This window comes from Asterias rubens, chromosome 1 (genome assembly GCF_902459465.1).
Source record: "Asterias rubens chromosome 1, eAstRub1.3, whole genome shotgun sequence".
NCBI classification, from domain to species: domain Eukaryota; kingdom Metazoa; phylum Echinodermata; class Asteroidea; order Forcipulatida; family Asteriidae; genus Asterias; species Asterias rubens.
Window position 1 is genome coordinate 9,341,716 of NC_047062.1, and position 129,010 is coordinate 9,470,725.

The 129,010-nt window shown below is 39.6% G+C and overlaps 5 protein-coding genes across 6 annotated transcripts; 3 read left to right on the plus strand and 2 right to left on the minus strand.

The window, feature by feature from the left end:
• The first annotated feature begins 1,612 nt into the window (after positions 1 to 1,612).
• Positions 1,613 to 6,521, plus strand: LOC117291440 (dual specificity protein phosphatase 10-like). Its single transcript, XM_033773128.1, has 3 exons — positions 1,613 to 2,553; positions 3,520 to 3,894; positions 4,277 to 6,521. The coding sequence occupies exons 1-3, from the start codon at positions 1,944 to 1,946 to the stop codon at positions 4,573 to 4,575; spliced, it is 1,284 nt and encodes a 427-aa protein (XP_033629019.1). The 5' UTR covers positions 1,613 to 1,943; the 3' UTR covers positions 4,576 to 6,521.
• A 13,054-nt stretch (positions 6,522 to 19,575) lies between these two features.
• On the plus strand, positions 19,576 to 25,328 carry LOC117295840 (NADP-dependent oxidoreductase domain-containing protein 1-like). Its single transcript, XM_033778617.1, has 6 exons — positions 19,576 to 19,769; positions 20,870 to 21,069; positions 21,594 to 21,784; positions 22,355 to 22,505; positions 23,159 to 23,345; positions 24,985 to 25,328. The coding sequence occupies exons 1-6, from the start codon at positions 19,576 to 19,578 to the stop codon at positions 25,160 to 25,162; spliced, it is 1,101 nt and encodes a 366-aa protein (XP_033634508.1). The 3' UTR covers positions 25,163 to 25,328.
• Positions 25,329 to 26,353: 1,025 nt separating this feature from the next.
• Positions 26,354 to 36,464, minus strand: LOC117293697 (neuronal acetylcholine receptor subunit alpha-6-like). 2 transcript variants are annotated; one of them, XM_033776119.1, is made up of 6 exons: positions 35,962 to 36,464; positions 33,616 to 33,746; positions 32,384 to 32,428; positions 29,133 to 29,242; positions 28,063 to 28,726; positions 26,354 to 27,801 (listed from the first exon to the last, which is right to left on the minus strand). In XM_033776119.1, the coding sequence occupies exons 1-6, from the start codon at positions 36,044 to 36,046 to the stop codon at positions 27,691 to 27,693; spliced, it is 1,146 nt and encodes a 381-aa protein (XP_033632010.1). In that variant the 5' UTR covers positions 36,047 to 36,464; the 3' UTR covers positions 26,354 to 27,690. The 2 variants fall into 2 exon arrangements, with proteins under 2 accessions (XP_033632010.1, XP_033632002.1); XM_033776111.1 differs by having other exon boundaries at positions 33,616 to 33,752.
• Positions 36,465 to 38,378: 1,914 nt separating this feature from the next.
• LOC117301452 lies at positions 38,379 to 44,261 on the minus strand. The gene is made up of 5 exons (XM_033785447.1): positions 43,869 to 44,261; positions 43,030 to 43,096; positions 42,357 to 42,422; positions 40,693 to 40,826; positions 38,379 to 39,883 (listed from the first exon to the last, which is right to left on the minus strand). Exons 1-5 carry the CDS (start codon positions 43,978 to 43,980, stop codon positions 39,750 to 39,752), a joined length of 513 nt encoding a protein of 170 aa, XP_033641338.1. The 5' UTR covers positions 43,981 to 44,261; the 3' UTR covers positions 38,379 to 39,749.
• Positions 44,262 to 59,494: 15,233 nt separating this feature from the next.
• Positions 59,495 to 112,216, plus strand: LOC117287687 (sushi, von Willebrand factor type A, EGF and pentraxin domain-containing protein 1-like). Its single transcript, XM_033768217.1, has 49 exons — positions 59,495 to 59,604; positions 61,028 to 61,193; positions 63,787 to 63,926; positions 64,981 to 65,160; positions 68,257 to 68,445; positions 69,734 to 69,988; positions 71,514 to 71,705; positions 72,773 to 72,973; positions 73,596 to 73,790; positions 75,547 to 75,747; positions 76,113 to 76,331; positions 76,747 to 76,847; positions 77,443 to 77,611; positions 78,297 to 78,527; positions 79,541 to 79,732; positions 80,426 to 80,620; positions 80,738 to 80,873; positions 81,903 to 82,021; positions 84,493 to 84,684; positions 84,877 to 85,071; positions 85,660 to 85,860; positions 86,300 to 86,542; positions 86,974 to 87,171; positions 87,952 to 88,167; positions 88,282 to 88,533; positions 89,010 to 89,095; positions 91,027 to 91,183; positions 91,777 to 91,965; positions 92,286 to 93,032; positions 93,296 to 93,457; positions 94,138 to 94,299; positions 94,856 to 95,017; positions 95,454 to 95,663; positions 96,497 to 97,189; positions 97,702 to 97,932; positions 98,626 to 99,494; positions 99,873 to 100,020; positions 100,257 to 100,377; positions 100,908 to 101,041; positions 102,443 to 102,683; positions 103,414 to 103,604; positions 104,720 to 104,911; positions 105,673 to 105,909; positions 106,553 to 106,723; positions 107,431 to 107,634; positions 109,086 to 109,267; positions 110,081 to 110,222; positions 111,019 to 111,222; positions 112,052 to 112,216. Exons 1-49 carry the CDS (start codon positions 59,550 to 59,552, stop codon positions 112,213 to 112,215), a joined length of 10,632 nt encoding a protein of 3,543 aa, XP_033624108.1. The 5' UTR covers positions 59,495 to 59,549; the 3' UTR covers position 112,216.
• Positions 112,217 to 129,010: the final 16,794 nt, after the last annotated feature.

A 129,010-nucleotide genomic window follows, 5' to 3' on the forward strand; every position in this document is an offset into this window, starting at 1 on the left:
AAAAGCAAATTAATACAAATAACAATAAAGATCAAATAAATACAAAATATAATTATAATAATAAGACTTAAAATATATAAATAGCACTAATAAGGCATCTAAACGAAGAAGGGCAAATTCCATGGTTTTGTTGTTTTTGTTCAACCTTTGTACAAGTTTTTGAATATCAAAATTTTCCCCGTTCTGGTCGATCCCTGCTGCAGCACCAAAGTACTAAATTAATAATTTTAGATACGAAACAAAATTGATCTAATACATATTATACTGATCGTATAAAATAGTGCGGGGCTGTTTATTCATTTAAACAGTGTTTGTTTATCCAAGAATATTGCTCCCTTTTTTGGTTATCTTTATGAACAAGGAAGCAAAGTATACGAAACTATTAATCCGAACTTTAAAAAAAATTGTATGCATATCGAATAAAAATTTTTTTATGACTGTATTGCAAAGCGCCGAATCTTTAAAAATACTCTCGGGTTATTTTATTTTATTTTATGGACTTTAAGCTATATCAGTCTTATCCTATGGCTATTTTTTTTTTTTTTTCTTTAGTTGTGGTACCGTTAAAAAAAGGTCGCATGATGGATCAATTTTTGTAAAAGCTGTTTGGTTTTGTTTTCGAATTACGGAAGAAAATTACATCGTGATGTTTTTGCAGATTTTTTTCCCCGTTTGCGCCCGTCGACTGCGTGTTGTGTTTTTCCATCTCAGATATTAAACAGTTCTTGTTGACTCCTCATCTGTAGTCTCCAAAATGACCTTTCATGGGAGAGTCAAGAGGACGATTTCATGAAAAGTAATCTTTCCCACAAAAAGTGCTCTCTGGCAAGTTATGACTTTCAATTGATGTTTATCTGCACACTCTTGTACACAGCGAATGTGTCAAACTTTTGAGTCACTATATCAGGATAAACGTTGAAATACAACGACAAATCTTCTTGTATCTTTTTTTTTCACAGTGCTGCAAAGCAACGATGGGGTTACCATGGGGAAATCGGAAAGTTATAAAGCCTTATTAATTCAGTCACTCACTCAAAACGCCATTTTATTTTTTCCAGTTTTACGTATAGTTACATATCAGTAAACGATGATTTCAATGCTAGAGAACATATATTTCACTACAACCTGTGTAGTATGGCATCATCTTTTCAATCAAGATTATGTAAACGTCTTTAAAAGAAATTTGTTGTGCAATTAGTAGTGATTAACGCCCACTACTTCTTACGAAGAATTCGCACAATAAACGCAATATGACTGTCTATACGAAGCTTTGAATCACTAAACATATACACAAAATATACCAAAAGGTAGACTGTGAATGGCTGAGTAAAGTCACATGACAGGTGATATGTAGGTTGTATAACGATAACATGACACAATCCAGATGGGTTACTTATAATAAAGACCTAGTTGGTACCCTGCTTTTAACCCATGACGGTATACATGTGCACAGCTTTGGACGCAAAGGCAACCATGCAATTAACATAATTTGCACACTCATGCGCATTACGAAAAAAACCTTCGCGTACTAGGCCAAAAATAGCCTCAACAATGATGTCATTTCCTTGGATAGCCAATGATACGCTGCCGCTTATTATAACAATGTTTGTCCCGACCAACGCAGAGTTATTGTCCGTATTGCATTCACAGTGTGCCTTTCTGCTTAGACCGTTCCCAGTGCAGTTTTTCTAGGGTACTGGACTAACATTGTGTAAGCCAGCAGAACAGCAGATCCAATTCAAAGCATCCTTTTTCCAATTTATACGACTAAAAAATTGGTTCTCTACAGTCTCACAGCAATCGGTATTGATATTTTTGTACGGTGATATCTACAAAGAAACGCAGGAACCGCCTTACGTGCCCGAAACAAATCTGCTACAACGATCCACTAATTTTTTGAGCGGGTTCGCTACAGTCAACCTGCAAAAGAATAACAAGTATCCATGCCTCCAGAGGTTACCCACGGTTTTAATACCACATCAGCAGGTGTAGTAGTTGTTCCCGTTCAACCCAGCCAAGATGGCCCAGCACATCAACTAGAACCCACGGCCGCATTGCGGCAAGAGGAGTCTACCATGGCAATGTTTACGCTAAGCCTGCCGCCATGTCGAGGAAAAACAAGTAAGTGCACCTTATCTGCAACAACACGGCATAATATTATCGCCGGCAAAGACTCATGCAAGGAGCAGAATGCAAGCATCGGGAGCATCAACGCCCGAGAGTTGTTCCAGCGGCTCGACAACGATTGCCCTGCCGTAATTCTCATCGATTGCCGGTCGTTCCTGGCATTCAACAAGAGACATATCAGTGGGGCCGTGAACGTGAGTTGTACGAACAGCATGACGAGGAGACGATTACAGCAGGGTAAATTGACTTTGGCCGACCTCGCTTCTTGTGACGCGGATAGGGACGTTTTGTGTTCCCGGTGCGACAAGGACGTGGTTGTTTACGACGAGGATACTCTTACTTCCGAATGTCTCACGGCTAACCACCCCACTCGAGTGGTTCTCAACTCCCTCAAGAACGAAGGCACGAGAGTCAGCCTCCTCAAAGGTCAGTTAGTATAATAATGTATTTGAGTTTTGACTACGTTCTACCTTTTAACACTGAGTGGCCCGCTGGCAGCTTTAAAAGCACCATTCACATTCCCTTGTGGTTCGGCTGGCTGGTTCAGTCACAGTGTCATGTAGAAAAACATCTCTGAAAGTCGAGTTAAATAATTATATAAGAACCATGGACCAGAAAGAAACCTGGTTGGCCCGCCGGCAAGTGAAATGAAGACTCTGATTAGCATGATTGAATAGTAAAACGAGGTAAAAATGTAATGAGAAACTTTCTGTGACTGTACTGTCATGATGATGCCAAGTTTTTATGAAGTTATGATATAAAAAAAAATTGTATTTGTTTATCACTCCATAGACCCAGTTTGATAAAAATATAAAGCTTTTTCTTATCAAATAATCTTATTTGAGTAGCTGATATACTACAGTTATCAGGCTACCTAGCTTGGTTCTTCTATTGACAAACAAACCAAGTTGTGTTTGGATGGATCCGTAAATTCAACCAGGCTACACTTTTCATGCAGCGCGCAAACAACATTGTTATTCTTGCTTTGTCCTCATCACAAAGGTCCATTCAATGTTTACAAGGCCGCAGTTCACTGGGACCTAGCTGTGAAGGCTGTTGTGAATTGTATTTATTTTTAAAGTTGAGTTGTGGTAATTGAAAATAGGCAATTCGCCTTTAGAATGTTGAAAATTGCAGTATAAAAAAAAGTGTTGTTGTTGTACATCGTCATGACATATCTGGTGTGATGCTGAAACATGGATTAATGTTAACATTACACTCATCATAGTCAAATGATTAATAGCTCAAATAGTTGTTTGAAACCAGCCTCATGTGTGAAAAAAGTGGCGGTCGCTTGGGCATTTTTTGCTTCTTCATTATTGATACATGGCAAAATAGAGATGTAAGCAATTAGCAAATGATTTAATTAATGTTAATTTTACAACATTTTAGGTGGTCTGAAAGATTTCGAGAACCAATACGAGCGCATGTGTCGAAGCGACATCGAGAATATCCACAACATCTCAGCTGAACCAGCGTTATGTTCATCACCAGGTACCATCTCCGAGGCTGAATACACCACCGCCAAACAGAAAGAAATTGACATTCCCGCCACCCAACTCTTAACGTTTCTCTACGTCGGCAACGAGAGAGATGCAGCTGACATGGAGTTTCTCCAACAGGAGAGAATCTGTAATGTCCTGAACGTGACCCAGTCTGTCCCATGTTTCCACGACAACAAACTCGTAAATTACAAGAGGATAAGTGTCCGTGATAACTCCTTAGCCAACTTGAAGAAGCACTTTGATGATGCGTTCCAATTTATCGGTAGGTAAAAACAACTAAAGAAAGTTATTTATAAATAACAAAACCCAGTGACATAATCGGCTTGTGACTGCTAAATGCCTTAATCTGTATACAGCAGGCGGCCAGGATTACATCATTGGAAAGCAAAACTTCCTAAATGATTCAGTTTCAATTTGAGCCAAGTACTCAGGGCCAAGTTTGGCGTTGAATCTAGAAAGTACCATGTGTTATTTTTAGACGAGACACAAACGGAAACTCCCCAGTGATCTGTCTATACAAGATTGCTGTAGACAGGGTGTTCTCAAATATGGACTTGTACTAATGATGTTTCTTGTTGTAGACGAGGTGTTCTCAAGTAAGGACTTAAACTTATTATGTTTCTTGTCTTGCTTTGTTTCTATAGAGGCCGCCCGTAAACGTCATGAGAAGGTTCTTCTTCATTGTAGTGCAGGTATCTCTAGGTCTTCAACCATCGCTATTGCTTACATCATGAGGTACAGAGGAATGTCAATGTCAAAGGCATACAATCTCGTCAAGTCTCGCCGATCCATCATCGCTCCCAACCTGAACTTCGTCGGTCAGCTCGCATCCTACGAAAAAATAATCATTCAGTCGTTACCGTCATGCGCCCATCAGATCAAGAGGCGAACCGCTTCTCCCCACCCTCCAAGGCCCTCTTCACTCGCCGAGACAGCCCTGTGAAGGGCTGTACGGCCAAGAACATTGATAAAACCAACTCGCCAGCTTGCCAGAAAACAGACAATTAAGTTGAATTGACAATATTAAACTGATGACGCGATCGCCTCTATATAACAGACTCAATGAAGAATTTCATGTTTGTGTTGTTGCCAAGTTTTACAGAGCCAACTCGATTAAATGGGGGACACTATACATCATAATACGAGAGCAGACCTGACTGAGTAGAACATTATTGGCATTGAACTCAATGGGCTGGGCCCAGGCTAAAGGGAAACGTCAACACTCTACGAGGAAGCTATCAATTAAAAACCAACTCTCGAAGCTTACCAACCCACCGAGGTTTTATAACTGGAATGACGACCCCGCATTATTTTTTATAACAACTTGGAAAAGAGAAAGGTCAGCGACTGTCTCAATTGATTTAAGACAGAGACTTTCATAAAGAGCTTAAAGCTTTTTTTTTTTTAAAACCCGGTGTACCGGTTTTTCGGAGTTGTTGGTTGCTTTGAGGAAGTGCAATAAACTTTTGTCATTCCAGCTTTGCTATTAAACTCTTTGCACTTGATTGTTAATGTTATACTTTTTATGTCAACATTAAGACAGCATTAAGCTTTAGACATCAGGTCTATGTTATAATATCATTCATGCAATGTCATCAATATATTCATTTGCATCGACATCATTCAGCTAAAAAAGAATGCACATTTGGAAGGTGTGCATGTCGAACAAAATAATGCAGAAAATAAGGTTTTGCCGTTATTTAATTAAATATACAGATACACAATCATGCGTTTAAAACCGGACAACAATAGAACCGATAATCGAGTTATTCCACTAATAATTAACTGATATTGATACTGAGTATACTGTTTACAACATTAAACAAGAAGTTGGATGAAACATAATCACAAATACTGGGTCCAGTTTCGTAAAGCTGTTGAAAAGGCAGCGTAATAATAAGATTTTTTGACAATATTTGTTAAAGACAAAACTGGGCACTTTTTGGTATGGGCTAGTATAGTTGCCAGCTTTTGCTATTTATGGGATATTGTTATCAATTTACGTGATCACAAGGTCTGCGAAGCTAAAACAAGACAAACAACCCTATTAAAAGATCACCAGACCATGGAGCAAGGACATTGTCTTAAACAACACCAAAAAACAATGTAAACAACAAACCTCAGTCTCTGATGTTTCAAACAATATAGTCGGAAACATTTTTTACAGGTTGATTGAAGAAAAACAGTTTTTTTAAAGTAAGTTGTCACACTGTACAATTCTTGACATGTAGATCTTTAAAATCACTCACATTCTGTTTACATTTGAAATATTATATCTGACGAACCCAACAAAGTTATGACTCAAATTCAATGTAATACTGGCGACGTGGTTGGGTAACAGGACTTTCGAAATAATATATTGGTACCCGCATTGTGCTCACCGCAACCATCAAGTTTCCCTGGTTTGGTCTGGTGCATGTTTGCCTCTGAGGTATTAAACATAATACCTGCATGTGTAGGCGATTTGACGTAGAGGCGGTCCCCAGACGATGTGACACAACGGATGTTTTGTGACTGTTTTTAACGGATATCGCAGGAAGCCATGTTTGCCGGTAGAATAACCTCTGGATAAACAGTTTCCATTGTGTGGCTGTCAAATCTTTAAAATCTCAATCAGATTATGGTGCACGTGAAAACAATGCAAATCTCTATAATGGCGCATTCAAATAGAGTTTCCCTGGTTGTTTGCCAGAATATCTACATGTATTCCGTTTGACGGAAACACATGTCTTTGCTCATCTATTTGAAAGACACGTGTGTGTTCCAAACAAAACGAAGACGAGAGAGCTATTGCCTTAACAGTAACAAGTATTTTAAACGTGATATTGGAATTGTAAATATTTTTTTCAGGATACGATAATAAAATAGCACTGCGTACAGCTGAAATTACATCTGTTTACATGTATACGTTTATACTTGTCCAGTAATGGCTAGCAATCTCGACTCTCTTTTTGTATACTGTAGCTTCAATTTTTGACCTGTAAAGGTGACCAAATTTACAAATTTGGTTCTTCCAGCTTCTATGATTGGCAAAGGTTATTTTTATTTTATTTTTATTTGTTTTTATTTTATTTTTTTTTATTTTATTTTTTTTTTTTTTTTTTTTTTGGGGGGGGTACTTTTAGGGGGTAACTGTTGTATTAAAGAAACGCCCATACCCGGTCCATTCTCGTTTACGAAGCCCTATGTCTGTCTGTGGAACTACAAAAGAACCAACTAAAAATCGCCTGTCAATCACAAAATGGGATGTTTTGCCATGATCATTAATGTACGCACCATTGACAAAGCCGATTCTGGTTTTGGTCTAGAAATAACACAAGGACACAGTATGATGCAAAACTGGTACGATTGGAAACGAATTTCTATTGTACAGATTTTCACATGACTTTCTTGTAAAGATAATCCTTGTCTCGTATAGCAAACTTTATGTGATTGATAATTAGGTCAAAACTCAAAGTTGTATACATGTGGAAATATAATAAGGGGTTATCCACTGTTTTCTTCTTGACTCCATCGACAGATTGAGCATAAATATTTACAGTTTATGTGGTACATCAATCATGGAGGTAGAATTAGATGTACTGCATTCCGAACATAAAGCACAGTTTTTATAGGCAGTTTTCTGTAAGCTGTGATTCCACCCCAAACTCTACCTAACCAGTTTTCCTTCCTCTCTGACCTAACTAAGATCACTACTTTTCATTCATATTGAAAGGCATTTAGTATAAACTATGAATAAACGGAGAAGGTGCATCAAAAACGCTTAGGAATTGTTATTATTTTGAGAATATTTTCGGCTTCGGAAGACACCACGTGCGTGGCTGTTATGGGATGGAACAAGAAAAGTAATGGTACCTGCCTAAAAAGTAAAACTAATGAGGACGTCCATCCTACCCACTGCTTTTCAGAACCAAATTTATTCAAGGAATCATTTCCCTATGCATGACGCTGTTATGCTAATATATAGCCAGGTATCCCAACACAAAACACCCCCATATTATTATTGCTGTATATTGCGCTCATTAAAGGAACACGTTGCCTTGGATCGTTCGAGTTGGTCTTTGAAAAGCGTTCTGTAACCGTTTGTTATCAAATCGATAAGGTTAGAAAGATGTAAAAGCAGAATACAATGATCTACAAAAATATGCCTCGAAATTGCGTGGTTTTTCTTTTTACCTCGTCGACTAACGCGGTCGGCCATTTATGGGAGTCAAATTTTTGACTCCCATAAATGCCCGACCGTGTTTAGTTTGCCACGTAAAATGAAAGCCGTGCAATTTTGAGTGATACTTGTGTGGATCATTATATTCTACTTTTAAAACTTCTTTCTAACCATATGCGTTTCATAACAAACGGCTTTAAATGCTTTTAATAGATCAACTTGTCCGGTCCAAGGCAACGTGTTCCTTTAAATTAATAGGTTCGCTAAATATGCCAATCATAAAATACGAGGCCGTCACGCTGTGAATTCGAAAATATGAGTAGGCCTATATTTGTCTGGAACTATAACGCCATAGGTCCTTTATAGCTATCGTATTCAAGTGTACACGCATAATTATTGGTTTTTGGATGAGTGGGCAACTCGCTCACACATATTCACAGTGCGATAACATCGGGCCGGCTGCATATAAAAAAATAAATGATGATGTCATAGTGTCATCATTCCTTTTTTTGTATAAAAAAAACCCAAACTACGGATTTATACTGAACTACACGCTCCATACTAATATACCGCTCTGTAATATTATGCCCTTTTTGTGCTATAATGCAATGAATTACTGAAACATGATATCAATGACCATGACAATTACTACAGCTGTTGGTATATATGTACATCATTTTGAGAACCAGTTCTCTTCTAAGGGATGTGGTTTTAGAGAGAGAGAGAGAGAGAGAGAGAGAAAGAGCAATTCAACAACATTTCAATCTGATAATCGTTTCTGCATGAAACGTTTATTAGATTGTGTAATTTAACAAACCAATGTATACTTTCGGTACAGAACAAAAAATAAAAGTTCACAGATTTACAAACAATTTAACAGGGCTTACAGAAGGTAATGGTGAAAGACTTCTCTTGAAATATTGTTCCATGAAATGCTTTACTTTTTGAGAAAACAGTAAAACAATATTATATCAATTCTCGATAGCGAGAATTACAGATTTATTTTAAACACATGTCATGACACGGCGAAACGTGCGGAAACAAGAGTGGGTTTTCCCGTTACTTTCTCCCGTCTTCGATGACCGATTGAGCCTAAATTTTCACAGGTTTGTTATTTTATATAGGAGTTGTGATACACGAAGTGTGGGACTTGGACAATGCTGTTAGCCGAAAGTGTCCAATGGCTTTAATAACTGATGCATTGTCAACTGACTGATCGACCAATAATTGCAATGTCCATCCTGTTTATTATACAAGTACGTGTAAATGTTGTTTTTGCTAAAGATGAATTCATGAACAGTGACATCAACAACAGTCTAAACCACAGTTGATTTACGTTATTGTGGTCATAGACCACACAAAGGGACTCCTCAATATGTCACGTAGGCCTACTATGACCATAGAAGACTGTCCTTACTCTATGCTATCACCTACCTAGCCCTGGTCCAGCGCTCTTTACGCATGCATCCCGCTTTGGATTCACTGGACTGGCACACTGTAATGCAGCACCTGACCGTGGGGTCGAACAATGGTTTTTCAACCTCGTACAACGAAGCAGAAAACAACTTAGCTCGTGTTTTACCTAGTTGTATCATGATTCGACCCCACGGTATTAAATCAACTGCATGCATTACTGTGGAGTTCGTCATCCAACATGTGATTCATGTTACCTGGTAAATTCAACAATGGTTTTTTAGTTGAGTTTCAGCCATATATGACTACAACATGTTCGCCGGAGAGAGAAGATTGGAATAAAGCATGACCAGATGGGTAGGGGGGGGGGCAGGGAAGGGTCCATCCATGGTATGGTCCATCGAATCGTATTAAGCCCGGTTCATACTTCCTGCGAATGCGAATGCAGTAAAAAGAAGAGCCGAAATTGGTTTTGCACGTACAACATCAAGTAAAGGCTTTGGATTCATGCTCACTTGTAAAACAGGTGAATCTGCATCTCATTATTTTGCTACACATAAATAAAACGATGCTATGATTCGCTCACTTATTGTTCAAGTTGAGAAAAGAAGAATATACCAACGTTTTCTAAAAAATATCTTGGACAGCGTAATTTAAGTGCGCTTATCAAAGTCTCGAATGCTAAAAATTTATATGTTTTTAAATCGCATATAATATATAGCTACAGGCCTACTTTTAGCTTGAATGTTGTTGCGTTTATTCATACGCGCATGATTCGAGAATCAACGACAGAGGGCTAAATTTTAGTAATTTTGAATTATAATGGGCCTCGAGTGTTCTTTTCTATGCTCGGTGTCCAAAACGTATCCCATGAGCCTGCTTCTACTTACAATTAGACAGGAGATAAAGTTAGTCATTGTCATACGAGGGATGCAGATGGGGAACTGGACATGGGGGGATGTATAATAACTCCGGATTCTGGTAAACGGTTAATGCACCTCGAGGCAGACTGTGGTACTGGTTCAATCTAATAAAGGACTGCACAAATCGGGATATGTGTACATGCAGATCACTGGAGTTATAGCAGAATGAATTACACCTCTCTATGGTTACACAAAGTGCTCCCTCCCCCTCCTCTCCAATAAGTGTCACATGACCATGCCTTGAAGTTTTTACTTTTATTGTTGATGCTGGAGAATATCTAGCTTGTTCCAGCAAATTAATTATCATGGAAAGAAGGAGAATTTGTAACAGTCTCGGTTTGGGGCTTTTAAAAAGGCACTTGACACTGTAATTACTCAAAAAAATATTTTTTAGGATAAAAACTTACTTTGTATAAATAACGAGCATGGGAGAGCTTCGTATAGTATTAAACATTGTAAGTGAAGTAACGTTGAGAAAGAGGTCATTTCTCACTAAAATAATAAAATACTTCAGAAGATGCAATAAGGTTAATGAAGGCATTTGCCGACTGTTTTGTTCCATGGAGGAAAACATTTCCTCCATGCTTGTTCCAATCCTGTCCCCGTATATCTTTGACCTGGTAAACGAATCGGTTTCAATGGGAACGAGCTTGTAGTCATTAATCATCACTGTTTGCATTTAAAATACGTTGCCAAGACTCCGTGTTATACACGCCAAGTTAATGTTTCCCCATCTCAACTGGCAGACACGCCGACAAATCAATCGCTTCAGGTTATTTCAAGTTCAAGATCTATTTTGACGTCAGAGGTGGAAGAGATATTATAACAAGTCACTAAGCATGTCAATAAACATGAACTCCACATGTTCCGGTTACGAGTTGAACACTGAACTACCGCGTTTGATGATCGGAATTTGATATTTATTTCAATTGGTTGAAAATGCTTGATTGCCCAAACTAAAACAAAAACAACATGTGACAAACATTTTTTAAAGCATTAAAATTGCCTTAGTTACAGGTTTGATCAACACGAAACAAAAAATCTGGTAAAAAAATGGGGGGTAAACGCAGGTACTTCTAATCATAATATTAGTCACCTGTACACAAGATACACGAAATCCTTACCAATCAAGAACACAGACCCTAAATTCTCCACAGGCCTCGAACAGGAAAATGTTCCGCTTGACCGTCAGACAGGAAATTCGATTTTTGTCTTAGCCAGCCCAGAAGGACCAGTTAGCTCAGTGTGGATGGCAAAGATAAGGGGTTTTAACTGAGATCTCGGGGGTTAAAAACCCTCCTCCCTTTAAGCCTGGGATCTATGGTGGCTTTGCTTTGGTTTATAATATTCAGCGATTTCTTTTAGGGCCTAGGCTGGATTTTACCAGGAGATAATACTACTCTTATCTCGAGTTAGGACGTGTTACTTCTCCGAACTCAGCCTTAAGTTTTTAATACTTCCTATTATAACATATAGGACTAGAGTCCTAACTGTTTGTGAAATCGACCCATGAGCGTCTCTGTCCATGCCCTTTAATACTTTTCAAGAGTTACGGACATGGTAATATTTATAAAGCAGGGATTTACTGCACACTCAACACAGACTTTGGCAGAGTGCATGAGGAAATTGAATAACGTAGCCTACATTTGGCACGTATTATGGACACCGGGTGGTTGCAAAGGTGAAAGATTTCGGGCAGATAAACGAGTGAACAGATTTCCGACGTTGACTGGAAGCAGAAGGCGTGCAGTTGTGCCTTGAGGCTAGAGACCTGAGCCCAAAATTTCATATAGCTGCTAAGCAGAAAATACTGCTTAGCAAATTGCTAAGCAAAAGTGAGTGGGGCACCAGTTGCAACAATGAAAACTTCATATAAGTGTGGCTGGTATATGGTATAACCAGTTTTGTCAAGCAATATTTGTCTGTGCTTAGCAAGTTTTTATGCTCATAGGCTTTATGAATTTTGACTCGGGCGTCTCAACATAATGTCCTTTTGCACTGTTTTAAAGAATTTGATTTGACTGATTGGGTTTTATACCGTACCCCCGTCAAGCAAAATATAGTGACACCACAGAGAAACGCAAACTTTGTTTATTTTGACACTATGTTTTAGTTCACAATAACGTATTAATAAGCACTATTTTGAAGAACAAAACTCTAGCTCGTTTGCACTTTTTAATGATTTTATTTTTAAACATAAGCATGGTAGAACAGTCTTACTTAATTTCTCGGTTACATGTTTCACTTGGTTTTTAATCACTATAATCAAATTGCAGATCCAAGTTGCGGGGTCAGCTTCGGAAATAGTCATTGTAAACATAATGCATACGAGTCGATGGTGGCGTCCTGTCCCCCATCTAACCTTTAACCCAGATTCATGACCAAGTCAAACCACATGCATATTAAGGCCATACCTGCAAAGAGTTATATAATTAATCAGGCCTTCACTTAGATCGGTTCAAAGTTGGTAAAACACTTTTAATGCTTTAATGTGTCCAACCCAAGAGTTTTAGACGGACCAGATGACCCTATTAAAGGTCCGAATAATTCAGTAACACGTAGGCCTACATTTCTGGACCAGTGCGTCACACTGGACAAATTACCGGCTAAAGCCTTAACGAACTCTGCCCCAGAGTTCGCTGAGGCTTTGACAAGTTCATGTCATTATAGAACTTTTGCTCTGATAGTCATTTCCGTCCGAAATATACAATATTCAAATTAAAAAAAACTCTCTTCAGGGGATAGGGAAGTTGGACATTTTGGTGGTTGTTTTTTTATAGCTTTGTTGACTCCTGGAAAGTCCCTGACAATGGTGACATATTTATGCCTGACAGCCTCTCATTACTCTGTTGAATGGCTCTGAAGAATGGAAAGAAATTTGGTAAATATTTGGTGTAATAAATTGGTACACTATTCACCGATCGTGGTGCCAGTTCCAGGGTTTGCTTCGTTCGGTGCACTTTCCACACTGCTAAATCTTTTCATTACAGCCACAGAGAGGTTGATCGTTTCATGGCCACATATTATTATCGGCTGTGTTCATCCAGTGTATTAAAAGAGGTAGCTCTATTCTTGTTCATGCCATTCATTTCTATGCATTTCTGATCGATGTTGTTAAATGCATTACCCTGATGTCATCTCTCCATCTTCTTCTTTCCCTGTCCTTGGTTGCCATGATCCAGTATTCTTGTTGTCCATAATGTTGTCATTTCTTCGGGCAGTACGTCCAGGCCATCTCGATTTAGCTTTGTCGTTGAGTACTGTATTCCACATTAATTTATACGTGACAATGCACCATCGGTTAGCCTCATTTTTCAAACCACGGGGAATACGGATCAAGTTTTACGCATTATCCGGATGTCATTTCCAGTTTTTTTGATTGACTGTCGACTTGTGAGGAAATCATAAAATGGTAGACGCCAAAAACTTGCAGAACATCGTGACTTTTAATGTAAAGAGTTACTCGATCGAAACAAAGTTTTTTTTTAATTGACGATTGTTTTAACCCTATTATAAATGTAGATGCCGTACAATAAAATTATAAACCTGTGAAAACTTAATTTCTTTTGGTGTATTTTTTAGACTAAATGCTGAGAATCCGGAGAGAACATGTCCGCGCAGGAAGACTCAATCCCTAATACAAATACATATAAAAAACATCTGATAAGATCAGTTACTGCAGTAACGCTTCTCAGGTTCAAATTTGAGGGGAATACAAACTGCTAGTCATCTTAAATACATAACCACAATACTTCAAAAAGTGTTTCACAGAATGTTGTATACTATCAAAGACTAGGCTTTCTAACCAAAATTATTGTTGCCATTAAGTTTATAGAGAGAGTACCAAACGTCCCCTTAAAACTTTGATTTCCCCCCCCCCCCATTTTGAACCAATACGTGCTTTCAGCAGACGAACATGCGTGATCCATGACGTATGGAGTTACCGTGGGTATAAATGGTGTAGCATTGAATTGATATTTCCCGATGTCTGCACAGTTGACGCTGACGAAACCCATCACGTGATACTTTAAGACTACAGTCAAGGGTCACGCACGTATCATTAATGTAACATCGTGTTCCTGGACGTCACTCAGTGTCATTCCCACTGGACGGAACTGTCACCGGACTGATGAAGGTCATAATTACGTCAGCACTCCTATTACAAGGAGTTATATGTTACCTGAAATTTCCCTTACCGATATGATTGGCACGACATACACGACATGTATAAAAATGAATGTGAAATGTGAAAAAAATGCTTGCACATGGCATGGTTTCATCTGAAGAGAGGGGATGGTAGAATCAACAAAGGGAAATAAACCAGGCGTCCTCACATTCCTTTGTATTTTTGGGTCCTCTCAGTGCACCAAGTGTTCCCAAAGAAGAAAAAATGTGAACATTAAAAGTCACATTTTGTTTTCCATAAGCAAGAAAAAAACATACAAATACAATAGTTATTTTGCCCTGTGTGTGGTGACACGGCTCACCTGAGGCTACTTGCCGGTGTCAGATGCAATTGTGTCCGCCATGCAATACTGTCCGCTCCGGACACTTTTGCATATGCAATCGTGTCCGGGGCTATGCAAAAACCGTCCGGTGGACATGTACATGACTGTACGTATGGCGCGCGTAAGCGAGCATGCATGCGCTGAACCTATGTATATATGCAGCATACAAATGTTTATGATTGCAGCGAATACCCAACGGCTGAACATTTCTAATGTCATTCATGACATGCACTTAGATAGTAAAACAATGGCAAACAGGCATATGCACGTGTGAGCAAGAACACGTGAGCCTCTCCTATGCCTTTCTGCACAACTCTACCGCGCGCGCTATGCATACGCGCACGCATGTCGGACCTTAGTGTCGGACCTTCGTTGCGTTGTGATTGGTCAATACGCAATGGGGCGGAGCTTAATGGATCGGTCTGCGGACACGATTGCAAATGCACAACCGTCCGGCGGACATTATTGCATATACAATAATGTCCTCCGGGTAGTATTGCATAGAGGACATAATTGCATGCGACACCGGTCTAGCCCTGGCCATATATAGCCTGAGCCATAAGGTATTCACTGCCTATCTTAAAGAAATATATACAGTTAATAAAATATTTGGCATAGTCTGTGAGATAGTCAGTCACTGGAGATAGTAATACGTGTAGCCCCATATTGCGAAATATATGTACATGTCTTTAGTTGTATGTTAGTGAGTTTTTTCCTGAACCTCAATCAAGTAGGCTATAGTCCACACGATATTATTTACATAACGACGATAAATTAAGACACATCATAACGAGTTGAATGACATGGTGTGTACACCCTCGCGTTTTTGCGTTCTTAATTTATCGTCGTGAAGAACGAATCATTTTACATGTGAAGGCCGGTTACGAGTCGGTCGCGCGATTGTCGCGCGATGGAAATATTGACGCGCAATCATAAAAAGACACGGTTTTAAGGCCCCAGTCTTACGCAAGATTTCCATCGCACGACCATCGCGCAACCGACTATAAACCGGCCTTGACCATGTTACACATATTGGATACCCGGGGACCGCCTCAGGCGCGGTAGCCTGTCAACACGTTATTCATCTTGTCAGAATGGTGCCTCTCCCCTGGACTCCAGGCTATCCATCAACACAAACTAATATCACAGAATGACAAACATTTGTTGCCGTTATTCCAAGGAATTAGACGACCCGATCTGATGTGCCATGTTGCATGTTCTTTGTCATAAGTGAAATTATACATGTTGGCTTACCCGTCAGGGTTTGGGTACTTGAACGGTGTCGCATGCAATTATGTCCTCTATGCAATACTATCCGGAGAACATTATTGCATACGCATTAATGTCCGACGGACGGTTTTGCATATGCAATCATGTCCGCCCGGACGCTGCAGCATAATGCATTTGTGTCCGCCCGGACACATTTGCATATGCAGTTGTGTCCACCCCCGTGCAAAACCGTCCTTGCAGTAAATTAATCGCCCTTGGTCGACGGAACACGTTCACCATTTTTTTTACAAGCTAAGTGCTAATAATGGGAAATTTTCGGCCGTTGGGTATTCGCTGCAATCATGAAATACGTGAATATTCATGACGCATATGTTGAAATTGTGTTGAAATTGTGTGTGATGGAGATCGCTCCCTATCTGACAAAGTTTTTTAATTTTTCTCTTGATCAGGGTATTGTGACAAGTGCTTGGAAAGTTACGAATGTTGTCCGTATTCACAAACAGGCTGACAGGAGCGACATTGGCAACTATCGTCCCATTGCCCTCACCTCTGTTTTTTCTAAGCTACTTGAGAGTATTGTTTCTGATAATCTCCGTTCCCATCTGGAATTGAATGGTCTGATGTATGATTTTCAGCATGGTTTCAGGCCAGGCCGTTCTTGTGCAACACTCCTTGCTGACACAATAACGGAGTGGTCTGAAACACTGGATCAAGTCAAGTCATGTGTGCATGTTATATCTCTTGATTATAGTAAAGCGTTTGATTGTATTTCTCATAATATTCTTGTAAACAAACTCAGATATTCCTATGGGATCCATGATTCCTTACTTTGCTGGATTAATTCATTCCTCACAGGGAGAAAACAAAGGGTAGTTTTTTACGGATCTGAATCAGGCTGGTCTAATGTCACATCTCGAGTACCACAGGGGTCTGTCTTGGGGCCTTTGCTTTTTAACATTTATATTAATGACTTACATATGCAGCTGTCTAACTCCCCTCGCCACTATGCTGATGACACTTTTTTGTATAGACAAATTCAGGGAGAAAATGATACTTTGTCCCTCCGGAGAGATCTTGACAAGATAAGTGCCTGGTCCAATAGAAATTTACTCCTTTTGAATCCAGGTAAATGCAAGTTTCTTTCCATCTCTAGAATGCGTCGCTGGTCATACCAGGTTTCATATTCCATAAATAATATGCTTATTCAAGAGGTCACTGAGCTTAAACTACTAGGTGTACTTGTTCAAAACAATCTCTCCTGGGATGCGCATGTTAATTTTGTCACAGGTAGATCCTATAGAACTTTGGGTTTTATTCGTCATGTTGTGGGAGACTGCAACTCTAAAACACTGCTCACTTTGTACGAGTAGACTGCAACTCTAAAACACTGCTCACTTTGTACAAGTCTATTGTTTTACCTCTTTTAGATTATTGTTCTCCTGTTTGGCATAATATGTATCGTGTTAAACACGAGACTCAACTAAAAAAGGTTCAGAGGTATGCCACAAGGTTAATGCTTCATCAAAGGAGACAGGAACAACCCTACAATTATAGAAACAGGGCTTTCTACCCTAAGTAATAGAAGAGAATATCTGTTCTTTGCTTTTGTATGTAAACAATAGTTGCTCACAATCATATAGGTGCCTTGTCATCCTTTTTATGCAAAATCTTGGTTAATGCTAGACACAAAGATAAACTTGTTTTTCATCATTTATCAGCCCGTACCGATTTGTTTAAATTTTCCATCCCCTGCCGTTTTGCTCGTGGCTGGAGCAACTTGCCAACTGACCTTGTTAACGATTTCATATGTGCCCCCTTACAGGAATTTTTTATCTAAGCTCAAAAACCATTTTGATGTATAGACTGGCTTTTTAAAGTTCTTGTTTTGCTCGTTTGCCTTTTTGTCCCTTGATTTGTATCATGTTATATGCTTTTTAATTATTTTTATTATTGTTCAAATTTTTCCACCCCCTACTGTTTTGCTCTTAGATTGAGTTACTTGCCTGCTTACAATGTCATTTCATATGTGTCCCCTTATCGGAATTTTGTTGTATTGCTCTTTAACCATTTTGATGTTTAGACTTTTTTTTTTTTACGTATATCATTTTATGTGTGTTTATCTGTGTATGTCTATGCTTGTTTGCCTTTTTAAATTGTTTAGTGATTTGTATTATCTTCTGTGCTTTTTTATATGCCCCCTCTTGCCTTAATGTATTTTTTAGGGTTTTAGGAGACATACGCCTTTTGGCGAGTTATTTTTTTAACTTTTATGCTCTCCTGGGCACCCCACTGTTGTTTTACTTTGTTTTCTTAGATATTTTTAATGTATGTACATGTGCTTGTAAGTGTTATTGCCCGAATAAATAGTATTATTATTATTATTATTATTATCATATACGTAGGTTCAGTGCATGCACGCTCGCTTACGCTGTACGGTTTTTGCATAGCCCCGGACACGATTGCATATGCAAAAGTGTCCGGATCGGACAGTATTGCATGGCGGACACAATTGCATCTGACAACGTCACAAAACGGCGTTTTTGAGAAATAATTGGTAAAACAATTTTACGAATTACTTATCGTCAGTCAGTGAGAAGAAAATTACTTTTAGCATGTAGGCCTATACAGTACACGCGACTCTCCTGAAAACACTGATCTGTGAATTTCACCTTTATTGTTTCCCTCAAAAAGTTGACGACTGAGAAGCTGATCTTCTGCACAGGTAAATTATATTACGTATATTATTATCTTGATTCACAGTGAGTTTTGTTTCATGTCATCGCCAAAAATCTTCACAAAATCGGGTACCATCAAAACCCTTTCAAGAGGCGGGAACCGTCATTTCACCTCGGGCTCATTTTGAGTGTACAGACATGGCTTGACTAAATGGAAGTGCTCACACGGGCTAAGATTTTGTCGTTCACAAAGTCGTATCTTTAATAGTTTGTTGCCGGTATTGCCTCATACAACATTGATCAAATATCCATACTGATGGATTGGCATCGAAACGATGAGTTATCATCAATGTTTCCGGGTGGATCGATCGCAACTATCGTTCTGAGTCATATTTGTAGTTCATTCACTGTGGAAGTAAACAAGGTATGTTCTATACACATCATAAATAGCTACAGTTGTTGGAAATTCCCGGATTACCAGATTCAGTGCCGCCCGTCCCCCAGCGTTTAGTGCTGCCTCAAGGCTTACCTCTTCATGTATGCATGGAGGATTTAAGCTGTTTTAACATATTATGAGTGAAATCACCATCTGCCATACCATAGCCCTGTAAAATCAAGGCCCAATATTGCAGAAAATGATGCTTAGCCTCTTTTTTTTGCTGCGCCATCATGAATTGAGAACCACTACGCAGCAATGTAAACTTAATCATTTTTGCTGATTAACTGTTTTAGCTGAGAGCACTAATTGGCTGTATATGTATATTATTAGCAAGTGTTTGCGCTTACAGGCTTAGAAAGTGGGTCCTGAAACAATTAAATGTCCCCGCATAATAAAAAATAAATAAACAAGTATAAGTCACTCGATGTACACGATGTAGGCCCATAGAGTAGAGGCGTCCAGATGCGCTGGCCGTGTGTCATTCATAATATACATGGTGTGTCATGTACGTGTTCTGTGTGTGGCGCGCTCAGACAGCTAAGCACGGTTGACTTAAACAAGTCTACCCTTTTCATTATCATCATAGAAACAACATGGCGTCCTTGGATATCGGTGGCCAGGGGAATGTAGTTGGTGATATCACAAGAGATTTACCCTCTTTGAAATTTGAGAACGCCATTTCTGAAGAAGAATCTTCGTATCTTATTCTTAGAGCTAGGTCTCACGCAATCACCGTGTCTGCTTGTGCACAGGCAACGTACTTTGCAGCCATTCTAAACGCGGCAAGGTAGGATTGATGTTGATGTTGTTGGCAGTTCGTGTAGTGCATCCTTTTCGTGATAAACTTTTGTATTTAAAAAAACCAAAACAAAAACAGCTGTGAAGGAAATAGGTTAGGGAAGTATGTCTGGCGGATTTTGACAATTCACATACCATGCATTGATTGAGTGATTGATGTGCTGGGCTAGCATGAGCTAGGAAATACCATCATCCATGAGCAATAGTTTATTGCTCATTGAATTGAAATACTAGTGACCCCATTTTTTATTAGTTGGGTCAATCCACTGGACTTCCTCGATCAGTGGATACAGCAGAAGTCCAGATAAAGTTAACTTGCCCAAAGTTGGGGCTATGACATTCATAACAAGTATGTAAGTAAGTGGCATTCAGCTCACACTAGTTAATAAATCCAAACTATACTGGGAATTGATATTACTAAATTAGTAAGTGACACTACTTAACTTTAAAAAGAAAACTTTTGTTTTAATTAAAGTTCCAGTCACTGAGCAAGAAAGAAACATAATGGGGAGAGGTTGTTAGTATAAAACATTGTGAGAAACTGCTCCCTCCGAAGTGTTTTCGAGAAAGAAGTAGTTTTCCACAAATTTGCTTTCAATACCTCAGAATTAGATTTTGAGGTCTCAAAATCAAGCATCTAATTCTGAAAGCACACAACTTCAGGTGTCAAGGGTGTTTTTTCTTTCATTATTATCTCCCAACTTCGACGACCAATTGGGCTCAAATTTTCACAGGTTTGTTATTATAATGTATGCATATGTTGAGATACACCAAGTGAGAAGACTGGTCTTTGATAATTACCAAGCAGGTCCAGTGCCTTTAACGCTTGGCAGTTCATGCGAATGCGAGGTGAATTTTGCTGGTGCTTTATTCAGTACGTACAATTTTCCACATGACAAAACAAGTTTGTATCACTTTCGCGTGAAGTATGAACCGGGCTTTACTTTACCCTGTTTACGTAAGTGCTGTGTATTTACCTAGGTCCAAGCACAATACCTGACCAACCAGAGTAGCAACTGATGGGGCTAGCAAGAGCTAAACAAAATATTTTTAGAGTAACAATGTTTTTTTTTCTATATTTTTTTTCAGACAGCATATTCTGGAGCTGAGGAGTCCTAAGAAGTCCAAGACCTCAAAGTTCCTGCAGGATGCCCCACCAAGGGACCCTCTCCTGGTTGGAATTATTGGGTGTGGTCGGATGGGACTGCATCTTGCCAACGCTTTGTTGACATATGCCGATGTGCAACCCAAGGAGTTAGTAGTGTCAACACGACGGCCAGAAACACTTAGTAAGAAATCGTTGAAAGTATGCTCTTTGTCATATATATTTCTGGTTTAAAGGGTTTGTATACCTTTTTCAGATCAAACCTTTGGCCATGACATGAATCCTTACTCAACCATGATTGAAGATGTATGTAATATGATTTTTCTGTATAAGCTTCAGCTTCATTATTCAGCAAGTGTTTGAGGAAACAAAATGAAAATCACAAGCAATTCTTTTCAGGAGAGTCGTGACTCAAGTTCAAATTTTTGTGCATACAACTTTGTTTAGCCAGGGTTGATAAGTTTACGCCTTTTTTGATGTCAAATTAGTGTCAGCAAATTTAATTGTAAGGCGAAGCGGTATCAAAACTATTGCGTTTTGGTTTTCTTAAAACATGTTTTCATAATTTTTCATGTATCAATTTGTTAGCTTTTGTAATTTATTGTATTGTATTATTGTAGGCGCCCTGGGCACTCTATCGATGGATGTGTGCACGCTTTTAAGTTTTGCTACTATTATATTATTATTTACTCATTTTATACTTTCAAGGTAAGCTTAAAGAGAAAGGGGTCACCTGTATCTACAACAATGCTGAAGTGGCTACATCAGTCCATCTCCTCTTCCTGTGTGTGCTGCCCTCACAGCTCCCTGGTGTCACAGAAGACATCAAGGGCATTATTCCATCCAGTTGCACAGTTTACACATTCCTCGGTTCAGTTCTAATCCCAAGATTAAGACAGGTACAAACCTAGCTAGGGGTCACCAGGGTGCAAAATTGAGTGGGGGATCCACCAGGGGTGGATTCCACAAAGAGTTAAAGGCAGTGGACACCATTGGTAATTGTCAAAGACTAGCCTTCACAGTTGGTGTATCTCAACATATGCATAAAATTACAAACCTGTGAAAATTTTACCTCAATCGGTCATCGAAGTTGCGAGATAATAATGAAAGAAAAATAACCCTTGTCACACGAAGTTGTGTGCGTTTAGATGGTTGATTTCGAGACCTTATCGGCTCAAGTTCTAAATCTGAGGTCTCAAAATCAAATTCGTGGAAAATTACTTCTTTCGCGAAAACTATGGCACTTCAGAGGGAGCCATTTCTCACAATGTTTTATACCATCAACATCTCTCCATTACTCGTCACCAAGAAAGGTTTTGTGCTAATAATGATTTTGAGTAATCACCAATAGTGTCCACTGCCTTTTAACAGAATCCAACTATGTTCAAATGTTGACTCTGAAAAATACATTTGAATTGTACATTGAATCGCTTTTGACGTTTGAAATTAAATTTCTTGACTATGCGCAGGTGATCCAATGTAGCAGCATCATAAAGGCAGTGTACTCATGGAAGCTTGAGAACGCTGATGCAGAATGGAACTACAGCATGGAAGTCTGTACCACCCTAGAGAACCCACAACAGGTGCAAGTCACGTGTCCGCTAAACCCCAACAAAGAAGGTATTTTTTTTATGCCAGTTCGCCCCAATTAAGGCTAAAAAGCCACTCTAGGTAAAGGGGCTACAAGAATGATTTAACATGAAAATAACTCCGGAGAGCTGGAGGCAGGAATTGATATTCCTCTTAAAACAGTCCAGATTGTATGGGGGGACATCCACCAGGCAAGGAGTTCCAAAGAGATGCAGTACGTGGAATAAAGCTGTTGTACTGACTTTTTGTTCTACATCTCAACAAATCAAGAGTGTATGGCTGAGAAGAAGCAGAAAGTCTGGTTTCACGAAACTTCAATATTCAGCATAAGGAGATTCTGCCAGCCACTTATCTTGATTATTGTCATTGTTAAGTGTTCTTTTTCAGTATCTGCCCTTTTATCTGTTTACGGTTCACTTTTTTAACTTTGTATTTAGGTCTTCTCTTTCTGTATGTAGTATGGTAAGGTTTAACCCTATTTAACATTGACAGGAAAATATTCTGAGTTTTTATCTTGAAACCCTCTTAGGCCTAGCTATGGTATTCCTTAAGAGGCCTAGACTAAATAATTACTAGAATTGGGCCATCATTATTTAGCAAATCATTCCACCCGATCCACAGGATTGCATCACAACAAGTTGGTTGATTGAACCTTTCAATCATCTTTCCCTCTATATTAATAGATGCAATTCTAAGCACGGATGACAAGTGGTGTGAGATGATCCTGTATTCCTTCGTAAACCTCTGCATTCGTATGGGTCTGAGCAAGGAGGAGACCATTGAAACATTGAACTTCATCGTCCTCGGACAGGGTGTGTCCAGGGAGTACACCAGTAAATTTGTACCGGAGGATTTCACAAAGAGAAAAGAGTAAGTACAAAGTTACCTGGCTTTTATACTCATGTAAGGAGCCAAAGTGGCGCCCTCAGTGTTCAAATGAGTACTCCCAACTTTCGTAATTAACGTATTTACAATAACAAGTTCACTTTGGGGTCATGACCTTTTAGCTCACTCCGTTTCCCATTTCAAGCTTTATCAGTATTTCTCTCCATTTTAAACAGAGCACTGTCCTCCTTCCCTTGTGTCTTAACACTAAAATTAGGCAAAAGTCAATTAAGAGGTTCTTGATCACCAATTCATAAAAGTTACACAAATTGAAATGTTAATATTGTTTTTTACAAACCATTTGTATGTCGTTGGTGCAAGATGTAGTAACTTAATTGTTGATTTTGGTCATTATTGGTCAATATCCTTGGTCAAGGTATTACATGTTTTGTTACACCACAGTAATAGATTTTGAATTTTATTGGCCCATAGCCAATCATCGGATGTGCTACAAAGAAGCAACTTGGCTCAGGGAAACATGAGTGGTATACCCTATAGGGTTCTTTGATGTGCCCACTGTTGGTTGTTTCCACTGCCTCGTGCAATATTATAAATTTTCCTTTGATATTTCGATAATACTCAAAAACACAAAATCTTTTGAACATCGCAATCGTCGATGTCACTGGTTTCAATCATATCAAAATATTGAAAATTTTGATATATCAATTTTTTTTTATATTATAGAAAACCTTGGCTGTTTTTTTACTTTTCCAATTTCATCGTAACAATGTTGGAAGATGAGAACAGATCGCCTTTAATCTATTACCATGGTATAACAAAACAATTAATGAATGCTATGATTAGTATCCAGGGGTTTGTTCATGCTCAGGCCAATTGTCACCTTCAGGTTCTTCACCTTGGAGGTCATTTGCCTTGGGCCAGGACCCCACCCCCCTCAGTTTAAGAAAACACTATAGACCCAATCACTACTTGCAATAATTGTGTCTTTGGACTCAATCACTTAATGTACAAAAAACTACCTGATTGTAGTCACATTGATTTTTTTAGGGGGAGAAGTAGGTTGCCAGGGAAATTTTAGAGTCATGAAATTTGCTTCTTTAAGCTGTCCTGTTCTTTAATCTTTTCATTGAGTCATTTCATCTTCACTTTTTGGTATTTTGTATAGTGTATTTAATTGTTTATGTTTCAGCACATAGAAACCCTGTATTAAAGACCTGGACACTATTGGTAATTGTCAAAGACCAGTCTTCTCACTTGGTGTATCTCAACATATGCATAAAATAACAAATCTGTGAAAATTTGAGCTCAATTGGTCGTCGAAGTTGCGAGATATTAATGAAAGAAAAAACACCCTTGTCACACGAAGTAGTGCGCTTTCAGATGCTTGATTTCGAGACCTCAAAATCTAAATCCGAGGTCTCAAAATCAAAGTCATGGAAAACTACTTCTTTCACGAAAACTACTCCACTTCAGAGGGAGCCGTTTCTCACAATGTTTTATACTATCAACAGCTCCCTATTACTTGTTACCAAGTAAGGTTTATGCTAAAAAATATTTTGAGTAATCACCAATAGTGTCCACTGCCTTAAAGCGCTATATATATGCATATTGTTATGGCCGAGTACCTTCACCTAACTGTTATTATTGTGGTATTCTCTTACAGTATCTTCCCGATTTTCGACATGGCAGCAGTGGCCAGCAACCCCACACCACTCACCCAGACCATCATGGAGGACTCAGAGATTCGCAAGCAATTTGTCAAGAAGTACATGAGCATCTTTGACAAATTCTACTACTGGAAAGGCATCAAACAAGTTAAGAAGAAACCAGATAAGGAATGAACAATCAGAATTGATTTTCTTTCTTCAATGTCTTCTGTTTAAAACTGTGTATAAAGTTGTACATAGTTTGGACTCTTAAAAAGACACTGGAGACACTATTGGTAATTGTCAAAGACCAGTCTTCTCACTTGGTGTATCTCAACATATATGCATAAAATAACAAACCTGTGAAATTTGAGCTCAATCGTTCGTCGAAATTGCAAGATTATTATGAAGGAAAATACACCCCTGTCACACGAAGTTGTGTGCTTTCAAATGCTTGATTTCAAGACCTCAAATTCTAAATCTAAGGTCTCGAAATCAAATTTGTTGAAAATTACTTCTTTCTCGAAAATTACGTTACTTCAGAGGAAGCCGTCTCTCACAATGTTTTATACTATCAACCTCTTCCCATTACTCGTCACCAAGTAAGTTTTTATGCTAACAATTATTTTGAGTATCTACCAATAGTGTCCACTGCCTTTAACAAACTACATTTTTAATTTTGAAAAGCATTTTGAGCTGTTCAATTCTAAAGTTGATGAAGCTCCATGTGAACCAAGACTATTGTGCCAGGATGAGAAACTTCAGACTCTTTCAAGTCTTCCTCATAAACAAAAAATGATGTATTTTCCCCCAGATTGAATAATGTATGCTGTTTGAGCTACCTTTTTAGCACCTGGGATACTGTTTCGAAAAGCTCATTGGAAGCTATAACCAAACGCTGGAAATCGCTTCTTTTGTTTTTGCAGCAGTGACCCAACCCCTTATTTTAGATTATGCAAATAACTGGTCATTATATCGAAATTTTGCTCGTTAAAAGTTGCAGGGAGCAATACAAAACAAAAGGGGTTTCTGTGCTTTGTTGGCCTGTTAAATTGCCGCTTTTTAAAACGTTTTCTAAAACCTTTAATTCACAAACACGTTGGGGAGTTATGTATTGAGATGCAAGAATACCAAACACAACATCCAAGTACACAGGAATTTTGAAAATTACTATGGTAAAAATACAAATCAAATTGGCAGAGATGTTTTCAATAATCAAAGTATAAGGCTCATCTTCAAGTAAGATTTGGAGGAGACACTGTGTAATAATCTCTTTATGAACTTTGACGCTTCAAAGGTAAACTACATATATAATGTAAACAAAAATGTACAAAATACAATTTATTTATTTTATATCAGCGAGTGGTTATATTGTTTTTATTTTACAAAGCCTTCTTGGTGTTTTGACAAACCATAGAGCAAGGGTCAGTAAAACTGCAATAATGTTGTTATTTTGTAAAAAGCGGGATTATTGTTTTTGCGAAATTTTAACATTAGACAACTATTTCCTATTACTTTATTCGCCGCCTGGTGAGGGTGTAGTTTCAAGCAAGTGTTATTCAGTTTACAAAAACCCAAAGGCAAAGTCCAATTGTGGACACTGGTTTTCTTAAAGAAACTTAAAACAGTTGCAGGTTTACCGTTTCCAAAACGAAACGGCTACACTGTTTTAAGGGCAAATCAGCAAGTACAAATTCGAACGCGCGACTTAAAATTCTACCTCTACCTGAACTGACCATGGAGCTATCTGACCTACTCTGACCGGGACGATTTTAATTTGGAGCGAGAGAGGGGGGCACTTCCAGTTCCACGACATGTCTACATTATATAATGACTGGACATCGAATTGAAGGGAGCCAGTTTACGTCGTAGAGGTTGGACAACTAAATAAACAACACATACATTGAGGTGCAAACGAACTTTTAGAGACCATCCCTGAACGAGCCCGAATAATGTAAGAAGTAACTATAAATACTTATAGTAAACTTGCGGGTACAACCATTTGTAAAATCTCTTTTGAGGGAGTGTTGGCTCTGAAAAGAGACGATGTGGTTTCGAACATGATACTCTGCTCGTCTTCAGGAGAGAATAATGTAGTTGGGAACGTGATTGATCTCACGTAATACAATAGGGTAAGCATCAGTAATTGTGGCAAAGTAAATTTCGTTCAAACAAATTTAATTGTGCAGTTTACAATCAACCTGCTTCACGCGATTTGAAGAAGAAGAGGGAATGGTAGCTTCAGAACTGTTCTTCAGAAATAATCCTTGAGAATGCTGCCTCTAAAATGTATTGTCTGATGTGATGTGGTCCCTTAAGCTCATGCTGCGTGGTCCTCTCTCTTTTTGTTTCGTGGTGTCGACTGTCTTCACTCTAAAAACTAAAGAGTTGCATCCAACACTAGCATGAGTTCGGTAAGTGACTACACTTTTGAATGTGTTGAATCCAGCGTTTTGTTCGTTAAATCTAGCATTTTAAGTTTGTGATCCAACGTAAAAAGGGTTAATTCAACAGTTAAAGTGTTATTTCAACATTTCTCAAAAATATTCCTTGGGATTGTTGGATCAGCTTTTTAAACGTAGAAACTGTAACTTAAATTGTTGACTGAATACTTTCAAATGCTGGATTTAACGTATACAATGCTGGTTTCAACACATTCAAAGTGTAGTCGCTCACCGAACTCGTGCAAGTGTTGGATTCAACTCTTTAGAGTGTTGTGTTGTCTACTTGGGGGTTGGGTGGTTATTAAGAATGGTGCCTCCTGCGATGGCAAATACCAAGATGAAGACAACGAAACACATCACGTCGATAAACCTTGCGATTTTCAGCATGGTCTGTAATATACGAAATATAAAAAAGGTCGAGTTGTTAAGACACTTTTATTACAAAAACACAAGAAGCAAAATCGAGAAGGTAAAAATGGTACCCGGTTACTCCTTTAAATATGAGGTTTGTTCCGTTATCGTCTCCAGCAGACGATAGCGGAAGGAGAAGAAAGCGGAACGAACCTCATTGGTCTATGCAGTTTTCAGAAGTATAAAAGGTTTTGAGAAAATATTGTAAAAAACCAAAGAGCAAGGGATAAAATCACATACCGTCTTCGATGAGTCGACAGTCCGCACCCCGCCGTCTTTAGCGTCGACACCAAACCCACGGGCTAGATTAAGAGAAGCCACACTCACGACAGTTGCAAAGAATGCCATGAAGACGCTGAAGCAGAAGAACACACCCAAGAAAGGGGTGCCTCCGCCCACCATGGGCACAGATAGGTTGAAAGAAACCATCTGAATAATGGTAGCGACGAGCAGTACTGAGCAGACTACCGATCTCTCTCCACAAGAGGGCGGTATCAGAAAACAGAACAAGACCAATAGTGACGTCAGGACTGCTGGTGCCAGCACTCGCACAGCAAACCCATTTGGTTTGCGCGAGAGGTTGATGCTGTAGTTGATAGTCTCGTACACCTCTTCACAGCAAGCATATTTAATCTCTTTCCTAACGGCATTGAACGAATTTGTCCGCCAGAGCGCGTTCATCTCATAGGCGTTCAAATCGGCACCCGATCTGATTTCCGAAATGTACAAGTTGATATCCTCCGTACTGTAGCCTAAGTCTTCAACTTTGAACTTACACGACGGTGAATCGTAGGGATAATTGGCCAAATCGGGTGTACACGACAGTGCCAGGCGTAGCAGCTTGGTTTGGTGAACTTTGCCATCGCTCATTGTGCCAATCTGGACGGTTTCATCATCCAATATTCTGAAAAATGAATGGTAAAACCAAAGAGTTAGCATGAAAGGGTGCTTTGGAAACAAGTCGTCGTGTCTTTGTCCTTTTAATCAAAGCGGTTCAAAGCGATTAATCCTATCTCGAGTTAGGGCGAGTAATTCGTCTCGACTTAAGAAGGATTCAATACTTCCTAACGTCTATGGTTACGAAACTTAACTCGCTCGTCCATAAGTCCTAAGATTAATCCTAAGCCATGTCCGACTAAAACGGCAACTTCGGCTACTGCTAATAATCAGCGCGTTTGTCAGTGTGCGATCCTGGCCATAGCTGTTAGCCGATTTCGCCGTTTCGGACACGGCCTAATGTAGGAAGAGTTTTGTGAAATCGACGGCTGGTCAAGATCGTGTAAACAATACTATGTCATATAATGTCTTACTTTAAATCGGGCTTGACGTTGGGCGTCCATACATGGTCAGGGCTCAGTGGGATATGTGGAACTCCGTTGAAGGAGGCGGGGTCCCAGACTAGACGGCTATCAGACCACTCCTGCAAAAACGATACCAAAACCCGATTCCAAGTTTTTTTAACAAACGTGAACTGGATGCACGAAACACGGCGTGCGTTATTAAAGGCGACAATGTTAGTAATGTGCGATAATGTGTACAGGCTTACGAAATGTTTCTTTTTCCTGTTGTTGCAATAAATTAACTGCGAAACGTTGTGAAACAGCTACTTGAGCGGAATGTTTTTTAACGGAAATGCTATTTTAACTTGTTTACTATACGTTTGTTCACTATTTAAATTTAATTTGATATTTGTACACTTCTGATTTGTTCGTAATTCTCGATTAAAAAATCAGGCTCCAACCTCAAGGTTTTGAAAAACTAAAAACACTTTTGCCGTTGACGGCGCGCGTCAAAATGATAATGCTTTGACGTCATGCTTGGGAGTTTGTTTTGTTATACCTCCACGCTGCAATAAAGCGGCTATACAAATTGGAGCTCCCAACTATGACGTGCCATTAGTGATTACGTAACAGAGCTTTTTGCGAATCTTTCAGAAAATCGCTGGATAAGGGTAGTCGAAATGATCAGGTATTTTTTAAACACAATTCCAGTTATGGGTCATTCCATGTCGGACCAACACACCTTTTAACCTCATGTCTTCCGATTTTGATAAAAATTGCTGTGCTTGTAGGTCCTAATGAGCAATGAATGCACACCAATTTTTAGCCCGATCCGACTTACCATGTGGTCAGGGCAGAAACCACTAAAATCTGACATTGTTAGGGTAAAATACCACCTTTTTGGTAAAAATATGTCATAACCATGTCAATTTTTATCACATTATATGCAAATTTGGTATCAAAATGATGAAAATTGCATACTTAAATCAATTCTTTTGTTGAAAATAAATTTTCAGAAATGTAGGTTACTGTAATCTTTAATATGTTATCGTGACCTTTGACCCAGTTTTTGAAATAATGTATCATTCCAAAAATCAACGAAATAAAAATCACTTGATAGAGCATGTCTTCTTCTATCAGAATCCACTAAGAAACAGTTGGGCTCTTCAAAATTTACAACTTTATGACTATTTTTGTACAAGTCACTGTGATCTTTAATATGTTATCGTGACCTTTGACCCAATTTGTGAAATAACGCATCATTCTAAAAATCAACGAAATGAAAATCACTTGATATAGCATGTCGTCCTCCATCAGAATCCACTAAGAAACAGTTGGGCTCTTCAAAATTTACAACTTTATGACTATTTTTGTACAAGTCACTGTGATCTTTAATATGTTATCGTGACCTTTGACCCAATTTTTGAAATAACGCATCATTCCAAAAATCAACGAAATGAAAATCACTTGATATAGCATGTCGTCCTCTATCAGAATCCACTAAGAAACAACTGGGCTCTTCAAATTTTACAACTTTAAGACTATTTTTGTATAGTTGTTAGGTTACAAATTAGTCAATTTATAAACTTTACTTTATAAATAAAAAATACTAAAAAAACTTACCCAAAATTACTAAAACTGTCAATGTTTGGGATTTTCTTTTTTTGAGGGCTGATGTGGTAAATCATACTTTAAGATACCAGCAGTGACGCACCAAGGATCTAGTTTGGGTTGTGGGTTGAGGGGGGGGGGGCATATTTCCCAAACAAAATTCTTTCCAAGATGGTAAAAAAAATGTCACCATGCTGCAACTTTGACTTCATCAGAAGGTTAGCATGCCTTTTCGTGTGCTATACGATTAGCGGCGCTATGAAATGGAAATCGCACAACTAGCACAAAATCTGCTGCTGAACAGCTCTACCAAAATGGGTCCTGAAGTCAGAGTTGCAGCATGGTAAACAAATTGTTCTTGAGGATTTCTCAGATATTTATTATGCATTAATTTGTTTTTCAAGATTCAACACAGGGGGTTAAAGCAAGACTGCATACGTTTGTGATCTACTGAAGAAAGGCAGACAGCTTCTCCGTCTCAATTTCGATGTAATCTCTACACTGAGATCACTAATAATCACAGTGGTGCACTTGAAGGGGGGCGGGGCGATGAGTCTAGGGGTGATCCCAGCCCTCCAAGGTATTCAATTTGTTTGTTTGATTTGTTTTGATTTTTTGTTTTACAATCTTCGAAAGAAATATTTGGGGTAAATATGGCCCACCCCCAAAAATAATAAATCCTGGGTGCGTCACTGCTGATAATTTAAATTCTGATTCTGGTTAAACCACATCCGCCATCAACAAGACAAAAATCGCAAACCATGATGACTTTAAGTAACTTTGAGTGAGTTTTGTTGGTGGATTTATTATGTAAGTATATAAATTGACTAATTTGTAACCTAACAACTGTACAATACTAGTCATAAAATTGTAAATTTTGAAGAGCCCAGTTGTTTCTTGGTTGATTGTGATAGAGGAAGACATGCTCTATCAAGTGATTTTTATTTTGTTGAATTTTGGAATGGTGCATTGTTTCAAAAATTGGGTCAAAGGTCACGACAACATATTAAAGATCATGGTGACTTGTACAAAAATAGTCATAAAGTTGTAAATTTTGAAGAGCCTAACTGTTTCTTAGTGGATTCTGATAGAGGAAGACATGCTCTACTAAGTGATTTTTATTTCGTTGATTTTTGGAATGATACATTATTTTAAAAACTGGGTCAAAGGTCACGATAACATATTAAAGATTACAGTGACTTACATTTCAGAAAATTTATTTTTGACAAAAGAATTGATTTCAGCATGCAATTCTCATCATTTTGATACCAAATGAGAATGAGAATTGACATAGTTATGACTTATTTTTACCAAAAAGGTGGTATTTTACCCTAAAAACGTCAAATTTTAGTGGTTTCTGCCCTGACCACACGGTAAGTCCGATCGGGCTAAACATTGGTGTGCATTCATTGCTCATTAGGACCTACAAGCACAGCAATTTTTATCAAAATCGGAAGACATGATTTAAAAAAGTGCGTTGGTCTGACATGGAATGACCCTTATATGACTCGATTTCCTTATTGATTGACAAAAATTGTAAATGAAGTTCAGCAAAGTTCACGTCTTGGCATTTTCGTTCAAACATGTCTTTTTAAAGAAAGAACAATCCGTAGGTAAAACAGCAATTCAATAAAAACAAAAGAAATGGGGGGGGGGATTCCAATACTTACAGTCACCTCTAGTGCACTTATGTAAAGAAGGTTTGTCGTCTCGTCCTAAAATTCAAATAAAATGAAAAAATTATTGTCATAATTTGTAATTTCATCTGCGAAAGACGCTTGCGTGAACAAGAAAGTCTATCTATGCCAACTGCCGAATGTTTGATGTGTACAATAATCGGTAATCATGCAGAGCCAAGATTGTGAGCCTCTGGAACGCTAGGTGGCCTTTTGCTAAGGGCACTTCCATTGGAAATCTTAAAGTCAATGGACAACATTTAATGGGCACCAAGGCCGAGACGGTGCAATTAAGGCTACGGCCTCCGTCCTTGCGCCTGCGTGTAATTCCAGGCCTGAGCTTCACTCTCTTTGGATGATGTAAACAAATCAAGAAGTTTGTGCAATGCTTTATTTTCAACTCTGAAAAGCTTGCGTGAACAAGAAAGTCTACCAAGCCTCTGCTCTGTACAGCAACCGGTAAGCTTCGCTCGGCCCCAGTGGCCAGTCTATCCAGGACCGCTGGGATGGGCTAATCGCTTGCACAGATTCTTGTTCAGGAAGTACATCATGTATGCAGTGCATACAAGGTGCAGTGTGAGTGTGGTGCATGATGGGACTGCACATTATTAAACCAATGTGCGTGAATGATACGTTTGCCCATCCCAGCGCCTTTGGTTAAAGCAAGGTGCTGGGGACGAGTGAACCGGTAAGCAGAGCCAAGAATGGGAGACTTTTGAAAGCTAGGTGGCAGCAGATATCATAGCTCTGCTTACTGTAAGCAAAGAATCGGCGCTTACGGAAGCAGGGAATTCCTTGCTTATGTCAAGCGTATTTCACACAGGTGAGCGGGGATTTTTGGCTTATGTGCTTGCGTACTTCACTTACAAGGCATTCCACGCGTACACAGCTGGCGATGCGTAGGTGCAGAATTCGGCGGTTAGCAGAGCCATGAGTCGCTAACTAGACACGCACCTCATTCAACAGTTAGCGCTTGCGCAATGGACATTTACGAAAAGGTCTATGCTCGCATTTCAATTGTAAAGTCTACTGCTAGTCTCCCAGTGGGTCGAGATCTCACAATATCTCAAGAAGGGGGCGGTCGACAACGAATAAAAGAATGCTGGTCAGGGGAAGACTTTGTAACAACTTTGCAGAGAGCGAGCTTGCTAGGGGGCAACTTTGCATAGGGCGAGCTTGCTATATGAGGGGGCGAGCCTGACCAGCCCCCCGAATTGAGCACTTACCAGTCTCTCTAGTCGCTGGAGGGACATGCTGTATGTTACGTTAACGGGTGATTCTGGATACATCCGCTTGTCGTAGCTTCTTAACAATTCCACCAAAAGACGTGATTTGTCTGAGTGCGACGGTGCTCCACCTGAAACTTGTTGGGGACAAACGAATGGTAATATATCAATAAAAGTTTCACTGTCAGTGAGGTTTACTGTCACCAATTTCGGTGACATTGGTCATAAGCAAGTTTTGAACGTCCTTATTTCGCTGTTTATATTACATTTGAATAGGCAGCTCTAAAACAGCAACCCGTTGATTTAGTTCAGGTTTGAACTCAATCCTTTTCTTATCTCCATTTGGGTTGTTTGCTAGTAAAGTAAGTTCCATTTTCTGAGGGTCCCTTGCTTCACAACGCAGAATAAACGAAATGAAAAATGGCAAATCGAAGCAAACTATTGCAAGCTTGCCTATCCTGCAAAACTCCACGTGAACACAGCACGACTACGAGCGAATGAATATCACACCACCTTTATAAGCCCTTGTAGCAACGGGGTATACCAGGGTCACGACCCAATCCAATTGTAAGAATACGACGAGTTATTTCAGTTCCGTTTCCGATGACAGAATGTACCCGTAGTAAAAAAAAAAGTTACCGCGCGCCCCCAACAAGGCGAACCAATTTTCGGCTTACCCTTGCTCATAGAGTGCAAGGACTGAAGGCTTTCTCACAGAGACTGCTGTAAAAAAAAACATTCAGGGCCCCAGTGAATGAATCGAGCTTATCCTCCAGGTGGGGGACCGTATCCAGTCGAGTGATTTTATTGTTAAAACACGAGACGAGAATACATAATAAACACACACACGCACATTTTCTAGCTCCTGTATGATGAATATTAAAGGTTTAGAATAATGGTGTTTTTATGGCGGGTGTCGTCTAGCCATCCTGTTATTGCGGACAACGTCTCACAGGGTCAACGATACCAATCCCAACCAGCAGTTATTTTGAGACCCTTGATCCTGAGACCTTAGGCCTACTTCCGAATATTGTTGCCATTTGATTCCATCTAATACTAATAGCCAATCAAGATTTGGTAAAAGATAAAATAACCCCATGGGGTTTCCTTTCGACTGAATAGCTCATCCCACTGCAGCCTATGGCATAAACAACCTATAATATGTCGCACAAGAAGAAAACTGTTGTGTTTGGCGACTTTAGTCAGAATTTTGAAATCGATTTTGAACCCTACGTATGGTTTGATGATGTGTATGATAAAAAAAGGTTAAAATCTACCTAAAATTATGTAACCTGTTATCTTCATATTAACTTACTATGGAGCGGAATACTGCCCCTCCCATCTGTTGGTACAAGAAGGTACAATACCTTTACCAATAGGTAACTTTCTCCCTGTGCCAGATGAAGGGTCAGCCTGCCTCTATATTCTGAGACCCCTATACATACGTTGAGATTCAGATTATGGTTAGGGTAAAAAACATAGGGTGGTGTTTGGAACGTGTCGGAACAATGGGGTCTTGTAACATGGGGGTGTTAGAACATGAGGGTGTCAGAACATTTGGATGTTGGAACATGGGGGTGTCAGAACATTGGGATGTTGGAACATGGGGGTGTCAGAACATTGGGATGTTGGAAGGGGGTGTCAGAACATTGGGATGTTGGAACATGGGGGTGTCAGAACATTGGGATGTTGGAAGGGGGTGTCAGAACATTGGGATGTTGGAACATGGGGGTGTCAGAACATTGGGATGTTGGAACATGGGGGTGTCAGAACATTGGGATGTTGGAACATGGGGTGTCAGAACATTGGGATGTTGGAACATGGGGGTGTCAGAACATTGGGATGTTGGAACATGGGGGTGTCAGAACATTGGGATGTTGGAACATGGGGGTGTCAGAACATTGGGATGTTGGAACATGGGGGTGTCAGAACTTTGGGATGTTGGAACATGGGGATGTCAGAACATTTGGGATGTTGGAACATGGGGGCGTCAGAACATTGGGATGTTGGAAATGGGTGTTAGAACATTGGGATGTTAGAACAAGGGGGTGTCGGTATGGGGTGTTGGAACATGGGGGTGTTGGAACATGGGGGTGTCAGAACATTGGGGTGTCAGAACATTGGGGTGTCAGAACATTGGGATGTTGGAACGGGTGTCAGAAACATAGGTGTGTCGGAATTCGTGTAACCCAAGACATGACTGATATAGCTAGCTACTAGGCAAAATGGTCAGGTACGGATCTTCCTTCCTCTATGGATTGACTGACAAGACCATCTATACACTTAAAAAATAATGATCACACCCCTTTCTGTCTTTATAGATTCTTAATCAAGCTTTTTACTTACCCACCACTCTTCCATGGAAACTCAGGCACATCATCAACACCAACAACACTTTGGCAACGAAGATATCTTGCAACTGCGGTGCCATTTTTAATCTCTTGACAAAAAATCCAGTTTGCAATAGGTCATAGCATAGAGCAACTTGCTGTATGGTTATAGTGTGCTTTCGCTATACAACGTCCACACAGCAGAGAAAGGTGTATTAATTCTGCATGCAAGGACGACCAACACAAGAATTCCAAGGTCTCGCTGTGTGATACCAAGTTGAATCGATCGTCCGCATGGCTGAAAATCTCGTATTCCAGTCCGCTACCCTTTTCGATCAGAGCAAAACTGCACGCTCAAGCGGCATCATGGTTCAATGGGCGGTCTGTGTCTCGTCCACTTCCTTGGGGAGAATATTATTCCGCGCACTTAAGGATAAAACCATGTTTGCGTTAAAGACATGGCCACCTTTGGTAATTGTCATAGAACAATCTACTCACTTGGTGTATCTCAACACTGCACAAAATAACATACCTGTGTAAATTTGAACTCATTGGTCATCGACGTTGCGAGATAAAATGGAAGAAAAACGTGTCCTTTTATACAGTGAGGAAAGTGTAAAAGGTGACACGAGATTAATTCCCGTTATTGTGACTGATGCAAATCGGTTTTGCAAACCTTGTTTTCCGGATTAAATTATTTGTTGTCAAACCGTGTTTTTCGAAATGTTTTCAAGTACTTTGTGTATTTTTGCCAAACCAAAATTGTTTATATTATTAGTTTTAAACCTTGTCTTTTTACTCGAAAGTATGTTAAGCAAACCATTTTTTCCCGCGCTCTTGACGTGTCGAATCGAATTCTCAGTCGGTCGATAATCTTTGGGAGTACACACGAAAAGCTTGTGAGAACTCAGCTTCAAACAATGAACTTACAAACCTTACAGAAATGTTGTAATAAAGAAATGTTTTAAAACAAATTGAGATAATTTGAGCAATGAACTTGCTTGTTTTAACCTGTTGTGCAATATAATAGTTAGCATGTTCTGAAAACGCTTAATAAATTGCACTTTTAGTAACTAGATAACCGTTTCGCCGTTCACCTTAAAGGGTTATCATTTTCTAAGATTTCTACAATGTATCTCAGAAAAAAAAGTTAACCCACTCAGAAATTGGTCAGTACCTCTTCGGACCTAGACTTGACTCAAGTCCCAATACCTTGTGAGTCCTTTTATTTTCAGTCCCATCCCCCAACTGTGGCCACACCAGCTATACATTTGGACGCCTGATAGCTTATAGGGACGTCTCGTACGAGCACAGGGCTTGAATCAAGTCTATACTTCGGGAGGACCCGGAATACGAGTCAATACACCCGGATTGGTCCAACCGGTACACACAGGATCTGCAGGCTTGAGTTCAACCTTGGATCTCAGCTTGTTTTGAACTTCAATTTAGTTTCTTAAAGGTACTTGACACTAATTGACAGTCACTGGAAATATTTGTTAGCGAAAAAACTCACTTGGTAAAGAGCAATCAGCCTTTTCGAGATGGTGGGCACTGCTTGCATGGTTTGGGAATAATACAGACTCACCAAACCCCAGCCAGTGTCATATTGTGTCCAACATTAACTCAAGATGCCTTATGAGAGCTGTCGATATTATAACCGAAGATTATAGAGCGCTCTATAATCTTTGATTATAGCACATTGTGAGAAACGGCTCCTTCTGAAGTAACGTATAGTTTTTGAGAAAGAGGGTTGTCACTCATATTAAAAGACTTCAGGCTTGAAGACTTTTTTAGGCATCTGAAAGCACACACACAAACAATTTGCAACAAGGGTGTTTTTCCTTTCATTATTATCTTGCAACATCGATGACCAATTAAGCCGAAATGTGCACAGATTTGTTATTTTATGTGAATACACCAAAGTGAGAATACTGCATGGTCTCTGATAATTACCAAACGTGTTCATTGCCTTTAACTGACGAAACATACCTTTACAAAATGACCTTTATTATGATTATTAGATCATAATGGTGTAGGCTTATGGGTAAAACCAAATGATACTATTTATTCCCGATGTTAATTTAAACATTTTAGATATGATTATTCCAAAGTCAATGTTTACATTTAATAAAGCCATCGGACACTTTCGGTAAACAGTATTGTCCAAAGGCCCACACTTCGTGTATAACAACTAACATATAAAATAACAAACCTGTGAAAATTTAGGCTCAATTGGTCATCAGAGTCGGGAGAAAATAACGGGAAAACCCACCCTTGTTTCCGCACGTTTCGCCGTGTCATGACATGTGTTTACTATATCCGTAATTCTCGATGTCGAGAATTGATAATTGTTTTAATGTTTTCTAAAAAAAGTAAAGCATTTGATGGAATAATATTTCAAGAGAAGTCTTTTACCATTACCTTCTGTACACCCAGTAAGTTATTTATAAATCTGTGAACTTTTATTTGTTTTTCTGTTCCGAAAGTGTATATTAATGGCTTTAAGACAAACTATGATGGAACTCCGCGATATCAAATTGAAAATACACAACATACAGGCCTACTTTCATTTAAAAAAAAAAAGAAAAAAAAAAAGCACCATGACAGACCATGGAGAAATAAATTATTCCTCCATGGACAGGCATATAGGTTTGATATTTTTATCCAGTCCTTGAACTTGAGCCGTTCGATCACTATAATAACCAATGAAGGATGTGCCCCCGCCTTTTGCAACATTGTGTAAAACGTCAACCGGATTTCAGCCCGTTGTTTCTTTCAAAGGTGTTTTTCTGCTTGTTGGCTAATATAGCAGGTCATTGCTTCAGAAAAGCCATACGTTTAAACATAGAGCAAGGGCCAGAACTAGTACTTGTAAACACGTTAATTACTCACTTGGATTTAATTTCATGTGAACGTTAAAATAAATTATACATACAGCCGGCGGAGTTTAAATACAGGGCCTGCTATCCTCACAAGGAATATTTTCATGTTTGTACAAAAAAAAAGTACCTCGAGAACTGCTCTGTGTAACTGTAAAATCATAGTTCGTGATGTTGTACTTTTGGTAACATACGTCCAGTGCTCAGCAATATCTCGACAACATTTAACACAAATATGGGTGTGGGGATTTAAAGGCAGTGGACACTATTGGTAATTGTCAAAGACTAACCTTCACAGTTGGTGTATCTCAACATATGCATAAAACAACAAACCTGTGAACATTTGAGCTCAATCGGTCAAGCGGACAATAATACATTGTTAAATAAAGTATCTTTTTTTTTTTACACTGCAAACTTGTAAATTGTACTATTGTGCAGACATTTTTTTTCCACATGACCATACAAAGCATAGACAAGAACCACAGTATTTTGACACCCAACATTAATACAAGACAAAATTGATGTGAGTGAATATCATGATTTGAATTCGCGCGCATAAGTTTCAATACAAGATGTACATTCAATATCATTGGTGTGGTATCACTCCAATAAACACAACATACAATTTGTTTGACGAAATACAATGGTAGTGCTATTGGCCGAGTAACTTTAGCCATGTATTTCACTTGTTCCGAATCAGAAAGAGCGATATGTTTGTTCATCCGTCAGAATAGGCTGGTCCCTGTTATGTTTTCCACGCTGTAACTGTATAGAGACACACAGGCAACCCGAAAGAAGACTAGATATTTGACATCTCGTGCAGTGCAGGTTGACACGGTCAAGGCTAAATACTAATTTCTTGATGATCGATCAGTGCGATAAGTCTCCCGTGCGCATGCTTGCACTCGTAAATTGATGTCAGAGATCACGCCCTCTGTTCCCCAATGAACTCCTCTGCCAGCTGTTTCCGATCAACATCGCTTCGCCTCGTCTTTGACAGAGGGCGGTCTTTGCAAGTCTTCATGGTGTAGATGATCCCAGCTATGATCAGTGCAACACCTGGACACGGACAAATCAACATTGAAGGAAACTTTACTATTTCGCAGTTCTGGTATTTATATTTTGCTCTATGTTAGGATAACTTATAACTTGATCCTTACTGTCACCATTATTTGGTCATATGTAGCTCTGCGTGTAAAGTTATTAAAAAGAATAATATTACATTTAATACACATCTTTTTGCTTTAAGATCGCTTCACGCTATAGATAAGTTATTTTGAAATTGGGCGGTTACTTCCCCACTTGTAAAACATTATAATGTCTGTCTTTCATTAACGCACTGTCGACGAACTGGTGATAAATTTATACAATGACCACGCGATAACAAAGTCGTGGTTGATATGTCGAGGAAAAGTGCGTATTACCATTGCCGTTGAAAATTAAACATCACAGGTTCTCACTCAATAAACGGAAATCGATACACTATGTCCATCTCTTATTTTTTATAAAGCACTTTTCCGTTCTCAGTGGGGTATTCTGACCGTACAATTGACACAACACTGTCCTGATCCCCAATATACCATTAGTGGATTGTTCGTTCAATACAATGAATTCATAGAGGTTTCACTAATACAAAAAGTGGCTATTTCAAACCTGCAGTGAGCTATAGGGAGTGTCTGGCTCATGTTTACATTTGAATATGTATTGTTGAGTCACACAACTGGACTACAGGTAATAACTCATCAGCACAAATACTACGAGCAACGGAGAACTGTCGAACAAATAAATTGTGAAAAACGACTCCCTCTGGAGTAACATTAGACAAACTATCGGAGCCAATTGACAACAATTTTCATAGATTTTCTTACCGCAAAGAATACCAGGTGTGTTCCGAAACACACCCACCAAGCACACTATGCCGAAGAGCACATAGATGAAACCACGTTTCCAATTGTCAAACCAACGGACGGGCCGGCCAACCTTCTGGCAACACCCATTCTCCCTTTGAGGGGCAGAAAGTAAAAGGGCTTGAAGTTAGGATGTAAGACATGAATCATCAAAAATACTAAGCAACACTCAAAATAAAGGCATACTTCACACTATTATGTTCTTTAATCTATTTTTCGTGATGTAAAAAATAGATCAGGTTTAACAGTTGAAACTGATTATTAAAAACTGTATGAAGTAAAAAGTAAAAATCAAAACCAAAAAATATCAAGGTGCTCACAATACAGGAACGCATTCTACAATAAAAACAAAAACCTAACTTGCAGTAGAGGAGAGGGAAGAGCCAATAAAACTACATAATATAGTTAACATGAACGATGAAATACACAACAAACCACAAGGGACCACAAGGGACCACAAGCACTGTTGAATGGATTTTTTTTTTTTTTTTTTTTTTCCACGGAGGAAATCATTTATTCACATTTAAGACCACTCCTCATTATTATTACAAACACGCTGAAAGAAAAACATAAACAGCAAGAAAAATAAACAAAATACAAAATACGATTTTAACCTTGAACCAATAGTTTGAAGGAGTCCCACTTTTTGTGAAAGTTAACAGTTGAATTATTGGTGATGGAGATGTATTTATCCAAAGTATATAATAAAGCTTTAAATCCAGTTTTAATAATGCAAGGGAGGGTCTATTCTCACTCATTTTCATTTTATAGATATGGAAGCGACACAAAAGAAGGATCAGATTCAGAGCACTCCAAGATTTGTTTGTAATACCAAAAAGGATAGCCTCATTGTCTAAGCGAATGTCAATATTAAGAGTACTCCTTAATCAATCACCAAATTGGGTCCAAAACATAGTTAAAAACTTGCATCTACAAAATAAATGGACCAGCGTCTCACTCTCCAATTGACAGAATATACAAAGACCATTATCCCTTTTACCGATTTTGGCTAAGAATGAGTTGACTCCAAGTATTCTGTGGACTAATCTGTATCTGAATTTTTTTTTTATCTCATGAAAAAAAGTTCTCATGACTCACTCAACGGATGAGGCCAAATTGTCACATCCCATTCGGCTTGATCACATAAAAACATAAACATTCTCTGCGACTTTATTGTCAGCTCCCGACCAGTCCTGTATAATATCTTAAATGTGAATCTGTGGACATTGTGTTACAAAAACCACCCAGACCCTGAAAGGAACACGTTGCATTGGATCGGACGAGTTGGTCTATAACAAGCGTTTGTAACCGTTTGGTATAAATGCATATGGTAAGAAAGATGTTTTAGAAGTAGAATACAATGACCCACACACATTTGCATCGAAATTGCGAGGTTTTCCTTTTACTGTGCGAACTAAACACGGCCATTTATGGGAGTCAAACATTTTACTCCCATAAATGGCCGACCGTGCTAGTCGAAAATGTAAAAGGAAAACCACTCAAGTTCGAGTGATACTTGTGTGGATCATTATATTTTAACTTTTAAAATATCTTTCTAATCATATGCATTTTAAGACCAACTCGACCGATCCTTTAAACAGCTCAAACCTAATATTTTGACATACCTGCAGCATCCGCAATTAGCAAAGATCAACCCAACCTCAAGTACAGTCACGATACCTCCTACCACGCTGTCATTGAAAATAACATACATGATTAATAATACATAACAAGGCACTGAACACCATTTGGTGATGGTCAAAGACCAATACTTTCTCACACGGTGTGACACATTTTGTATGCACAAAATGCACAAATCGGTCAAAGTGTATGCCCATTTTAGGCAGAGAATATAACAACTATACAAGTATATGATGAAACCCTTTATACTTTTTGCTATAACAAACTGTGTCATGAATGTGCTTTAAATTTGCCCAAAACTGCGTTTCGCTTAATCGTTTCAGTAATTGGTTCAAATTAACCCCACAGTGCCACATACAGTTCCCACTGAAACTATCAATTTCATGAACCGAATTCCAAAAAAATTCGATACAGCAAAAAATGATATCCCCTGCCTCACTCGCATTTTAAATAGAACCTTACTTTTTTTGTTTTCATCGTTTTCACATTAACTCGCTTAGTTGAATTCCTGTGAGCTTTTTATGCCCCCCCCCCCCTTTTTTATGCCAAAACTGATAAATTGATAATGACTGAAACGCACAAACGCAAAATATTATAAGCACATTTTTTGAAAGATCACAGTGAACGGGCACCCATGTTCCTATATATTTAGCTTACATTTGGTATACAGCAATCCAGAACAGTAAAGTCGTGATCAGAGTGTGGATCCCAACCGCTAGCAGACCTAAATTTAATCATGGAATAATTACATTAATAAACATGAATATTAGCGTCTTTATAGGATGTCGACATCTCTAAAATAAATAGCAAGACGACCGTTCTACTTATAAGATTTCGACCCTACGTGATAACTTATCACATCAAGACAACATGATACAAAAACCCGACATTATCTCGGTTTGTCGGCATTTTCTTGTGCGTTTAGGATGTCGTCATCTGGATATAATTTAATGTTAGAATCTCAACATGTCGGATGGCACTTCCAGACCTCCGTATAACAACAATTTAGCAATGAATGATTTTCTTCTTTCTTTTTGGAATGTGTGGTAAATAACGGGGAAGAATTAGAATGTTTTTTGAAGTAATTATGCTGTTTGACAGTGCTTAACATTTTGTTACATTATAATGTGTAGTCTTGAGTTGGTCCCATAAACTGAAAAGCATCGTTTTGTCGATGCCGTGATAATGTCTCAACAAAAACAATCACCGCGTGCCTAACCATGGACGTAATTAGCGAACTGCGATTTCCTTCCTCCACGATGTGAGGCAGAGGCAAAAAAATAAAAATCCTCCGAAATCCATTTGTAATATAAATCAGCATTTTTCTGCCCTCATTAAAATGAGCATGTCGCCGAGTTTTATTCTTCATTTACGCAGCTAAAGATCAACAACATCTGAACAACAAAGAACGTCAGGCAATCTCCCTGCCAGCCCTGCCACACATCCAATGAATAAAGAAATCAAATTGTGAAGTGCACAATCGGATCATGTCTTACCCACAGCTGTCAGTAATCCCCATATAAGGCCAACAATGAACATCGGACGATGACAGCACGTTGCTCTGACGGTCGAACGTGAGTATTTCACCTCCTCCTGCTCGGTCGCCATTTTGTTTGGTCAGCTGGAGACTGAGATGGGGGGAGACACCGAGAGGACGAAGATGGCTGCAACACAGCCCTCAAAATGGCGATGATGTCGATGCGTTCGGTAGTTGATGCCGCTGTGACATTTGAACCCAGTCACAAGAGCTATTTTCAGATGTGATTTACGTCCATTATAGATGATGTTTAATTGGGTTTGTGCAATGAAACAAGCGGTCGTTTAGCACAGTGCGATTCACCACACGTTCATATCCAGGTTATTTTGCATTTTGTTATAACCTGGGGCACACGCACTGCACGCATAGCCTATTGGGGTATGGCCTACTGTATAATTACGTGCATTGTGATATCAAATCGCGTCTGGCACGAGTCATCCTTAACTTTCACCTCTTGATTATCATCTAGGCTAGATACATTAATACGGTTATAATTCAGAATTACCCACTCATGCCCAGTGGAAATATCGCAGTTTATGTCCATAGGATTATGCTCATCCACAGTAGCGATAAGTTCCCGCCAACTGAGTAAATCTTCAATTTAAAATGTATACTTTCAAACTAAATTTATGATATTTCTATATACAGAGAAAACATTTACAATGATCACACGAGTTTTTGTTTGATTTAGTATACTTTCAAACTAAATTTATGATATTTCTATATACAGAGAAAACATTTACAATGATCACACGAGTTTTTGTTTGATTTAGTGACAATGTAAAGGCCCTGTCACATCATGGCGTATCGCCTGAACATATGCCAATGTATGCACAAAATAGTTCGAAAATTGTCTAAGTCCAAGAACGTCCAACTTCCCAACGAATTGCATCGAAAAAGTCGACATCGGTTTTGGAATTGACGTATCCATAGCGTATCCATAGCGTGCTCTTAACGTAAACGACGTATTCCCAACTTACCCATAAACTTATATCGGCGTACACCAACGTATTTACGATAGTTTGCATACTCAGAGGCGATTCGCCATGGTATGACAGGGCCTTGAGACGTGTTGTCTGAGCCCAAGTTACCACAGTAATTTAGTTTCACTTGCCATGTAGGCCGTTATAACTATGTTTTTTTGTTAATATTGATTTACATGACGTTAAAAAAAAAACAATTCTCCCGATTTCATGTTAGTCCATTATAATCAAGACAAATACAATTGTTTCGTGAGAATAACTGTGCTGTTATTACCCCCCCCCCCCGGCCCGTAAACCATTCCTCCATTTTGATAATATGTTGCGTGATGGTACACATCACTCTAGGTGCAGCCCAATTAATAAACTCTCATAGCATACATGTACAGTGCAAGTGTTCTAAATATTCAAATTAAAATAATTATCAGTCTCCATAGCTTTTTACAGTAAAGAGAAAAATCATTCATTGACCCCTTACCTCCCTTTTCTTTTTTCAATTTGACATGGGTTGACCGAAAGGCCCGGTGAATTATTCTCCCTCAAAAACAAAATAACATCCTTTGTTAAACATCCGAGCATCAATCTTGCCACACAAAAAAATAGCCCCAAGCATCTCAGAAAAATTGTCAGGACCTATGCCATCCAAAGTACTTCAAGTTGGAAATCAACAAACCAGGACACACTGTTCCGAAAATGTACAGACTACCCATTTTATTAATGACTCTCAAATCTGTCTAGCTAGTATACATGGAATCGGGCCCTGCTGTAAAGATTACTTTGGCCGACGCTCTGCTTTCTCCCCATTAGGATATACGTCACAGCGCCACCATCTTACATAGGGAGGTTTAGCTGCACGTTAGGCGAGCGCAAAAAACGTGAACGTGAATGTCAGAAAATGTGTCGTTTCTAAGTGACGTGACCACTTTGGGCTTATTTCATGCTCACGTATGACGTCTGCACGTTCGTGACGTAAGAAATGGTAACCTACGTTCACGTTTTTGCTTGCGCAATTACCTGCAGCTAAACCTCCCTGATGAAACAATGAAACGCATTCAACGCGCAGCTCACGTGATTGGCCATGATTAGCTTTACGTCACACTTCGAGGCTCGTGAATCCCATATCATGTCAACCTCCGTCCAAAAGCACATTCGACCTCGCATTTTCACATGGAGATTCGCAGTCTGAGATTCGCAGTCAAGTCTTACGTACATGTGTATTATACAAGCCATACGACATTCAACATACACATTGTGCACCCTGCTGCAAGCAGACAATCGACCGAAAGTGCAGCTGACAAACATCACATTTGACCAATCAAAACACAGAGATGGAAAACTTACGCCCGTGTATCCAATGAAATCATTGGATCCAATTAAATCACTTGTTCTGTAAAACTGGGCAATGATAAGCTACCTTCTTTTGACCTCTATGGCCGAGGGCGCCCTATCAAACCACGTAATGAGCATAAAGGTACAGGCCTACATCATAATTCTAGTGTTCATACTCAGTGGACAGGGAGCAAAAGGAAATATTTGAGTGTTGCTAACTTTATTCATAGTACAGTTAATAAAAATGCTGTATGACATGCAGCACGAGTCTCTCGCTTCGTTGACATTATATACGATACCACGTTGATCACACTTACGTTTACGATTTGTATCCATCTATGAAAATGTCATTTAAGTTGTCCGTCAGAGGATCTGGCTCATATTTCAATAAGAAGATGTTACTCCAACGTACAATAGGACAAACTCTTCGCATGCAGTTTCACCTAAAGCAATTAAAGATATATACAGTCTACACTGAAGTCGAACGAAACTTCCAAATGAGCCTATACAGTGTACACTGAAATCGAACGAAACTTCCCATTGAGCCGGTTATTGGTTTGGAATTAAACAAAGACATCCTCAAGTCGGTTTGACGAAAGACCCTTTCCTCCGAAGAAAGTGGTGACACTTCAAGACAAAGCAAAAACCTTTACGTGTTTATATCTTGGGCAAATGCACGGCTTGATCCTCGTCTATGCTCGTGACGCTTTGGGAGTTTCCCATGGGGTTGGAATCTTGGCAGGAGACTGTGGACAAAGTTCTGTGGAGAGTTTTCTGGTTTGTTTTCAATCCAAGAGGAGGGCACCCATTCTCCATGATTGGGTCCAAACCGGTCGGAGTTTGCCTTACTGACGCAGACGGTGTTGAGCAGGTCTTATTTCCGGCATCATACGACTTCTTGCGTTGTTTGATGGACACTGCGGAGCCCTTCCGTGGAGACCTTTTACTTATGTCGGGTAGAATTGAGTCCGCATTGTATTCGTGGTCATCGACAGTAACCGATGATTTGGTTCGTGTGTGAGAAGAGGCGGTCAGACTAGAGCGGTCCATCGTATCAGTTAGCCGGGTATAAGTCATCTCATCTTCGGTGTCGTAAGTGTACGGTGGCGACTCATCGGCTTGCTGTTCTTGTCGCTTCTTCTTTCTTAGATTATGGGCTCTCAGCTTGGCGTTGAATATTTCCTCCTCGTACTTTTCGGTTGGGAGGAGGCCGAGACGATTCTGCGGTGTTTCGATTCGCCCTATGTTCCGGAGGAAGTGCCGTACCTCCCACACCTCGTGTCGGTACTTGCGCAGGAAATCTTGCAGGGCAACGTCAAGGCGCTTGTATCGCCGTTCTAGTTCAGCCTCCTGCGAGCGGTGGTTGCACATCATGAGCATCTCTGCTTCCTTGGTGCCGAACTTACGCTGCTTGTAGCGCAGCTTCGGAGGCAACATCCAACTGTTATCAGCCATTGTTTGTTTTCATACTCAAGTATTACTCAAAATGTTTCGTCCCCAGCCTTACAATTTCCAGACTATTTCAAACTATAATCTGAGACTGTTAGGAATTGTCCGTCAGAACCTTCCGAAAAGCTAAAGAACCCGTTACTGTTTGTGCGTTTAGTTTTCAACAGTTAATAAATGCTGGGCCTAGATTGTGCGAATCTATTCAGCATTCAACCCTACTTATTTTAGACTTCCTTTATCAAGAAAACATGTTAGCTCCCACGCTTGCAAGTTCTGTATTAATTGATTGCTTTTTACACAGTTACACAAATATTTGTAGCTAATACAGCTACACAAAAAGAAATAGTTGTATACAAGCTCTGCTTGCATATCACTTATATGGAGTTCCCGCCACACTCATCTTTCTATTGCATACTATTTTCAGAGCGTTTTTTTAATCGCCAATGAGTTGATCAAGTGACACGAACAGCCACTCCAAAAGAAGACCAGCCGCTTGAGTCGTCGACGCTTTGACACGACATACGTAAATCGAGACACATTGAAGGTTTATGCGTGCAGGATATCAGCAGGCGCGAGAGAGAGGACGAAAAGGGAGATAGCCCTCATGCATCAAATACGAATATTGTGTGTCCCCCCCCCAAAAAAAAAAAAAAAAAAAATAGCGCCCCCTCTTGATTCAACCTCCTTCAGCCCGCGATGTTTTTTTTTTATTACTACAGCACGCTATCTAATTGGGCCACAAGACGCGTCAGATTGGTTTCGATATAAGGTCACATTCAATAGGTTTTCTCTCTCTTGATTTCTTTGCTCATGGCTCTTATGAGGCAGTTATGATGATTATATGAGCGTTTAGAAACTAGACAGCCGAATATAAAGAAAATAACTGGTATGGCATTGGGGAGGTTTGAGCTGCACGTTGTGCGAGCAAAAACGTGAACGTGAACGTGAACGTCAGAAATTTGTGTCGTTTCTAGGTGACATCACCACCTTGACTTTATTTTATGCTCACGTATGACGTCTGCATGTACGTACCTGACGTGAGAAATGGTAACTTCAAGTGTGACTTTTTACAGCAATTTGTCTGACGTTCACGCTCACTTTTTTGCTCGCGTAACGTGCAGCCAAACCTCCCAAATAGTGTGCTAAACCTAGGTGAAGTATCCTGGAAGAAAGATGTGGTCCACATAGCTCCCGTCAGTAGCTCTACTTGTCTTGTTAAACACGTTCTCGTTGTTTTTGGAGTGTGTTGTGTGGGTGACTCAGATTTTGGGTGATCAGGAAGTTTTCAACAGCGCCCGCTAACGTACGATAGTAATATGCACTCAGTGATAGTGAATAACAACGTCTTGCACCAAGACTAGCCGCAAACACGCACATCTTGCACTTTTAAGTCGTGTACAGCCGTTTTATAAACACACTTCATCAAAACAGGTCGCCAAGTTTTCGAGGAATTGGTGACAAAGGAATATATCCATTCAATCAATTCCTTGGAAGCATTTTGTAATTGTATCGGATGTAGAGAAAAAAGTGGCTCTTTGATAAACAAAATTATTCATTCATTAAGTGGACTGATGGTTTTCTCATACGCGAGCAGACTGTTCGCAACGTCGAGACCAAACCGGTTCTTTTCAGAGCCAATTCACTCCCTGAAAAGAGAATGATTACATGGTTGGCACGCAAGTTTACTATTATTTAGAGTTTATTCTTTTCTGAAGTTTTGTTTAACAAGAAGATTGTCACCACCGCGACGTTTCGAACCAGTATCTAGATCCTGATGGCAAAGTTTAGACTAAAACGTTCTTTTGCCGTAGCTGGCTAGCTGCGGGGTTGTGAACAACAAAATCCGTGGGGGAAAATCCCATCTATCCTATTGTGGTATATAAAGTTGAAGATTAAAATTAATGTATATGGCATACTCAATGTATTTCCATCTATGTAGAGGATTAGGCCATTGTGCTCCATAGCAAAATCTCATTATTTTTTTTATATTGTGCAGCATCACTTTAATAAAAGTTTCAAGGGAATTTTCGGGGGATTTTCTCAAACCCCCAGGTGCTCCCTCCATCTGGATTGACCATCTTCTATACACTAATGTAAGCAACATGTCTGTTTGTGTAAGAACAACTCCCATGTGCCGGCTGTTTTAGGTCGCGCTGCAAATTTTCTTACGGCACTTTAATAGGTCCAGTGATCATACTATGGAGGTTAAAAAAAATTCTTCGTATTTTAATCTTCCTCACCGCCCCGATCATCCAAGAACCTTTGGGGTTATATACGCCTCTCTTAATATTTATGCATGAGGTAAAACGAGGCGATGGGCGCAGCAACCGCAAGCGGTGGCGGACATGTGCCCAAAGCCTCATTTTGGGTAAGAATGATGACGTCATGCATTTTTAATACTACTAATAATAATTATAATAATCATAATAATAATAATAATAATAATAATAATATATAATAATAATAAGACTTATAATGCGCACATATCCACCCTGCTGGGTGCTCAAGGCGCAGTAAAAACCAACAACAAATAAAACAAAGTAAAACAAAGAAAAAAACAGACACAACAAAATTAGTCCTTGAAAACCTGTGACATAAGATAAGTTTTGAGAAGAGATTTGAATTTTGTGGTGCAAAGATAAGATCTAAGATAAAGTGGTAGAGAGTTCCAGATGCGTGGTGCAGCTGAAGAAAAAGACCTGTCTCCCCATGAGTGTCGGGACTTGGGTTCACTGAGAAGAAGCATAACACTTGATCGAAGATTTCTTGATGGAGTGTAAACTTGAAGAAGTTAAAAATATAGTGGGGAGCCTTGCCATTAAGTGCTTTGTGGACAATGAGCATCAGCTTGAAGATGATTCGTTGAGAGATAGGGAGCCAGTGTAGTTGTTTCAGAATGGGTGTGATGGAACAGGATTTCTTAGACAGTGTCACAATGCGAGCAGCAGTATTTTGGAGGCGTTGAAGACGAGAAATCTGGTTGTTAGGAAGACTGTAGAGAAGAGCATTGCCATTGATGAGAAGTAACAAAATGCATGAATGACCTTTTCAGTGGCACTTTTGTCCAAGTACTTACGAATCTTACCAATATTCCTGATGTGGTATGATGACAGGCGAACTATGTTGTTGATGTGTGGTTGAAGTGTCATCGTTGACACCGGTTCTTTTCAGAGTAAATTCACTCCCTGAAAATATAATTATTACATGTTTGGACACGCAAGTTTACTATTATTTAGAGTTTATTCTTTTCTGATAGTTTTGTTTTACCAGAAGATTGTCACCACCTCGACGATTCGAACCAGTATCTAGATCCTGATGGCAAAGTTTAAACTAAAACGCACGGTTCTTTTGCTTACAGTGTATCTGGCCAGCGGGGTTGTGAACAACAAGATCATAGGGCGGAAAATCCCATCTCTCGTAGAAAGTAGAAGGTTAAAATAAATGCATTTCCGTCTATGTAGAGGAATAAGCCTATATGCTCCATAGCAGACCTCATTTTTGTTATATTGTGTAGCATCACTTGAATAAAAGTTTCAAGGGAATTTTCGGGGGATTTTCTCAAACCCCCAGGTGCTCCCTCCATCTGGATTGACCATCTTCTATACACTAATGTAAGCAACATGTCTGTTTGTGTAAGAACAACTCCCATGTGCCGGCTGTTTTAGGTCGCGCTGCAAATTTTCTTACGGCACTTTAATAGGTCCAGTGATCATACTATGGAGGTTAAAAAAATTTCTTCGTATTTTAATCCTCCTCACCGCCCCGATCATCCTTAAACCTGTAAGCTGAGTTCGGGCGGTGTGTTCTTGGCCCGAGTGGGCTGTTCTCACGCCCGAATGATGAAAACATGACCCGAGAATGATTCACTCGGAACAAGATCACACACCACCTATCATCGGGGGTTTCGAGAACAAGTAAATTAGATGCAAAATGACTCTCAAATAGATTGTTAAAGTTAATATTGATAAGTTGAAAGTTAATAGTCGTCCCAAAGAAAATAATGAAAGTGGCTACTGTCGGGTTTCCAACTGTTAAAAAACATCCTATTTAACTGACGAACCACGTTGTCACATGACCAGTACCGAACCTCTTTTCGTGGCGCTTTTATCACATCGTCGTTTGAGCGGATGAAACAAGAACAGCGCTCCGTCTTGTTCTCGAGCACCCAAGAACACACCGCCCGACCTCGGCCTTGGGGTTATACGCCTCTCTTAATATTTATGCATGAGGTATGCGTCACAACGCTTACCCAAAAAGAGGCGATGGGCGCAGCAACCGCAAGCGGTGGCGGACGTGTGGCCAAAGCCTCATTTTGGGTAAGAATTATGACGTCATGCATATTTACTCATTGATCTCTGCTACTATATTGTAGAGATCAATGTATTTACTACTACTACTACTAATAATAATAACCAATGTAATGCGCACATATCCACCTTGCTGGGTGCTCAAGGCGCGGTAAAAACCAACAACAAACAAAACAAAACAAAACAAAGGAAAGAAAAGAAAAGAACAACAAAATTAGTCTTGTGAGGTCTTGGGATGTGATGAAAGTAGTAACCAGCAGAGGTACACTGACGACTTAATAAGTTGTCATCTGGTCTCAGCCATGTTTCTGAAACGGCAACAAGGTCAAGATCTTTTTGCAAAACAAAATCAGCAAAATCGTCATACTTGTTACAGATGGACTGTGTGTTGGGAACACAACGGCTGACTGCACAGGCAGCCACCAAAGAGTCAGATAGCTTTGTACACCAGAATTTTCAACAAAAATTCCAACACAAAATCACTATTTTCACAATTCAGATGACTCCAGGATAAAGGGCCTCCAGGGCCTCTATCACACGGCCACGACCCTGCCGGTTTTAAACGGCCGTGTAAGAACTCGTCGCCTACTCTTTTATTCACTTACTATTATCATGAACTAGAACAGACTAGGGAACGGCAAGAAAATTAATGAGCCGGGGATATCATACGGGAAAGGGAAAACAGGACTTATAAACGATACGGGATAGGAAAGTAACACACTGAACGTGAACAAAAAAGCGGGTTATAAACGGGACTGGGAAAGAACCACTAGCGGGACTCGCGCGAAACTGTAATTATTTTATTATCGATGGGATCGACAAAAATAATGAGAAACGGAAAAAGACGGGCAAGTGTACGATTTCACAAAGCACTTAGCACTTATAGTCTCAACTTAGGCTGGGTAGTTTGCCACGGTGGTTAATGTATTGTGCTCCTCCCTCCACTTATCCCCCCCCCCCCCTCAGAATTTGTTTGGGGCGGACTGACAAATTCATACCCCCCCCCCCCCCTCCAATCAACAATTTTATATCAAATACACATGTCCCTTGAAGACCACAAATTAATTTGAAATGGAAAACACCGGAATTCCGGTTAGACTAGTCCTTTTTCTATGATTCAAACCCACTCCCACCCCACCCCCCCCCCCCCAAAAGAAAATAAATAAATAAATAAATAAATAAATAATCCTGGTTTCGGGCGTGACCTCGTGAAAGGCCGCCTCGGGATTTCGCAAGGAAGGGGACACTTGTCTCCCCTCAAATTGGCTTATTGTTTCGTTCGCCAATTTGGCCTCTAAATGGCTTGCACCACTAGAAAGCAAAATTTTCCCGGGCCCTTGAGCGGGCCCAGACCCAAGCCGTAAATGTTTTACACTCGCATTCTCACTCTTTGGCAGATTTGTACCAAAACATTTGTGTAATAGATCAACATCCGAAGATCTGTTAACCCCTAGCATCATTATGTCCTGTTATTGGCCGAAGATTGCACCACATAGCATCTAAAATGCAACATTTTCCCGGGCCCTTGAGCGGGCCCAGACCCAACGCCGTATAGGGCTTCGTATTCGCACTTGCACGCGTCGTCTTTAATAGATTTGCCCCACCCCGTACAATTCTTGTCAGGGTTCATCCTTGACGATGATGGTGATGATTTGGATGAAACGCCGTCTGAGCATTGAATATGCAGAAATATTATGGACGAAGCTATAATTATTGAGTTGTTTTTTTAGATACAATTATCAATAGCAAATAATTGTGAATCGTTACTTGAAAAAAAGGCCTTAAATTCCAACGTCTCAGAGGGGGCACATCATAGCGGGGCAGCCCAGAGCACTTTGGTTAAAGGAACGAGGTACCAATATTTGAGTACAGGAACATTTAGTGGAACCTGACATAGTCAGATATGGATGCCCCCCCCCCCCCCCCCCCCGCTGCGTTTGGCGCATGGACCCCCAACAAAGAGGCAAAATAATGGGCTGAATCAAACATTGTAGGTACCATGAAACCAGGTGGAAATGGTCGTTAACATGATGCTTAGTTAAAAAAAATCAACCGCCAGACAAAATTGTCTGCTGCATTAGGCCTGCCAGACACACCCTCCCCAGTACAAACCTATGGTTTGAAATTAACCAGTTGTCAAATCAGCTCAGATTTACATGAAACTTTGTCTAACTGTTCCACTATGGCTAAAATGAACACACATCAACAATTAAATCCATACTCTATATCGTTTCCGAGATACAGCCTCTTAAAATAATTATGCTAAAACATCCCCCTTTTGGAGCTCTGCCCCGCGACCGACTCCGCGCGTCGTCATGGTATTTTTTCAAACTTTAAGAGCCTGTAATTAACGACACCAGCTGTATGGCTGAAACGGTATATGCTATTTAAACTGTGGCCCTTGATTAATAATTTGGCTGCATTGGGCCTGCCAGACACCCCCACCATCGGGGTTAAACATCGGAGGAACCACCTAAAACCAAGTTGAAATTACCAATAGGCCTATGCACTATTCTTTATACGAGTAGGTATCAGCCGCCAGACAAATATGTTTTGCTGCATTAGGTCTGCTGGCAAACACCCCCTCCCGGTCCCCGGGTCAAACAGGGAAGAAACCACCCAAAACCAAATTGGAATGACCTAACACTCCAGGGGAGGGGAGGTGTCTGCCGGGCCCAATGCAGCAAAACTTTTGTCTAGCAGCTGATACTGATAAAGAATAGTACTCTGTAAAGGCCTGTTTGGTCATTTCAACTTGGTTTTAGGTGGTTTCTCTGATGATTAACCCGGGGGGGGGGGGTGTCTGCCGGGCCCAATGCAGCCAACATTTTCTCTGGCGGTTGATACTAGTATTAAGAATATTGTTATTAATTTTTGGTTTTTACCCATATACACCGATGTGTGTAGCACTGTATACTCAGTACTTTCCCCGAGTCCTGTGAAAAAAATCACAGGCATTTTACTCGGGTGGGATTCGAACCCACGACCCTTGCAATTCTAGAGCAGTGTCATACCAACTAGACCACCGAGATTGCCCGGTAGCTAGAGGCTGTTTGAATCCTATGTTTAGCAGCGGGTACTGCAAACGATTTAATAGATGTTAAATTTGCATAAAGAATATTAATTTTGGGATAAAGAATATTAATTTTTGGGGGTTTTTTACCCATATACACCGATGTGAACTGCCTCTAGCTACCGGGCAATCTCGGTGGTCTAGTTGGTATGACACTGCTCTAGAATTGCAAGGGTCGTGGGTTCGAATCCCACCCGAGTGACATCGGTGTATATGGGTAAAAACCCCAAAAAACAATTAATATTCTTTATCCCGATGCAAATTTAACATCTATTAAGAATAATGTTATTGGTCATTTTAACTTGGTTTCAGGTGGTTCCTCTTATGTTTAATTAACCCGGGGAGGGGAGGTGTCTGCCGGGCCCATTGCAGCAAAGCTTTTGTCTGGCGGTTGATACTCTCTTATTATGATTGGTCATTTCTACATTACTCTATGGTTTTAGGTCGTTCCTCCAATGTTTGACCCCGGGGGTGTGGGTGTCTGGCAGGCCCAGTGCAACCAAATTATGAGGCCACAACCTAAACAGCATACACCTTTTTCAGCCATACAGCTGGTGTCGTTTTTAAATTAATGGGCTTTTAAAGTTTAAAAAAAATATCACGACGACGCGTGGAGTCGGTCGGGGCGGAGCTCCAAAATGGGGAGGTTTTAGCATATTTTAAGAGGCCGTATCTCGGAAACGATATGGAGTATGGATTTAATTTTTGGTTTGTGTTCATATAGTGGAACAGTTAGACAAAGTTTCATGTAAATCTGAGCTGATTTGACAACTGGTTAATTTCAACTCATAGGTTTGTACACTAAATATTTGGGGGAGGGGGTGTCTGGCAGGCCTAATGCAGCAGACAATTTGTCTGGCGGTTGATATGTTTTACTAAGCATCATGTTAATGACCATTTCCACTTGGTTTCATGTGGTACTTACAATGTTGGATTCAGCCCATTATTTTGCCTCTTTGTTGGGGGTCCGTGCGCCAAACGCAGCGGGGGTCCCCGGCAGACATCTATATCTGACTATGTCAGGTTATCCACTAAATGTTCCTGCACTCAAATATTGGTACCTCGTTCCTTTAACCAAAGTGCTCTGGGCCGCCGGTCTACACCCATCAGACTCCCTAAGATGCACCAAAAGCATCTACGGCCTAAAAAAATTCCCCGGCCCAAAAGATGGCCCGGGCCCACAAAAGATTTCTCACTTGCATGCTCACTCTTTGACAGATTTGCCCTCTAAAATGTGTGTCATATACATCCACACTTGAAGATGCCGTTAACCCAAAAGGTTCTACTGCTGCTAAATGTTCTAAAGGTTAAGGCTTTACGTTCCATTTCATTTATAATGCCTGTTATTGGCCTAGATTGCACCACAGAGCATCTACAATGCAATATTTTCCGGGTCCTTGAGCGGGCCAGGACCCCACGCCACAAAAGGCCCCCCTTAAACTTCTTGTCTGGATCCATCCTTGACGATGGTTGGGATGAAACGCCGCCTGAGCATAAAAGTGTTTTTTTTTATAGATAAAACTACCAATAGCGAAAAATGCTGCACCAAAACTTTAAAAATTGTCTTAAATTCCCGGATCACACGCCGTAAATGTTATGACTTAAAGACACTGGAAACTATTGGCAATTACTCATAGAGAAATGACCGCGTGATTCTTTCTCTTTGGTTTTACTTAGCATCTGTTGGCACAAAACTTGTGCATGAAGGACTTATGTCAAGTGTCTTTCAGATGTCGCCCCCCCCCCCCCCCCCCCCCCCCCCATCTTTCAAAACAGATTGACGCCCACGAGACGCACACAAGGTCTTTTCAGCAGAGACCTCTATGTCCGGGTAGAACGTGGATACGGATATGTTTCAACACTTTCTGTGAAAAGTGTTGCAAAAGCAACAACATAAGTGTGGTGGAATAAGTTTGATGATGGATGAAGTAACTTGAGCCAACAGGGGAATTTCTCTGCCATGGTTGTTGACCTGGGGTTGTGATAGGCAAGGCCATAAATTCTGTCTGTATGGCTTATTATTGAAACATTTTTGGGACCACGTCAATTCTTCACATGGAAAGGAAACAAACTCGCGCACGTGTGTCCCAACAATCTAATCTGCAACATACCTTGTTATAGTGTTATGTTATTAAATTTGTATTTCCGTTTGCTTTTATTGCTAGCTTTGGCTTTTATGGCTATGCCCCTATTTTTAATTCTCTGCTTGTTTGTATTTGTTTCTGTTAGCATGGAAATAAATGTCTCAAATGAAATTAATTCGTTGAATCCAGAAACTGCGACTCATCGAAAAAAAAGACAACTTACTACAATAATGGTCGACATCCCTAATGTTGGTCTTTATTCATGCCGATAACCGAGAGGTTAGGCCTATTCATGTAGACATTTGTATGAGCAAGTTTAGAAAATGCAATCTTAAAACACTCAAGAATTTAAAGGCAGTGGACACTATTGGTAATTACCCAAAATAATTATTAACATAAAACCTTTTTTGGTGACGAGTAATGGGATGAGGTTGATAGTATAAAACATTGTGAGAATTGGCTCCCTCTGAAGTGACATAGTTTTTGAGAAAGAAGTAATTTTCCACGAATTTGATTTCGAGACCTCAGATTTAGAACTTGAGGCCTCAAAATCAACCATCTAAACGCACACAACTTCATGTGACAAGGTTTTTTTTTTTTCATTATTATCTCGCAACTTCGATGACTGATTGAGCTCAAATTTTCACAGGTTTGTTATTTTATGCATATGTTGAGACACACCAAGTGAGAGGACTGGTCTTTGACAACTACCAATAGTGTCCACTGTCTTTAAAATAGATTAATGATGTTGGGATGACATTTTTACCTCCAAGAAAGTCAAATTAAGTTGTCCCACGTCCTGTCTACGACGCCATTTCTTGTAGGGATCCGCACGAGAGCGTCGAAAGCCTGGAGTAGTAATTAGGTAGCTATATCACTAAAGTCTAGATGTGGATTACTCCACCGGCAAGGGGGTAATAAACTGTCTGTAGTATACTCGAGTATACTCGAGGAGGAGCTCAAATTATAATTACTGCATGTTTATATCTAGTACATCAAATCATCCTCAAATCATGATCCCCATGACCAAAGATATAATTTATGTGAGTGAATCGAACTATGAGTACGTCCGTTTAAAGACACGGGACACTTGGTAATTGTCAACGACCAGTCTTCTCACTTGGTGTATCTCAACATTATGCATAAAATAACAAACCTGTGAAAACTTGAGCTCAATTGGTCATCGAAATTGCGAGATAATAATAAAAGAAAAACACCCTTGTCACACGAAGTTGTGTGCTCTTAGATGGTTGATTTCGAGACCTAAAAATCTAAATCTGAGGTCTCGAATTCAAATTCGTGGAAAAATACTTCTTTCTTGAAAACTACATTACTTCATAAGGAGCTGTTTTTCACAATGTTTTATACTATCAACAGCTCCCAATTACTCGTTTTCAAGTAAGGTTTTATGCTAAGAAAACAAAAATAAGTAGGACACCACATACAAATGGTACATGTTCACATTGCATTTTGGCTGGTAACCTTATCCTGGTAAGCAACATATGTCACTTCAGAGGGAGCTGTTTCTCACAATGTTTTATACTATCAACCTCATCCCATAACTCGTCACCAAGTAATGTTTTAGGCTAATTTTTCTTTTGAGTACTGTGTCCACTGCCTTTAAACAGTACCCGCTCGTAAAAAAAAAAAATTACAGTCGCAAGAGTAGAACAATTTCAACTTGAACGACGTGATCCCGACGGTCGGCAACCAATCGGAGATAAAGTGACGAGGGAAGTTTTGTCCTGTCATTCGTATTATTAACACTCCATTTTACTGTTTTTTTTGGGAAAAGGGTATCAGCAAGTCGTAATTGTGCGCTATCTTAATTTAAGAACGCAAATAGGAGTTCTCGGTTTTCAGGCTGTAACTTATGTTCGAAAGTTTATTTAGAGTAGTTCTATTTTATTGACTTTGAAGTTTAGCAGAGGAATCCCGAACTCTGTGCCGGTGACGGAACAAGCTGCCTCTGTGGTTTTGTTTGGACATTTTTCAAGATTGATGCTCATCAGATGTTTGGAAAGTTACACTGGTGTGTAGGGGTGTTTTGGCTTGGAATGTGAATAACTCGACGGGCCCATTAGTGACTTCCCCTAGTAAATTGAGTAGAGGATCAAGCTGTGAGCCTTCTAAGTATTGTCCGTGTATGTTTTGATATTGAGGATTGTGCATTGTATAATATGGGACAATGATTACCAATAAATGACCGTGAACGACTGCAGAAACTCCGCAACTTAAACGAACGCATCAATTCGCAGAAACCTAGACGTGCAGCTGTTTGAACCAGTTACGGATGTACAACAGGGTAGCTATAAAAGCCCCGGGTATAGGGCCTATAAACCACTTTTATGTCATTTTCGACATTTGAACTGCAAGCAGGAACTTTGAAGCAACCGTCGTCGTGTAATTTCAGCACAAATGGGGCTGTTTGCAGCAATTGCTGTGGTTGCTGTTGCGTGTTTAATTTTCTGTTGTAAGTATCCTTATTTAAAGAGTTATATTTTAATATATTATTGCAAGCTTCAAACGATGCGCAGTTTTCATATCTTAAGTGGATCTAAAGAATGCTCTGAAATATATTATATAGTTATTACATGTCCTAAGTTGATGGAGTCTTTATATTTTGTTTTAATGTCGCTTAAGGGGCTCCGTAGGAAACGTAGTATGGGTAATATGGTCAAATAGCAGCCTTCTCACTTGGTATATCTCAACATATGCATCAAAATAACAAACCTGTGTAAACAACAACAAAAATAATAATAATATCGAAGTCTTATATAGCGCACGTATCTACCAAACAAGGTACTCAAGGCGCTGAGTATATACAAACTTTCAGAAAGATATGTTATTGAAGTGATGAATTATGAGACCCAAGTATGTATAGCACCTTATAAGGGTTTACAAGGTGCTACGGCGCATTTAGCAGCCACCGCCAGGAACACCGGGGCGAACCATTTCTCTTTTCGATAAGCGCGCTGGGTTCTTTCACATGCGTTACACAACACATGGGACCAACGGCTTTACGTCCCATCCGAAGGACGAATCAATGGTTAAGTGTTTTGCTTAATTAAGGACACAAGGTGTCATGGCTGGGGAACTCGAACCCACACTCTGCTGATCAGAAACACCAGAGTTTGAATTCGGTGCTCTTAACCGCTCGGCCACGACACTTCCCATTACTCGTTACCATGCATGCAAGTAATGTTTAATGCTAATAATTATTTTGAGTAATTACCACTGTCTTTAAACACTTTTTACTAGTGTTATATCATCCGTTTAAACACCCCCACGTGATGCCCTCTTGACCAATCAATATGTATAAACTGTCTCAGGTATTTATGAGAAACGGCTCCCTCTGAAGTGACGTAGTTTTCGAGTGAATTCGAGACCTCAAGTTTAGAATTTGAGGTCTCGAAATCATCTGAAAGTACACAACTTCGTGTGACCAGGGTGTTTTTTCTTTCATTATTATCTCGCAACTTCGATGATCATTGAGCTCAAATTTTCACAGGTTTGTTAATTCATGCATGTGTTGAGATACACTAAGTGAGAAGACTGGTCTTTGACAATTACCAATAGTGTCCATTGTCTTTAAGGCTTTTAAAATCACACCAGTAATGTAATTATTTGTAAAGAAAATAGTGTTATTTTATGGTGTAAACTTTTATTCTTATCTTGGTATAATGTCACAACAACCATGATGTTTACCATTGCAGTGTATTGATGAAACGTGGAGGAATAAGAATAGTATTGGCCATAGGGCAAACTATCCAATAATCGGGAGGATGTTTTGATTCTCCAACTGCGGACAGTTCATATTGCTCAACTGAAATACCGCAATAATAAGTTAGTATGTACCTCTTGTATCATTGATATGGTTTTGTTTTGTTTTTTAGCCAAGGGCGGGAACCAACGATCATCACAACAATCTGTTGAAAGGGTTCCGCCAGTGTTGGACCGTGCCTGCCCCTCCAGTATTGCGGTCTACACAGACCCTCGCTCAGACAGCGCTCGTGTTTCATGGATTGCCCCAACTGCTGAAGACCCAAGTCAACCTGTTAGGTAAGTTATACCGTCTGTTCTCTACCAACCTGTCTTCCCTTATATGTGGGCGTGCAAACAGCCGGACGAATCCCTGTCGGAACTGTTGGGGAATTAGGGGAAAGTTTAGATCTTTTCGGTCCAAAACTCAATAAGGGTTAACACTCCTGCCGCACCCACCACGAATGGGCCCCGTGTATAATCCGACAGATAATGATCAGCGATTTATTTAAACGGGTGAATTTGCATTCAAACTCACACGAGGGCGCTGTGTTCAATGCGCATGGGTTCAACATCTACCATCTACCATCTATGAACGGAGATTCTGCGTTTCGAAATCCGCATGCAATTATCCGCAACATGTTGGATTTGGTTGTATTGGAGAGAGGAGTGGTTGTGGTGATAATGACCATGTCACCAAAAATGTGCAGTTGAGCTCTATTTGGTTTTCTTTAAAATGACAATAATGTTTTGCATTGTAAAACACAACATAGCTCCGTTTTTTTAATGGCAACGCGGCGCATGGAATTGTGATCCTTTGGTATGCGCTGCTAGCTGGGCCGGCATGGAGTAAGGGTGCACCCAACCAAACAGGAGAGTCGAGCTCATTAATATTTTGTAGGCCCTGAAATTATTCTATATTGGACAGATTTGAGAGCCCCAGAAAGTGTTTCAGTGTAAAAATGTTGCATAATTGTGACCTGGGGGTTGTTGACTTCCAACTTGAGGTATTTTGGAGACATAGGCCCTGAAAAAAATGGTCCTATTTGCTGAGAGGTGTAGGGAAATTTTTCAAGATTGATGCTCGGACGTTTTGAAAATTAGACCTGTGAAGGGGTGTTTTTACTTGGAGGGAGAATAACTCGACGGGCCCAGGGACTCCCCATATAAAATTGAGCAGAGAATAAAAGTTCAAGAGTCAATCAATAATTTCCCCTTTCAAGTTAAAAGCTGTGAGACTTTTAAGTATTTTTCGTGTATTTTTGAATATTTAGCATTTTGCACTGGAGCTATGGGAGATTTATACTATACCTCATACATATTCATGACACAGAGTCGAGTTCTCATAGGTCCAATCATCATCACGTGCCAGGTGTTAATTTTGCTAACTACCAAGCGCGCACGTGAGTATTCACGCAAGTGGTAAATGCGCATGACAAGTAATAGTTCCCCGGGAACTATTCTACTTGTCATGCGCACTACCATTGCGCGACGTCATCCCTTGTTGCTATTGATCGTGGCACCGTTTTGTATACACGCACGAACAACAGCGCTCTCTAAGCGACATCCAACACACATGAACAAACTTGTCATTATGTGCATTTTGTTTCACAGTCGTCATTTTCGATCTTGCTCAAAACTCATGTTCCGGTAACTGAATATGTACGAAGTATAGTAAAACAAATATAACATGGTTTATTTCGGGTGACTAGTCGATGAGCTCCCCTCGGTATTGGAAGTTGACAAATTAGTTCACTCGGCTTCGCCTCGGGAACTAGTTTGTCAACTTCGCCTCGGGAACTAGTTTGTCAACTTCCAATACCTCGAGGAGCTAATATACACATATTGACTGGCAACGAGGTAACTAGTATACGTCTATTCCCACGAGGGACTTTGAGTGACCAGAAGAGCTACCTATTTTCCGAGGCCGAAGGCCGAGGGAAATAGGCCCCTCTTCTGGTCACTGACAGGCCCGAGGGGGAATAGACGTACACTAGTTACCGAATTATGCCAGTCAATATGTGTTTTATAACATAGCTCGGTCTTAAAATGTAAAGTAAGAACAGAAAAAGAAATGTTGTAGTTTGTTCACGGTTCAAGCCAAGAGAGGTCGCTTTTACCGCGGGCACTATTTGCAAAGACTAGTGCCCGCTCTGGTACTATTCCCGCAAAACACGCGCGCGCGATCAGCAGCCTATATTAGTTCATCCCACGTGACCGTGTTTCAGCCAACCAGAATACAGAACGAGCAAGAGGTGTGTTATAATATCGACTAGTCACATATTTTTTGTATACTATTTGGTGGGGTGCAGCAAAGGGAGCTCCAGAGGAATGGGTCAAGACGGTAATTGTTAAAGGAACACGTTGCCTTGGATCGGTCGAGTTGGTCTTTGAAAAGCGTTTGTAACCGTTTGTTATCAAATGCATATGGTTAGAAAGATGTTGTACAAGTATAATACAATGATCCACACAAACATGCCTCAAAATTGTACGGTTTTCCTTTTACATCGTCGGATAACACGGTCCGCCATTTATGGGAGTCAAATTGTTGACACTCATAAACGATTTAGTGCTGCCGGCCATACGCTACCTACGACCGTTTGAATTAAAAATGTGTAAAAATCGCACTGTGACTTTTGCATGAACGGCAGACAAATAGGCAGCGCCTAACGACTTGTCATCAAATCTAGAGGAAATGGGACTTGTTGGAGTTGAACTGACGAATGAGGGCGCACTTGACATCTTGACATCCTTTTGAGGCCGATCGTCTGCTCCTCCTCCTCTCCGTCATACCTCATCTCATGGCTTGACCTTTCAATTGTTAATTTTTTCTTTTTACCTCCATTATGGTTCTACTTTTGGGTTTCCCTACTTTTCTCTCACTTTCATACAGTATCGGAAGAGAGGACGGAGGTCCTAGATCTGGTAACCTGTTCAGAGCCGATAATTCTCCCTACACCATCAAACATAGTGCTACTGATGGAAACGGAAACAAAAACCCAAACTTATGCTCGTTCAAGATCTCTGTAACGGGTAAGTACCGGTAACTGTTTTTGTGTACCATCACAACACTGACATTATAATAGATTTATTGCAACACAATATTCCAAGGGGTGGATCGAGGGTTAGACAATATTTTCTAGAAGAACGACCAGCACCTTGCCCACTATCCTTGGCCACACAAGTGGGGCTAGCCCACTACTTGCACAAGTTGCAGTAAATCAATACTATACTGAATTTGTATCCAAAAATCATTCAAACATCCTATCATCAAATGTAGCACTATCTTTTATGTGCTGTGCAGTGATGGTTCTGGAAAAAACCTGTGGTGTAGCAACGGAATAGATTCAAGACTGATTCCCTTCATATCTGAGATACAATACGTCTAGAAACTTTAAGGCTCCCGTGTGAGCCTTGCAAGTTTCTAGAAAGTAGAAGTGTAGGCTACCTACAGATAAGCACATCAGCAGAAGGAACCTCATCATAGTTCTACTGAGTATAATAAGTCTAACTTTTGTACTTACACATTCTTATGCTGAGAATAGTAAAACCATGCACACCCAACTCATACACCTCACAACTGTACGAGTCAGTTTAATGATGAGTCGCTTTTGTGTATATTGTTGGTATATACCTTCATGTGTTCGTCTGTCCTTGTTGTCCTTTGTCTTTGTCTTTGTTTGTCCTAAATTCATGTTACCGTACCTTGGTTGTACTATACTAATTAATTGTCTGTCCATAGGTTAGGGAACAAAAGAATCTTGTTTAAACCTTACCTAAATGTTGTCTTTAAATTGCTGCTTTATTGGACCATTGTGTACCATATAGCATTGAAATAAGTTTTACTGAATGAATGAAACTATTCCACTGATAAGCATTCTCAGGCTGATACTTGGGCCGAGGGAAAAGGATGCAATTTTCTTCAAGGTCAAAAAGAGACAAATCTGATATTTTGTACAGGTAGCATCTCAAAAAATAAATTGTTGTAAAGTTTGCTACAATACAAGTGTAGATCGATTCTTTCTAAAAGATTACTAGAGAACTTTTACTCAAAATCCTGGTTCATTTTTATTTTGTTTGTTTTAAGCAATAAAATGTGGGCTCCATCCAGCAGTCTCCATGGGTTATGTCTCCTGTTCACATCAAGACCTGTATGGATCGACGTGTACAATTAGGTGCACCAATGGATACTCCATTACAGGAGGACAGAGCAGCCGTACATGTCAAATAAGTAGCAAGTGGTCAGGGTATACACCATCATGTACACGTAAGTAAGGCAGTGGCTGGATTGGTGGCTACAGATTTGGCTGGTCGCCGTGACAACATAATTAAAGTATAGGACAACCTTTGACCACACACTTTGTAGCCGAAACCACCAATTTGAACCTGGAATAAAACTCATTGCACATGCAGATCTAGTTCATTTGTCAGAGATATTCTAACAATCAAAGTTTATAATGAAAAATGATTGTGTGAACCATTATACAATTGTTGCACGCTGTGACGGGATCCAGGGCGTGTTGTACTACCGAGGGAGAAAATGTCACCCGAGGCGAAGCCGAGGGTGCCGTTTGCCACCGAAGGTATACAAAACCCATGGACCCCAGTCATAGCGTGCAACAATTGTTTTGATATTGTTATTCTTCTTCGTGAAGTTCAGTTGTCATCTTCAAACATTATTAAGATGGAGTAATGCATAGTTTAAACAAAGTTTAATAAGCAGACGAACAGTTAAAATAAGAAACAATTCTTCACCTGTTCCCTTCGAACCTGCGTGTGTTTCGTACAGCGCTGGAAATCGACCAACGGTGGGAACAATCAAGGTGATGTACACTGGTGTACATCACTTTCCATGTTACCCGGCGCGCTGTGCATTACGCGTAGTGCGCATCTTTAGCCGTGATACATGCGTATTTGTTTCATGGCATGTGATTGGTTCTCGACCAATCAAACTTCACAATTTGTACAGAGGTATAACAATCTTAATTGTTGTACCTATGTAACAAATTGTGAAGTTTGATTGGTCGAGAAGCATTCATATGAGGGTAAACAAATATGCATGACCGTGGCTGCACAGTGTGGTGGGTAACATGAGTTTTGTTAACCGGTGTACATTACTTACCCGGTATATATTACTTCGAGGGAACAGTGAGGAATTGGACAACTGTTCGTCTGCTTATTAAAATCTGCATACGTAAATAGTTGAAAATTACAGCAGAACTTTGAGAAGAGGACTAATCATTTTACCAAGGTATAACAAAACAATTGTTGCACTCTGTGGTTTTGTACACCCTCGCCTCGAGTGCCATTTTCCCCCTAGGTTGTACAAAAACACCATGGACCTTGTCACAGGTGCAATCTTGGAGAGTTAGAAAAACAAATGGTAATTGCATTTAATCAATGAAAGCGTAATGATTAAATGAAACTGTTGTTTGTTCTTGCCACCTTATGGGTACTCTTTACATGTGCAACTACATGTCCCCTAATGGAGTACTGCTGCTATCACATTTGGGCTGGAGCTTCTGCCTGTCATTTATCTTTATTCAAGATTAAAGCCATTGGACACTTTCGGTAAACAGTAATGTCCAAGGCCCACACTTCATGTGTCACAACTTCTATATAATAACAAACCTGTGAAAATTTAGGCTCAATCCGTCATCGGAGTCGGGAGAAAATAACGGAAAAGCGCACCCTTGTTTCCGCACGTTTCGCCGTGTCATGACATGTGTTTTTAAATAAATCCGTAATTCTCGATATCGAGAATTGATATTTTAGTGTTTTCTCAAAAAGTAAAGCATTTCATGGAACAATATTATAAGAGAAGTCTTTCACCATTACCTTCTGTAAACCCTGTAGGTTATTTGTAAATCTGTGAATTTTAATTTTTTTTTTCTGTACCGAAAGTGTCCAATGGCTTTAAGCGAATTGTTAATTTTGTTGGTGAAGCGGTGGGATCAACGTAACAACCTCTTTCCTTCTGTAGGTCTGTAGCCAGCCTCTGTCTTTTCTACAGATTCTTTATTGATACATGTGCCACCAGTGTGTCTGACCAGCTGGTTCCTCCTATCAGTGTGTTTGACCAGCTGGTTCCTCCTATCAGTGTGTTTGACCAGCTGGTTCCTCCTATCAGTGTGTTTGACCAGCTGGTTCCTCCTATCAGTGTGTCTGACCAGCTGGTTCCTCCTATCAGTGTGTCTGACCAGCTGGTTCCTCCTATCAGTGTGTCTGACCAGCTGGTTCCTCCTATCAGTGTGTCTGACCAGCTGGTTCCTCCTATCAGTGTGTTTGACCAGCTGGTTCCTCCTATCAGTGTGTTTGACCAGCTGGTTCCTCCTATCAGTGTGTTTGACCAGCTGGTTCCTCCTATCAGTGTGTTTGACCAGCTGGTTCCTCCTATCAGTGTGTCTGACCAGCTGGTTCCTCCTATCAGTGTGTTTGACCAGCTGGTTCCTCCTATCAGTGTGTCTGACCAGCTGGTTCCTCCTATCAGTGTGTTTGACCAGCTGGTTCCTCCTATCAGTGTGTTTGACCAGCTGGTTCCTCCTATCAGTGTGTCTGACCAGCTGGTTCCTCCTATCAGTGTGTCTGACCAGCTGGTTCCTCCTATCAGTGTGTTTGACCAGCTGGTTCCTCCTATCAGTGTGTTTAAGTGTGAAACCAGACTCTCTGCTTCTTCTCATCCATACACTTTTGCTTTTCTGAGATGTAGAACAAAGAACCATTCCAACAACTTTATTCCTTGGAGAACGCTGAGCTCGGCCGCCCTCTGTGTCGTCTATGGAAGCAGCGTATCCATACCGCATGGTACGCGTATTTGGCGAAATGAAATCGCGTGACACGTGTGTATGGCAAAATAGCAAGATGTCAGCGCACATAGATCGTTTCTAGTGTGTTCATTGGTCAATGATGACGTCATTGTATGGCAAAATACTTTGCCATACATGCGTAACAAAAATGGCGTATGCGCGTCCATAAAAATGGTCTAACAACGAAAGCGTACGCACAATGAGACGTTCTCCGGGTTCTATTTTTATGCACACACTGCATCTCTTTAGAACTCCTTGCCTGGTGCATGTTTCCTTCCATCCTACGATGATCTAGACTGTTTTTAGAGCAATTTTAATTCCTACCTTCAGCTCACTTAGTTATTTTCATGTTTTATCTTTTTGTTCTTGTAGCCCCTTACAAAGAGTGGCTTTTGTAGCCTTGTTTAGGTCAACCTTGCACAAAACCTTACACAATTATAATTGTTTGTTTATTTTTAACAAAAAAATGGAAAAGGCCTTGTCATGAGGTTGATTTATTTCGTCAAGGCATAGACAAACATTTTATGTAATAGTTGTTCTCTTTTTGTTCTTAACAGCAAACAAGTGCCCTGACCCTTATCCAAACCTGAAAGATTCGTTGACTACCTGCACAGATGGCCACAATTATAACAGCATTTGTTTCTTTGCCTGTCAACCTGGTTACAGCCTACCGTCCAGTTCAACTGGCATAAGAACATGTAGAGCGAATAAGGTTTGGACGGGTACATCGAATCCAGTGTGTATCGGTGAGAATAGCTAAGAAATAATTTTTTAGAAAACATTTTTTTAGGACTACTGCTACCCGTGGAATCATGGTTTGGTCTGGAGATCTAAGAGTCTACAGTGGCGCCAACAAATTCCAAGCATTCCAAACTTATTACTAATAATATACAAATATAATGAGTTTTTTTTCACGTGACTAGTCGAAAGTAGCTCACCTTGGTATTGGAAGATGACAAACTAGTTCCTGGGGTGAAGCCGAGGGAACTAGTTTGCCAACTTCCAATACCGAGGGGAGCTCATATCGACTGGTCACCCAAAAAAAACATATTAAATTTGTTGTACTATACTTCCATGACTTCATACATAATCAGTTGTTTTAAAGGCAGTGGACACTATTGGTAATTACTCAAAACTTCTTGTTGACGAGTAATGGGGAGAGGTTGATGGTATAAAACATTGTGAGAAACGGCTCCCTCTGAAGTGCCATACATTTTGAGAAAGAAGTAATTTTTCACGAATTTGATTTCGAGACCTCAGATTTAGAACTTGAGGTCTCGAAATCAAGCATCTAAACACACACAACTTCGTGTGACAAGGGTGTTTTTTCTTTCATTATTAACTCGCAGGTTCTTTGACCCATTGAGCTCAAGTTTTCACAGGTTTGTTATTTTGTGCATACGTTGAGATACACCAACTGTGGAGGCTAGTCTTTGACAATTACCAATAGTGTCTACTGCCTTTAAGCAAGGGAAAATGACGACTGTGAAATAAGTTTGTTCAATGGATGTCGCTAGATATGTTCGTGCATGTGTACTACAGATGGCCCCCTACCACGATCGTAAAGTGCATGACAAGTAGACTTATCACGCGCATTTAACACTTGCTTGATTACTCACGTGCGCGCTTGGTAATTAGCAAAATTAACACCCGGCATATGATGATAAATGGATCAATGAGAACTCGACTCTCTGTCCTGAATATGTATGAGAATAGCTTATTGATAACTCAAGCAATCTCAACCTGCTTTAGCACAAGTCTACTTACTGATGAAAGAACTGGTATACCTGTCTTGTTAAAGAAAACACCTGCTTTGATCAACTGAGATCCAATCACACGCTTTAATTACTTGGGCACTGGTGCACTAAAACTCTACTTGGACTAGCTCATCCATAAAACAGTGTATGCTTGTCAGTTTTTAACTGATCCCCAAATCTAAATGCATTTACAGAAAAAAGGGAATTTCATGTTCTTTTTAACATGACTAATTAAATATTGAATTGATTGGATTGAAAGTGACATTTGTTTTTACAGACACGCAGCGTCCAGTCATAACTTGTCCAAGTACTATATTGGCTTATGCTGAGTCTGGTCAAACCACTGCGACAGTCACTTGGGACCTTCCGACTGTGACAGACAACTCAAACGAGAAACTTTCTACAAAGCAGACACAAATCGAAGGGCTTACTTCTGGAGCTGCTTTCAGCAGAGGTTCACATGTCATCAAATATGAAGTCAGTGATTCCAGTGGAAATAAAGCTAGTTGTTCATTCAGTGTTGTTGTGCAAGGTTAGTTTACAGTTTAACAGTGTCGGACCCATGTAGGCCCTCATGTTGTTACACTATTAAACAAACATTAATAAATACCTCGGACAGTTTCACTATTCCTATTGGTGGAGAGCGCGTCTTGTGGGTGTGTATAAACTTTTGTTTATGACCGGTAAAAAGTGTTGAAACATGGGCGTGACACACGAGCTTGCACATGTGCTTATAAGATAGTTTCTTCATTCCTATTGGTCGAGAACAACGGCCTGGACAGTTGTGTGCCACATCACGCGATACGCGCGACGCCCACAGCATTCCCTTTTAAGGAGTTGTTTACCCGAAAGCGGCGGAGGGCCTTCCCATTTCATAGCTGAAGGGGTGTTGTGTTGAAAGAAATCATTGAACAATTATAATGTTTGCATTTATTTTACTTTTTGACCAAAAGTGTTGATGTTTTATTACTGTAAAGGTATTTATGAATGGGAATCAAAGGTGTTGAATCGGTTTTCAACTAGTGGTTTAAGCCCGTCGAGGCCTGGTTTTTGATAATTTACCTTGACTTCGTCTCGGTAAAATTATCAAGAACCAGGCCTTGTTGGGGTTACACCACTAGTTGAAAACCTCTTCACCACACATTGATTCCCTTATTTTACTATCATAATAAATAAGGAAAGTGCATGATACACAATGTGTATGTGTACTGCACAATAGTACTGTGTGTTGTGGATGGGACAAGCTTTTTTTAATATGGATATACCGGCAGCCAATCACAGGATATGTATAGGAGGGGATTGTACATGTAAATGCAGCCACGTGTGATGTCTACTCAATGTGTGTGTGGGTGGCAATACACTGTCGAGTCACCACATGTATTGCTTGTGTGTACTGTGTTGTACATGCAGCCACATATGATATTTGATACTCATGTCGGCTTGAAGCCTTTGCTGTGTATCTGTGGTCAATGCTTTCAACATCAAGCTTCAAATTTTAAAGCCGGTTCGGTTCCAGGACCGGCTCCACAGAGTCTTTTATAATTGGGACTTGGTCTTTTAAAATCGGAACCGACAAAAGCGGGTACCCGGTTCCACAGAAGAGTGGACTCGCGGGTCCAGTTCTCAATTTGGCAGGTAGAACCTGGTAACCGAAGGAACCGTCCAAGCTTATTGTTCAGTCATTGAAACCAAACCAAGGCTGGAAGACGTACTTTAAGATGTCTCATTGTTGTATTACTGTAAGTGGGATGTAACCAAGATGGGGTGGTTTTCATGGGATCCACACTGGGGCTGATAAAGCCTTGTATACATTGTCTGTGCAGTTAGATTTTCATTTTTACCCATGCACCGACGAGTGTTAGCACTGTATACTTGGTACTTTTTCGAGTCTTGTTAAAAAACATCACAGGCATATTACTTGGGTGGGATTCGAACCCACTACCTTGCAATTCTAGCGAGATTGCCTGGTAGCTAAAGGCAGTTTGAATCCTTTGTTTTGGCAGCGGGTACCGCAACAATTTAATAGATAATAGTAATACACATTTTTCCATTGCCAGTTATTCAGTGTTCAGCCCGATCCTTCCTCCCTGGTCAGCGGATGATGTGCACATCACAGTTCAACTTTGGCTCTGTTTGTCAGTTTGAATGCTCATCAGGCTTTGTGTTGGATGGAAATAACACTAATGAATGCTTACAACAAGCAGAGACTGCTAATGGTGTTTGGAGTGCACCACAACCAACTTGTGAAGGTAAGGGTCATGTATGGCTGGTTAAAGACACTGGACACGATTGGTAATTGTCAAAGACCAGTTTGTTTCACTTGGTGTACATGTATCCTAACATGCATAAAATAACAAAGCTGTGAAAATTTGAACTAGGTCATCAAAGTTGCGAGCAAATAATGGAAGAAATAACACCCTTGTTGCACAAGTTGTGTGCTTTCAGATGCTTGAATTTGAGAGCTCAGCTGAGTATCTTTTAGCATAAGCATTCTCTCTCTCACCTGGGATAACAGACCGATCGATACGCGCTGCACGCTGCCATGACTGCACCGCCATTGCTGGGAAGCTGGCAGCGCAATGTTAGTGTTTTGCTGCTTGCTTGCCAATACGCCTCTCTTAAAGGCAGTGGACACTATTGGTAATTACTCAAAATAATTATTAGCATAAAACCTTATTTGGTAACGAGTAATGGGGAGAGGTTGATGGTATAAAACATTGTGAGAAATGGCTCCCTCTGAAGTGACGCAGTTTTCGAGAAAGAAGTAATTTTCCACGAATTTGATTTCGAGACCTCAAGTTTAAAACTTGAGGTCTCGAAATCAAGCATCTAAACGCACACAACTTCGTGTGACAAGGGTGTTTTTTCTTTCATTATTATCTCGCAACTTCAACGACCGATTGAGCTCAAATTTTCACAGGTTTGTTATTTCATGCATACGTTGTAATACACCAAGTGAGAAGACTGGTCTGTGACAATTACCAATAGTGTCCACCGCCCATCGCCTCGTTTTGAGTTAGCATTGTGACGTACCTCATGCATAAATATTAAGAGATGCCTATGACTCACTGACTTCAGGTTTATTCCATCATTCCCTTCATATTAAAGGCAATCACTTTTAGGCCTATGTACATGTTATTTTTCTTAAATATGACTTTAACAAAGTGGGGGATAAGGTTATGTTCTAGGAGGAACAATTATTTTCCTTTTTATTGAGTTTTGATTATCGTTTCTTTTCATCCTTTCTTGGGGGTTTGTTTTTATTCGTCCTCAAACAAGAGTTTTAAGAATGTTTGAATGCCATTTACCTTTTCAGACATTAACTGCCCGGCACTCAACCCACCAGTGAATGGTACAGTTTCTGGTGATTCCCCGCAGTGCCCTACTGAATATGGATCATTGTGTGAGATTGAATGTGACGATGGTTATGAACTCACAGGAAGTGGATTTTTTCGGTGTCTTGCATTGTCTGGAGCGTCTGAAGGATACTGGGACGGTGATGATGCTAGATGTGAAGGTAAGAATTACAAACATTTCATGCAGACAAACTAACAGACATAGTGTTTGGCTTCAAGAAACCATCTGTCATCTTGCGAATGAGATCATATGAGCAGTTAAATATCAAAACAGAAATCCCTTTTGTTCATCAATAAGAAACAAGCCTTGTCAACAATTCTGAGAAAGAAGCCCACGGATCTTGACAAAAATCAGCTCACTAAGTGAAATAATGGAAACAAAGTTTTGCCACTTTGCCAAAGGGAGGAAAAACTCATTAAGATCTGTACCAAAATATCATTTAGTTTGTATTAAGTAGAATTGAAACTTTAGTTTATACTGTTCTGACTGTTCTCTTGTGTTCATGAAGCTAGCATAAGTTTGCTTCACACTATTTTCTACTGAGCAGCTTTATGGAATATGGCCATGAGTTTTTAAATCCTAGAAAAGATGGCCTTTAATAATAAATAGTGCAAGGCTAAAAACAATTGAGATACATTTAACAATGTGTGTGAAAAACGAGCCTACAGACTTTGTGAACCAATGAACTGTAAAATGCGTATGCCCAAAAAGGTTATCTGCAAGAAACAATGTGAAAGTCTGGAATAGAAAATAAATAATTAGATTTTATATTTTCATCGCAGTGCAAACTTGCCCTCGTGCCTATATCTCCAACTACGGTCTGATCACCAACCGAGATGAGTGTCCAGCCACCAATCAGGTCCCTGCTGGTTCTACCTGTCGTTATGCTTGCGAGCCGGGCCATGTACTGGTAGGGTCATCAGAGGTCACATGTGGACTGGATGGCGAGTGGGATTCATTGTTCCCCTATTGTGAAGGTAAGCAGTGAGGACAAAAACTAAGGTCTAAGGCCTTTTGGTTTGGTCTTAGCTAGAGGGTCATCTTGGTTGTTACACACATTGAAGTTAAATACGAAGGTCTAAGGCCTTTTGGTATGGTGTTAGCTAGAGGGCCATGGTTGTTAACACACAGTGAAGTTTAAAACAGAAGTCTAAAGGCCTTTTGGTATGGCGTTAGCTAGAGGGTCATCTTAGTTGTTAACACACAGTGAAGTTTAAAACTGAGGTCTAAAGGCCTTTTGGTATGGTGTAAGCTAGAGGGCCATGGTTGTTAACACACAGTGAAGTTTAAAACTGAGGTCTAAAGGCCTTTGAGTATAGCGTTAGCTAGAGGGTCATCTTGGTTGTTACACACAGTGAAGTTTAAAACTGAGGTCTAAAGGCCTTTGAGTATGGCGTTAGCTAGAGGGCCATGGTTGTTAACACACAGTGAAGTTTAAAACAGAAGTCTAAAGGCCTTTTGGTATGGCGTTAGCTAGAGGGTCATCTTGGTTGTTAACACACAGTGAAGTTTAAAACAGAAGTCTAAAGGCCTTTTGGTATGGTGTAAGCTAGAGGGCCATGGTTGTTAACACACAGTGGAAGTTTAAAACTGAGGTCTAAAGGCCTTTGAGTATGACGTTAGCTAGAGGGTCATCTTGGTTTTTGAACACAGTGAAGTTTAAAACTGAGGTCTACAGGCCTTTGAGTATGGTGTTAGCTAGAGGGCCATCTTGGTTTTTAAACACAGTGAAGTTTAAAACTGAGGTCTAAAGGCCTTTGAGTATGGTGTTAGCTAGAGGGCCATCTTGGTTGCTCCACTCTGTCTTAAATTTGAATAACCAAATTTATCTTCCATTTGTTGATAAGTTCCTTTGCTGGCCTGGGAAGGGAACTAAGATTCACGTAGTTGTGCAAGTCTAAATTTGGTTCAGTTAGTATTTTTGGTTCAGGCAGACTTTTGAACACACATTGTTTTTTTGAACAGATTTATCTAGTTGTGTGTCTTGGCTGATCAGTGAAGACTAAAAGAGTCCCAGATGCAAGCTCTGGTGTTTCTGATCAGCAGAGTGTGGGTTTGTGTCTCAGTCGTGGCACTTAGTCCTCAAAGCAAGATACTTTACTTTAATTGCTTCGTGTGGGACAATAAAACATAAGTTTCATGCAGTAGGATTAGGAGTGCCTGTAAAAGAACCCATAGCACTTGAAAGAGTGGGGTCTATAACCTTTGTGTTTCTGGTTAACATACAAGCATCCTTGTTTACTGGTTACTCTAAGGCTTTGGAGCTACAGTGATGGCCGAGCTGTTAAGAGCACCGGATTCAAGCTCTGGTGTTTGATCAGCAGGGTGTGAGTTCGAATCCCGGTCGTGACACTTGCTACGTAAAATTGCGGAGGTAGTGCACACTGCTCTACCGGCCAGGCTTCGAATTGATGATACTTAAGCCTACATCCGTTTGGACTGTGAAAGGGGTAACCCTGTTTCAGCCCTAAGGGTAGGTGGCATCGGCCTCTGGAAAAAACAATTGTAGCCCACACCTTGAGTGGCCTTGAGGTCCTATGTGTCTGGCGACTTGCATAACAATGAATAAAAATAAAAGTATTAATAAAAATCTTTAAAATTAATGTTGGTTTGACATGACAAATAAAGCATTCATATACTATGATTGTAGTGACTTGAGAACACATCAAGTTCTTCCCTTTCTTGGTCACTGATTAAAACGATCAAACAGTTTTCTCTCATCTTTGTTTGCAGCTGTAACTTGTGACAGCAGTATGTTACCTCCGCCAGAAAATGGCATCAAAAATGGCTGCCCCCACTCCGAGGAGACGTACGGCACTACGTGTACACTGATCTGTAATGTTGGCTTCATGCCAACACAACCCACCTATGTAACATGCACTGATGATGGAAATGGTGTGGGTGAATGGAATGGCAACACCATCACATGTGAAGGTTGGTTTATAATAACAACAAGTGCATACAATAACAAATCTGTGAACATTTGGACTCAATTGGTCATCAAAGTTGCGAGAGAACATTGAAAGAAAAACATCCTTGTTGCACAATTTATTTATGCGCTTTCAGGTGCCTAAAAAGGCTGTCAGTCTCAAAGTCTTTTAATATTTGAGTGAAAGGTTCCTCTTTCTCAAAACCTGTGTTAAGAGGGAGCCGTTTCTCACAATTCTGGTTCAAAATCCTTGTTATCAAGTAAGTTTGTTAGCTTACAATTGAGTGGTTACCAATAGTGTCCAGTGCCTTTAAAATGGGTGCCTCTGTCATAATAATGTTTGTGATCTTAACCTCCTTCCCAACTATAGAGGTAAAGTGTGATCCATTACCTGTACCAGACATCACAGCGGGATATATGGCCGTCACCTGCACACTTTATGGGGTAGAGGTTACAGAGATAGACCAACCACTGAGTTATGGCACTGTGTGTGTTACACGATGTGATCTGGGATACATGGGTAGTGGCTCAGGGAGTCGAACCTGTCTGTTGTCTGGTCAATGGGATGGAATGCCAATACAGTGTCACGGTAAGAAAGTGATGAAGTCTGTTTCTACAGATTTGATTTGATTTTCATTTGGTTCTTTCTTTGTAGACCAGTGTCTTTATCTTTGTAAAAATACATAAATTCCCTTTCCAATTGTGAATAAATTTTCCGCTGAATTTTGATTGTAATTATTTATGCATTTAGCCTAAGCAATTTGCTAGAGTTGACAAAAGCTGAGGTTTTTTTTAACAATTCAGTTTCGCTGTTATTTTTTCTAACTAAGCCTTACTAGGTCACTTGTCAGATGCAGAAATGATTTTGTAATCCTAATCAATAACTGTCTAGTGAGCATTTCAAGGTTTTTTGCTGTGATTTCTGAGCAAACCATCATTGAGCTTTCCTAGAAAGTTTTACTTCTTATATTTCTCTTTTTTCGATTGTGTTGTTCGGTTGACAGATATAACTCCACCCACTTTGATATGCCCGCCTGACATCACTGTTTTCGCTGAACGGGGAACCAACTTTGCTGAAGTTCACTACAACTGGGAGCCCATACAGGTATGATTATCAGCTTTATTTGGGATTTCATGGATGAGAGGAAACTGTAGAGAGACAAACATGAAGAAGTAACTCGTGCTTATACTTTTTGAGCCATAATTACAGTTTATTGCAATGCTACCCTTCTCATTGAAGTCATTCAAATGCTGAATTTGTACTGGTATTTTCCATTAAAGACAGCGGACACTCTTGGTAATTGTCAAAGACCAGTCTTTTCACTTGGTGTATCTCAACATATGCATAAAATAACAAATCTGGGCTCAATTGGTCGTCAAAGTTACAAGATAATAGTGAAAGAAAAAACACCCTTGTCACATGAAGTTGTGTGCGTTTAGATGGTTGATTTCGAGACCTCAAACTCTAAATCTGAGGTCTTGAAATCAAATTCGTGGAAAGTTACTTATTTCTCGAAAACCATGTCACTTCAGAGGGAGCCGTTTCTCACAATGTTTTATACCATCAACCTCTCCCAATTACTCGTCACCAAGTAAGATTTTATGCTGATAATTATTTTGAGTAATTACCAAACGTGTTCACTGCCTTTAAGTTACAGTCTGCTTGTTTAGTTCAAATTTGTGCGTGTCTAACTACACAGGTTTTGGAAGCCAGTGGTGACACTGTAGCAACGCTTGAGAGTATAAATGGAGCATCTGTACCAGCCAATAAGAGCACAGTATTTACAGAAGGGACTTATCGCCTGATCTATAGAGCCACAGACAGCAGCGGCAATTCAGCAACATGTGACATTTATCTTGATGTGAGAGGTGAGGGAAATAATATCTTTCTTTTTGGAAGTAAATTGAAAATGTATAATGAAGATCGGATCGTCAGACTTGTTCAATGTGCCCTTGGTTTATTAAAAAACTCTGGCAAGCTCGATACTGAGAGGCTCCAGTCAGTTATCCATGTATAGCAACTTGTTCTAGAATGCGGACGAATGCGGTACGGATTGGCTCAGAAAGAATCCAGTATACGATACTCACCATACATCAGTGTTGGGCAAAAACAAAACATACTGTAGGTTTAGTCCCTGATGCATCGATCAAATCTTTCCATATAAATTGTTACAAAAATTTAACCTTAAAATTTTAAGGTTAAATAATGACGATATAATAATGACAATTTATATAGCGCCCATCCATGAAACATGCTCCTGTAAATAGTGCCCTTAAATAAAAATAAATAAATAAATAAAAAATATAAAAACATTAATGGTTCCCATTTCTGAATTGGCACTCACTGGTAAAGTATTCCAGTCTACATGTACACACAAGATGTGATGGCAGATGACCATAAGGAAAAAACGAGAAACTTCATTAACCATCAAATTCTTAACCTTAGACATATAAATATTGATACCTCTCCATGCATACCTAAAATCCCTTATTAATTACCTTATGGGTATGATTATCCTCCCCTTCACTGTTACTTCCTTTTCTTGTTCATTAGTCACAAGATGTCGACCGTTGCCTGCCCCCCAGCACAGTGTGACTAGCCTTGCTTCAGGCCAGGGTAATTGTGACAGCTCTGTAGTATATGGCTCAGTGTGTAACATTAGTTGTGAAGAAGGCTACACAGTGTCCTCAGTCAGTCAGAACCAAGTAGTATCCAGTGTTTGCAGTAAGATCGTATCATCATCGACCATTGGCTACTGGGACGGCCCGTCTGTAGATTGCATACGTAAGTTCCATTTCAGTTTAACTTTCAAGCTTGTCTACACAAAATCTTTGAATTTTGTTAAGAATTCATAACAAACTCACTTTTTTGTGTACTAAATAACACAAACACAAAACTTAGCACAAAGAAATCTTGCTTAGCAGAATCAGCCAAAATACCATTTATTTACTGTTGATTGTGAAAGTTTGTTTCTTGTTAATTTTTGTTGAGCAAAACATAAGCAATGTACTTTTCTTTGTAACTTCTTTATATTGGGCTGTTGTGTGAGGAGTATGGCTATATACCAAGGCTTGGTCATTTGTTAATCCTTACAATTTGTTATACTTTTCGTATGTCAAACATACTATACCAGAGCAAAGGATGTGCTGCCACACTGCAGTTTTGTGAATATTAATATTGGGGAGATGGTTTTTCTTGGAAAGTTTCTCAACAAGTCGGTTCAAAATATTCACAGATAATAGAAAGCAGACGCCAACAAGTGTGTAGAAGATACATCAGCTGAACAAGTATTGGTTTTAAAGGCATTGGTAATTACTCAAAATAATTATTCGCATAAAACCTTTAATGGTGATGAGTAATGGGGAGAGGTTGATGGTATAAAACATTGTGAGAAACGGCTCCCTCTGAAGTGACATAGTTTTCGAGAAAGAAGTAATTTTCCGCGAATTTGATTTCAAGACCTCAGGTTTAGAACTTGAGGTCTCAAAATCAACCATCTAAACGCACACAACTTCATGTGACAAGGGTGTTTTTTTCTTTCATTATTATCTCGCAAGGTCGATGACTGATTGAGCTCAAATTTTCACAGGTTTGTTATTTTATACATATGTTGAGATACACCAACAGTGGAGTTTAGTCTTTGACAATTACCAATAGTGTGCACTGCCTTTTAGGAACTTACATGTAACAGATATCCTCCTCCTAAAGGTAGATTCCCATAGTGATGTAAACAGATAAACAATCTCAATCCAAATGTCTTATTCTAACCTGAACTCATGTCGTTATTTCATCACCAGCAAACACGTGCAGTGTACCAGTCATTCCAAATGGCTATGTGTCAGGATGTATCGGGCAGGAGGTGAATTACCAGTCTACTTGTACATTTGTATGTAATCCTGGTTTTCATAGCAGCCAGACATTTTTGAGCAGTCGAAGGAGAAGTTGCCTTGCTGATGGATCGTGGACTGACTCTGACCTACTCTGTGAAGGTGAGAACCATTATGGCAGTAATTTTGGTCTTTTAGGTTTGTCATGCAACGTACTAGACCTATAAAGTAATGCCCCGCTTGAAAGACAAAGCAATAATGGTAAATAAAGTTCATTACTTAAATACAAACTGACAAACCCAAACTTTGACAAACCAAACTTAAATCCCACTTTAGTTAGGCAACTCACCAGCCACTACTCTCCTATGAATCATGGCCCACTGCATAGAACTGTAGTATGCTTGGAAGCCATTCTTACGTTGTTTAGTGAAAGCCACAAGCCACCAATTTATACAAACAGCAATACACTATTCAATTTCTTTAATGTTAGATCTTTGCAGGAGTGGGGTGATATTGCTGTAGAACATACATGTAGAAAAAGAATATGAAAATAGTGAGCTCAACTGTTGTCTTTGTCTGCTTCCCTCTAAATATAATCCGCTGCGGACATTAGGTATCATCATTAAGTGTTGTACACCTGTTTTTGCAAAAACTTGAACAATCAACAAGAATAAGCTAGAATTTCCAATACAGCTAAGAAAGCATCATGTACAAATCGACTCAAAGCAGATGCGTTATTACAACTACACTCAACATTCTGTGGGTTGTGTGTAGAATTAATAAGATGTTCAATGAAAAGTACCATGTGCCTGCAAGAACATAACGAACTCAACAATATATTTCTTTTATTGACAGCTGTGGTTTGCACCGGGCTCTTGAGCCTTGATCAGGGCACAGTTCAACCGAGTAGTTGCTCCACTGAGTCTGAACTTCCTTACAACACAAGATGTACATTCACATGTGATGAGGGCTACTCTTTGAATGGTCCTTACAGTAAGACGTGTACTGCTCAGGGTGTTTGGAGCGATTCACGGGTCGTCTCATGCACAGGTAAACTATTCACTAGGATGGGATAATGCTTATTAGGAATGATTGTTTGATAGAATGCTGATCAGGAACTATTGATTGTTGACGTTGTTAATATTATCCCTAACTTGTATGTAACAGATCATCAATCACCGGTGTTTACTGAGAGTTGCCCAGTGTATATTGAGAAGACTGCTCCACCAGAAATGCGGTCTGCTGTTGTCATCTTTCAAACACCGGTAGCAACTGATAACTCTGGGGATGTCAATGTTGCCAGGTATGTGTGACTTAAATGACTGTGTGTCAAAGCCACTGCATGTTCAAATATTTTCAAATAAATTGGATATTGACCCATTAAACTGTTATTAATTCAGAACATTTGGATGCTTATAAGCTGCATCAGATATACCAGGGCCCAATTTCATAGAGCTGCTAAGCACCAAAATTTGCTTTGCTTAAAATTTCTTCCTTGATAAAAACAGGATAACCAAAACCAACCGAATTTTGATTTGTCGCGTATTGTTCATTGCTGGTTCAGCTGTTGTTTGTTTATCCTGGAAATCACGTGGAAATTTGACTGGTAATCCTGTTTTTATAAAGCCAAGAACTTCATGCTGAGCAAATTTTTGTGCTTAGCAGCTGTATGAAAGTGGGCCCTGATAAATTCCGATGTTAACTTAAATCTGAGTATGCGTGTACTTCCAAGAACAATGGATTTATCAGTTAGTCTGCTGCCACTTAGCATAACCTTCACATGGTTACTATTTTCACCCCTATGCTGTCAAAACTCTGCTATTGCCAAGGTTTAAACATTCTTTTTGCCTATGTTAACATGTTCACTTTTGTAAATATTAAATTGTATTGACCTTTGGTATAGTTTGTCTGAGATCTTGTTCATTTGTTCTGACTGAGATCATGTTGATTTGTTTTGTCTGAGATCATGTTGATTTGTTTTGACTGAGATCGTATTGGTTTTTTTGGCTGAGATCGTGTTGATGTGTTTTGTCTGAGATTGTATTGATTTGTTTTGTCTGAGATCATATTGATTTGTTTTAACTGAGATCTTGTTGATTTGTTTTGATTGAGTTGATTTGTTTTGTCTGAGATCATATTGATTTGTTTTGTCTGAGATCATACTGATTTGTTTTGTCTGAGATTGTATTGATTTGTTTTGTCTGAGATCATGTTGATTTGTTTTGTCTGAGATTGTATTGATTTAATTTGGCTGAGATCGTGTTGATTTGTTTTGTCTGAGATTGTATTGATTTGTTTTGTCTGAGATCATGTTGGTTTGTTTTGTCTCCAGCTTGGATATTTCCCAGGGATCTGGGTCATCGTTTACTGAAGGCACGACACGTTTGACTTACATTGCCACAGACCAAGCTTCAAATAGCAGACGCTGTGATGTCTACATCACTGTGCGGGGTAAGAAAACATTATAATCTAGACATTAGGACTTGTCTCATATTTCTGTAACGGCGTCCCACACTCCGAAAATTGGGGCCACCGCCAGTTATGAAATGCCACTAAATAAATATAGTTGTCTTACAACACAACCAACTTTAATGAATGCACACGGAAAGTAACTCTCTGTAGCAAAATATGACCAGACAATTAAATGAAATATAAAGCAATTAGCGGAACCAGCTAGAAAATTAACATGGGAATAAGTGGGATTTTGTTGGTTGCGCTACAGCACCCCAAAGCATGGTCCGGCAAAAGCAGGAGTAGTGGGCACTGCATGCACATGGTTAATTATGATAGTAAAATATTACTAGCCAAATAGATAAGGAACGAGCATGGCGAAAATATATAACACAAAGTAGAAAATAAATTAATACTCACAGCACAGTACAGATGTGGTGGAGGATAGTCACAACTAAAGAAGAAGAAAGTACGGCCAAACACTCCTCTATTAAATGATAAAAATGGCCCACTTGGCCTACGGCTAACTTTAGCCATTTTAAACTAGAGAAGAGACGTATACACCACCGCTCTCAATCAGAAAGTCCAAACTAGGCTATGCTGCCAGTAGTTTTTATACAACATGTATACCACCAAAATCTGAGTGGAAATTTGCCTGGGGAACTATTGTTAAAAATCTCAGGCCATGTTTACCAATTTGGATGTCTGGCTGGCTGTCAGGCTTACTGTCTGGCTTAGAAGCAAATGTGATCAACAGAGGGCTCTCTCTCAATATATATTTTAGGAGTTCATGAATCAAACTGATTTTGGCAAGGTTGACCAAAAGAGGGCTCTCTGTCAATACATAAAAACTAAATGGCAAGTAAATATAAAATTTAATGAGCAACTTTGTCATTTTGTTACATTTCTCTAGATTCCTTCACCCCATTATTACAATTCGCTTTAAACAAACCCTCAAAATATATTTGTAAAACATAATAACCACCTTTAAACAAAATATAAGGTAAGATAGGAGATTCATGTACTACATTGACAGGAGATCATTTTGCAAGAGTTACTGATAATGAAAATCATACTCCTGAAAGGAATAGTATTCAAGACAACTCTATAACTACCAATTGGTTCTTGTAAAGTACAATAGTAGTATTCAAGACAACTCTATAACTACCAATTGGTTCTTGAAAAGTACAATACTAGTATTCAAGACAACTCTATAACTACCAATTGGTTCTTGTAAAGTACAATAGTAGTATTCAAGATAACTCTATAACTACCTATTGGTTCTTGAAAAGTACAATACTAGTACTCAAGACGACTCTATAACTACCAATTGGTTCTTGAATAGTACAATACCAGTATTCAAGACAACTCTATAACTACCAATTGGTTCTTAGAAAGTACAATACTAGTATTCAAGACAACTCTATAACTACCAATTGGTTCTTGAAAAGTACAATACTAGTATTTAGGACAACTCTATAACTACCAATTGGTTCTTGAAAAGTACAATACTAGTATTCAAGACAACTCTATAACTACCAATTGGTTCTTAGAAAGTACAATACTAGTATTCAAGACAACTCTATAACTACCAATTGGTTCTTGAAAAGTACAATACTAGTACTCAAGACGACTCTATAACTACCAATTGGTTCTTGAAAAGTACAATACTAGTATTCAAGACCACTCTATAACTAACAATAGGTTTTTGAAAAGTACAATACTAGTATTCAAGACAACTCTATAACTACCAATTGGTTCTTGAAAAGTACAATACTAGTATTCAGGACAACTCTATAACTACCAATTGGTTCTTGAAAAGTACAATACTAGTATTCAAGACAACTCTATAACTACCAATTGGTTCTTAGAAAGTACAATACTAGTATTCAAGACCACTCTATAACTACCAATTGGTTCTTGAAAAGTACAATACTAGTACTCAAGACGACTCTATAACTACCAATTGGTTCTTGAAAAGTACAATACTTGTATTCAAGACGACTCTATAACTACCAATTGGTTCTTGAAAAGTACAATACCAGTATTCAAGACAACTCTATAACTACCAATTGGTTCTTGAAAAGTACAATACTTGTATTCAAGACGCCTCTATATCTACCAATTGGTTTTTTGAAAAGTACAATACCAGTATTCAAGACAATGCTATAACTACAAGTTGGTTCTTGACAAGTACAATACTAGTATTCAAGACCACTCTATAACTACCAATTGATTCTTGAAAAGTACAATACTAGTATTTAAGACGACTCTATAACTACCAATTGGTTCTGGAAAAGTCTTGAAACAAGTTTTACTCTGAAAAGCTTAGACTTTTATGAGTTTCTTAAAGTTAAAGCGACTTTTATCATTATATAAAACATATCAAGAATATCAACTACATTGTTGAAAGACCTGAAGTGTGTGTGCATTTGTTGGCATTCCTTGTAACTCTTGATGTACTTTGACAGTTCTACGCTGCCAGCCCCTACAAGCACCAGCCAGTGGTTCCCTTGTCCAGTGCCCAAGTAACATCTATGGATCTACCTGTAGCTTCACCTGCAACACGGGGTACCAACTGATAGGCAAGGAAAGCAGGAAATGTGAAAAGAACGGTGAAGCTCCTCTTGTGGAGTGGACAGAGCAAATCCCTACATGCTCACGTAAGTAATTACCCATGTGTGTCGATGTAGAGATTGTACACCCATAATATTAGTAAGACTTGATGCTGTGCATGCTGGTTGTTCGTCCAATCTAAAAACAGTGTTGCTTATCACAAACCATTCCATTTATCTATGAGACGTAACCTTTCTCCCATAATAAAATGGTATTTATCTTTGTTATAATTTTCACAGCAATCTCATGTCCTGCCTTGGCTGACCGGCCTGGTCTAGTGCTTCGTTCAGGCTGCCTTCATTACCCACCTGCAACTGAACTGCTGGGTACCACCTGCCATTGGTACTGTCCTTATGGCTATGGAGGTGTTGGTAACCCGCAATCTACCTGCCTTGCCAATAGTACATGGGACGTGGTGGACTTTACCTGTGAAGGTTTGTGTGTTGTTAACCCTATTACACAATTATCAAACTAAATTGGAGATGTCACTTGGATCATAAAACCATCTACATAATGTGTTTATATCCATCTTATCAATTTCACATTTGTATGCCATCTTCTTTGTTGAATGTATAGCAGGTGTGTTCATATTGTTATACATGTGTACAATTCTCATTTTAACTTTTTAAATGATACGCAATCTTTATTTGTTAGGGCCCCTTCCATTCCCTTTTTGATTTTTTTTAAATTATATTAATTGTTTCTTGTATGATAATTTTTTTCTTTAATTTCAATACTTTTGACATTTTTGTTAATCAATATTAGTCTTTAGAACTACAGACATATAACTGTGTGTTGAATAATAAATCAAAATGACTGAATGTGTGAGTCCACTTTGTCATAATTGCGTGTTCCGGCTGAGTGGTCCTTGGTGTGGGTAGGCGTCCTGGTCTTGATGCTTGGATGGACTTTTGTGACCACCTCAACTTAGCTGGAACTTGGAATAATTATATCTTCCCTCTCGACTGTCATTCCATCCCGAAACTAATTCTCTTGAAACAATTAACAATACTGTTTTACAGAGAGAAGTTGTCCAGCTTTAGTTGTTACTGAGGGCTTGGAGATATCTCCAGCTGAATGCCTCATCTCTCCAGATTACAATGACATCTGTTACCTTCGCTGTTCTCAATCTGGGTATAGAGTAGACCCTCCTTCCTATACTTTCAGTCGATGCCTTGGTACTGGAGATTGGTCTCATGATAGCAATGCTTTCAGCTGTGTTGGTAAGATTAGATTTAATCTCTAGAAATCTACACATGGAAATGTTTGTCTAAACTTTAGCAGATCATTTTCTGTTCCTTATTGGTTGTTCCTGGACACCTTCGGAAGTGTTGCATCAGATAAACTGGTACTCTGATATTATTGTTTGATTGAAAGTATGATAACAGAACTTCCATTGTTTGCTGATCAAACGATTTTGATTTTGCCAAACTATAACCACAAACTATTTGGGATTTGAGACAATGCATTGGTGATTTATCAATATATATTTGGTATATGTTAACACCATGTGTGCAGCTACTTGCTGTGTCGATTATGTTCTTTTGAGAACTTTGCTGGTTTTATCATGTTTATATTCTACTACTGTGCAGTAGGTTTTTCAGAATTCAAGAGAAATTCCACAAATTACTCACTATTGGCTGATTTATTTTAAATGTTTAGATTATGAAAGCCCACATTTCACAACTTGTCCACTTGACTTTGTGGCATACCCAACGGACACCTCACTACAAGTAAATGTTACATGGACAGTAGAAGCTACAGATAATTCTGGTGAATCGCCAACTATAACCTGCAATCCAGCTCAACCAGCACTGCTACCGGTTGGGGATAATATTATCAACTGTATTGCTCCAGATACAGCAGGGAATCAAGCTTCATGTAACTTTGAAGTCAGTGTCAGAGGTATGTACATTGTACCATCCCAACTTCATTGCTGGTTACTGCAAATGGCCAGTTTTAAAGTGATAGGGCTTTGTAATGTGAAGTTAGATTGCACTTTTTTCTATGAAGGGAAAAAAGTTCAGGTTTTTGCAGAATTCTCTGCTCCTTTGATCACCAATTTGCCTGAATGGTAAGCATCTCCATAACATTGGGCTAAATAATTCACTGGAATCATTTCTGAATGTAAAACAATACCAATGCTAAATAGTGTAATATGCCGAAATGTATGACTGAAAATCATTCTTACACAGTTAAAAAGTTTCTCAACAATGCAAGAAATTAATAACACTGCTTACCAAAGAAACCTCTGCCACCAAAGAAACCTCGAATAAGCATTTGATAAAGTGATCTTTATTTTATTTAATTGTATTTGCATTTGAAACACAAAATAGTTGCCAGATGTAGACCACTCAACCCACCGTTCTTCGGGCATTTTATTGGAACATGTGAGGATCAACTTGGAAGTACCTGCCAGGTGGAGTGTCTGATTGGCTACACCCTGCGAGGTTCAGAAACAGCAACATGCTCTAGGAATGCTACCACAAGTCTTTTGTCTTGGACCGGGGACGGTCCAAGACCATCATGTCAATGTAAGTGCAGTAGGCTACTCTACAGAAAATACCTGTTTATCCATTCTGATTGGTGGAGAGGGCAACACATGGCCATGTTAAAACGTGCGATATAAACACGGTGAGAATTGTTCAAACATCAGGCGCTCAGCTTAACTTACATGTACTCAAACTATTAACACGCGCATGTACGTACAACTGGTGAGCATCAATGCAATTGTTACCCTTTGGGAAATGGAGCCTGATAACGTAAAAGACAATTTTCAGACATGTTTTACAGATTTTCAAACTTGATTATGGTTTTTAACAAAAGGGCAGTAATGAATGGGAATAAAAGAGTAATTACTTCATGGTCTTAACGCCTATTTAAAACCTTTCAGAATCGTGGCCTTGCGATAAAGAACCTCACTTTCGGCTTGGGCCTTTATCGCACAGCCATAACCCTGCCGGTCTTAAACTGCCGGTCCTACTCTTTTATTCCCTTAATACGATCATTTGTTCTTTTTTTAAAGAAGTTTAACTTGCTTTATTCTCCTTTGTGATGGACATCAGTTGAGCTATTGGTTTTAATATTTAAACCCCAACTCGTCCAATCTTTATCTCTAATAGAGGGAATCTTAACTTAAAAGTCTGAATTGTTGACTTCCTGAAAAACCAACTGCAGCTTTTGAAAGAAAATTTGTAGTTTTCCTTCCACATCTAAAACTAAACATTTCTTGATCAACTCCTACTCATTCTCTTATTGGTTCTTGCACTCGAGGTTTGTAGTGAAATAACAACTATTTAATTTCTTATTTGCAGTGGCTAGATGTGCCCCCTTACCAGCAGATCTCATCCCAAGCAATGGAGGTGTTTATCCTTCAATTTGCCGAGGTCCAGGACAACCTTATTATGGTACTACCTGCAGCTTCTTCTGTCGTAATGGCTTTGAGCTGACAGCCTCACATGGAATGGTGACGTGCCTCGCTGATGGTACATGGGATCAGAATCTGTACATGCTCTCTGTGACATGCCAAGGTCAGTTAAATAGATGAACAATTTCTCTCTAAATAGAGCCATCTCATCAGTCAACCTCGGAGGAAAAAATTTCATCAATTTATAAAAATTGTATTTTCATGTTGTGAATTTTAGATACCGTTCCACCAGTACTCAAAGTCTGCCCTGGCTCCTTAGTTGGATCAATGTCTGGCCAGACCCTTGGGGTTCTCCTCTCCTTTGATGTTCCCATGGCAACTGACAACTCTGGTGATAAACTTGCAGTTATCAAGACACCCGATGACATCGACTCACCGTACAATTTCACCCGGGACACAGTAGTGTCTTACAATTTCAGTGATACTGCCGGGAACAGAGTTGTGTGCTCTTTCAGTGTTAATATCGACGGTATGTTTGTTTTTGATTTTCTTTTTAACAATAAATCTTGGAATGATAGTAGAAAGCTTCCCTGAAAATATAACTTGCTAAGGGTGCTGTAGTTATTGAGAAATGAGTAAAACAACTTTTGTCTCAATGATCATGAGACGAAAATTATTTTTGCATGTAAAAACGTATTTTCATGACATTGTTTTACTCATTTCTCAAAAACTACAGCACCTCAGCAACTCATATTTTAAGGTACGCTTTCTACTAACGGTGTAAGTTTAATGGAAATCTGTGGACATTGTGTTTTGTGTTACAAAAAGTACCCACATCCTTTAAAAGATACATTTGTTTGCATTGTGTCTCTTGCTTGTGTGAATTGTGCGGTGTACAACATTAACAGAACATCAAGATTCAATATTTTGGCTCTGACAAAAGCAATCTGTTGCATCCATGAATTTGTTCTTTTTTAATTTCATATACAATTTCTCTCCATTCAGACAACTTATCACCAGTCATCGAATCATGTCCGGACAATCAAGATGTCACCACTGATAAAACAATAACTCCAGTCAACTGGCTAGAGGTAAAGATTTAAGGAGTCTGCAAACTAGTTTGGATGTATCCGAATTAATCCACCATCGAAATAAAAGTTGAACATGGCTCATTTTTAATCTTTTGCAAGTCCAAAGTACTCATGACAGTGTAGGGGGTTGATGATGCTGATTATATCAGTACTTCATGTCTTGTAAAGGGACACTTGTTGGTCAACTTGTTGTTTTGGCTTCTATAAAATTACCATTTTTGCATTTAAAAGGTAAAGTTTTGGTACATTCAAATCGTAAAGTGCATCAAAGAATTTGTCATTTGTAATGCGCTAATAATGTTTTATTATTAATTTTGTAACTATTCATTTTTTAGACAGTCTCCTAGTGACTGCTAGAACAACGAACTTACCGAATAATTGGCTCAGTCTGATTTTAAACAGCTGTTTAAAAGCAGACAATATATAGTGCTTAAAGACACTATTAATAACTGTCAAAGACCAGTCTTCTCACTTGCTGTATCTCAACATATGCATGAAATAACAAACCTGTAAAAATTTGAGCTCAATCGGTCATCGAAGTTGCAAGATAATAATGGAAGAAAAACACCCTTGTCACACGAAGTTGTTTGCTTTCAGATGCTTGATTTCAAGACCTCGAATTCTAAATCTGAGGTCTCGCAATCAAATTCGTGGAAAAATACTTCTTTCTCGAAAACTACATAACTTCATAGGGAGCTGTTTTTCACAATGTTTTATACTATCAACAGCTCCCAATTACTCGTTACCAAGTAAGGTTTTATGCTAATGTAGAGACACGGGAAGGAGAGCCGGTCCTCTAATGAATAAAGGACGAGCATTCGCCAAAATACAATCAATATTAAATAAATGGCAGTCAATGACAGCTAAAATATATCAAATAAACTTCTCATGTATAGGTTTAATGGTAACCCATAGCAAACAACGAAAGTTACACCACTACAGTGTATACATTACATACATGTCATTACACGGCGCACAATAAAAGTTCACAAAAAGGTCAAACATGTGGCTTCTATGCTACACACACACGGACGGACGCATTACACACGATCTATAAATAATCTGATCAAAGTAGAACCCTAAAAATCACAGTATATTTAGGTATAAATGAAAGCCAAAACACAAAATAATACTCACAAATACTTCTATAAACCTATCCCTCCCAGATAAATGGGTTTTTGAAAAATAGAGAGAATTACCACTCAAATAAAATGTGCTCTTCCATGAACGAAGCTATTGGAAAAGAGAAAGACCATCACGTGACAATCCTAAAAGTAAACTTTTTAGAAGTTCAACAATGAGGGCGCACTTGGCGGATCCTTACACTAATAATTATTTGAGTAATTACCAATAGTCTCCGTGGGTCACTCCACTGCCTTTAATAGCTTTCTGCTAAGAAAACAAAAATAAGTAGGACACCACATACAAATGGTACATGTTTACATTGCATTTTGGCTGGTAACCTTATCCTGGTAAGCAAAATTGTGTTGTGCTTGTTTTTTTTCTTGGTTTGTATAAAACTGGGTCCAGGTAATTTCAGAGTCAACCCTTCTATCGGCCAGGATCCAACTGGAAATATGTCAATTTTTGTTTGTTTTGGGGTTTTTCGATCCTACCTTAATATTCGTATTCTTATATTGATCATTATCATTATAAAAACAGTTAATGAAGTAATACGGTTGAGTCAACAAAGGTAAAAAACAAGGGTTAAGCTCCTCCCAAAAAAGCCAAAACAGTAACAAACAAACAAACACCGCAACGCAGAAGTAATTTACAAATTTGCGATGTTTTGCCTACAATGCACTAACACGTCCATTCTACAGCCATTGGAGTATAAAACTCTCCAGGATATAAGAATAAAAACAGACGTCGACAGCTCATCGCCAATTAAGTTTAACAACCTGTGGTTCCTCATTTTCTTTTTTTCGCAGCCGGAATTCGGAGAGCTGACTGGAGATGAATTGGATACATCATGCTCTCACACAAGCGGAGCTTCATTTCCATGGGGTAGTACTAACATTCAATGCACTGCAACCAATTTGGATAATGGAAAGACCAGCATATGCCAGTTTACTGTGACAATCACACGTAAGAATTGTCTTTATTTATTTTAATTTTTTTTCTTCACTTTTTAAGGAAGCATAAATTTACCCTGATGTAGAACCCAGTGAGGAAAACTTTCAGTATCGTGCCACCACTTTTTCACTCATTAAAAAAAAGAGGAACATCTCTTTTGAGTTATTACATACTAGTTTATTTCATAGCAAATAAAAAAGTGGTGGCAGGATACGGAAACTTTCCCCCCAGTATTTTCACCCTTTTGGCCTAAACCCATTTAGAAGTAATTTTTCTTTGATTCCACTAAACATGCTGCTGGCCTGACTACAGGTACTTTTGTTGTAGCATGATCCCTTGCATAAAATATCACTAGAATCAATGTGTCAAATAGTTTGCTGTTGGATCAGTGGGTAAGTGTAACGACCAATTGACGCCAAGGACTTATGGAAAAGGGATCTTGGTGGTTTTCAAACCGAGGACGTCACATTTTATTTAGTTTAAAAAGCTAGTGTAGGCGTTGCTAAATCAAATAAGTCCAAATTATAAGACAAGAACTGGCTCCCCAAGTGTTTAGGGCTTGATCTAAAAGTGAGAACTGATTTTTTTTTTTTTTTACATTTTAGCCATTTCATGTCCAGAGCTTAATGAACCAAGGAACGGAGCTAAAGCTTGTGATGAGTGGGCGTATGGTCACTTCTGTTCAATGTTTTGCAATGAGGACTACGATGTGTCAAGGGATCTAGATACATCTGTATTTTTGTGTGGCCTGTCCGGCCGATGGACACCTCTTCCTAAGTTTCCGGATTGTAACAGTGAGTATTAACAAAGAGTGCCAGTCAAATGTTAATGTTTATGGAAAACCCCAAAAGTGACGTGCAAAGTTGCTATTTAGACTGGCAGTCTAGGCAGGACTTTGTACAACCATGGAACTGAACAGCTGCAAATACGCTCAGCTAATGTACGCTACTACAGGATGCAATGTTTCGAATGTTTCCACCTGTGCCCTTAATTTACAATGCCATCTTTTCACAAGTTTGTTTGTAATTTCTGCCAAGTTGCCTTAACAAATGTGTATTCGTGTACTCAATTTTAGGCTTTCGTACTTACCATCTTTTCCCAATACATAAAATAGGAAAGAGACGAGCAAACTCGTTGAAGCTTTCGTCTGTGCTACAGTACTTCAGCGGAGACTGCACTAGTCTGACAACACAAGATCAGATCAAAACACAATTCATCCAGCTTCTCACCCAGTCCACTGTCAGCGCCATCTGCACCAATAATGCTGACCAATGCAATGTGGACAATGTGCGGGTGACTTGCGGACCCACATCATCAAGAGGTCGCCGTGATGTCACCAGATGGAGAGATTCATCTAACAGTGTCCACAGTGGCATCCAACAGATGTTTCAACCTAAGAATGACAGCAATTTCGAGATTGACTCTGACATGGAGCTCATTGAACATGCACAGAAGTGGCTCAGTGATATGAAAAAAGAGGGTAGACTTCCATCAGACCCAAGAGATAATTCCAAGAGGTATCGTCGCAGACATCCAACCATACTCCAGAATCGCAAAAAAAGTCAAACTCGCCATCAAAGGGATGTCTCAATGGACTTTGAGCTGACGATAGCATTTGATATGTTATATCTCCTACCCACTGATCCAATGGTGGAAGGTGATGTGTTTGAGGATGAGAAATGGTATGGGTACGATACTCTCTTTGAGCTATCAGATAATGTACTGGAGGAATGCGATCAAGGGAACCTTGTTCCGGATGTTCAGGGCCTGGATGTAGATCCCAGTCCTGATGTTTTGTTTGAAGATGAACCAAGCTCATCCTGCCCCTTGGGACATGTGCCAACAGCTGATTTAGATTGTGGTATGTCCATTTATTTATTCCTTTGTCAATTTGAAACTGGTTTGCTTGCACAGCACTGGTATATCCAATCTGTAACATAGTCAACAATTTAAAATACTGCCGCAAAAATTTACCCTCATGCCTTGAGTTCAAATTGCTAGATTTGTACCTGTTATCAGAGGGAACTATGCAAGTTATTAGACGGGGTTTTGACTAGGATGTAATATTGTGGTGTGTTATTAAAAACTTTCAATTTTTATTTTTATTTTCTCCCTACACTGTAGTGGAATGTGGGTTGGGATTTTACTTTGACAGTACAACCATTACATGTAGTAGTTGCCCAGTAGGATCCTATCAGGATGAAGAGGCACAGTTAACCTGCAAGACATGTCCCCCAGGAACATCAACCATCGGGAATACAACCAAGAGCGCTGAAGAATGTCTAGGTAGGTGTTCTTGAACTTGTTGTGTCATGTTGATCCATAATATGTGGAAAGAGAACACTATCACTGAGGTGGATAGTCAGGGTCAAGCTGATTCAGTTGTGGCTCTCTATGATAATGAAATGTGATCCGATTTTAGATAATCCCCTATGAGGAAGTCAGTTGTTACCATGGTTGTTACTGTCTATGAAATATGATCCGATCTTAGATAATACCCTGTGAGGAAGTCAGTTGTTACCTCGGTTGTTACTGTCTATGAAATATGATCCGATCTTAGATAATCCCCTGTGAGGAAGTCAGTTGTTACCATGATTGTTACTGTCCATGAAATATGATCCGATCTTAGATAATCCCCTGTGAGGAAGTCAGTTGTTACCATGGTTGTTACTGTCTATGAAATATGATCTGATCTTAGATAATCCCCTGTGAGGAAGTCAGTTGTTACCATGGTTGTTACTGTCTATGAAATATGATCCGATCTTAGATAATCCCCTGTGGGGAAGGCCGGAGGAGTAGAAGTAATCTAATCAGTCAATGGGTGACTTTTGAGATGATAGCCAGGCGTCTCACTTACCGCCCTTTTCCAATGTTTTCAGCAACAAGAACAATAAAAATGGAGCAATGAGTAGGACGCCAAAAACACTTCTCTTTACAATTTTGTTTTGTCTCAAATTGTAATTCAGGTATTTGCCCAAGTGGTCATTTCTCGAGCACTGGACTTGAGCCATGCTTGAAATGTGAGAAAGGATCGTACCAGGCCGTGGTAGGATCTAATTACTGTCAGCAATGTCCAGTCAGTCAGTCTACAGCCAGAATGGGTTCTTCTACTGTTGGGGAGTGTACAGGTATGATTTAACTGCTTTTTTATGTCGATTAATGTGGTGGCACATCTCTGCTGAGCACTGCATGTATCTGTGTACAGAGAACATTGAGAACTTCAACCAAAGTGATCCGGATGATGTGACAAACCTTGGGTTCTCATCAGTTCAATTTTGTTCTTGACTTACCAGGGCCCAACTTCATAGCGCTGCTTAACAGTAAGCAAATTTGCATGTTTACTGTAGCAGAAAAATTTGCACAAGCCTTAGCGTATTTTCACAGGTTAGCAGAAAAAATGGGCGACCATATTGCATATTTACCATGGATTTGAATTGTGACATCATTTATTTTCGTGCGGTAAGCACCGGAAGGTTAGCATGCCTTTTCTTGTGCTTACGGTTAGCAGCGCTATGAAATAGAAATTGCACAGTAAGCACAAAATCGGCCGCTAAGCAGCGCTATGAAATTGGGCCCTGGTGGACAAGATTGTTCATACATGTCTGCCTAGATTCTTTCAGCACTTGATATCGTATTCCTGGCTGGAGTAGTTTATTTTTAATTTTCTGCAACACCTTATTTCAGATGTGTGCGGTTTAGGAACGTTTTCCTCTACAGGGGTGCAGCCATGTACCTCTTGTCCTCTTCATAGCTACCAGTCAGAGGAAGGTCAGAGTTCATGTGACTCATGCCCTGAGTGGGAAATAACCCAAAGCACTGGTGCAACAACATCGGACATGTGTCAAAGTGAGTAAACAATTAAATTTGCATCGGGGATAAAGAATATTAATTTGGGTTTTACTTCTAGCTACCGGGCAATCTCGGTGATCTAGTTGGTAAGACACTGGTCTAGAATTGCAAAGGTTGTGGGTTCAAATCCCACCTGAGTAATATGCCTGTGATTTTTGTTCACAGAGCTCGGACAGTGTTTATTGTTAGTCGTGATTCCATGTTGCTTTATATTTTTTCTTGATGATTGTTTTCTTCATGTTTAGAAGCAGAGTTTAGTCTGATTCTGGTTTTTCCTTCAAACTTTGAAGTCCAGCATGTGATGTTTTATAAAAACTGTACACTTTAGAATAAAAAGAATTCCTCAGGTTTTTTAAACAATAATATAGTCCATCCGATTTTTAGCTGCCTCGAATGTTTTATGCAGGACAAAACTGTCAATTTATTTCCACAGTGCAAACTTTCTGCTTGGCCGATTCCTGTCTGAATGGTGGAACTTGTGTAGAGCAGATAGGGACATACCGTTGTGAGTGCCCAGTGGGCTTAACAGGCCAGCACTGTCAGACCAACGTGGATGATTGCCAACAAGATTCCTGTCTCAATGGTGGGACCTGTCTAGATGAACTTGATGCTTTCAGTTGCTTATGTACGACAGGATTCGAAGGTAACCAGACTTCCATCTTAGTCTTGACTCATATTATCATAGCCAAACTAAGACAAGGGGGATAAATAGTCTGACTCCTTTTTCAATAATGCCTGTTGTGTGCTGAACTTTTGCTTCAAGCTATCGATGAGTTTGACACAGCATCTTTATTCTTGATAAGTTATATAATATAATTATAAACTTACCTCTGAAGAAGGTCCCGTTCGGATCGAAAGCTAAGGCCATCTACCCTCCTCATTATATAGATTATAAACTTAATATCTATTGTTTTATCTGAATAAAGATAACCTCAAAACAATAACAACTTTCAAAATGTTTAAATTATTATTACAAAATGTGGTATCAAATGAAAAAGAAAACGATAGCAAATCAAACTATTGACCCCTTGCACAATGTAGGAGCACTTCCGCACAATGCGTGTCCACCATTTTGAGAGTTAATTCGTTTGTGTACATTTCTCTCCAAAAATGGTGTACCTACAGAATAGGCACGTACATGTAAGAGTGCAACACTTTGTGCAAAGGATCATAACCAGTATCTCATTATCAAAAACAAATTCAAATTTGAGGGTTTTCTAGAGCCAGTCAAATTTGTGATTAACTCCTTGCTACTAAATGCAACCATGCAGTCTTTAAGTTTCTCTTTTTGTTTCCTATATGAGCATTTTTTCTTTTTTAACTTCTTTTTTGGGGGGCTTGGGTGGTCGTTGGTATTTAAGGGAGCTTGCTAGGTGGGGTTAACTTGGTTGTTGTGGGTGACTTTGCAAAGTTTATAATTTTGCATTTTGTTGATTGTTCTCCTAATGTAATTTTGTGTGTTTTGGATACATACAGGTGATGATTGCTCTATTGACATAGACTATTGCACTGATGCACCTTGTGAGAACAGTGGAACCTGCAATGACCAGACCAATGGGTTCACATGTACATGTGATGTGGGTTTTACTGGTGCCACTTGTGCAACAAACATCAATGAATGCCTAAGCCAACCCTGTCTGAACGGTGGTTCATGCACTGACGGTGAGGGAGAGTACCTATGCTGTTGTGCTGCTGGCTTCACTGGTGATAATTGTGAGACTTCCATCAACGAGTGTGTATCTAACCCATGCCAGCATAGTGGCACCTGCATTGATGGAAACGCCTCCTATCTCTGCTCCTGCAATACAGGCTATGAGGGAGACAACTGTGAGATAGATATGGACCTATGTGCTGTCAACCCCTGTGCAAGCGGGGCTACGTGTCAAGATTTAGATGACCACTATCAGTGTGCCTGCCCTCGTGGTCATGGAGGGGTTCACTGCGATTTGGATCTAAATCTATGCGATCCCAATCCCTGTAACAATGATGGTGTGTGCTCTGAAGAAGCCACTGGAAGTGCTGGCTACAGTTGTGAGTGCCAGCCTGGGTTCACAGGTCTTCACTGCGAGACAAACCTGAATGAATGTACGAATGAGCCTTGTTCTAATAATGGTACATGCATCGATGGCATCAATAGCTATCAGTGTATCTGTGCAGATGGTTATGAGGGTGAGTGTAAATCTGGCTGTTCATTCCATCTTTAAGCATGACAGATATTTGGCTTTGCATAATGGAGGATTTTAGTGTCATGTAATCTCACAATATTTTAGTATAAATTTGATTATAAGAAGTGACTCATTATGACCTCTTTTGTTGAGAAAAGGCTGACCTGCATGATACCCTAACAAAGACAACTTCCTCCACCAACCTCTTGTTCTGTATACATTTCTCTCCCGTAGAGGTAGCCTCTACCCATCCTCCACCAACCTCTTGTTCTGTATACATTTCTCTCCCGTAGAGGTAGCCTCTACCCATCCTCCACCAACCTCTTGTTCTGTATACATTTCTCTCCCGTAGAGGTAGCCTCTACCCGTCCTCCACCAACCTCTTGTTCTGTATACATTTCTCTCCCGTAGAGGTAGCCTCTACCCGATAGCGACTGTGTTGCCTCTACTAAGCTAAGCCTCTACAACTACAAGGTATTAGGCATCTTAACCATGTAAATTCACATTGTTTTTTAGGACCGAATTGTGAAGTAAGGAGTGATCTATGCAGCCCCAATCCTTGCCACCATGACGCACCGTGTGAAGACGAAGGGGATGACTACTTCTGCACATGCCCAGCTGGTCTGTCAGGCCAAGACTGTGAGATTGAATTGGACCTTTGCCTTGAAGGAGTTACCTGTCTTAATGGCGGCTCATGTTCACCGCCCTCTAGTGGCGAACTCTGTCTCTGTATGGATGGATTTATTGGTGAGTGGAAATCAGCAGATGTTTCTAATAACATTCTTTACATATCACAGGGAAATAAAAGCTTTGCAAAGTCTCACTCTTCTGTTGTATTGTACTGTCCTTGTCCATTTGTTGTTGTTTTGAAGTGTTGTCCAGTTTTCTAGGGAAGGTACAAAACCTATGCTTCACCTTTTTTTCTACATGTTGGTATCATTTAATTTTTTTTGGATTACAGTCAAGTGTGCCCTTAAAGTATAATTACTTTACATGCTCACTTGCTATAAAACAGGTTATATTTTGATTTCTGTTGCAAACTACTGTTTAAGTTTGTCCGGTTGTATTGGAAATGAATTGAATGGAAAAATATTTCTTCAGGAAAAAAGTAAACAAAAGGACTAGAACTTCATTTCAAAATGATTATCGACCGAGTACCAATCAACCATTTATTATTGACGTTGTCCTGACCTCCTTATCAAGTTCTGTCTCAGAAGTCTCTCAGAAGTTTTGGGCTGTGGCACTCTCTAAAGTTTGGTATTGACAGATATAGGTTTATATGTTAAACATCCACACATATTATAAACACTGAAGACATGAGCAAATTTGATGGGGCAAATTTAACTTTCTATATCTTCATGCAAAACCATGCAGTAAGGAGCAAGTATACGGTGCTTTTACCATCAAGAATTTGTTTTTGTGTTTCCTTACCCATTATAGGTGAATATTGTGAAATCAACTTTGACGACTGTGCCAAGAAGCCATGTGCCAATAATGCAATCTGTATTGATGGAGATAATACATTTATCTGTGAATGCCAATATGGCTTCACTGGTACCCTTTGCAATATTCAAATAGATGAATGTGTGTCGTCCCCTTGCCAGAATGAAGGCACCTGTGTGGACAGGATCAATGGTTACTTGTGCGAGTGTGTTTCTGGTTTCAATGGGATCTACTGTGAGAACAACAAGAATGATTGCTTCCCCAGTGCTTGCGATCATGGTGAGTGCATTGACGGGATTAAATCGTACCTTTGCAGATGTGATTCAGGCTACACTGGTCGTGAGTGTAGCATTAACATCAATGAGTGCCAATCCAACCCCTGTGCCAATGGTGGCACATGCTATGACATGGTTGATATGTTCTCCTGTAACTGCGCAGACGGATGGATCGGTAAACAGTGTGAGATTAACGTAGATGACTGTCTGAGCTCCCCATGCAAAAACTCTGGGATCTGCATCGATGGCCTGCAATCCTACACCTGTAAATGCTGGCCTGGATTTACTGGCCAGGACTGTCAAGTCAACATCAATGAATGCTTCAGCAATCCCTGTCAAAATCATGGCCTCTGCATTGATGGAATCAACTCCTACACCTGTAGCTGTGTGAATAAGATGAGAGGCGTTCACTGTCAGATCAACCCAGGCTTCTGCCAGCCAAACCCCTGCAGGCATGGTGGCTCCTGCAATGCTAATGAGGCTGGATTCACTTGCCAATGTCCAACTGGTTTTGAAGGGTATTTTTGTCAGACTAATGTCGATGATTGTGTCGGTCACCAATGCCAAAATGGAGCCAGCTGTATTGATCAGGTAAGAGTTCAAGCACTGATTTTAAAATATGTTGACCTTTAACACCTCTTTGATGACTGTCATGTCATCAGAAAAGCACACCTTGTATAAAGTAATACTTCTCCAATTTAAGCAGCCAGCTTGCCAACAGTTTTTGACAAGCTGGAACTGTGTTATGTTCTACCAAGTTCCTGAATGTGTGCTGGATTCCCAGCCTGGCCAATCACAGCACGATTCCCCATGAGCCTGGGACACTCCACTTTAATGCTGAATATATTGAGATGATTTCAGGAATACATCTGGCCTTACAGACAACATTAAATGTCTTTGTGGATTTGATGCTTGGTTTAAAAGTCTCTGATCAAAACCTGTTTATTTGTTTGTTTCTGTTGATGCTAGGCCAACCGTTATACATGTCGATGCAGTGCTGGGTATACTGGAACTCACTGTGAGACATCTTTAGATATCTGTGCTGCTGAGCCATGTCAGAACAATGCTCAATGTGTCCCATCTTCCCTCGGCACTCGACACTGTGTGTGCCCACAAGGTAAATCAAGTTGCTTTTACCTCAAACTAACCATTACTTGATTGTTTCTGTTAGTCTGTCTATCAGCTATCATCATGGCATAAGGTTATATTCTAAGGCTAGCCTTAATATGTGGATTGGGGTTTCAGTTCCTACCCAATTGATCTCATATGAGTTTCCACCTAATGTCTATATACTTCTATCTTTCCACTTAGTCTAATATATTAATAGCTTAATTAGTATCTTTCCACTTGAAGGTTTCAAAGGTGTGAGGTGTGAGGTTGAAATCAACAACTGTAAGCCTGACCCATGCCTTCATGGAAGTACATGCATCAATAGTTTGAATGCTCACTCCTGCCTCTGTCCACCTGGCTACACGTAAGTCAAGATCATCAACAAATGCTGCGGTTTGATTACAAGATTTTGGTTGAAGTGTTGTGACAAGCAAAGAAAGGGGCTTGCACACAAAGAGCACTGCTTTTTGCAAACCTCCACATATCTTTGCTGCATCTTTTTTAATTGACCTTTTTTTGTTATGCAACTCGCCAGACACACAAGGCCTGAAGTGGGCTACAATCAACTATTTTTCCACGGGCCGTTGGCATTCTCCTGGGGCTGAAACAGGGTTACCCCTTTACAGTCCATACGGTCACCCTTCCTCTTATATAATGCATCTTCATCATCATAATTGGTTTACAACCCCTCAAATAATTTGAATTGAATTGAATTAACTGAAAGCTTGGGCTAATGATTAATATACCCATTGAAAAACCAATGGTGTATCCTTTCTGTTTTGTTTGAGGTAAATTGGTAGTTTCATTAAGTGTTGGGTTGACTTGCCTGTACTGAATTATAACCCAAATAGTAGCCTCCATTCAGATGCTTCCTGTGCTTTGATTTCTCTGCAGTGGTGACCAGTGTGAGGAAGACATTGATGATTGTATGAGACATCTCTGTGAAAATGGGGCTCAGTGCATTGACGGCTTGAATGAATACCGGTGCAAGTGTCAACGAGGATTTGTCGGCAGATATTGCAATGATTGTAAGACTTGATACTATTTCATTTGTAATAAAAGTCTATGTTTTCTCTGTTTATTTCCACTTTTGGAATCGAGTATGCAGAACTCAGGGACATTTTTTTTGTAAAATCTTATAGAACAAAAAATGTTTTTGTTCGAAAAATGAAACTGTAAAATTATGAATATTTGATCCTAGACAAAAAGTAAGTGTTAGAGACATTGGACACTATTGGTAATTGTCAAAGACCAGTCTTCCAATAGGTGTATCTCAACATGTGCATAAAATAACAAACCTGTGAAAACTTGAGCTAAATTGGTTGTTGAAGTTGCAAGATACTAATGAAAAGAAAAAAATCCTTGTCACACGAAGTTACGGCTTTTAGATGGTTGATTTCAAGACCTCAAATTCTAAATCTGAGGTCTCGAAATCAAATTCATGGAAAATTACTTCTTTCTCGAAAACTCTGTCACTACTGTCAACCTCTCCCCATTACTTGTCACCAAGAAAGGTTTTATGCTAACAATTATATTTTGAGTAATTACCAATAGTATACAAATATTGACTGATTCAAGTAGCATAGTAAAACTAGTCACTCGAGGTGATCCCCGGAGCAGCCTATCTTCCCGAGGCGACGAGACAAAGCAGTCAATATATTTGTTTTATAACACCCCTTCCTTTGATTCTATCTGTATACTTTAATACTTTACCTTTATTTTCCTGGTAGAATCGTCAAAAAACTTTACGTACGTCACACACAATCAATCGTCAAACAAGAACTGTAAAATCTGACATTGAAAAACCGAGTTTTGACAAAATAAGAGAGTACCAGACTACTGCTGTTACGTTCGTTCTCTAAACCGTATTTCAAATGCACATATGTTGTTCATACACCGGGTGCGAGGTTGTCAAGCAGCTCGTTTAAATCAATGGTATTCAATGTAGTCTGGGTACCAGGGTATCCATGCACTAGTACATCGGTTGCTAGGCTATCGTTGAATAGTCCATTGAGTAGTTACTTTGGTCGGTGAACATGTACAAGAGTAAAAATACACAACACCATGTGACACGCTCTAGGCCAATCAACAGATAGAATCAAAGGAAGGGGTGTTATAATGTCCACTGCCTTTAAAAAGTAGGAGAGATAACCCATAGTTTTCTCACTCTTTGTCATGTTCCCTGTGTCAACCGTCAATTAACAATAATGCATAATGTCTCTAGTTAGAACACAAAAAGTGTCAGACTATTTTGTCTTTCCAGCCTCAGGCTGTGTCTGGGTTAGCGGCTGTGGCTTTGATCGCCATGTGGTGAAGCATGTGAGGCCCATAGCAACACCCTTAGCAACAGCCACAGCCATAACCGCAGCTGAATGGCTGGGGCGTTACTTGAATATAAGAAAAATGATGTGACATCATTATGCCAACAGATGCCCCATATAATTTTGATATGGTGCTGCAACGCGATGTTTCCAGCCAGTTTGTCACCATAGAGCAAGCCGTGGAGGAGAGCCTGCAAGCTTTCACCCTGTCCCTTTGGTTTCGAAGCACCCGCTCGCCGACAACCGATGCAGTAATACTGTCCTACATAGCACCAGGTAGTAGCCCAACACTTCAAGCAGCTGAGTTTGCCATCAGTGATCCTCATGCCCTGACTATCTTTATCAAGGGGTAAGAGTTGTTAAGCTTGTGTTTCTAATGAGCTGTATGTTCTTTTTAATTCTTTAATGTCATTGGCTGTCTACAACCTCACGCTATTTCTTGTATCTTTTTGGAATGTTCTATATCTAAGATGTGCCAAGATGGTGGCACATGCCGGGACATGTGCTCCATGCATCCTGACTCAGATACTCTTATTATGTTTATTGTATATGGTCACAAGACATCTGAGAGGCTGTTGTTAGAGTCACAAACGAACTTACTGGACATTCTACAATGATAATTTGTAGGCGGTTTCACACAATCGATGTTTGATCCGTGTCAAAATCTATATGGTTCAACCCTGTATTAACTCGGCAAAATTTCAACACGGTTCAAAAACGCTCTGCTTTCACACTAGCTCTGTTTCAAATCAATTTGTAGGACACATGTTTAACTTTCAAACTGCCTACTGTGCGATCATTTCACACTGCCAGGGTCCTAGACAGATTGAAGCAGAGAACTTCCATATTAAAGTGTGCGTGACACGTAACACATACCGGTATCAAAAAAAAAAGTGTTCACACTACAGCTTTTGACACGTGTTGGAATTTTTCGACTTATCGTGAGCAGGGTTAGGTTAGACACAGATCAAGCACTCTACACGGATCAACACTGTTTTGCAATTTTGTACCGGTATTGGTAGAAAGGTCAGTCCAGGTTACAAAAACCTCCTACTAACGTATTGTTATTTTTTTTTTAGATACCAGTATTCCACATCGGTCAGCATAAACGACAATCAATGGCATCATTTTGCCGTCACTTGGAAAGCACTTCAAGGCAATCTAAAACTCTATAAAGATGGTTTTGTAGTCCTGGCCCAAAGAAGAATACAATCTAATCACCGAATCGCTAGTGGAGGACGATTCACACTTGGAGAGATACATGGCTCAGGTGAGTTGCAAAGAAATAATAATAGTAACCGTATTTATAACGCGCCTTTTGGCAAAGGATACAAAGTGCCAGGTATTATTACTGCAAGGAGTGGGACGAAGGTTGTGATATAAGACCTTATCCTTAGCACCATGTAATGGTTTACAAGGTGCTGTGGCGCAATATGCTGCCAATCCAGCCAGGAACACCGGGGAGAACCCCTTCTCTTTTCGATAAGTGCACTGGGTTCTTTTACATGCATTTACACAACACATGGGACCAACAGGTTAATGTCTCATCCTAAGGACGAAGCAATGGTTAAGTGTCTTGCTTAAGGACACAAGTGTGGTCTATCGGCCAATCTCAGTTGTCTAGTTGGTATGACACTGCTGTAGAATTGCAAATTTTTTGGTTTCGAATCCCACCCGATTATTGTGCCTGTGATTTGTTTTCACCGAACTCGCGGGGAAGTACTGAGTAAACGGTGCTAACACACATCGGTGTAGATGGGTAAAACCAAAGTGAATATCCTTTGTCCTCGATGCAAATTTAAAGGCAGTGGACACTATTGGTAATTACTCAAAATAGTTGTTAGCATAAAACCTCACCTGGTAAGGAGTAATGAAGAGCTGTTGATAGTAAAAAACATCGTGAGAAACAGTTCTCTCTGAAGTAACATAGTTTTTGAGAAAGAAGTAATTTCTCACTGAAATATTTGAATTTGATTTCGAGATCTCAGAATTTTATTTACAATTACCAATAGTGTCCAGTGTCTTTAAAGGAACATTACAGAATTGGTAAAAGGAAAAACTTATCTACATGTAAGATCACAGATTTACATAAAACTTACACAGTCTAATGACGATGATATATTGAAATACCTATGTTCTGTTTTGATTATTTGTGATTGTGATGCAAAACTTATTTTTGTCTTGCCTGTATAATGTCACTTTCACAGGAAAGTTACTAACTGCCTATTTTGGTAATATCCAACTTTTGTCTTATTAATGTAACAAGGGTTTTTCCAGGGGGGGGGGGCTGGATTCTGTGTTACCAAAACAGTTGTTCAAAATATAAGAGATATTCAGAAAACAATGTTTGAGAAAAATTATTTGTATTTTTTTTTTTTTTACCAGCATCCACTAGTAAGCTACATGGTGCACTTAGTGGTGTAAACATGTGGGACACAGCATTAGAGGGGTCAGTGATTAGCAACCTTGCTAGTACCTGTGGCTCTGTAAACCCTGGTAATGTCATCACAGCAGCTGACTTCCTCCAGACAGCCTCCCTTGGAAGAGTCCAGATTCAGAACCCCTCACAGTGTGACGGTAAATAGAATCGGTGTTGTGTTTACAGTGTTTCTTGAAGTCTCTCTCTGATGTCTGCTAGTAACACCTTGGTCCAGAACACAAATTGTTAGTTGAACAGTCTGCTCGAACTCTACTGTAACATTCATGATGTTTTTGACCTAGTGAGGTTCCCAAATGTTACCCAACAGATCAATTTATTCATATAGCAGCTTTGTGGTATCGAAGAGACATTTTATCAAAGTTTGTTTGTTTGTGCAATTCCTTGAGTGAAGTAATGATAAACTGCTGTGATTAATCAAGGGGCCTGACTTTTCTGCTCTCTAGCCTCTGTTTGGTTGTGTGAATTTATATGAATTCTATAAATGTTAAGAACCAATGCGGACAGTTTTGGGAGGCTCTATACATCATCTTCTTCTTGACCCATTGTCCTCTAAAAAGACACAGTAGTCAGTTTACTGAGGAAATGTTTTTATTTCAATCCGATATATAGTATATATCGCCATCAATCTTCTAAGAAAATTCCAATGTGAAACACTGTTGAAATAAAATAAAAAATTAAAAAATAAAGACTGCCCAAAAATTTCACTGGTACATGTTTTAAAAAGTACGGCAAGTCCCTGAAAATTGTTGAACCATTGTTTCATTGGTCTCCACTAAACCAATATCTTCTTAGGTAAGTTGTTTAGTGTTTCTTCAGCGAACTAGAGGATGGAATGACTTCACTTATCCAAACAAACTTCATTGATGCATTGCTCTCTCTTGTAACCCAATCCTTACAGTGGTGAATGACTGTGCTTCCAACCCATGCCAGTTTGGAAGTACCTGCAAAGATGACTTGGGTCACTACATCTGCCTTTGTTCCTCTGGTTTCACTGGACTACACTGTGAGATTAACATCGATGACTGTGGAACACCATCACCCTGTGAGAATGGTGGCAGCTGTGTGGATGGTATAGAAACTTTCTCTTGTCAATGCCCATCAGGATTCTCAGGACAGCTGTGTGAGCTTGAAAAAGGTAATTTAATCAAATTACAAATACTGGTATTTTAAATCTAGAGTTCACTGTTGGCATTTAGTGGACATTTTCTTGCGATTCACAAGGATACCAAACTATATTTTTTTTAATCATTTTTTTTGTGCCCTTTAAAAAGACAATTTTTGAAAACCTAGATTTTATATTGTTTAGTATGGACACATTGCAGAAGCAGCAGCTCTCCAACTGCAACATTTCCAGAACTCCTAAAACACAGAACTTTACTAAGCATATGAATAGACTGATCCATTAAGCTCCACCCATTGCGTATTGACCAATCACAATGCAACGAAGGTCTGACACTAAGGTCTGACATGCGTGCGCGTATGCTTGGCGCACGCGGCAGAGTTGTGCAGAGCCCCACGTGTTCTTGCTCACACGTGCGTTGTGGGCGGAGCCTACTGGATCGGTCTATTGGTGCCTCATAGAATCACCCAACCACAACATTATTTACCTGGAGCTAGAGCCATAACTTTGGGTTTTGGGAAATGACATTTTGCTTTTGCGATTTCCAAAGTTCCTTTCATAAACCCTTAGAACTACTTACCTCCCTACAGAGGTAGATGTAGGGAAATAAACCACCATGCTTATCTGATTCATGTTTTTTATTTCATCACCCTAACAGTTGATGGTGGTTGGACTGCTTGGAGTGACTGGAGTGTCTGTAGTGTATCCTGTAATGGTGGTTCTCAGTCACATCAACGTACTTGTACCAATCCCCAACCAGCCCATGGAGGTAACCCTTGTGTTGGCGCTCTCACTGAAACCCAACAATGCAACATTGGACCATGCCCAAGTAAGTCACCCATATCTTAGAAGTTTATCCTGAATTCAAGATTGATTTAATAGTCTATATATAGTTGTCTGAATATTACAAGGTCTTGACACTATCCTGATCGTGTGATGCTGTTCCACAGTAAGCCATGCCCACTTCACACAAACTGGCTTCAGTAATTATCAGATGCTCAGATGAAATGCAGTGAGATGATAATTTATGTAAGAAAAGATGATCATTGAACTTGTCTGTCAGCTGTGTTTGACAAAGACGCAATATCTTAAAGGAATAAACAGCTTCTGTTGTAAGAAATGCCTTTGAACAAAGGAAATTATTAACTTTTGCAAAGTGGCAATTTTGGAGCTTTAAGCTGCAGAAGGGATGTGTATAAACTTGATTCACCAGCAGCATAGCCTAAAGCGATTTGAGTAATCATATCAGAATTTGAAAAAATTGAGTTGAACGAAACATCCACAATGTTTTTTGTAGTTTTATAAACACACAAGTATTATGGAATAATACATGTAGGAACCTCGGTGGTGATGCTTCTATCATCAGATATTTCAGCTTTTTTGTTAACATCAAAAGTAGTTTGATTTTCAGAGGTTTACAAAGATTGGCGAAAACTTTAATCTACACATGTACCTACCTATATGACTATATTTTTTGTTAGTTACGGATGGGATAATATTCTAACACATTCATTCTGTAACTCTGTATGATTTCAGGCTGTAAGATCTTGACACACCCGTTGAATGGAGAGCTACACTGTGAGACTGTCGGTGAAGAGCAGAATTGTACCATCTCATGCCTCAAAGGCTATGGCTTTAGCAGGGCTATTCTGTCAGCTTATCGCTGTGGTCCATCGAACAACTACCAGTGGTCACATGAAACGGATGTGAGCCCAAGAATCAACTTCCCCAAGTGTACAGGTTGGTCAATCATTCCATCTTTTCCTGTTGAACATTTTAGACAGATATTGTCAGGGAAATACTGGAACCAATCAATTAATTTCACTTTATTATACATGTCGGCCTGAACATCAAATTGACAAAAAATACAATAAGTTAAGTTTCGGATACAGTGTAAAAATACACACCACCATCAATAATTTTCACTTCATTATTCCTGATGGGAAATTCATTTCGGCCTTTACATCAAATTGACAAAAATTACAATACATTTTGTTTTACCATAAACAGTGCAAAACACACTACAAGCCAATATACATGTACTCTATATAAAAATATAAAAGTATATATCTATTCACCTCAAATGGATCCATACTCTTGCAAAATCAAGAGATAAGCAAAATGGTGGAAACCTGTAAAATAAAGCTTTAGTAGTTTTTTCGTCGAGCAGCTTTTTGATTTGAATTGGCTCCATAAGAAGATATCACTATGATTTATCATTATCATGAGGTTCTAATGCAATGAATGCAAGCAATTCAAAGTCATAGCCTTTCGGTTAACCAAATATTCGTGCTTACTGTAGCAGACAAATTTGCTAAGGCTAGCAAGAAAATTATGCGACCATTTTGCGGCCATTGTGCACGTTCATTCATATTTTTACGTCATTCATTTTCGTGCAGTAAGCACCAGAAGGTTAGCCTGCCTTTTCATGTGCTTACGGTTAGCATCGCTATGAAATGGAAATCGTACAGTACATGTAAGCCCAAAATCAGCCGTTAAGCAGCTCTATGAACTTGAGCCCAAGGCTGAGTAAAGTTCAATTTTGATGTTTCATCCTCCAGCCATAGCCCTCCAGGCAGCCCCCCCCCCCTTCCTTCCAAAGCTCCAAACCCAGCTCAAAACTATTGTCTTTCCTTCATCTATAATAGGTTATATTGCAGACTATGTAACCTTATACAATTGTTGAACGCCGAGGGTGTACAAAACCAATGGACCCCAATTACAGCGTGCAACAATTGTTTTGTTATACCTTGGTAACATTGTTATTCCTCTTCTCAAAGTTCTGTTGTCACCTTCAAACATTATGACGACGGAGTACTATGCATAGTTTAATAAGCAGACGAACAGTTTTTTAAATAAGAAACAATGCTTCACTGTTCCCTCGAACCCACGGCTGTTTCGTACAAATCAACCAACTGTGGGAATGATCTAGGTGATGTACACAGGTTAACAGCACTCATGTAAAAACCCGCTGCACTGTGCAGCCATGGTACATGCGTATTTGTTGCACTTCAATGATTGGTTCTCGACCATTCAGACTTCACAGTTTGTTGCCGAGGTATAACAAGCATATTTGTTGCACGTCAGTTGAATGGTTCTCGACCAATCAAACTTTACAAGTTTTTATCGAAGTATAACAATTCAAATTGCTACATTGGGCTTGCTACTATATGAATTATGTTTTAATACAGATTACAAACCACCATCCAAGCTTGCCATGGATATGGTCTTGGCATATGACAACTTGGTGTGTAACGGAATCGACGTGGCCAAGGATAACATGGTATATCAGCAAGTCAGTAACGCAGTTACATCCAGTGTCAACGCTATCAAGTGTGTCAAGGATAAAGCCTGCGCTGTCAAGCAGTCTAAGGTGTGTAATTGGGAGGCATGGTTGGCTTGTGGATAAAGCGCTCACCTCTCGCTAAGGTGACCCTGGTTCGATACCCAGCCAGGGCCATAATGTGAGTTGAGTTGTGCGTTTGTTTCTGTGCAAAGGTTTTCCAGACCATCCGGTTTTCCTCTCAGGGGAAAAATCAAACACTTTCAAACTTTGGCTGTGCTCTGTGGTCATAATGGGTTCCTGTGGCTGGCTGCCAAAGGCGCCCTTGCATGCCTGCTTCTCGAACACGTTGTAGCCGCCTCCTTCGCAATTCAGCTCTTAGCTGCGAGTAATAAGGATGATTAGCCTCCCATATTAATATTATTATTGCAGGAGGATATAGAGTCCATTGAGTATTGATTCTGCTATTGCTTAAGCAAAGCCACTCTCGGTGCTAGAAGTTCATTAAGACCCTTATCATCCATTCTTTAAACAAATACAGGCGGACATATTCTCTTGCTTTATTATCAGTAAATATTGTTCCCATTCAGAATTCATTTGAAACTTCTGAAGAGTAATTAGATTGAAAATAATAGTCCTTAAAGTATTGAGCCCCTACTACAACACTTGTATTTTGAGCTCTAGTGTTGCAAACATTTTCTTTTGTTGAGATTTGTTTTAAATGGACATTAGTTGCTCCTTTGCTGTAATGCATTGCAAATGCACTTTCTTAGTATTCATTTTATTGTCAATCATGTAGTAATGTAACATAAAATGTGACGTAGGCAGCCATAGTGTGTTGGGCTGCATTGGAGAAGTTGATACTGTTGCTTATGGTGCAAGATGAATTTGTGTACCCCTCAGGTCAATGGCTGTAGTCCCTCTGTAGTTCAACCACAAAGTCGCCAACGTAAGCGATCAGTTGATGAGAATTGGGTTACAGTCAACATCATATTGGAGCATGATCTACACATTCCAGATACCGACAACCTCACTAATGAACATGGTAAGTAGGGGCCTACATCAGTAGCTAGGCATATGAACGTTGTAACCAGTGAGTTGACCAATAGTTTGGGTGTTGAGTTTACAAATAGTTTGGGTGTTGAGTTTACCAATGGTTTGGGTGTTGAGTTTACCAATAGTTTGGGTGTTGAGTTTACCAATAGTTTGGGTATTGATTTTACCAATGGTTTGGGTGTTGAGTTTACCAATAGTTTGGGTATTGATTTTACCAATGGTTTGGGTGTTGAGTTAACCAATGGTTTGGGTGTTGAGTTTACCAATAGTTTGGGTGTTGAGTTAAACAATGGTTTGGTTGTTGAGTTTACCAATGGTTTTGGTGTTGAGTTTACCAATGGTTTGGGTGTTGAGTTAAACAATGGTTTGGGTGTTGAGTTTACCAATGGTTTGGGTGTTGAGTTTACCAATAGTTTGGGTATTGATTTTACCAATGGTTTGGGTGTTGAGTTAACCAATGGTTTGTGTGTTGAGTTTACCATGGTTTGGGTGTTGAGTTTACCAATGGTTTGGGTGTTGAGTAATAGTTTGGGTGTTGAGTTTACCAATGGTTTGGATGTTGAGTTTACCTATGGTTTGGATGTTGAGTTTACCAATGGTTTGGGTGTTGTGTTTACCTATGGTTTAGGTGTTGAGTTTACCAATGGTTTGGGTGTTGAGGTTACCAATGGTTTAGGTGTTGAGTTTACCTATGGTTTAGGTGTTGAGTTTACCAAATGCTGTGGAAACTGGTGTGTAAAGGTTCATTTATTCATTTTGTTATTGTTTTCCTTTTAAATGACCAGTGGCAAATCATAGCAGTTCTGTGAGAGCAATCAGTGAGCTTCAAAATAGTGCAAGTTATCTCGTCAACCAGACAGTGGGTGGTCACTTTGCCATCAGCATTGACAGTGACACATTTGACATCGACACAAATAAGTCTTCAAGCTTCGGCATTCCTGTCTGCCCATCAGGAACAGTTCGTGTTGGTATTGAGGACGCACGATGTGGTGAGTGCTACAGTGTTTTGTATCCTGAAGAACATTACTAAACTTTGATTTCATCAACATTTGTGAACTTCTCCAATAGGATCTCTATTACCATCGCTTTTATATTACCGGTATACACAATGTCATCACATCTTGCATGAGCAACTAAGAATTAAACAAGCACATACAAAGGCTGAGCAACTTACAATTATATAAACACTTGTATTCCCATCAAGTGTTTTAAAATTTCTACTCTCTAGATTTCGAGGGGAAAAAAAACTTCCTGAAAGTTCCTTTGATTGCTCCACTTAGTGAAAACAAAGAGACTGTCAGGGATATTTGCATGTTAATATTTCAACTGCTAGTATTTCAAAGTTTTTGAGTCATAAAATAATAACTAGTTTTTTATTTAGCTCATTTTCCAATTCAACCGTTAAGACGCGCCTTTCATTAGTAACCTGGTCGTTGTGCCAATAACTTTCCTGTAATCTTTTTCAGCTCCATGGGGGCCCCTCGAAGACGTTTTTCAAACACAATATCAACCTCTACCCTTGCAAGTACCTATTTATACCCCTGGAAGATTTCCTCGAGGATATAAGTTCCACATTCCAAACTAGGCAAGCTCTAAATTTTAACACAATTAGGTAAATGGCAGTAATGTTAGAATAAAGAGTGCCGCCACTGGAGGGGCTGACTTGCTATTTGTAAGTAGATCGTCTGGGTCATCACTAGGTATTAAAATCAATTTACACAGAAATGGTGCTTACTCACTGTGACGTGCCCGTTTTTCATTATCATATAAACCATGTATCTAAATGTAAAATGTTGTTTGGTTTGTCTTTCTACTCAGTTCCTTGTTCTTCTGGTACGTTTGATGATGGAGACGCTTGCCGAGAGTGTCCCACTGGAACCTACCAGTCACAAGAGGGCGCTACACTCTGCCACACCTGCCGACGAGGATTTACCACTGTGTATACTGGATCAGTCAGCAGAGAGGAGTGTATCCTTCTGTAGTGGACACTCTGGCTGCCATGTCTGAATTCTGGAACTTATCACTCCTAAAGACTGCTCTTTTCAGCCTACTTTTTTATTGGCTTTTCGCTTTTTAAAGTTTCTTACTGCCTGTGTCCTGTCATTTGAGACCGACACTTCATATCTTTGTTAATGGACGCTTTTATTAAAGGGACACAGTGCCTTGGATTGGTCGAGTTGGTCTTTGAAAAGTGTATGTAACCGTTTCTTTTAAAATGCATATGGGTAGAAAGATGTTGTAAAAGTAGAATACAATGATCCGCACAAACATGCCTCGAAATTGCACGGTTTTCCTTTTATCTCGTTGACTAACACGGTCGGCCATTTATGGGAGTCAATTCCATAATGCCAATCGGGGATCTTTGGCACCACTGTCAGTCGTTCCCATCGCCTGTCCCCCTTTCCCTCGATCATCAACCCATCGAGCTATCATGCCATTAATAACACGCCTCAAAGCTCAATACAAATAGGCGATTCAACGTCCTTGATCTCAAATCCTGCCCTGAAGCAGTCTTGAGGATTATCCTCCTGCCTGTATTATCATCCAGTAAGAGGGTCACAGGGGGATTACGCAGTAGGATTGAGCGACTACAGATTTTACCAAGGTCCTGTTGATTTTACTCGCCAGCAATCACAGTCCTGAGTTCATCGCCATGTAATGTGATTTTCTGGATACTAAGCAATATCTAAACCAAAGTTTGTATTCTCATTTCGTAAAAGGTAATTGACTTGTCTCAAAACATATCTATTTTGGAAACCATAGCCTTCAATTTTGTTTTGTTGTCTTGTGTATAATGAGAAGTCTTGTTTTCTGCACCAGGAGTGTCATCATTGACAGACATGGAGCACTAGAAATTTTCAACAGTATTATTATTATTATTTATTTCCCTGTCTCGATTTGTATTGGTTACATTGTGTCAAACAACATGGCCGCATGAAGACACATTGTTTCTATACTATATACTCTACTACCTTAAACCTTTTGTTTGAGGAGGAGAGAAACTACTTTACTGGTGCCATTATAAACTGTCCTTGATAAAAAAATTCAAGGGAATGGTCGTCCTGGGCAAACCATGATCTTTAAAAAAGAAATCCTGGCTAATTTCATCTTTACCCGTGGTCATTAGAGTAGAGTCCTAAAAACATCATCAAACTGCCAGAAAACGGGTACAAAATAAACTGCTAAAAGCTTAGCTGCCGGCTACTTGAGTGAATTGTAAACAAACAGTTGAGTTACTCAATTTGTTATTGTTGTGTTTTGGGTTTTTCTTGTTGGTGTGTGGGGGGGGGGGGGGGGGTAGGGATCATTTGACATTGGGGGTGGGGTCTTTCAGATTAAAAGTCTTTGCCAAGGTAGAACAAGAATAATAACGGTTTTAAAATCATCGTTAAATGTTGCTTACTAAAATAATGTAGTTTTTACACTCACACGGGGTTCGGTTCTTAAAATAAACAAATGGTACACTGCAAGTGCAAGCCTAACGTTTCAGAAAGTGCGTGTTTAATGTGCAAAAATATGTAAAATTTTTAATATAAAATATTATCTTTATTATGACATTTCAAATGTATCAACGATTGTGTGTGCATAACAGTTTCTACTTAAGCTGGTTTTTTTCTGTGCCTAATAAATCGTGAAAGCTGTACACGTGCTTTATCTTTTAAGTACATATTCTTTACATGTGTTCTTTTTTTAGAAAAATTCTTTGGAAAGTTAAAACTGGACCCTTTGCATTTACCTGAATAACACCATCATACCTGCTGGCGTCGATATCAAACGTCACAACACATTGATGAATATAATGAAGAAGAAGAAGTGGAAAGGAGCCTGTCATTAAAAAAAAAACATGCAAAATGTGGGGCATTCTTTCCTCCAACAAAATCTGCATAAAAAGGAGCCTGTTGAAGTGCGATAAATTGTGCAGACAGTTTCTCGAGTCTGAACCATCAAAGCCCATAATCTGCCGGTCACTTTGCCGTAATCAGTTACCTGTGGCACGGTTTGTGCATGACGTGATTTGTAGTTTAACACTTTTAACACACAATATGCTGAAAAGTCTTGCAAACTCCTGGTGTTTACACATAGTTAAAGGCAGTGGACACTATTGGTAATTGTCAAAGACTAGCCTTTACAGTTCGTGTATCTCAACATATGCATAACATCAGAAACCTGTGAAAATTTGAGCTCAATCGGACATCAAATTTACGAGATAATAATGAAAGAAAAAAACACCCTTGTCACACGCAGTTGTGTGTGTTTAGATGGTTGATTTCGAGACCTCAAGTTCTAAATCTGAGGTCTCGAAATCAAATTCGCGGAAATTACTTCTTTCTCGGAAACTATGGCACTTGAGAGGGAGCCGTTTCTCACAATGTTTTATACCATCAACCTCTCCCCATTACTCGTCACCAAGAAAGGTTTTATGCTAAACATTATTGTGAGTAATTACCAATAGTGTCCACTGCGATTAAATGGTTTCTGCTAATGTATACATTGCCCAATTACACAAATCTGCTTAAGAAAAAAAAGTAACTCTCCTCAGCAGAAATGAGCAGGATACCAGTCACAGGTTTTACATGTTGAGTGATATACTTTTAAGCATATTTTCGTTGTGCTAAGCTACTTGTTTTCTGCTAAAGCAGCTCTATGAAATTGGGTCCACTGCCAATGCCTGACTTCATTTACATGCTCCATCGGACAGAATTTCTTTTCTTAATCTGTGCATCCACCCGCTCCCCAAAGTCATATGATGTGCCGTGCTGTTTGGCTCGGATCCTCTGCCGCTGGACGAGCCGGTACTGAGCCCGAGCCAGTTCATCGAAAGCCTTGGTGTCCGTAGATTTAGACGGTATCGAATTACGTCCGCGGTAAACTTTACAGTCGTGGAAAGACTGCATCGATTTACTGATCACACGAAGATCGGTCGCATTTACCTGACTGGGTCTTCCCGGGGACTTTGTTAATTTACCCAGCTCGCGATACAGCGACAGTGCCTTGCTGCTGCTCCTCTGGTGGCTGACGGGGGTGGTTGGTTCCGTTGAGGCGGACTTGCCTTTTCTGATTGTCTCAAAAGATAGCTGAGAAGGTAATCCCTTTTCGGGAATGTTAGATTGGAAGAAACTAGAACTTCCGTGTGGGCTAGACACTTGTGAACTGTACTTCTTCTGAAAATAATTTCCACAGTCTTGAGGCGTTTCCGCAACATGGTCTCTTTGATTGGGCTCTTTACCCATTGAGTTGATGACACTAGTTATTGTAATTTTAGGCGGAATCAGTCCTTCGCTGAGTGGCTTTCCGTCGTCCTGCCCAGTTTTGCTCTCTATCGAATCATCAACTTTCTTTAAACTCTCATGTTCAGTAAAAGGGTACAACTCCTCGTTGATATTGTCGCACCATTTTTGGATGCGGCGTCTCAAGTCCGAGCTACCCATCTTAAGATTTGCCACGGTTGCTAAAGTCAACATCGGTGGGCCGTGTTCAGCATCTGCAGGTTTGTCATTGCTGCTCGGTGGATTCCCGCCAGTTTCCGGGGCAATGTGTGGGCAGTGGTCACTGAGGTGCAAAGCGACTGGATTCACGGAGCTGGCAGGAGGATGCTCATTTTTAGTGAGATGTATCGATGGCAAGCGGCTGCTGGTGGTTGACTGAAATACGGAGGCCTTCTTAATTGGAACAGAATGTCTTCGTGTTTTCCTCACGGGCAAACTTTCTGGCAGAGATACTTTAGGAATAACTTCCACGGCTTTGTGTTCGATTGTTTCATGACTCTCATCTGATTCGTTCCCATCGTCGACCCAAGCGAAGGGGTCGTAGATGACCGACGTCGGGAAATGGTCGACATGTTGCGGCGGTTCGGACAACCGTCGCTCGGGTAAACTTCTCGGCTTGTGACTGCCACGAGAAGTGTTAATAACGCCGCCACCACGGCCAAGACTATGCTTCCTGGTCCTGACGATACGCGGGCCAAGCGGGGCTCGCAGATCGGCAAGAAAGTCATTCAACTCGACCTTCTCCCGGTTGTAGAGCAGGAGGCTGTTCTCAAGTTCTTTCTGGAGTTTGTCTGTCTTCTTCTTTAAGTCGCTTTCCGCTTTAAAGCTCGCCGAGATCCTGGAGTCTACCTCGTGGAAAGAGGTTGAATAGGGGTCTTTCGTTACACGAGAAGACATGACGAATCGTGCGGGACTTTTTATTGCGGTATCCTCATTTTTTCCCCCATCATAACAAAATGCTTCACAATGCTATAACTTGTCAGTGTCTGTAAGATAACTGCGTGTTAACTCCTGCTCGAGCAGTTTCAACGGCAGAGTGTTGGTTACTATTTTGTTAAAGGATGGTCGACAAGGCTTAACGTAACTTACATGAGGCTAATAAAGTTCTCTTTTGTCCGAACCGCCTGTAAGTGACCCGTCCAGTTCCCACCTTATAACAACCCAACTGAATAAGGATTAGAATATAACGGGGGCTTGCAGGTGCCGCGATATTTTTAGGGGGGATTACAGACTTTCCGCGTGTATTGGTGATGCAAATAAAATGATGTTTCACTTTGAGTGATTTCTAAAAGAAAAATGTCCACATTTATTTTGTGAAAATTTCAGTATAACAAACACATTCACGTTTCTTCTACACCAAAGACGAGTTGCAACACTTTATTTAGGAATTTTTTTTAGGATATTCGCATTATTTTAGTTTCAACAAATGAAGACAAAATGTATTTTTTTCAAACACGGCCGATGAAGTCCCCGAGAAACAAGTTTTTTTAAAGTACGATTCTCAACAGTATTATAATCCTTTGAAGGCAAGGGAATACGAGGGCTTAGCTTAATCTACCAGGTACCATGCGTAATCTGATGTAATCCTATGTTAATCCCAGCCCAAGGCTTACATTTAGGGCTGAGTGAGTCGAGTTGCATGTCACTTAATACGCCCTTTGATCCCTTCATTCTCCACAAGTTTCAGCAAAATCTGGGCCCAATTTCATGGCTCTGCTTACCGCCGAATCATCTGCGCTTACAGTCACAACTCCCCGCTTGACGTGCTAGTGCAAAATGTCTGCGCATAGCCTTGTATGCGTAGAATGCTTATCGTAATGTGAAGCCGATAACCCGTGAAATACGCTTGCTGTAAGCACATAATTCCCTGCTTCCGTAACACCGAATCTGTGCTTACGGTAAGCAGGGCCCAATTTCATTGAGCTGCTTAAGCAGAAAATATTGCTTATAACAATTATTGTCTGCTGAGCAGTAAGGAGCAGGATACCAGTCACAAATCGTACATGTGACACGCTATTTGTTACGGTGCTTAAGCAGCTCTATTAACTTGGGCCCTGGTTATATAAATTAAGGAAAACTACACCATCGGACACACGGGGATGTCACAACCATTGTTCGGGGTGTCCTTCGTAAGGATTTTTTTCTGCTAGACATAAATTCACTCCACACGCATCGTTTAATAACCCCAACTGTCCATTAAAATGTGAAGACGCTGCATTTGCTTCTGGATATTCATTGTGAATACAATCAAATGCATGAGTTACTCTCCTATAATAAAAACATACCATCATTCTACTGGTCAACTACATGGATGACCAATTAAAGGCAGTGGACACTCTTGGTAATTACTCAAAATAATTATTAGCAAAAAACTTTACTTGGTAACAAGTATAGGGGAGCTGTTGATAGTATAAAGCATTGTGAGAAACGACTCCCTCTGAAGACACGTATATTTTCCGCGAATTTGATTTCGAGACCTCAAGTTCTAAATCTGAGGTATCGAAATCAAATTCGCGGAAAAGTACCTCAGATTTAGAAATTGAGGTCTCGAAATCAAGCATCTGAAAGCACACAACTTCGTGTGACAACGGTGTTTTTTATTTCATTATTATCTCGCAACTTCGACGAACGATTGAGCTCAAATTTTCACAGGTTTGTTACTGTATGCATATGTTGAGATACACCAAGTGAGAAGAGTGATCTTTGACAATTACCAATAGTGTCCAGTGTCTTTAATTATAGGCATACAATAAGGATGATAGGTAATAAGTTGTTATCATTTTGGTTTTTACAGTCTTTGCCAATTCATCCAAAATGACACATGGAGCTATGGGCCAATATATATTGTGTGTTCAAGTTTGGGATTGTCTTTGGTAAATCTCACTATTTTCTGCGCTATTTGAGTCATCTGGGCCCAGTTACATGGCGGTTACCGCTGAATTCTGCGCTTACGGTCACCATTCGCCGCTTACGTGTGCAAGCGCCAAATTTCTGCGCTATAAAAGCAGAATGCCCATAGTTACGTGGAGTACGCAAGCGCAGAAGCCAAAATTCGTCGCTCACCCGTGAAACAGGCTTGCCGTAACCACCGGTTCTGTGCTTACGATAAGCAGATCAATGAAATTGGGCCAGTTTACGACTGACACTATTTCATGCTACTTGTAAAGGGGGGTACTGCTTTGTTATTCGATTACTGTATTGGTTTGTTCCTATAGTGTTCTCACCCGATGTTGAGTATTATAGGGCTGGTATGATGATGATTTATCAGCAGATTGGTCTTGATTTAGCCTACATTTAAACGATGCATACTCATGGGCGTCAATCAGGGGAGGGGCAGGGGGACATTTCCGCCCGCATCCCCCAAACTTTGGAACGATGGGGGACACAATAAATTGTTATACTTCGGTAACAAACTGTGAAGTTTGATTGGTTCTCGTGATGTGATGCAAAAACGCATGTACCACGGCTAGCCGTTGACCGGCGCGGTGTACATTACCTTTACTTGGTCGTTCCCACCGTTGGTCGGTTTCCAGCGCTGTATATACGAAACACACGCGTGTTCAAGAGGAACTGTACAGTAAAAAATTGTATCTTATCATACTGCGTCATAATAATGTTTGAAGATGACAACAGAACTTCGAGAAGATGAATAATAATGTTACCAAGGTATAAAACAAAAAAAAAACAATTTGTTGCACGCTGTAATTTGGGTTCCATGGGTTGTGTACACCCTCGAGTCCTCGGGGAAAAATGACACCCTCGGCTTTCTAGATGCTCTGGGTGCAATCTTAGGCAAATCAGAATTGATGAACGAAACAGAACATGAAGCCTTAAACATTTGAGCAGCATGATGGTGCAATCTTGGTCGATTTATGGGGAAAGTGTCCCTCGTCCTTCATCTACGTGTCCCCGTCACCCCAGGTTTGATGCCAATGAGCTTTATAATAAAGGTGGTCAAGACATGGGAGGACATTTTATATTGTGACCTCCCACCCTTAAAAAGTATGTGGGACATGACCCCCCACCCGATAGACACCCATGTGTATTAGAGAGGGCCGACCAAGGACGACCGAGGGGTGAGACCGAGATGAAAATATTCACTATCCAATCCTATTGTTGGGCGAATTCACCGCGAAATTCACAAACATTCATATTCCCAAAGAATATTCGCCACAGGAGAGCAGCATAAGAACAAACCACTTGTCCACGCCATGGGCATCAATCCTTCGGGAAACGGAGATGACTCCAGAAAGGGTGGGTGACACTACAATAAACTCCCCCCTCAAATTGGCCTATAAGATTGCACCACAGAGCATCTACAACGCAACATTTTCCAGGGCCACCCTCGGGAGCAAACTACTTTGAATAAAAACTCGTTAGCCTGATCTAGGCTAAGTCCAAAAACGCACAAAGAAACACTTTTGTTCTCCTAAATTCCTCTCCTTCTTAAAGACGGACTTTGCCAAGCGACATTGAAATGTCTTTGTCATGCAAACTGATGTTTTTGCGTTTCTTGTTCGTGTTTTGCAACGCGCTATTTTCAACAATGGGGGTTGGAGAAACTTGGCCATAGTTTTACACGGGCACATTACAGGCCGTATTAGATAGAAGGTTCAGTGCATACCACATTATTGCACGCTAGACACGGTTCTACACTAACTTGTCTGATAAATCAACCCAGAAACCTAGTCAATTACCTGTCAATAATCTACAACAAAAACAGTGCATTTAGCTCCATTTTGGCAGCAGTGTATTATGACTTATTAGTTTGTGTGAAATGCTTTTCGTATGTCGCCACGAAGTTGAAACTTTTATGGAGACTACAAAACTGCCAACATTGATATTAATCTCGAGTGACCAGCGGCTCCGGGGAAAGATGCCCAGCTTTCTCTTGAAGATACAGAAATACTTGAAGATTGCAAATAACTCCATACGGGCTTATTCTGTGTTGAACCTTGCTTCACCTCCTTGGTCAGAGGTTGTACACTGGAAAGATATTTCGATAGGTGAAGACTGAATACGAACGCCCATGGGACCACCAAAGCTGCAACCCCATCCAGCGGGAGCAGAGGGCCGCATACCCGGCCAAGCAGTACTGTCAACAGTTGAATGTGTGCCGCTGCAATGCAGTCCACAAACCTGAAAGGTAAAGAGCCTTATAATTTGTTTCGAATTCCACTGTCTTTCTCTACTTATTTTTAAAACTAAACTGTTGTCATTTCAAGATAGCTCAGTGAAAATTTTGTACAATTTACGTCACTTGCCCTTTTATCAGTTTGGAAAAGTTTCCGTATCCTGCCACCACTTTTTCATTCGTTATGAAATAAAATAGTATTTTTAATCTCATTTAAATCTTATTTAATTTCAAAATAAATTTGAAATTTACCCAAAACGATTTCATTCCTTTTTGTAAAAATTGTTGAAAAGGTGGTGGCATGATACGAAAATTTTAGCGGGAAAACTGGCGCTCGTATTGAGCAGAGTACATGCCTCGCCCACCATCTTCCGCAACCACCACGTGGCCACGTGCTGCATGAATTTAGTGGTCATTTGGACGCGTGTTCGCGGTTGTGATTGGTCGATAAATACAAGGGGCGGATCCTATTTTTGTTTGCTAATAATTTGTTGCATCCTTTTTATAGCTCCACGGTTGCATTGAGCCGGTGGGTAAAGTCAGATAGAGACGAAAATTTCCAATTCTGTTATTGAATACGTCATAAGCTGGGAGAATAAAACCCGAAGGGCTTCAGAGTATAGGACTGTAAATAATTATATAAGATTTTTTAAATACAATGTTGGCCACAGTCAGAAAATGAACTTCCCTTGCATAGGCCTACTTTTCAAATTTTCATCTCTTCGATATTCATATTGCTATAGCACCCCCCCCCCCGTACTGCCCAATGTTCTTGAGCGATTTTTAAGAAAATTTCTAAAAGTTGTAAAAGTCATTTCAAGAAGATGTGCTGGGGCACATTACACACACAAATAGCACTCGACACTTTTGGTAATTGTCAAAGACAAGTCTTCTAACTATACTACGTGTATCTCAACATTATGCACAAAACAACAAACCTGTGGAAATTTGAACTCAATTGCATGGTCGTCGAAGTTGCGAGATAATAATGAATGAAAAAACACACTTGTCACCCGAAGTTGTGTGCTTTCAGATGCTTGATTTTGAGACCACACAAATCTGAATCTGAGGTTTCGAAACCAAATCTTGGACAGTAACTTCTTTCTCGAAAACTGTTACTTCAGAAGGAGCCATTTCTCACAATGTTTTATACTATCAACAGCTCTCCATTGCTTGTTGCCAAGTTAGTTTTATATGCCACAAAAATATATTGAGTAATTACCAATTGTGTCCAGGGCCTTTTAACAATTGTTTGCCACTCATTAACTGCTGGGGTCTATTCTGTTTTGTCAAAAACCTGTGGTTACCCCCAACATAGACCTTATCGCAAATACCAATGCGCAAGCACAGACTGTTGAATGAGGTGCATTGTGGGATATATATGGATCAAATTTGGATACCAGCTAGACCACAATGCACCCAATTCCAAGCTTTACGCGCGCGCCCCGGTATTTGCGAAAAGGTCTATAAGACTTGATGACAAGTCGTTTACGCTGCTTGTTACAAACACTATTCGTGCAACAGTCGCAGTGCGGTTAGATATTCATGCAACGGTCGTAGGTAGCACATGGCACTAAAACGGGGTTCGCGGACATCTTGTAAATTCCCCGCATTCTTTAATTTGCCAAACTGTATGCAGATCTCTTTGATGTGCAAATAAAAGCACCCCGATTGGTTAGTACAGCGGACTGGGACAACGCTCACTTCTCTACATTTTGCTCGCCAACTAAAAAAAAACACCCGCTCTTTTATTGTCTCCTAATTTGAAACCTAAATTGTTATTGTTAACTTTCCCTTAAAATTAGTTATTTTTGCTTTATTTTGGCAGCAGTGGTAATGTCTGCAGTGTGATGTGTAAAATGCTTCAGTAGCCTAAAATCACCACGGAGTTGAGAACTGAACTTGATACAAAACTGTCGACATTGATGTTGAGCTTGAGTGACCAGAGGCTCCAGGGAAAGAGGCCCAGCTCTCTCTTGAAGATAGCTGTAGCAAATACCTCCACATCGGGCTTGTTTCTCTGTTGAGCTTCCAGTTGCTTGCTTCGTCAAGTTGGCTTCAATATCTCACTCTTGTAAGTTGGATCTCGATGACAGCGAGAGGACATTATCTTCAAGAAGAAAACATTAAACTTTAAAGGCGAAGATGGTCTGAACATCTTTCCCCTGCTAACGGACCCAGCTAGCAGGACAGAGCTGCATCCATATAGCCCATGGGACCAGAGCAGACCCACCCAGCCCGGGGACTAAAGCTGCAGACACCGCTCAGCAAGCAGGGCTGCTACTGCTGCCTGAAGTCCACAAACCTGAAAGGTATAAACCCAGGCCTTTTGTTTGTGAATTCCATTGTCAGAAATATTGGCATGATCCTTGGCTATGCTAGGTAATGGTTGTGCTCTCGCACAAAGTACTTGATGACCAAAGTCTCATATTGAGTTCTATTCAGTCGCCCTAAGTACTTGGGAGTACTTGAGAATTTGACTGAAAAGTGCTAGACTACGACACTGACATATTTCTGAGTTCCTTGCTCTATGCTGAGAGAAAGTTTTGTTTATAATAAATTCCAAGTCATCTTTAAATAATGGGACTTGTTAAATAAACTTTAGTGAGGCTTTATTGCATTTGGCATTATACTTTACAGGGCTCGAATTTGGTGTTAATTTCTACAAGACTACAACTTTCACCAAACCAAAATAAAGTTACATTACAAGAGTCTTAAATGGATTAAAAAATGGAATGAGTGTTAATATTTGGAAAACATAAGACTGCCTGACCTGTAAGTTTACTGGGCCCAATTTCAAGGCTCTGCTTACCACAGAATTCTGCGCTTACGGAACCCTTGTAGCACACAATGCTATGATATGTAAGCGCAGAATTCCATGGTAAGCAGATCAATAAAATTGGGCCCAGGTCCAGTCTAGTGTTGATTTTGAGCCTGGTAAGATGATCACAAGACAATTGACTCAAAATCAACATTTTCAACATCATTTGTTTTCTCCCACCTTAATACAACTCTTTTTCTCTTCATGTCTTACAGACTTGTTCATGGACTCTGTCTGACTAGTGTAGAACACTGGATTACACCACTTAGCCCATCCCAGCGAGGACCGCCATGTGGAACCAGACAATGGAAGGTGAGTTGCTGTATTTAAGTTAAAAAACCTAACGCTATAAACCCAATAAGGCTTTTTTTCTGGCAAAAATTAATTCATTTTAACACCCGGCTCATTCAATGTTGTTTGGAAATCTTCAACAGTTGGCCAGTTAAAGACATTTGGACACCTTTGGTAATTGTCAAAGACAATGGTGTATCTTAACATATGCACAAATATTCAAAAACCTGTGAAAATTTGAACTCGCTTGGTCGTCAAAGTTGCGAGATAATAATGAAAGAAAAAACACCCTTGTCACACGAAGTTGTGTGCTTTCAGATGCTTAATTTCAAGACCTCAAAAACTAATTCTGAGACCTCAAAATCAAATTCAAATATTTAAGTGGTAAACTATAACATCTTTCTCAAAAGCTATGTTACTTCAGAGGGAGCCGTTTCACTTAATGTTTTATACTATCAACAACTCTCCATTGCTTGTTACCAAGTAAGTTTCTTATGCTATGGATAATTACCAAAAGCAGACCAAAAGTGTTCAGTGTGGTTAAGCTCGTTTTCTCTTCATGTCTAACAGATATGTTCATGGACTCTGTCTGACTAGTGTAGAACACTGGTGGATTGCACCACTTAGCCCATCCCAGCGAGGACAGTCATGTGGAACCAGACAAGGGAAGGTGAGTTGCTGCAATGAAGTTCACAAACCTAAAGTTTTAAATCCAATAAGGCTTTTTCTGGCCAAAATTCATTCATTAAATCTCTTAACAGTCGGCCAGTTAAGCCATTCACTAGTCACATAAAGCCATTCACTTATAGTGTTTGAAAAGACCATTCAATTTGATAAAAGCCATAGCACCAAGGGGCCGAATTGTTTACCATTCAATTTTATCAAATGATTGCATTCAAATTTGTTTCTATTGTGTGTGCTTTCTGCTTCATAGTTTACCATATAAAGGCAGATATTCTGAAAGTTCATTTCTACACTTAGTTTTGCATCTCAATATAAAGCAATTTTGAAAGAAAAGAAAGCTTCCCATGTTCAGTTTACAAGAATAATATTCAAGAGAGGGAATGTTGAATGAAGATTTTGAGGAAAAACGTGTGTATGATGACTTTACAGAATTAGCAGATAATTTGACATTTACTCAGCGACTGAGTGCAAAGTTTTAGCAGACAAGGCCATAGCAAAGATTTTGCTTTGACAGAAACTTGTTGGTATACATAGGCCTTAACTTTAATCACTGAGTAAAAGGAATAATTTTGATAAAAACACAAGGTGTAAATGAAATGTAATGAAAGGCATGTTACAGTAAAAGTGTCAGTAAAAGAGCTAGCTAGTGTCAGATACTCGGAGAGTCATAACTCATGTACAATATGAGTGTACAATAATTGAAATTCATTGCAAATAAACAAAAAAGGAATTGCAAACTATCAACAGCTTCATAGGTGCTTCGATGTGTCTTAATTTGAAACTCATTAGTTGTAAATTGTAGTCTTATTTTTTTAGTCTTAATTTGAACTCATTAGCTGTAGGCCTAAATATGTAGCAGAAAATCAACTTACGAATGGTCAAGCCTTGAATGTCTATAAATGAAACAGATTGGCTGAGTTAAATCTGGGTGAGATCAACAAAATCACGTGTGCACAAGAAAAACTATGATTAAACCTAAAAATAATGTTATTTCTAAAGCTTAAATTATTAAGATATTTGTTAAATTTGGACTATAATAATGCATTAAGGGTTGTTTTTCTCAGGTCAGAGACAGAGAATGAGAAGAGAGAACATCTTTTTGTGCTGAAGACTCTCTAGAGTCTGTGAACAGATGGCAGTTTTATCTATGGATGTGTGGTTTGGGTGTGTGTTATCTGTGGATCTGGAGTCATCGCTGGAGTCATCGCTGGAGTCATCGCCGGATTCAGGTAAGGAAAACTTGGCAAAATCCGACCTCCACTTTTAAGTTTGCAATTGTAGGAATCATCTCTATATTGATGTTAGAATTTTTATTTTGTACCTAATTATTAAATTCCCCTGATCAACTGGAACTATACAATCTATTAAGGTTTTCAGAGAGACACAATGTACCAATGTTTTTTTTATGCAATACCGGGGAAAAAAACAATTCATGTGTTTTCATATGATTTTTTAATTGAATTTAGTGTTATCATACACTGCTTAAATTATTGGAATTTCTAAAAAGTAACAAAAAGCAAAGTTACATTTTAAAGATCTCTGTAGGGGAAATACGCAAATTCATGTGCATTCACTTAATTTTGTTAATTGAATTGAATATTATCATTCATTAGTTATAAACTAATTATTGGACTTTTTAAACAAGTAACGAAAAACAAAGTTACATTATTAAAGAGTACTATAGTGGAGGTCGGAAAACGCAAGTTGACCTTAAGGTGTCAAAGAAAAAGAGTGTGAAGTCAGCGAATGGTAAGAGGAGATCTAACCCGTTCTCTCGCAGAGTCCCTCCCCTTTTGTAACGCCCCGCCCCTCCACAATATGTTCTCGATCTTGTTGATGTTGTCCTTGCTAGTAGAAATTTCAGGGCGACTTTACTAGAGTTTCTCGGCATTTCTTGATTTGCATATTGGTCGAAGCCGATGATGCTTGTTAGTTAGGAGACTAGTCTTACTGGAAATTTCTGTTGGGTTGATACTTCAAGTCATCAGTGTTGTCATGTTTATCTATTATTGTCATTATATTACATTTCAAAAAGCACAATGCTTAATACAAACTTTATCCATAATAATTTTCATTAATTCTTTTATTTTGTAAATAAATCTATTAAATCGTTGAGGCAATAGAGTAACCCTCCAAAAACCCTATGTTTTAGAAGTAACTATAAAGTCAAAATAGTCCAGTCCAACTTAACTATTGATTATTGTTTAATTTAGGAGAAGTAAATAGAAAATTTAGACCATAGCTAAATTAATATTTACCATCTTAATATTATCAATACATCAATTCTGACAAGTAAACAACATAACTGTAACCCTTGCCATTTGACATTAAAGTTCAAATAGAATAAAAAAGAGAGGGGAGACCTGTTACAAAATACATGTTAAAATTCTTTTGCAAAAGTGCAAAATGCAAAAATAAAATTAAATAACGCGATGAAAATGCTGAGCGCTGCGATGAAAATGCTGAGCGCTGCGACGAAAAGGCTGAGTGCTGCGACGAAAACGCTGAGCGTTGCGATGAAAAGAAAGAAGACAGAAGAAAGAGAAAAAAGAAGACAGAGAAACAAAAGGCTGAAGGAGGAGAAAAAAAGGAACAGATAATCCATGGGTAAAAGACATTACAATGTTTGGATGTGTATGGGTGGTAAGCCAGTATAGGCCTAGAGTATTGAACAAATGTGGCTTTTGAAACGTATTAAAGATATGACTTTTATTATTATTATTGTTATTATTGTTATTATTATCATTATTATTATTATTATTATTATTATTATTATTATTTTTTCGGCCAGTGTCAAAAACAAATACATACAAGTAGAACAAAGGATAATAAGACTTTAAAAAAAGGTAACTTAAATACAGGGTAACTAGAGGAGCGGGATTAGACAAAAGTGTACAGGACAGGTACTGGATGTGGAGGAAGGAAGAGGAAGGGACAACAATCCATTCTAAGACAGCCAGGATAAACAAAAGCGTACTACTACACTATGACTCAAAAGCCTGCTTATCCAATCCTCGAATAGAGTATAAATACAAAAATCACTATAATAAACAAATATAAATATATACTTTGAGTAAAACTAATAGAAAATTTGAAGCACTAGATAGATATTTGATAGATTAGGAGCTGCTAACAAACTCGACAACAATTGTAGCCTTGCTCAAGGCAGTCGCATTATTCGCTCCGAAAATACGCCGCTGTAAACCCACCCGTATACCCTGTGCGTGGTGCGTGCGATCACACCGCATGACCCACCCGCATACACACTGTCACAGAGTACGACTACTGTGCACACAAATCATCCGCACTCGTACCACTAACCGCATGCGGAGGCCGTGTCGACCTGACGGCCTCCGCATGCGGATAGTGTACGGGGGCATCGTGTCATGCGATGTTACGCACAGTGAATACGGGTGGGTTTTTATACAGCGTCGGTCTTTTTTCGGAGTGAATAATTCGACTGCCTTGAGCAAGGCTACAACAATTGATGCTATTTAAACAAGTTATTTAAAAAGAAAAACAGAATAGATAAATAATAAATACTTACATTATTACATGAATGAATGAATAGATAGATAGATAGATAGATAGATAGATAGATAGATAGATAGATAGATAGATAGATAGATAGATAGATAGATAGATAGATAGATAGATAGATAGATAGATAGATAGATAGATAGATAGATAGGTAGATAGGTAGATAGATAGATAGGTAGATAGATAGGTAGGTAGGTAGATAGATAGATAGATAGGTAGGTAGGTAGGTAGATAGATAGATAGATAGATAGATAGATAGGTAGGTAGGTAGGTAGGTAGGTAGGTAGGTAGGTAGGTAGGTAGGTAAAGAAAGAAAGAAAGGAAGGAGAGAGGGGGAGGGGGAGAGAGAGGGGGGAGAGAGAAAGAAAGAATTAATTAAATAAACAAAGCAATAAGTAAATAAATAAATAAATAAATAAATGAGTAAATCAATAAATAAATACAGGAATAATTAAATAAATAAATAAATAAATGAATAATAATAAACAAAAGAACGAACAAATTAATAAATTAATTAATTTATAAGTAGCTAAATGAACCAACAGATAAATAAATAAATAAAAAATAATTAATCAATCAATCAAACAAACAAAAGATAAATTCATAAATAGATAAATAAATAACCATTAAGTGGGGGAAAAAAATCAATACAGATCAAATCAAGTCAAAACATATCAAATCAAATAAGTCTTAGTCTTGACTCTAAGATACTCAATCTTGAAGCAAAACTAAGAGCTACCCAGTCATCAGTAAAGCCACACCTTGAGTAGACGATGAATACTCCCCCTTTGATGCCACTGATGAGTGACTGGAGGCAAGTAAGGTCAGGTGTTTAAAGCAGAGGTTAAGTATTCGGGTCTAACAAGCGCTTCTTTTACAGTGACTAACAAGCGATTCTTTCCCAGCGACTAACGAGCGTTTCTTTCACAGTGACTAACAAGCGTTTCTTTACAGCGACTAACGAGCGTTTCTTTCAAAGCGACTAACAAGCGTTTCTTTCACAGCGACTAACAAGCGTTTTCGTTCACAGCGACTAACAA

Coding starts and splice junctions, on each gene's coding strand:
- LOC117287687 (XM_033768217.1), top strand. CDS start 59,550: ATGGGGCTGTTTGCAGCAATTGCTGTGGTTGCTGTTGCGTGTTTAATT. Junction 101,042..102,442: donor CGGCAGATATTGCAATGATT/GTAAGACTTGAT, acceptor TTATGCCAACAG/ATGCCCCATATAATTTTGAT. Junction 111,223..112,051: donor TATTGAGGACGCACGATGTG/GTGAGTGCTACA, acceptor CTTTCTACTCAG/TTCCTTGTTCTTCTGGTACG.
- LOC117291440 (XM_033773128.1), top strand. CDS start 1,944: ATGCCTCCAGAGGTTACCCACGGTTTTAATACCACATCAGCAGGTGTA. Junction 2,554..3,519: donor GAGAGTCAGCCTCCTCAAAG/GTCAGTTAGTAT, acceptor ACAACATTTTAG/GTGGTCTGAAAGATTTCGAG. Junction 3,895..4,276: donor TGATGCGTTCCAATTTATCG/GTAGGTAAAAAC, acceptor TTGTTTCTATAG/AGGCCGCCCGTAAACGTCAT.
- LOC117301452 (XM_033785447.1), bottom strand. CDS start 43,980: ATGGCGACCGAGCAGGAGGAGGTGAAATACTCACGTTCGACCGTCAGA. Junction 43,097..43,868: donor GGGATTACTGACAGCTGTGG/GTAAGACATGAT, acceptor GATTAAATTTAG/GTCTGCTAGCGGTTGGGATC. Junction 40,827..42,356: donor GCTAATTGCGGATGCTGCAG/GTATGTCAAAAT, acceptor TGCCCCTCAAAG/GGAGAATGGGTGTTGCCAGA.
- LOC117295840 (XM_033778617.1), top strand. CDS start 19,576: ATGGCGTCCTTGGATATCGGTGGCCAGGGGAATGTAGTTGGTGATATC. Junction 21,785..22,354: donor TAATCCCAAGATTAAGACAG/GTACAAACCTAG, acceptor GACTATGCGCAG/GTGATCCAATGTAGCAGCAT. Junction 22,506..23,158: donor GCTAAACCCCAACAAAGAAG/GTATTTTTTTTA, acceptor CTATATTAATAG/ATGCAATTCTAAGCACGGAT.
- LOC117293697 (XM_033776111.1), bottom strand. CDS start 36,046: ATGGCACCGCAGTTGCAAGATATCTTCGTTGCCAAAGTGTTGTTGGTG. Junction 29,243..32,383: donor TAAGTGCACTAGAGGTGACT/GTAAGTATTGGA, acceptor TCGTTTTTGCAG/GAGTGGTCTGATAGCCGTCT. Junction 27,802..28,062: donor CTGTCGACTCATCGAAGACG/GTATGTGATTTT, acceptor CGTATATTACAG/ACCATGCTGAAAATCGCAAG.